The following is a 144,179-nucleotide window of genomic DNA, read 5'->3' on the forward strand; positions in this document are numbered from 1 at the left end:
TCTTGAACTTCAGCCTACTCTTCATCACTACTATATTGTGATCTGAGTCTATATCTGATCCTGGGTACGCCTTACAATCCAGTATCTGATTTCGGAATCACTGTCTGACCATGATGTAATCTAATTGAAATCTCCCCGTATCTCCCGGCCTTTTCCAAGTATACCTCCTCCTCTTGTGGTTCTTGAACAGGGTATTCGCTATTACTAGCTGAAGCTTGTTACAGAACTCAATTAGTCTTTCTCCTCTTTCATTCCTTGTCCCAAGCCCATATTCTCCTGTAACCTTTTCTTCTACTCCTTCCCCTACAACTGCATTCCAGTCGCCCATGACTATTAGATTTTCGTCCCCCTTTACATACTGCATTACCCTTTCAATATCCTTATACACTTTCTCTATCTGTTCATCTTCAGCTTGCGACGTCGGCATGTATACCTGAACTGTCGTTGTCGGTGTTGGTCTGCTGTCGATTCTGATTAGAACAACCCCGGTTCCTCAATATATCGGGCTTAAAAGTAATTTTTATTCTGTCCCGTATGACTGTAATTGATACGACAGAGTTGTATTTCAGATTCAAAAAGCATATTTTTTTCGGAGATTAGTATTCTGCCCTGTGCACCTTTTTGCTGCCAGGAGATGCAGGAAAGACACTTGATGCCATCATATCTGACAGGATTTATGATTATCATATTTCTGGGTTTCGTTCGAAAGCTCTTATCATAGTAATAGGGCAGGTTAGGAAAGACAGATGTTGTTCATTGTAGTTGTTCTGATTCATACTTTTATTGCGTAACTACAACAGCTAACAGTGGATTATAGTGCATTATAGGCACGGCTGGCACCGTAGATTCTGCGTCAGCTGCGACTGGTCAGTCGGAGTTCAGTTGTCTCAGCACTGCATAATAGGAGAAAGAGGCATTCATCAGCTGAAACAGACAACCATACTGTTAATCAACATACGCTGGAGACGATGTAATACGCAACAGGCAGCATTAACTTCTCGAAAAGTTTACGACGCTAGAGGAATACCGTTAAATGGTTAGGCTGTAAAAACAACATGACGAAATTAAGATGATGATGATGAGATGGTAGTGTGGGCACAAAAAAAATTATGAAATTAGGAAACAACATAAAGCTAAATTTCGTCGATTAACCGTCGGGACCTGTCGTCTTGCATCTTCCTCTGATGGAGAACTTCAGAGGAATTCGTACGAAGCTGCAGAAGGAAAGACCTAAACAATATATACGGCCCGTTCATATTAACGTGACGACCGCCTACGCTACACATCAATGTGCAGACGGCAGGCACCACTAGCAATGGCGGGTATATAAAGCATGTCGAGAGTCAAGCAGAAAACAGTGCAGTCATTGTCGTAATGCGAGAAGTGAGCGATTTATCTGAAGTCTAAAAGGACGTTATCATTGGTTTTGAGGCCAAAGGTGGAAGCATTTCGTTTGCCGCCATAGTTAAACTACACTATGCATGGTAAAATGGCGCTATCCAAAATCGGTGGCGAAACAACTGCAATGCACCACAGGCCATGGACGACAGGGGTGAACAACGGTTGCGGGGCTATGTTCGGGCGAATAGACGTGCAAATGATGAACAGCTAATCGCCCAGATGAACCGAGGGCCTACCAACTGTATTTCCTGAAAGAACGATCAGTGAATGTTCCAGCGTGTGGGTCTCCACATCAGGCACCTGGTACATGCTCCCATGTTGACTGCTGTTCATCGCATCTGGACGTCCACTGTGGCAGGTGGTCTTTCCAGACGAATCACTTTTTATACTCTGTGGGACAGACGGTGGTTGCTTTATACGGCGTGAAACGTTTGAAAGCAAATACCTTGCGACAATCGTCGGGAGAGCAGAGGCCGGAAGAGGGAGCTTTATGGTCCGGGGAATGTTTTCGTGGCATTTTCCGGGTGATATTTTCATTCTGGAGAGCGCAGTGGATCAAAACAAGTATGTATCCATCGTCGGGGAGCATTTCAACCCATACATAATGCTTGTTTTCGTCGCCATTATGGCACCTACCAACGGGACTTTGCAACGTATCATCCATCTCGCAGTGTGCGTGCTTGGTTCGAAAAGCACCACACTTCCTTGGCTGCCAGGTCCCCCGAATTTAAAATCAGTCGAGAGTCTGTGGAACTATCTCAATGAGGCTGTTCGGACCACGGATCCTGATCCGAGAAACTTCGCGCAGCTGACCGCGGCACTGGTGTAAGCATGGAGTTACATCCCTGTCCGTGCTTTCCAACACCCCACTGACTGTCTTCCTTCTCGTCCAGGTTTTTGGCAAGTGGTTACATTAACTTGACTGGGCAGTGTAATATTACTATTAGTGGTAGTAGTAGTAGTAGTAGTAGTAGTAATTCATCCACAGATTAGTTATACAATAATGCCAGTGTTATATACAAGTGTAACAATATTCAAGTAATTGATTTATGGATCTACACGAATTACACAGTTCTACACTGCTGATCATCGCAACACTATGTTGGGAGCATGCCGCAAACATTAAACGCGCATTTCAGCGCGATCGCACGGGATAAGTAGGAGTAATGCCGTCTATGTTCTGTACACAAGGAAAACTTACGCAATATGTTTATCATTCAAAAATGGCATTTGAGTGTTGTTTGTTTCGTTTTGGAATTCGTCAGCACGCAGGATCGTAGCCCACCGAATTAGCGGTTTCTCGTACCTTGAATTTGCTGATCACATTTTGGTTGCGAATATAGGATTATTGGGTCGAGGGTGGCCACACAGTATTTCAGCAACCACGCACGACTAGGCCTGTGAAGTCGGACATACTGCTAGCTCTGCAGGCAGGATCGCACAGCCACGTCACGTACCTTATGTCGTAAAGTGGTTTCGTTTATAACAAGGTAATTATCACTGATTAGGCTTCCTCGACGAGAGTCTGTAGACATGGAAGTTTTCTGTGTATCGTACCGCGTCATAATGTAAAAAACTATGCTGGAGAAACCAAAGTTTCACCCACGGTTACCGTACGCCAGAAGACCCAGAAGAAGGCCACTTTAAACGTGACCGAAGTGTTCACTTTTTCCCAGTATAGTCTTTTACCTTGTGACGCGGTACGATTCTCAGAAAACTCTTATGTCAAGTATCCACGCGAGGAACATCACAGACTGTCAAGACGGTGACCACTCTTTTGGCATCCCATGGTTCGCCAGCAGTGAGAGGAGCGCCCGAGTGTGGTGTGCCCAGCGACAGCTGACACCTGAATACCACGACGGCGTCCTTCTGAACGAGCCCAAGCATTCATACGGGAGTGCCCTTGTGCGGAGGCTGCGAGGTGTAACAGTCGTTGACAGACTGCATTCGCCATCGTCCTACGGAGCCAGCACCTTGCGTGAAGGTATGGGTTGCCATCGGGGTCACAACACCACCACCTCTGGCTCGCATATTCTGTAATTTGGACAACAGCCGTTTGATTTCTTTACATTTCAAAACTACGGTAGCCACAGCAAATTATAAATAACCGATTGACATTTCATACAGTATAACACGGATGTTTGCATAACTGCCAAAATATAAAACTGAATGCAAAGTGAAACTGTCCGCAACAGCTGTTATTTATTTCGATTTCCTAAACCATACCCGGACTGCAGCCACTGCAAGTCCTCCGGCAACACGCAGGACACCTTGTACCTTCTATTGTCAGCCCATACGATTACCATTACGGTGATACAAACACACATAAGCGTGTCAGCTACCGGAACCAAGATACTCCTGGATAGCATTTATGAGGGGCGTGTTTGACACAGGTCCATTATGAGGGGCGTGCTTGACACACGTCCACAGGAAAAATATTTTAATCGGTCAAGTGACGAACAGTTCATCGTGATCCTTGCACACACTGGACATTCATCACAGATGATGGTTTCACCAGTTGAAGAAGGCTGCGGACTTCGCCTAGCCACGCCAACTGTTTCTGTACAACTTTCTTTTATAGCTGCCTATACCACACGACATAGCATTATATACACCAGAAGAAGCAACTTAAAATTCGCGAAAACCGATTTTGTGAGTCTCTAACCGACTTAAACAAATACAGAAATAGTAGACTGTTGGACTTTTCATTCAATTTTCTATTCAAAAAGTGTTAACACCTGCATGTAAACAACTGCACTATACTGTATGAATGGTCAATCAGTTATGTCTGATTTCTAACATGTTAAGGCAGGCAGCTGTACCCTATATTTGTTACCTCCTTGAAGTTATGTTACAACGAGACAACACATTTTGGCTGGTGCTGGCCTGAAGTACTCAATATAGTGTGTGCTCGACGTTAGTCCTGGTCGGCCCGTTTCCCCAGAGCTCGAACTCATCGAAACGTCTCGTAATGTGTTGGCGAGAGACTGGCATGACACCGCTCACCAGCCCCTGTTACTGGTGGTCTCTGGAATGCAACTGAATCAACATGGGATAACGTATCCGCACCTGCCGTCCAGGCTCAGTTTGATTCAATGGCCAGAGCTAGGGCAATGGGTTAGAGTTATACACTACTGGCCATTAAAATTGCTACACCACGAAGATGACGTGCTACAGACGCGAAATTTAACCGACAGGATGAAGATGCTGTGATACGCAAATGATTAGCTTTTCAGAGCATTCACACAAGGTTGGTAACGGTGGCGGCACCTACAACGTGCTGACATGAGGAAAGTTTCGAACCGATTTCTCATACACAAACAGCAGTTCACCGGCGTTGCCTGGTGAAACGTTGTTGTGATGCCTCGTGTAAGGAGGAGAAATGCGCACCATCACGTTTCCGACTTTGATAAAGGTCGGATTGTAGCCTATCGCGATCGCGGTTTATCGTATCACGACGTTGCTGCTCGCGTTGGTCGAAATCCAATGACTGTTAGCAGAATATGGAATCGGTAGATTCAGGAGGGCAATATGGAACGCCTTGCTGGATCCCAACGGCCTCGTATCATTAGCAGTCGAGATGACAGGCATGTTATCCGCATGGCTGTAAAGGATCGTGCTGCCACGTCGCGATCCCTGAGTCAACAGATGGGGACGTTTGAAAGACAATAACCATCTGCACGAACAGTTCGACGACGTTTGCAGCAGCATGGACTATCAGCTCGGAGACCATGGCTGCGGTTACCCTTGACGGTTCTTCACTGACAGGAGCGCCTGCGATAGTGTGCTCAACGACGAATGGCAAAACATAATTTTTTCCGATGAATCCGGGTTCTGTTTACAGCATCATGATGGTCGCATCCGTGTCTGGCGACATCGCTGTGAACGCACAATGGAAGCGCGTATTCGTCATCGCCACACTGGCGTATCATGCGACGTGATGGTATGGGGTGCCATTGGTTACACGTCTTAGTCACTTCTTGTTCGCATTAACGGCACTTTGAACAGTGGACGCTACATTTCACATGTGTTACGACCCGTGGCTCTACCCTTCATTCGATCGCTGCCAAACCCTACATTTAAGAGGGATAATGCACGACCGCATGTTGCAGGTCCTGTACGGGCCTTTCTGGGTACAGAAAATGTTCGACTGCTGCCCTGGCCAGCACATTCTCTAGATCTCCCACTAACTGAAAACGTCTGGTCAATGTAATGCATGCCTTCAGGTCAGCTACGTTCATAATTGGAGCACTTAACACTACATCTTCCAGCTAAGCCCTTTGCCACAAACCGAGCGAGGTGGCGCAGTGGTTAGCACGCTGAACTCGCATTCGGGAGGACGACGGTTCAAACCCTAAATCACTTCAGGTAAATGTCGCGATGCTTCCTTTGAAAAGAGCACAGCCGATTTCCTTCCCCATCCTTGACACTATCCGAGCTTGCGCTCCGTCTCTAATGACCTCGTTGTCGATGGGACGCTAAACCCTGTTCTCCTTCCTTCCTTCCACAGCAAGTCACTCGTTTTAAGATCAGATGATCTGGACGGTCAGGCTGTGGTAACATCTCGCATAAAAATGATCGCACCCTCATATCCACACTGCTGAAGGCTTGAAGTGAGCTTTGGGTGCAAAAGACATACACAGCGTCTGCTAGTGACGGTACAGGTAACAGGGCCCGCAGAATTGATCTCCACGAAAAAATGCAGCCGTCAAGCCGTGCCAGAGAGTCACGTTTGCAGAACTAAGTGGTACCGGTTGATGTGCGTGCAGATTTTCGGTTGCCCGTATTCAGTTCTCGTATGGCATGTCCTTGGTGATGGAAATAGTTTCGTCTGTCCATAAAACGTTCTATGGTCATTTATTGTCCACTTCCATGCGACGAAGAAATTCCAGAGCGAACGTTTACCTTTCTAATAGGTCGCCGGAAGAAACTCCTGAACGCGGGTGACTCTAAAAGGATAACAATACAGGACGTTTCGCTGGATTTTATGCACTGTGCTCGCAGGCATGTTCAACGTTCAAGCAATTCACTGTGAGTGCATGTTTGCACACTACTGCTCGACATCTTCGCCAGATGTCCGATCAACTGCTTTCCTCCCTCTGCCACACTGCACTCCTAAGGAACCTGTCTTTTCGAATTTTGTAATCATTTGCTCCAGGGCCTTAGCAGGCATCTGACCGACCACTTTTTTCCATACACCTGAGTGTCCAGAACTGCATGGCTACTGGCCCACAGTCGCCGTTCCTATGAAAGAGCCTTACCAGCAGCTCGTGGCCCTTGATGGAGACAGTTATGTCGGGCGTCTCAGTCGCAAACTCAGGCACAACCGTGTGCCCCGCGTGTTCATTTACATATTCTGGCGCTTAAAGTGTCATCTATTTTCTTTAACTTCTTTTGTTCCATAACGTTTCCCCTTACGTCTGAGCCGTAGTAAAGTTAGCTTTGAAAAGCGCGCCGCAGCGCGTAGCGTGAAGCAGTCGCCCTCCGTTTTCTGGCGGTGGCGCCGTTGTCGCAATTGAAGGCTTCGGTGTCTCCCTCTAGCGGGAAAGGGGGAAAGTGGACTGTTCGCGTGGGTTGAAGAAGTGGCTGTATGGGCTCTCGAGGAAAGTTGGCAGTCGGGGCATCAAGAAGCGACTTCTCTGCCGCTACTAGAGGGACAGCACGCGGACCGCGGCATCAGGGTAAGCGACGCGAGCAGCGGCTCCGTGGTATGGGGCGTTAACTGCTCGTCGCGAAAGGAATCTTCCTGATTGTAGGTCCGCAAGGGGCCTAATCTGCAGTTCGGCCGTATGCTGTTGAGCGGCGAGGAGGTTCTGAAAATCGGCGCGCCTTCCTGCGTCCGTTGAAACGGCTGGCATCGGGGGGCTCGGCAGAGAATTTGGAGGTGCTGCGTTGGTTCTGTCCTGGGAGTCGTAACGCACCAGAAATTGAGTATTGATTGTTAACAGATTTTATGAAGTTTAACTGAATTTATTGTTAATTATACCAGCCGTATTTTTTGGGGGGTTTCACACCATTCATTCTCGTCTGTCCACCCGCAGGAAGGTGGTAATATTAGAAATGGTGGTCCATTTGTCCCCTTTTGAGGACGAAAGGGGGGGGGTCAGAGTAAATCTGTGGTTCGGATTGCTTCTTTCTCCTCCCAGCTTATTATTCGACTGTTAGCCTCTGCCATGTCTGTGAAAGTCTAAGGCACCAATGACTGTACTGTTTAAAACGCAAGGCACTAAGACCTGATCCATTCTCTCGCCTGCCATAACTAGTATTACGAGACACAAGTGTAAAAGGTACTCTAAGAAAGAAGAAAAATTCCTTTTGCCTCGTGGTAAGAACTAGTCAATTGCATAACGAATTCCTACTCATCTGGAAACTGTAACTTACGTAAATTTGTGTATGTATATTTGGCTATAATCACGCAAGGTTATGTATGCCGTAGTGGATTTTTCTATATTGTTTCTAGTCAGCAAACTGTTGTGTGTTTTTCCAGTTCAATACCTTTTAAGGCTTTTACTCAACGTGCTTATGTGTTTTATGCAGGTAGTTGGCTATTAGTGTGTTTTCTTGGCATGCAAAAGTTTACCATTTCATTACGGGTAGAAATTGTTGCCTTGAAAGAAGAACGTTGTAAAAGTTCGCAAATCCTACCTGACGAGCGTGTGTGTTTGCCGTAAGTTAACTGGCAGAAATTTGTAAAATTTGTTTTTTTTATATATATTTTGGATATGTTAATGTTATTATATGAGAATGTCCCCCTCGTATCCATGACTCATGCGTTTTGGTTTTTCTATTTTGAGAACTTTTGTAAACAGCGTTGTCTTCATATGTTGCAGACAAGTTAGATTCTGCGTCATATAATGAATGGAGTGAAATTCACCTGTAATTTAGCTGAGCTTGAAATATTATACAGCGTCGCGTTTATACGTTAAATTGCTTGCCTGTCCTTGCCTTTTACTGTCGTGAATTTTTTTTTATGATACTTTAATAATTTAAAAGTCCTTTCCTATCCTAAATTGTGATTCATTTGTTAATGATTGTTGGTTTTTTTTTTTAAATATCGTAAAGTCGTGCACGAAATTTGAATAGTGTTACTCCAAGTTGTGTGTAATTTCACCAGTTATTCCTTGGCACCTACTTCCATTTGACATTTTGTGTACTGATTGAGATTAACAACCTTTGGTGAACCAGTAATAATTGTACGGTTCAACGTCAATAAACGTTCAAATCTGACGTCATTCTGAGTAGCGACTCTCTTTCTACAGCATTTTGAAACTGGAACCTTAATTATGGACACTCCATATATCAGGAGCTCAGTAATGTGGACCCAACTGTTTTGTTTAACGTGCGAAGCGCAATGTCGACAGAATTAATAGAAAATTAATAGAAGTCTGAAGGTAATGACAGCATGCTTCGAGGGTGTTTTGCCAGTTCAGCAATGTGGGTGACGGAGGAGATGGGATGTGAGGATCTGGTGGTACAACAATCCAAGCAGTACATCCCGACCTACCAGTAGGAAGGTCTCCCTGGAGATGGTGTAGAACTTGCTGGCCGTCAGTCGCAGCGGGCGGTGGGCGCGGCACAGGAAGAGGCGCAGCTCCTTGCGGAAGCGAGGCGAGGCCCCCACCCACTGGCTGCTGTAGGCCGACAGCTGCAGGCGCTCGCTCTGCGCAGCGAGTTAGCAGCCAATGTGAACGGCGAGAAAAGCCACAAGGGCGAGTGGACAGCTTGAAATATTTATAAGACATGTAGCCTAAACTCCATAATCGCAATATAGCATAGAATAGTGTATTCATTTTCATCAATAAGGACGGAGGTAACAGCTGCTGTGTCAAAGCAGGTGTAAAAGCATGGCCACAGATCCTGGGCACCATCGTCACTTCTGTTCGAGATCTTTCGCGTGATCTTCCGCGACTGATCGCCTGGCACGATCTTCCTTTAACGTTAGAGTATTCTTTGTAACGTGCTCCTTGTAAATATTCTTAAAAATGTTGCTTTCCTCATGAGCCGTTTGTTTATTGGCACCTAATATGAAATTATGGGACGAAAGAATAGCAATTAAAATACACTACTGGCCATTAAAATTGCTACAGCAAGAAGAAATGCAGATGATAAACGGGTATTCATTGGACAAATATATTATACTAGAACTCACAGTGACTACATTTTCACGCAATTTGGCTGCAGAGATCCTGAGAAATCAGTACACAGAACAACCACCTCAGGCCGTAATAACGACCTTGATATGCCTGGGAATTGAGTCAAACAGAGCTTCGATGGCGTGTACTGGTACAGCTGCCCATGCAGCTTCAACACGATACCACAGTTCATCAAGAGTAGTGATTGGCGTATTGTGACGATCCAGTTGCTCGGCCACCATTGACCAGACGTTTTCGATTGCTGAGAGATCTGGAGAATGTGCTGGCCAGGGCAGCAGTTGAACATTTTCTGTATCCAGAAAGTCCCGTACAGGACCTGCAACATGCGGTCCTTCATTATCCTGCTGAAATGTAGGGTTTCGCAGTGATCGAATGAAGGGTAGAGCCACCGGTCGTAACACGTCTGAAGTGTAACGTCCACTGTTCAAAGTGCCGTCAATGCGTACAAGAGGTGACCGAGACGTGTAACCAGTGGCACCCCATACCATCACGCCGAGTGATACGCCAGTATGGCGATGACGAATACACGCTTCCAATGTGCGTTCATCGCGATGTCGCCAAACGTGGATGCGATGCAGCGTCAATGCAGCGTCAAGGGTAACCGCAGCCAGGGTCTTCGAGCAGATAGTCCATGCTGCTGCAAACGTCGTCGAACTGCTCGTGCAGATGGTTGTTGTCTTACAAACGTCCCCATCTCTTGACTCAGCTATCGAGTCGTGGCTGCACGATCCGTTACAGCCATGCGGATAAGATGCCTGTCATCTCGACTGCTAGTGATAACGAGGCCGTTGGGATCCAGCACGGCGTTCCGTATTACCCTCCTGATCCCACCGATTCCATATTCTGCTAACAGTCATTGGAACTCGACCAACGTGAGCAGGAATGTCGCGATACGATAAACCGCAATCGCGATATGCTACAATCCGACCTTTATCAAAGTCGGAAACGTGATGGTACGCATTTCTCCTCCTTACACGAGGCATCACCACAACGTTTCACCAGGCAACGCCGGTCAACTGCTGTTTGTGTATGAGAAATCAGTTGGAAACTTTCCTCATGTCAGCACGTTGTAGGTGTCGCCACCGGCGTCAACCTTGTGTGAATGCTCTGAAAAGCTAATCATTTGCATATCACAGCATCTTCTTCCTGTCGGTTAAATTTCACGTCTGTAGCACGTCATCTTCGTGGTGTAGCAATTTTAATGGCCAGTAGTGCAGTTGACTCACAGTGCTTCTGTTGTTAATCAGCCGACGGGTGCGCAGAATTCAAGTGATACTACAAATTATCGTGCAGTCGCACCTTCTGAATATGGTTTACGTATTTGGAAGGGCAGGGGTTACATACGCTGGATAGTTGTTATCATTAAGCAAATGTTGTAAACATTGCAATGGTAATTTATGTTTGAAAAAGTGTCTGTACTGCAGAAAGGCGACTGTAGATGACGATGGAAACTGTGAGGGAGACTGGATTTCTAACCTAGGCGCCTATTGTTCGTGACAATGTACTGCCAATTGAACTGTATGAATTATCTTCGATTCTGATGCAAAGACTCTCTTCCATTCCACCTATACTTCAAGTCCTTGCAACGATATTGTTCTGACATAAGTGTGTTTAAGTGGCATGATTGGTAAAACAGTCACCACGGACAGTAGATGTCCCATTTGGAGTTAGTCTGTCTGTTGCAACTTCTAGCTTACAAAATAAGTGAAAACAGTTCCAATAAACACAAACTGTATTTAATATAAACTGTACCTCGATGAGAGTATATTATAAAACAAAAGTTTGTAACTGGTCTATGATACCTCGTGACAGACGCTAGAGTCTTTAACGGCCCGAAGAACTATTAATTTTAACTATCTGTGGAATATACAGGCACGAGATGGAAAACATCTTATGGTCCTGATACTACTTCTAAATTCTATAAGAATATTTTGCACGCTCTCTTTATCAGCTTATATGAGTAACCAACATGTTTACAGCTCAGTTTGAGTCAGTGACCAGCATGTACACAGACAAAAAGTAGGGGAGAAAATGATACCGGTACACCATGTACCTTCACCCATAAATCGTAGGGTACAGGTGACACATCTAGAAGCAGTGAGACGGATATTAGTGATATTCTACGTGTAATAACATTTCTTAAGTGACGTAACGTCTTCAATTGTACAGATATCTGTTTTCTCAGGCTGTTAGGGAAGTAACGCCAGTAACTTGTCCTCGATACCGGATATACGTTGGAGAACTTACCTCTGTCAGGACATCGTTCCCAAACCAACAGTAGAGCAGTAGCTGCTCTGCAATGGCAGCCAGGTATGAGCCGTACTTGAAGACCCAGCCAGAGTCTGTCTTCTGTATGTACATGGAACGTCACAAGTAACACACGCTTGTGTTAATTCTGATTCAATATGCACATGCAATTACTATAAATTGATCTTAAAGATGCTATCGTAGTTCTACAGATACATATAAATGAGTTATAAATGTACAAGTAATGACCATCGAAATTTATTTTTAAATATATAAGTATATGGTATGAAAATGATAAAAGTGCATTCGTAGCCAGTTTGCGGTAAACAGCTTCACTGGCATACACTGAATTCGAGACTTCATATTGCTATCTAGCATCATGTAACGATTATTACTTTAAATTTATTGATTATGCGATGTTGTAGTCTAGAAATTAGTCTGTGTTAGTGAAACCGTTCAGAAGCAAATGGGTATGCATAATTTACGTCAAATTAAAATTTATTTTCTTAGCGAGATGGTCGTTTAAATACACTTTTGTTGAAACAATTAATTAATATATATTTATTGTTGTATACTTTCCCGGATATACTTTCAAAAATGAATTTCGATGATAAAAAGCATTCTATAATGACAACTATTGAGTCTTCTGATACAGTACAAACTCAAAGATGTAGCCTGAGTGCCGCGCGGGATTAGCCGAGCGGTCTAAGGCGCTGCAGTCATGGACTGTGCGGATGGTCCCGGCGGAGGTTCGAGTCCCCCTTCGGGCATGGGTGTTTGTGTGTTTGTCCTCGGGATAATTTATGTTAAGTAGAGTGTAAGCTTAGGGACTGATGACCTTAGCAGTTAAGTCCCATGCGATTTCACACACATTTTTGTAGCCTGAGTGAAAAGGACGAACTGTTTTAAATGAATAGAATCATAAACTAAAATGACAGATTAAATTAGAGCTATGGAACTTGCTGTATTAGACTCTTTCCATTCTTTCCATCCATAATACACAAAAATTTGTTTCAATTCCCGTTTGGAATCCATTCACGTTACATCGGCCGAACATTTTGTAGCTGATATTTGTTCGCATATTGTTTACTTATGCGCAAATGAAACAAGTCTATATTTCATTTTTTCCTTAATCATTTTCGAGAGTGTCTTTTTGTATTCCTGCGAATTAATATGCCTTTGACCATTTTGAGGTCTGTTTCTTCTGAAATGTGAAAATTGCCTTAATCTTTGGTAATGGAATGTTCATCCATAAAATCGGTGGAAGTTTAATTGTAGACATGACTGGAATTCGAATCAAATGCGCGGCTTCTATGAATTATGTTATTAATGTTGAACTACCTGCTAAGTAAGTAAAAATTTAATATTAGCACTGGTTCCTCTCATCTCAACAGTTTCTACTGTTCGATGTTCTTATAGTAATATAACTTGCATCAGAACTGGTGGTAAGTTTAAAGATATCAGCTACACGTGAAACTTACGCAGCAGCTGTTATCTGATGAGTAAGGAACAGGAATCAGGCTGACATAGCGTCCACGTCGAGGTCACTAGGGCCGTGTGCTAATCACGACTGCCGTGGAGAGAGGCGGTAATGGACACACGTCTTAATGCGGAACGAAGAACTGCTCTCGCTCGCTGTTAAAATTTTGCTTGTGCAACTGTTTGTTCTAGCTGAGAGCGCTCTCACGGTAGCCTTCAAGTGAGCTGAGCAGTTCTTATATTCTGGAAAATGACGTCATTTGAGTGGTAAAGTTGTCTTCACACTAGCCGAGGATTCGAAATGTGTCTAATTCTTCGTTCACCGTCATATCACACGTATATGCCTTGGCACTATTTTCTTGTGATTTCTTGGGATACACGCCACTAATACAGTAAGTTTCGAGTATTAATAAAGCAAACTACCTCAATTATTTGAAATAGTCATCTTTCTTGATAGATGCTACACTGCTAAAACAACTATTAAACTTTATCTTCAGTCCGTTAATTACTAAATGAGGTCTTTATCATTTCATAACTAACGTGGTTTCAGCCAGAAGAGCAAACGATAATAGATAGTCTAATGTCACTGGTAAGGCTTTAGATTCGAAGATCGTCACTTCACCAGTTCCTCACTATTTCGTTCAATCTGTTCCACATGCAGGCAAGGCTTGACTCCAGACTCATCATTCCTTGTTATTTCCTTTAAAAAATGAAGCACTTGAATAATCCTGATAAAATAGGAAGTAATTTAAAGACATTAAATTCCTAGGCACAGTAGGAACCGTATTGTTTTGCGACGCACTGAGGTAAATGTTATTGATTTATAACTCAATTAAATTCATTGATATGAGATGATTGACACCGATGACTATGAATTTAGTCTAATGCAAAGTCCATTTCCCAGTATCGTAAAACATATCTCACGAACATAGACATTCTTTGGCAACGCAATTTACATAGACTTGTTCAGTAGCATGGTTTTTTTTTCCTGTAGGGAAAAGTAATGTACCTTGGAAAACTTTTTAGACTTCCGCCTCTATCCAGCACTTCAGAAGAAGTTTATTACATTTTCTTATTCCATTTTGAAATGATAGCATTCACTTCATGTGTGCTGCAGCCACTCTATGAAATTAAGAAAAAGTATGCTCTGGTAACGTAAGGTTTCCCAATTCCTAGGATAAAATGTTGACTTCAAATTTAAAAGTGTTGCAGTCGAGGCAATCTTGTCAATACTGCATTTAATAGTCTATGTGTTACACTATAGCTCTAGTACAAATATATAAGTATTTTTGGTGGTGCCTTTAACTGACACCCCATATTTTGGCGAAAATACATGTTTAAATTAGGTGGTTTGCATAAAACATGGTCCGAAATTGTGCTGAACGTATTCTCCGAAAATTATTTCGAGCAGTTAGTTCAAGAGCCCATTCGAATAGTAAACGATTGTGGAAACACACTTGACCTCTTAGGAACAAATAATTCTGAGCTTATAACGAGTATCACACAGGTGTGTTGGTCCTGCTTAAACAAAGGAAGTAGCAAGACGGCCATTGGGACACCTGAGCGCTGGAGCACAATAGTGGCGACTGGGCGGTATTGTAGCCGGACGGGTAGGATTATACTTTGGAAACTACGAAAATCTTGGACGCAGCTCAGCTGAGAGGAATGAGGAAGCGTCACCTTGGAAATCATGCAGGCTGGGTTATTTCCACGGAGTTTTACTCAGATGCGTACCATTGTACGAGTAAAGGTTTTTCCTCTCAAAGTTTCCGCGCTGAACGACAAAAGACTAAAATGTGGTTGGTCGGCGTTCGGAAGAATCTGTACAGAGGGAGAATATTTCATGGTTTCGGGAATATGATTCATTCTCGGAATTACGAGGGTGGGGAGCCGAGCCTAGCTGGGAAGCCAGCAGTGGAGAGAAGAGATCTTCCATTATGAGCGCCTGTGTGTGGCGGTCGCTCGCTACCAGCTTTGATGGTACAGACGGACTTGCTGTCTTCGCTCTCAGGAGAATTTATAGTTAGAACAGTTAGGCACTGTACTGTTGCGAACATATACGGGTTGGAAGTCGTCGTTGAGTACGCAGCGATCAGTAATTGAGAGCACTTCTTCTGCCTATACTTACGTTGAGACGTTATCGGAACTCCGTCCTTGTGGCTGGGAGTTTGCGTTTCTCGTCTGTAGAACACAGAGAGGATAAGACAGTATTAGAGTATATTAGTCAGAGGACTACTTTCTGCCATCCCAGTGTTTGAAAGAGTTTTTTTGCGGCTAGAGTTCTTCCATCGTCGCAGACGAGTACGAGAACCATCACCTCGACGCAGAGGATGCAGTACATACGGTGATATTGCTTCGGCTTATTAGGGCTATAAAGCTAAACAGTTGTGATCACGTTAGCTTATTTCCACTGAGGTTCCACACCACCGTAGATCATCTTTGAAAATATTGTCTTCTAATGTTTGGTACATAGATGATGTCAGTCATTTCGCGTTATTGATATTAGATCGCGCGGTCATAATAAGGGGCAGAGCTGGGCACTTGATTGTTAGTTTTAGTTAGGAAATATAGACAATTGTACTTCAAGGGTTGATTTTAATCTGTAATAAATATATCAAACAACAACTTTTATCAGATAATAGTATTAGTTGCCTTAAACATTCATTTATGTTGATGTTGTAATTTGTATGTTAAAGAGCATTAATAGATCCTAAGATCTGCTTCAGGGGTAGTCAGACAGAGCCAAATCATCATTTTAGCGTTCAATATTTTCCGTTGCGCACATGCATTTTACACACGCCTGGAGTAGTAGCACCATGGAATATTATAAAAGTATGTATGTATCATTGTATGTATGCATGTTCCACATATCCTCCTAAATCACTATGTCGATTTCAAACAAACTTGGTACACACATCGCTTACTGTCTGGAAACTACTGTGGTGTAGGAATCACCTCCCTCTCATGGGGTGGGAATGGGGGTGAAAAAGTATTGCAATTCATTATGCACAAACAGCTACACTACAGTCATCCAGTTGTAAGATGGCAAGAACTATGGCCCTTACATGAAGTCATTAAAGATCACCTAACTCACGTTGAGCCAATAGTAGGGCTGAACAAAAATGACTGGCAAGGACAATGCATCTTATAGAGGGTATAGTATGGACATATTGGAATAATTAATGTTGGGTGATGGTTTTAAAGTAATTCACACAACATGAAAAACTTTGTGGAAACACGTCGATTTACTGGAGGCTAGTTTATCCCAGGGAAGTATACAGAGTGACCGTGGTCGGTCGGCGGGGGAGTGGCGAAGGGAAGCGACAATAGGCAGCTTAGGGCGGCGCAAGCTCTGAGAAAGTGGTAACGGGGCACGGCCTCCAGTTGCCTTAAGATGAGTGACAGTGAGTCGGTGGTTGACCCCATGCTGGTGTACTGGGAAGCAGACGGAGAACTTGTACACCTGTTGATAAATGTCCGTTGTCCCGTTTTCAGTGATCCTGCGAGAAAGCCACGCAAAGCTACGGTGGAGCTGTCAACAGAGGTCAAAATATGCGTGTTCATGACTATAGCAACTTCACACTGAATTCACGATCCTCAGAGCCTGAAGTAAATCAGGTGAAGAGCATCAGAATGAAATACGTAGGACCAAGGAATTTGAAGTACTCTCCTGGGAGTCAGAATTCCGGAAAAATTGGTGATTGTGCAGACGCTAACCTTGATGGGTGGCATGGGAGGAGCTAAATAGCAGAAGTTGAGAGGAAGGGAAATTTTGTGGGAATTTGTTCACTTCCCAGAGCAGGCATTGGTCAGTGCTGGGAAGCAACGCATAATTAACGCGACTTGCGCTGCAATTGGCGTAAGTGATTTTGCTGGAGGGGAAACCGAGGTGAAGAGCGGACTGTGAGAAGTCTCCGTAGAGGTCTTCCATTCCCAGCTTGCCTAGAGTGCGGAAGTGGCGTTCTTTACTCAGCTTGCCTGAGAAAGAGTGAGCATCTCTACAGTTCAGGACTTAGCAAATGGAACGATTGCGCTTGGAGATAGGAAGTTTTGGTTCAGCTATGTACTGAGCAAGATAGCTAGGAGTGAATAGATGAGCGCAGCCTTGCAGCACCACGAGGTCGGCCGACGTCCACACAATGACACCACTCTGCCACGCTGAATTCAGTGATTTGCGCCCGCTCCGGCCAGTGATTAATTTGTTGGATCACGTCAGCAAAGTTTCCACGAGGGTTTCATGAGCCGTGTGTTGTAGAATTCTTCTCACACTTCGCATTACGCCTGGGCCAGTCACTAGTAATTACTTTTGATTTATCGCGGATTGCTCCACGCAAACGCAATTTATTACCACTGCCTGTTAGGAGAGTCATGTAATGTGATAATTGAAGGTCGTGAGTTAAAATAAATCTGTGCTAATCGACTGCATCTGTTTTCAATCAAGTAGTTGAAATCCCAAGTCACTTTCTTAATTAATTTTATGTTCAATATTTGCATCTGGTGTTCAATAGCTGAATATAACATCAATGTGCACCCCTTTTTAATTAAAAGGGATCAATTCTTAACCAATTAATGTCAACACTGCCACCGCAGTTCAATCAGGAGTCACAGGGCCTTATTACTTTCTTAGCGTTATCCGACACTGCGGCAGTTTTGCAGTCTCTATTGATCTGTTAGTCAATTATCTGGGGTGAACACACGCCAAAACCAGGTAAGTGACGGGTGGGGTGTTACACAGTATTTGATGTGAGCACTTAGTGAAGCGACCTGCCACAAACTTTGCACATAACTTCAAACATTTACCAGACTTTTTCTCTCTGACACTCCATACAAAATGATGAAAGGAAAAATGTTTATCGCTTGCTAAATTTCGCTGTGCCTGCAGTAGAACTGTCGCATCAGGCATGACGTTTCAGTTTTTAATTTCTTTGCTTCTAACCCTATTCGCAGCATAGTTTGTAGACAGTATTCACATGTGCCACTGAATGTACTTGATCGGTTTCAGCCAATCTTGGTACACATATTTCTTACTATCTGTGGTGATAAGAGCCAACAAACTCATATTGGGGTGTGGTTGATAATATGAAAAAAATTCGAATAGCTCTAAGCACTATGGGACTTAACATCTGAGGTCATCAGTCCCCTAGACTTAGAACTACTTAAACCTAAGGATATCACACACATCCATTCCCGAGGCTGGATTCGAACCTGCGACTGTAGCAGCAGCGCAGTTCCGGACTGAAGCGCCTAGAACCACTCGGCCACAGCGGCCGGCGATAATATGGAGATAGAAGGGGAAGGAAGAGATGGACAGACAGAGGAGAGGAAATAGGAGATGTATACACATAGGGGAGGGGGAGATAAATGGCGAGAGAGAAATGGTGAGAAAATAGTAGAGGAAAATGGACTGAGAGAAATGGAGTGGATGATGGATAGGGAGAGGGGAGTAGAAAATGAACAGGAATAGGGAGAGAGGGGAAATAGGAGATGAATAGGCAGAGAGGGAAAGATGAAATGGACAGAGAGGTGGAGGAGAAGCAGATGGGATTAGAGGGATTGACAAGGTCATGAGGATGGAGGAGATGGAGAAGTGGAGGATGAGGTGGACAGAGGGGGAAGGAGAAGATGGTTGGGGGGGGGGGAGAACTGATGGAATGACAGAGGGAAAGAAGCAGATGAACAGATAGGCAGGAGGTAGCGGGTGTGGAGGAGTTGCACTGAGAGAGGGGCAGTGAGAGATGGGCAGAGAGAGGGGAGGAGGAAATATACAGAGAGAGGGAGAAGGAGGAGATGGACTGACAGAAGAGTGGCACAACTACACATCTGTACAGCGTGGGTACTCAGCTAGTAGTACAATAAAGCTTCCTGGGACGAGCACAGTTTTTAATACTTTCGACGCAAAAGAGATTGTCCTTTGTATGTTAAATCAGTCGGAATACATACAACTGTGGTAGCAACAATGTATGAGTCAGTTATTTTCCGTGGCTAGCAATGCCATCTTAGGAAAATAAAACACGTTTAGTTTTTGCGGCCTCTGGAGTGACCGAAATTATGAGCAAATTATCTTATCTTATAAGAACTCTTGAGCTGATTCAAAAAGTGTTCTTGGATTTTGTGAGTCAGACAGAGTTATGGCGAATTTAATATTGTGATTGATATTTATTAATATTAATTCACTTGACGCATTTGGGATTCAGTTGTATGTGCAAAACATCTTTTGTCCTCCAAGACTAGCTGAATATAATTTACTTTACAAAACATTTAATTGAATTTCGATATTTCACAACATATTGCTTTGCCAATAAGAGATAGAAATTTGTAACTTGCCAATAGATTAGGTGTCATAATTCCTCAATCATTTGTTGCAGAATGTGGAGTAATGAATTCATCTGGTTTGAATATTTGAAATAGGAATTTTCTTACAGCGTTACTAAACAATTTCAGAAGGACTGTATTGTACTTGCGGAATCGGTACGCTCTCAGTAATGTCGTGCTGTTGCTAAAAGCAATCTTATGAATAACAAAAATAGAATTCACGAAAATCAGTTTACGTTAGGATCAAAGAGTTCGTTGCAAGGTGTCGCGATCGAGTTTTCTTCGGTAATCGGTAATCAATTACTTGTATTATATTTCGCGGTCTCTTGTCTTGTTTGCGTACAAAAATGTTTCCAACCTGTTGCCTATTCTTTACTCTTGTCCCTGAACGTGCATGTAGTACAGTTTGTGTGTTTATTTTTTTAATGTAATGGAGCGTAGTGTGATGCATGGATATTTTTAATTTAAGACATTCGGAAATCGAAGTTTTGGTTGTTGGAGGAGCGGTATTGGAAAAATATTGAATGTGGCTAGTACACTTGTCATGGAGTGTGTAAAGTGTGGGTGCCTAGGTGTTCAGATTAGATTCTTGGAGGGGATGAGCACAAAGTAAGGGGGAAGAGGACTGCATGCCGTTATTCTGAAGATCTTCTGGTGGACTCTTACTCTACTATTTCCTGTATCAGTGTAAGCAGTAAATTATTTGTTATGTTTACTTGTAAATTTATGATTTACTTTTCTAATTTGTTTTTGTGACTATTATAATTTTCTTATAATGTCGCTATTGTTTTAATTGTTTATTCAGATTATCTTAGTGTTCTTCTCCAGAGATTGCCTTGTCATTATATCCTATTAGCCCAACACATGGAGACTCTCATGCGTTCTTTGTTTTGGATATCGAACGTTCTACCAGGCAACACCAGCAATTATATCAAACTGTTTCAGTATACACACAGACTCTTCAAGTTACAATGCTGTCTCAGCAGATTTCTTGTGAGCGTTGTTTGCTGCGTGCTTACACCAGTGGTGGTAACGAATGCGGTGGCGCTGATGGTGACCACGTCAGCCAGCACCTGTCCAAGCAGTATGGGTCCCAGCAACGTGCTCAGCTGCTGTACGCATCTGGAACAGCACGCGAAACGTTTCGGTCCCCTGACAGGAATCACTTACAAAGTTTAAAAGACTAGTGTTACAATATTTACAAGAAACACGAAATCGTAAGTAGTGTAATTCGCACGTTCGAATATTCTATGACTATCTGAAATCTCGTGTACAGAACTAGAGAGTAACTAACAAGTATCGTGATCTAGGAAAGTATAATTTTAGGATGCACTGCTCCATGAACTTAAGCTCGTAGAGAATTCTTTGATATGTCAAGCATGGAATTAGTTTTCTCGTCCCCGAAAGAGTAGGAAATCCTACAAGTTATAAGACATCGTAAAGCATAATCTGAGAATGAGTGCTTAATTGAAGTAAGTTTTTTAAATAAATACCCCTAAACACATCTGATGCCTTTCGAGCTATTTGTAGTGGTCAGTGTACAGTACCTTCCGTTTGTTGAAGTTTTCACTTGTGTATCAAATACACGCAGTGTTCCCAGTAGATCATATTTTTTTCATGTTTGTCATTCCCTGTGCGCTTTTCTTTCCTTTTGAGTGACCGAAATTGGTGCAGAGTTTCTGCCATTAATCTTTAGCTTTCTCTAATATGAAAATGCCACCGATTTTAATAGCTTTTAATCGGTCATATGCCATGTTTTATATGCTGAAATTTTGAAGACAAATTTGGAGAGTACAGCAAAAAATGGACTTCACCTTCTTCTAGAAGAATAATGATCCAATCGTCAGCAAAAAGTTGAGACATCTGCAATGCTTACAGTGAAAAGTATTAGACGCCCTACCCAGTCTGTTTTTATAATGTTGCGAATAACAACTGCCATGCACTTCATAGTGGTTCCCAGAGTGTAGATGTAGATGTAGGTGCAGATAGTAGCTCTCTCTCTCTCTCTCTCTCTCTCTCTCTCTCTCTCTCTCCCTCTCTCTCCCTCTGTAAGTACCTGTTATACATTGTGTAACAGGTGTAAGTGCATATATTTTTATATGTGGTACCTTAATATGTATACACAGCTGTGTGTTGGTTGTCTTTTTCTCTATGTCAGGCAGTCTTTCCGAAAAAATCACATAAATTACTACCCGATACTTTGTGCATGATCGTAACTGCAGCACTAAGTGGACTGCGCCTGCTTTATAGCCTAGCCGTTTTGAGTTCACGCATAAATATTTCAACACCTGACATGCTGCCCAAAGAAAATTAAGCAAAAATGGTTTGTACTTGCCACGTATACGTGGAGGTACTGACCAACCTCTAAACTAGTTACTCCTAATAGCTGTAATTGTTAGTCCGTAAATGAAGTAAACACTGATATAATGTTGTTCTGTACTCTATCCTCAGTCACCAATAAATACATCTTTACTTATACCCATTACAACACGTATACGAGAGCCAAAATTGGTTTATGTGTGTTTTGCCATCCTTGGCTTCCCTTCTGTGTTTCATGTGTGGACTACTCTATTAACAGATTGAGGGATGAACGGAGACGTAGTAGATCTAACATTAAGACTCCTTGTGTGTTATTTACTATATGTAATAATGTGAAATTTGAAGCCAAAGTTTCATATTTGTTGTGCTTATTTTGTGCAACAAATTCTGGACTTTACGTTCATCCCAACCGAAGATCATCAAATTTTCGGCAAAGAATAAATCATTTCAGTTTGGGTTACCTACGCCACAATATTGTCAACATAATTACAAAGTTCATCCAGAAAGTAAATTCCGATCGCGTCCAAAGATGGCGTGAGTAATCTGATAGGGTTTGACATGCGCAGGTGTAGAGAGGAGGTACGTGGGAATAATGTAGTGCAGTTTCAGTCTTGAAACAGCAGTGGTTATACCACATTGTTAGGATAAAATGGCTGCTCTGACACTGTCTCTTGCCAATTGGAGGTTGCTGTACTTATCCGATTTTTGTACGCTCAGAAGCAATGTCCACTAGAGGTCCATCAGCAATTGTGCCAAGTGCATGGACATGACATTATGAGCGACAGTATTGTCAGACGATTGTCAGGGTAATTCGCTGAAGTTGTTAAACTTCAGCTGTCATTTACTTTGCACAATTCGCTACAAGTTTCGGGTAATGACAATTATCAAGCTCAGCCGGCATAAACGGCAGGTAAGTTAAACCACAATTTGAACAAAAGTAAACTGCTCTTTTAAGCCCACGACAGCACTCAAAAAATTTCTGACAATAATAACTGTATACGATAATTTTCTTCAAGAAGCAAGTCCGCGTCGACAGCTGGTAACTACAGGAACCTCGCAATTGGCAGCAGACAGTATCAGAGCAGCCACATCGGCAGCTAGTAACACAGTGTGTTCTTGACGAAAATTATCGTATTCGGTTATTATTGGGAGATGGGCTTAAAAGAGCAAATTACTCGTACTTTTGTTCAAATTACGGTTTCACTTTTTGCCGTTTGTGTCAGCTAAGCTTGATAGCGGTCGTTGACCGAAACTAGTGGCGAACTGTGAAAAATAAATGACAGTTGAAGGTTGCACCATGAATTTTAACAATTATTTGGAGGCTTAATATCCCCACCTACAAACATACAAAAATTCGCTGAAGGATGAATCAAAATTCAGGACGAAGACCGTAGTGGCTGACTGTCCCTGGTGAAACCGGAAGTGGTGGAAACTGTGCAGCAAACAATTTTTCAAAATAAGAGATGTGGGATGATGACAAGAGGTATTACGCTTGTGCATGACAATGCAAAACCCCATACAGCCAACGCCACGCGAAACGTGTTGTATCAGTTTGGATGGGAGTTTTTCAACCATCCACCTTACAGATTCGGCCTCGTCCCAAGTGACTTTCATCTCGTCCGTCTCATAAAGCGTTTTCTGGCAGGTAAATCTTTCCCTAACGACGCTGAGGTGCAGACTGAAGTGACTTGGTGGCTCCGGACGTTGGCAGAAGACTCTTATGACATGGGCATACAACTACACTACTGGCCATTAAAATTGCTACACCACGAAGAAGACGTTCTACAGACGCGAAATTTAACTTACAGGAAGAAGATGCTGCGATATACAAATGATTAGCTTTTCAGTGCATTAACGCAAGTTGGCGCCGGTGGCGACACCTACAACGGACTGACATGAGGAAAGTCTCCAACCGGTTTCTCATACACAAACAGCAGTTCACCGGCGTTGCCTGGTGAAACTTTGTTGTGATACCTCGTGTAAGGAAGAGAAATGCGTACCACCACGTTTCCAACTTTGATAAAGGTCGAATTGTAGCTTATCGCGATTGCGGTTTATCGTATCGCGACATTGCTGCTCGCGTTGGTCGAGATCCAATGACTGTTAGCAGAATATGGAATCGGTAGGTTCAGGAGGGTAATACGGAACGCCTTGCTGGATCCCAACGGCCTCGTATCATTAGCAGTCGAGATGACAGGCATCTTATCCGCATGGCTGTAACGGACCGTGCAGCCACGTCTCGATCCCTGAGTCAACAGATGGGGCGTTTGAAAGACAACGACCATCTGCACGAACAGTTCGACGACGTTTGCAGCAGCATGGACTATCAGCTCGGAGACCATGGCTGCGGTTACCCTTGACGCTGCATCACAGACAGGAGTGCCTGCGATGGTGTACTCAACGGCGAGCCTGGGTGCACGAATGGCAAAACGTCATTTTTCGGATGAATCCAGGTTCTGTTTACAGCATCATGATGGTCCCATCCGCGTTTGGCGACATCGTGGTGAACGCACATTGGAAGCGTGTATTCGTCATCGCCATACTGGCGTATCACCCGGCGTAATGGTATGGGGTGCCATTGGTTACACGTCTCTATCACCTTTTGTTCGCATTGACGGCACTCTGAACAGTGGACGTTACATTTCAGATGAGTTACGTCCCGTGGTTCTACCCTTGATTCGATCCCTGTGAAACCCTACATTTCAGCAGGACAGTGCACGACCGCATGTTGCAGGTCCTGTACGGGACTTTCTGGATACAGAAAATGTTCGACTGCTATCCTGGTCAGCACATTCTCCAGACCTCTCACCAATTGAAAACGCCTGGTCAATGGTGGCCGTGCAACTGGCTCGTCACAATACGCCAGTCACTACTCTTGATGAACTCTGGTATCGTTTTGAAGCTGCATGGGCAGCTGTACCTGTACACGCCATCCAAGCTCTGTTTGACTCAATGCCCAGGTATATCAAGGCCGTTATTACGGCCAGAGGTGGTTGTTCTGGGTACTGATTTCTCAGGATCTATGCACCCAAATTGCATTTCTTCTTGGTGTAGCAATTTTAATGGCCAGTAGTGTAATTGTGTACCATGTTGAGATGTGACTATGTTGAGATGTATCCAGTGAATTTATGTAAATAAATAAATATTTCTTATTTAATGACTTTTTTATCGGTCATCGGAACTTACTTTTTTGATGCATCTGAATATGTTACAATTAACACCCAAAACACTTGTTCTGCTCTTCACGTCCCCTCCTGAAAATGATGTTATTCAGTGCCTCATGCCACAAGCCCCCTCCTCCATCTCCTCGGTTTCCCTCTTTCCTAATTATTGCCGCGCCATGCGGGGACCCAGATTTTTAATGATTTGTCAAATTTATTTCATTTTAGCTTTGTGTCTTGAAGTTCGATTCCGGTCTGTCTCTCATCCCTGTCTTGCAAGCTAATGCGCTGCGCATTAAGTGTTAATTTCACGGGTATGTACTTGCCAACAAGGCATTAAATACCTTAGAAAGCGGCGGCCGCTAGTCAGCGTACCATACCACCTCCCTGACCAGTGACCTGCTGTCTACGAGCCACCTACAAACTTTTATGGAAGCGGCCGCACCTGTCGACGTCGGTGTGGTAGCGCACGCACTGCGCCAGCCTGAGTCGCACGCACTCCTCTGAGGTGTCTGCTGGAGCGGCCACGTCCCTGCGGCTGTGAGCAGGCTGCACAGAGCACATGCTCTCTGCAATCAGGTTGAGCAGCCGCAGTTGGCCAGACAGGTAGATGATGAGCGTCACGAAGAAGCCGTCCAGCGTTGTGGACAGGATGTAGCCGTAGAAGAAGCCCAGAGACACCCCGGCGAACATCAGCTGCACGACACAAAATGGTAGAGAGAACAAATGCAAAGACTAATAAGAGAAATTGGTACAGGCTTGTGACTGGAACGTCGCGTGGTAAAAGGACCGCTTCGTGTGCGTGGGGAGCCATTCTTCCCGTTGTGTCGCAATAGTGCTGCTCTCTCTCCCAAGCATTGAAGCATTGTGGCTTCGGGGTTCGATGGGATAGCGTCTTGACAGTGGCCCAGTGTTTATTTGCGTGTGTGTGTGAGAGAGAGAGAGAGAGAGAAGGAGAGAGAGAGAGAGAGAGACGGAGAGTGAGTGAGTGAATGTGTGTCTGTTTTCAAATGGTTCAAATGACTCTGAGCACTACGGGACATACACTCCTGGAAATGGAAAAAAGAACACATTGACACCGGTGTGTCAGACCCACCATACTTGCTCCGGACACTGCGAGAGGGCTGTACAAGCAATGATCACACTCACGGCACAGCGGACACACCAGGAACCGCGGTGTTGGCCGTCGAATGGCGCTAGCTGCGCAGCATTTGTGCACCACCGCCGTCAGTGTCAGCCAGTTTGCCGTGGCATACGGAGCTCCATCGCAGTCTTTAACACTGGTAGCATGCCGCGACAGCGTGGACGTGAACCGTATGTGCAGTTGACGGACTTTGAGCGAGGGCGTATAGTGGGCATGCGGGAGGCCGGGTGGACGTACCGCCGAATTGCTCAACGCGTGGGGCGTGAGGTCTCCACAGTACATCGATGTTGTCGCCAGTGGTCGGCGGAAGGTGCACGTGCCCGTCGACCTGGGACCGGACCGCAGCGACGCACGGATGCACGCCAAGACCGTAGGATACTACGCAGTGCCGTAGGGGACCGCACCGCCACTTCCCAGCAAATTAGGGACACTGTTGCTCCTGGGGTATCGGCGAGGACCATTCGCAACCGTCTCCATGAAGCTGGGCTACGGTCCCGCACACCGTTAGGCCGTCTTCCGCTCACGCCCCAACATCGTGCAGCCCGCCTCCAGTGGTGTCGCGACAGGCGTGAATAGAGGGACGAATGGAGACGTGTCGTCTTCAGCAATGAGAGTCGCTTCTGCCTTGGTGCCAATGACGGTCGTATGCGTGTTTGGCGCCGTGCAGGTGAGCGCCACAATCAGGACTGCATACGACCGAGGCACACAGGGCCAACACCCAGCATCATGGTGTGGGGAGCGATCTCCTACACTGGCCGTACACCACTGGTGATCGTCGAGGGGACACTGAATAGTGCACGGTACATCCAAACCGTCATCGAACCCATCGTTCTACCATTCCTAGACCGGCAAGGGAACTTGCTGTTCCAACAGGACAATGCACGTCCGCATGTATCCCGTGCCACCCAACGTGCTCTAGAAGGTGTAAGTCAACTACCCTGGCCAGCAAGATCTCCGGATCTGTCCCCCATTGAGCATGTTTGGGACTGGATGAAGCGTCGTCTCACGCGGTCTGCACGTCCAGCACGAACGCTGGTCCAACTGAGGCGCCAGGTGGAAATGGCATGGCTAGCCGTTCCACAGGACTACATCCAGCATCTCTACGATCGTCTCCATGGGAGAATAGCAGCCTGCATTGCTGCGAAAGGTGGATATACACTGTACTAGTGCCGACATTGTGCATGCTCTGTTGCCTGTGTCTATGTGCCTGTGGTTCTGTCAGTGTGATCATGTGATGTATTTGACCCCAGGAATGTGTCAATAAAGTTTCCCCTTCCTGGGACAATGAATTCACGGTGTTCTTATTTCAATTTCCAGGAGTGTATGAGGTCATCAGTCCCCTAGAACTTAGAACTACTTAAACCTAACTAACCTAAGGACATCACACACATCCATGCCCGAGGCAGGATTCGAGCCTGCGACCGTAGCTGTCTGTTTTCATAAATATCTAATTTATGATATATAATCCAATGTTTTACAATGCCTCGTGAAATTGACCGGTGCCACGCTGCTAGCTGAAATAAAGAAAAAAGCTCCTGAAAACAACTTGTCCTGCAGTCCCTAAATATTAAGCTCACTGTTACACTAAGAGCGTTATTCTGTTATTAACTAACTTGTTGTGCCTCCCATATGTTTTCCTTGCTCAGTTTGTATTTTTACTTAATAGGAACGAACAGCTTTGCGTTGTGGATGCTCTTTAGAGATACGATTGCATCATAAACAAAATCACCAGGTGTGAAGCATATGTGTCAAGCTCGAAGTGACTGAAGAATATTGCCGCGCGGGATTAGCCGAGCGGTCTTGAGCGCTGCAGTCACGGACTGTGCGGCTGGTCCCGGCGGAGGTTCAAGTCCTCCCTCGGGCATGGGTGTGTGTGTTTGTCCTTAGGATAATTTAGGTCAAGTAGTGTATAAGCTTAGGGATTGATGACCTTAGCAGTTAAGTCCCATAAGATTTCACAAACGTTTTTGAACGTGAAGAATATTATGAAGTGTTTCTCTGGCACGGTGATTTATTTACAATATGTGTGTTGCTTGCACTGCAACTGGTCCTGGAAAATCTTTAAAAACCATATCACGTTTCAGTGCCGTCCACTGGAACGTATAGAAGCGTATGTAACTTTCATCTCTTATTTGAATGAAATACAATGTTTTAATATCGAAAAAAAATATAAAGTGGCACTATATATACCGATATTCTTGTCAAGTGTAGGAGAGGACGACGAGCTGCTGATGCAAACATTAACGTAATCGAAAACGTTAGCCATCTGTAGGTGGGCAAGATAGCACGAAACCGGTTATAGCACTGAAGTAAGACAGTTCAAAATCATTTGTGGCTGGTAGCGTTTTTCAACAACAGTCATTAATGGCCACGCAGTTCATGACATCCAGCCTGGATAAAAGAGTAAAGTTTGCACAGATGACATACAGGTGAGGTACACGACTTAGCTAACCACAACAGCGACAGGAAGGGTTACCCGCTGCAAAGTGAAAGAAAATAAATCTGCCAAATCCTGATTATAGCAGACCCGTGCAAGACGGGACTGAGGCTAAGTAAAAGAAGAAGATGCTGTGCAGAGACGGTGTTCAGACTGCCATGTAATGAATATTGTTTTAGGTAAGTTCCTGAGCTCCTATCGATTTCTTTGTGTGTGTGTGTGAATGGAGGAGGGGAGGTGGTGGTGGTGGTTGTTGGGATGTTTAAGGGGGACTAAACAGCGAAGGTCATCAGTCCCCCAGGAGGGGAGGGGGGGCACATCAAGCGTTTCGTGTATGTAATGCCGACAGAAAATATTCAAGATTTGGTCGCCTGTTCGGCTGAAGGCTCGATCTGGAGCCATTTGGTTGTTTTCAGCTTGACAGATAATCATTACCATGCAGATTCCTGTTGAGCATTAATGTAAATGGACAACCTTTTCAGCAACTTGGCAGTTTGAACACCGTCTCTAAACACGGCCAGCGTCAAATCCTCCATGGACCCTTAGCGGGGAAACTGTGCACCAGTGACATTTTTGTCACATGGGAAAACTTTTTTATAGCCTCTGACCACTTTAAGTTCTTTATACGTAGTTTTTTCACTCGAAGACTGAGAAATCTAGTGAAGCACATAACTGAAGGCATTGATCTATTTCACCCATTCATATATGCATGTGCTTTTGAGTGAGACTGCATCTGCTAACACTATGCAAATATTTGTAATTAGAAAAGAAACGATCTACATCAATATAAACGAGAGGTCCATCTCTTGTTTTTAAATGGTAATCCGAATTCTTATTCTTTGTACATCCTCCACAACAGGGTTTTTGTCTAAGCTGTAAACTGTCTTTTGTTTTTCAATAACTTAAATCGCAACGTTCACTTCTGTCAAAATGGTCCAATGTCCTTCTTCCTCTTAATCAAGCTCCGTAGTGCTGTTGTCAGCATGGAGTGTCCGTGTACAACACAGAGTACATCTTGCTGTTGCTGATATCTGACGGTTCTTCAGTCTTTCATTCAAATGAAGAATCATCTGGTAAAAATCCATAAATCTGTATAGAGCCTGAAAATCATAACATGTGAACATTACATCTTCCAACCAAGTACCCTATCTAGTGTTGACAGGGGAATGTAGTAAGGAAAGCCCTGTACTTTGTATTTACTTTTTTCTTCTGGCAGTAGCATTTTCCTACATTTTCTTAATGCAAGACACAAATTCGTTTATGATTGTTCCTTTTAATGGTCATACTTAGTCCTTAAGGTCACAATAGCAAACAAACGCTGTTGAAACGTTACGTCACGGTTGCATCGTCTGCCTCCATCTATAATACATTACATTACGTCTAATTTTTTTCATATAGGGCATGAAAGGAAAATTTCTTGTAAGAATTCTCATGGGAACCGACTTTCTAGTACAGTTCTCGACATATGATTACATAACGGCTTTTTCGAGTTTGGAAAGGGAAATGTCAAATGCTAACAACACCGCCACTGAGTAATAAAAAGTATACTATATTTACGAGTATAAAAAATATTTATTATTCTTGCAGTTCTTTGTGCTTTCACCATGCTGCTGAAGACTACTTGGTTAACGCTTTTCATTAGCTGTGATTGAGACTTTAAAATGCTGCACCTTACCGCAAATTCGTTACCCTGAATACGGCACCACTGAAATGTTTAACGATCTGAAATATTCTCCCAGAGCTCACTATAGATTTTAAGATCCGGGATGCAGATAACATAAAGGTAGAGGAACACGACAAATCGCACGAGCTATACTCGCTAATATGTGTGACGCTCTGAGTCCAAACTGCTTTGTTCGTGGAGTGCTCCCAAGATAGTCAACCAGCAAATAGCGTGGTAGCCGTTGCCAGGACTCACGTGCTTAGATAGTCTGCCTTGTCAAAAATTTTCGTAATTTGGGGTATGTATTCCCGTGAATATCAGAGTTGGTCACTCTTAGTTGTTTCTCTTGATTGTTTTGTGTGTGTGTGTGTGTGTGTGTGTGTGTGTGTGTGATTGATTGATTGATTTCACACTTTGTTCTAGTGCTTCGTCCATTTTCTCTCGCATATCATTTAGATTTTATTTTTTGTGACGATGGGACAATAGGGTGTTGCATTACCACATGACGTTCCTTTCTTTAATTTATGTCACATGTCAAAACATTTCTACAGATCGTGTTATTGCACCTTTTCTGTCTATGTTGAATCAACAGCTGATGTGTAAACAGTTATCCAACAGAAATAAATCGCTAGAAAACGACTATTCCCGAATAGTCTGGGAATGAGAGTGAGTTAGCAGGAGAGGGTGACGAGGAGAGCATCAGACGTGATTCTGCATTCATCAGTATCAAATAGGGCACAAAATACGGCTAAAGATCCGCTATAGGTATGTGAGCATTTCAGAGGAAAGAGGTAAAAGCTAGTTCTGACCTCAATAATATAAGAAACCAACACAGCATGGAGACATGGTGTCACCTCGAGGGTACAATCAAGACTGAAAGTACTTCATTTTCCAGTACCGAACGCAAATTTTCAGAGGAAATTGAGATCCAGCGGGATGCATCTGTAGGCACAATGATCGTGTGAAACCCAACTCGCTCTGTTCGTCCACGAGACCCAGAAAGGAATAGATACCGGCGCCCAGGTTGATTCCGTGTTCCTTGACTTCCGGAAGGCGTTTGTTACAGTTCCACACTGTCACCCAAGGAGCAAAATACGAACGTACAGAATGTTATATCCTAGCCAGTAATGCCACCTGAGCCCGCTGCCAAAAGGTTGGCAGCATCAAAGTCCGGACGCCGTCCGCATAAGCAGCGCCAGCGAGACAGGGACTCGCCGCAAGTCTGCGCGCGCCACCGCTGGCTTCTGGTTTCTTAAGCGCTGGAGTCGCGAGCGCTAGGACAGTTCTGTATTCGCCGCTCAGTTGTATACTCGCCACCGAATTGTGTACTTGCTAGTCAGTTGTGTGTTCATCGCAGCAGAGTTGTTGTTTGTCGTCAGCCGACGCTGACCTAGCCGCTCCGACTCGAACTAGACAGATTTCTGTAGACACGGAGTTCACTACTGTGTTTCTGTATCTTCGTTAATAATGATAAGTACCGACTTTTATCTAATCAGAGTGTTTGGGTTTTCATCTTTCTGTTCACTATTCCAGCGGACCGGTCGGCCCGCTATTAAAAGTGTGGCGGTGACTTCGTAAGCCGTTTCTACAGCGAATTGTTTGTCGCTACGAACGCCGCCACAAAACAGAACATCAGAAGAGCTGTGTGACTGGACTGAAGAGTTTCTAACAAACATTACACAGCATGTAATTCTCAACTGAGAGAAATCTTCCAATGGTAAAGTAACTTCGGGAGTACCCCATGAGCCATGGCGGGCCCCCTCTTTGAATATCCATCCACCGCCTGGCGTTTGTGACTTCCCGCAGCTCGAAGCTTGTAGCGCCAGATGGTGTGATAGAGCCGCTGCTGGGCGGATCGCACGCGCAGTCGGTGTTTTGAAGCCGGTACGGGGGACCAGACGTGCAGAGCCTATGGGCAGTATGTGCCGTTTGGCCGAACTTGACGTGCCGTGAAGTGATTGGTAGCGTTTTAATAGTTTTGTTTTATTTGATAGTTGTGAGCACGGGTGTTACCAAAAGCCGGAACGTTAGTGTGGTCTTGGCTATTTCAATTTGCTATTTGTTCTTCTCGGTGGAAGTCATGTTATGCAAGGAGCTTTCTGATACGTGTTGCGAGGCTTAATACCTTGTGGTGTTGCCTTGGAAGGGGTTAGAGTCGCGTGAACAATCGGAGATACTTGTTCTTCCAATTCAATTTCATACTTTTAACAGTGGTTTGGATGATTTGGTAACCCTGCACATTGTTTCAAGTGCGACCATGTTTAGTCTTAGACCAAGTTTTTGAAGAGGATCATCTGAAGTGTCCGTTGATCTGCACAAGCACTGTGGTCGCGGAGTTGTACTAAGTGAGAGTGACAGTGGAATTTAGACGCCCCCTTAGTCTGTTGCAGTTTTCTAGTGTTGTGGTACGCTTTGGCTGTCTTGGACCTGGACTTAGTATGTGCTCATCTTATTGTGGCTGTTAAAGGCGCTTCTGTACGTCGGCTTCATTGTACGCACAGCCGCCAGCTACCCTTGGGCTGCCTTCACTCACGTTATGTTGAAAATTGAAATTTGTGTTAAAATTGTGTATATTTTGATGTTCGTGACTTCGTTGAGTCAAGTGCTCTTGTTGGACAGTGTCGAGCTCAGTTAGGATGGCCACATGTTGGTCGGTTGTAGATGAATCGCACGTGTCATATTGAGATGTCGTCCAGATTTGTGACAATATAGCCCGTTGATAGTTCAAATGGCTCTGAGCACTATGCGACTTAACTTCTGAGGTCATCAGTCGCCTAGAACTTAGAACTAATTAAACCTAACTAACCGAAGGATATTACACACATCCATGCCCGAGGCAGGATCCGAACCTGCGACCGTAGCGGTCGCTCTGTTCCAGACTGTAGCGCCTAGAACCGCACGGCCGCTCCGGCCGGCCCCGTTGATAGTAACTGGCGCATTTGAGGTTCACGGGGTATAAAAGGCAAAGGGTGTAAAACTATTAGTTTTACTAAGCTCTGAAGGTTTCTTATCCGTTCGTTCACTAGCCGCTTGTGAAATGAAGAGTAGAAGAAATTTATTGCCTGTCTCAAGGCTACTTATAGCTTACTAGATTTAAGTGTTCAACTATTTGTTATTGTTTTCATGGGGGTGATCTTTTGTGATGATTTATTTATTTACATTTACCTTTTGCTACAAGTCGGTTCTAAGTAGCAATTATTGGTTCTCCTCCTTTTTAAATGGCGTTCTTGAGCCGCTATGCATTCAAGTTCACTTACAGAATCACTTAAGTGTTTTCTAGGATATACCTTAAGATAATTTTCACCGTCTGTCTAAAGGCAGATATCAATCTGTGCGCACTCGTTCTCTTACTATTACTTAACTGCTCATTGGGACGAGATTTAAGGTAACTTTCTCTGACTTTCTGAAGGCAGTTGTGTAAAACTGTGCACCTTTGTGCACTATTAGATGGTCTACATGCACTTGGAGGCTTTTTTTAAGAATTTCCTTATCCTAGTTGTCTCTAGGCAGCTGTAAGTTTCTCTTTCTACCGGTGTAGCTACTAAGTTTTTAACCTCTGAGATGAGTTATGCTTCTATGTTGTCTTAAACAGCCATCCGTTTCTAAATATTAATTATTTGTTCATTTGTTGAAGCGTTTTCTGAGTTGTGGTTTGTAAAAGGGAAACTTTTGAGTCTGTCAGACACGGCTTTTATTTTTAAATATTGCACTATTTAAATTGTCACTAAACTAAAGTGTGTAATTTCTTACATTTGAAAAGTTCAGACTATTGTTTGTATTCCTGTTAATCTATCTGACTTTAGTCATGTTTCTCAAATAAATATGTTTTAATAAACAATGGTGAACGACATGAATCCCAAACCCTCCAGTTGTTCCACTTGATTTCCTGTTTGCCTGCTGGTGGTTTGAACCCCTGGAAGAGTTACAGGATTACTACTTTCTACAGTATATACGAAATACATCGAGCATAATGTCGGAAGTCCCATGAGGCTTTCGGTTTATGTTCTTGGCTAGAGACAAGCCGCAACGTTAAAAAACTTGCACTGAAATAGCCTACATGAAGACTCGAAGAAGATCGCTGCTTGATGCAGAGATTGGTAATTGACCCTCAACATAAACAAATGTAACGTACTGCGCATAAATACGCAGAAAGCCCCTTAATGTATGATTACATGATTGATAAACGTTCACAGGAAGCAGTCACATCCACTAAATACCCTGCCGGAAACAAATGCTACACGCACAATGGCAAAGTTATGTCATTAACAAGTGATGTGACAGGTAGTTCATCATTGTTGGAGTATGATAACAGATTCAGACCAATTGAAACACACTTGTCACAGTAAAGGATGATCAAACAGTGGTGGAAGAGCACATTGCGTGTCAGCAGCCTTACGTACACGTGCAGCGTTCTGCTGAAAATGCACCTCAGCTTCCTGTCGCAGAAACGGGAGTAGCGTGGGAATGGCAACATGAGCAATGAGCGAGCACTAGTTACTTTAGAAATGCCATACGTGATCTCCAATTGTAACTGATGGCTGCCCACACCATGATGACTGGGGCGGTGGCTGTACATCGTAGCTGCATGCAACTGTCCACCAGTGGTCTACAGAAAGAACTTATCATCACCGAAGGCGAGCGCCATTAAACTCTCGAGTCAGCTCCTTCACAACACCAGAGGAAACGAGCTTGGTGGCATCGTGGTGTCAATAGCTGTCTTGCCACAGGCGTATGTGATCTTAGTGCTGCTGCAAGGAGGTGGTTCCCAGTGGTCCTCAATGACACAGGAGGTGCAGCACGTGCCTCAGTTTGCTACCTGGATGATGTTCGGATGGCCACTGTTGCTCGCAATGTGCGTCGGTCTTGAAGATCGCCTGTATTACACAGTCGTCCAGAACGTGGCCTACAAGTGTGGGAATGTTCCACAGACTAGTAATTAAGGTAGCGACTCATCACCGATACAATGTGTCCAACACGTGCAGCGATCGTCGATGCGTCCGCTCAACTTCCTACAGCCCCATAGTGGACCACGTTGAACCACTATAGTCATTCAACATGAGTATCCCCTCGTTGGTCGGGCGTGGGCCTCAGGATGAACGTTAGAATCACAGTTCATCTATAAACTCAATACAGTTCCAGCCTGCAGGAGGAAAATCAGAGCGCACAGAAACAAACCTCCTGAGTGCTATCTAATGGCTGATAACCGTAACAGATGAATCACTATCCCTACAACCGCACAGTATGCAGTTATTATGTCCTGGTTCCACTGAACGCAGTCCCTGAGGATCTTACATTTTCCAGCCGGCCGCGGTGGTCTTGCGGTTCTAGACGCTGCAGTCCGGAACGGCGGGACTGCTACGGTCGCAGTTTCGAATCCTGCCTCGGGCATGGATGCGTGTGATGTCTTTAGGTTAGTTAGGTTTAAGTAGTTCTAAGTTCTAGGGGACTGATGACCTCAGATGTTAAGTCCCATAGTGCTCAGACCCATTTGAACCATTTTTTTTCTTACATTTTCCATGGGAGTGTTTTTAGGAGTATATCTAGTGGAATGACGACTTAAAACAAATTGCACGTAAGGTTGACGTTAGAGTGAGATTAATTGGAATTCGACCCAAAAAAGAGGTCGCTTACAAAGAGCTCGTTTGATCAGTACTTAATATTGTACATCAGTCTGCAATCCAAACAATATTTCATTGAAAGGAACTAATGAGAATATCCAAAGAAGAGCAGTGCGTTTCGTTACAGGTTCATTTAGTTAGCGCGAAAGCGTCACAGACATCTTCAGCCAACTCCAGTGGTAGACGACGCAAGAGGGACTTCTGCATCAAGGTGTGATTTAACGTTAAAATTCCGAGAGCGTACATTCCTAGAGGAGTCAACCAATACTTTGCATCTTCCTACCTATATCTCCAGAAAAGATCGTAAACGTAAAATTAGAAAATATGTTCAAATGTGTTTGAATTCCTAAGGGACCAAAGTGATGTGGTCATCGGTCCCTAGACTTACACACTACTTAAACGAACTTATGCTAAGAACAATACACACACACCCATGCCCGAGGGAGGACTCTAATCTCCAACAGGAGTAAAATCGGAGAGAGTCGAGCTCGCAGAGAGACTTCCTAACAATCTTTCTTCCTGCGAACCATTTGTGACAGGTGCAGCAAAGGGGGCAGTAACAGTGGTACAAACACTGAGGTGACAAACGGAATACCTTCTCATACCGTGGCAGACTATCTTTTGCACGGGGTATGGCGGCATGGGCTCAAGAAGGCATTGGAAGTTCCTCGCAGACATAATGAAGCATGCTGCATCTACAGCCACTCGTAACTGCAGAAATGTTGCTGGTGCACAATTTTGTGCATGAACTGACTTCTCCATTATGTCCACCAACGTTCGATGGGCTTCGTGTCGGGCCGTCTGGATGACCTAATCATTCGCACGAACTGTCCAGAATGTTCTTCAAACCAATCACGAACAACTATGGCCCAGTGACATGGCGCTTTGCCAGCCACAACAATTTCAGCATTGTCTGGAAACGTGGAGGCCATGAATAGCTGAAAATGGCCTCCACGTAGCCGAACATGACCAGTTCCAGTTAATGAGCAGAGGATCCAGTTCGGTCCTTGTAAACACAGCCCACACCATTATGAAGCCATCAGAATCTTGCGCAGTGCCTTGTTGATAACTTGGGTCCATTGCTTCGTGCGTCTGCGCCACTCGGCCGGCCGGAGTGGCCGTGCGGTTCTGGGTGCTGCAGTCTGGAGCCGGGCGACCGCTACGGTCGCAGGTTCGAATCCTGCCCCGGGCATGGATGTATGTGATGTCCTTAGGTTGGTTAGGTTTAATTAGTTCTAAGTTCTAGGCGACTGATGACCTGAGAAGTTAAGTCGCATAGTGCTCAGAGCCATTTTTTCTGCGCCACTCGAACCCTACCACAGCCCTTATCAACTGAAACCGGGACTCAGTCAGTTTCCCAGTCGTCTAGCGTCCAACCGATATGATCGTGATTCCAGGAGAGCAAAGGCACTCGCCTCGGTCTTCTGCTACCATAGCCATTTAACTGCAAATTTCGTCCCACTGTGCTAACGGATACATTCGTCGTGAGTCCCACATTGATTTTTGCTATTGTTTCACTCAGTGTTTCTTGTGTGTTAGCGCTGACAAATATACGCAAAAGCTTCTGCTATCGGTCGTTAAGTGAAGGCCGTCGGCAACTGTGTTGTCCATGGTGAGAGGTAATGCCTGAATTTTGGTGTTCTCGGCACACTCTCAGAATATTGAATTCCCTAACAGTTTCCGAAATCGTATGTCCTATGACTCCAGCTCGAATTACCATTGCACGTTCAAATCAGTTAATTCCTGTCGCGCGGCCGTAGTCGTGTCACCATCTCACATGAAGCACAAGAGTACAAATGACAGCCCCGCCAATGCGGTACCTTTTTATACCTTGTGTACGCGATACTATCGCTATCACATTATTTTAGCCATCTCAGTGTAAAGTACCATGTTCCACACACTAAAAGGTATCTTGTGGAGAACAGATGTAGAAGTATATGTAGATCTTACTATTTTTCAAAAACCAATGAAACGCCCTCTAAACCCGCTGGGCAATACAGGTAATAGGATTGTGGAAAGGGTCAAGGGTTGAGGTCAGTTTCTGCATCTAATTGTCATTTATTGTATTTTATCAACTCTTTCGCGGCTGAAGGCCTCCAACATGAAATCTTAACAAGACAAAAATCCAATTAAGATAGCAATAAAATAAATCAAAAACAACATACGCAAAGTGCCATACAAATGGCTGAGGGCCAAAATTAAATTTCAAAACTTCCGAATATATTACCATAGACCTTTTGAGGCAGGTGACCAGCAGTGTTTAAGCTTGAAAGGTAAATTTAAAATTAATTTTGCAAAATTTTAAGAAACAAACAATAAGCCTAAAATTTAAAATAGCTAGCTGATAACAGATAATTAAGCACCGGTGGCACTCAGATGGCCTCCAGGGAGGTCGGTCTGCCCTCGTTCACTTAGGTGAGACAGGTGGTGAGCCTAACTATACTTGATCCGTCTGAACCCAGCCAGGAAACAGTCACTGACCGACTAACCGCTTGCTTGCCACCATAGAGTACATGAGAATTCAGACCAAAAGTTACGAGCATCACTATCCACATTCAAATACATGTGTGTGTACTAAGCTGCCAAAAATACACACCATGTTGTACAGCTGCTACAGGTGAGGAAAGGACACTGCCTAAATTACGTTAGCGGCCAGGACAGGTCACCAGAACACTAACGGCCACAAGGCAGAAAAAAATTCTACTGATGCACTTGAACAATAGTAAACTAATTTGATTCATTCCACCTGACGGCGGCTATTTGACCACTTCAAACACTCGTTGTTGCTCGCAGGAAAACTCCGCAGCAACCGACCGACTAGCAGCAGAATGCCGACAACATCTAAAATAGTCGTCAGTAGAAATAACCTGACAAACACTTGGACGAAGAAAAATGGCTCTGAGTACTATGCGACTTAACTCCTGAGGTCATCAGTCGCCTAGAACTTAGAACTAATTAAACCTAACTAACCTAAGGACATCACACACATCCATGCCCGAGGCAGGATTCGAACCTGCGACCGTAGCGGTCGCTCGGCTCCAGACTGTAGCGCCTAGAACCGCACGGCCACTGCGGCCGGCTTTGCACGAAGACCTGAACGATACTCAACAGCAACTAAACACACACCAAAACAAATCGGGAGTCGATGCACACACACACACAGCCGACTCATGAACAATCGGCGATCCCAAACGCGTCGTCCAGTTGGACGACCGACCGAGGGTCCAACAAGACCGTGGCCGGCTCAAGTAATGCATAGCGGCGATGGTCGGGCGAGCCACGTCGATGCAGACCTCACTGCTGCTCCAACCCGACTGCCCTAGTACCACATCGCCACTCCCACTGGCAGGTTCGGACTGCACTCCAGACGCAATCCAACTAACTGGCAGACCCGAACTCGCCACGAACTCCCGACGCGAACTGCCAATCCGAACTGCTTACGACAGACAACGAACCGGAAGTCATAGCAGTCCAGCAAAGATACTATAAGAGCGGATACATCGATACGCGCTGCTACCGCCGCTCACGATCAAGCAAAGCAGCAACTCAGTGACAGTAGCAATTTAAATTAACGTAGTGAGGTGAAAGTACGTTAAAAGCAGGGTGTAAAATACACGATGGCGGGAAGATGAGCCTCGCACGGCTCAACCAAGTTGCTGTGCAAACTCATCCACACATAACTCTCTGGTCAAAAACTAAATTTCAACAGTAGGTCTCAAAAATACGGTAAAGAGTATTTGCCGTGAAAGAGCTGGATGTGAGGAAGAGCCAATGTTACAAATGACGCTGGCCGGCCGCTGTGGCCGAGCGGTTCTAGGCGCTTCAGTCTAGAGCCGCGCGACCGCTACCGTCGCAGGTTCGAATCCTGCCTCGGGCATGCATGTGTGTGGTGCCAAATGTTCAAATGTGTGTGAAATCTTATGGGACTTAACTGCTAAGGTCATCAGTCCCTAAGCTTACACACTACTTAACCTAAATTATCGTAAGGACGAACACACACACCCATGCCCGAGGAAGGACTCGAACCTCAGCCGGGACCAGCCACACAGTCCATGACTGCAGCGTCTTACACCGCTCGGCTAATCCCGCGCGGCTGAGTGGTGTCCTTAGGTTAGTTAGGTGTCAGTATTTCTAAGTTCTAGGGTACTGATGACCTCACATATTAAGTCCCATAGTACTCACAGCCATTTGGACCATTTTACAAAGGGCGCTGGTTAAAAAAGGTGCAAAAAGTGATGAAGCTGAAAAAAAGACTCAAAAGTGGCAACTAAACGACAGGAGTGTTCATCTCATTTCTTTTTATTAACGACCATACGAGGTTTGTCCGGAAAATACGTATAAAAGTTGAATAATATCTTTATGTTACGGGTTGCAGTCACCGCCAGGTGGGACTACTGCTGTAATCAATCCCATCAACGCTCAGTTCGAGTCAGAGCACTGTGCGTGAAGGTGGGAGTGTGCGGCAGCTTGTTGACACTTACCCTTTTTCACCCGCCGTCGGCATGGAGCTCTCTCTGATTGAGGAACAGCGCGTCAACGTCAAGTTTCTTGCAAAGCTAGGCAAGAATGGCAGTGAGATTTTTGAGTGTTTGAAACAGGTTTACGGAGACAATTATCTGAAGGAACCAACCGTGAACAAGTGGTTAAAGAGGTTCCGGGATGCCGAGAAGAAGTGAACGATGACCCTCGCCCAGGACGCCCGTCGACATCCAGTTCCGATGGAAATGTTGAACGAATTCGGGCTTGTGTTCTTAAAGACCGTAGATTGACAGTCAGAATGATGACGAGCTGCCAACCCCCAAAACAATCATTCACGAAATCCTGACACAAAAACTTGAAACGAAGAAATTGTGTGCGAAAATCGTACCGAAGCTCTTGACGCCAGAACAGAAAGCAAAGAGGGTCGAGTGCTGTGACGATTGGTTGGAAGCAGAGGAACGAGGGGACTTTCTCAACCGAGTCGGAGACGAGTCCTGGTTTTACGAATTCGATGTGGAGCTCAAATCTCAAAGTAAGGAATGGTAACTAGCAGGAGAACCGAGAACAAAAAAGTCGCGAAAATCAAGGTCCAATGTGAAGACAATGTTGATTGTTTTCTTTGATTCTAGGGGCATTGTTCAAAAGGAATTTGTCCCTCCCGGCCAGAGAGTGAACGGAAATTTTTACGTTGAAGTTCGTGTGGCCCGAGTTCGACCGGAGTTGGCAAAAGGGAACAGGTGGATCCTTCATCACGACAATGCGCCCGCTCACACGTCGCTCGTTGTGCGGGAGTTTTTCGCCCGAAGCTCAATCACCGTGACAGACCACCCGCCTTATTCACCCGATTTAGCCCCGTGTGACTTCTTCATGTTCCCGAAATGCAAAATAGTGTTTCGGGTTCGGCACTTGGGAGATGTTGAAGCCATCAAGGCGAAAATGACTCGGCAACTGAACAACATCACAACTGAAGACTTTCAGCAGTGTTATCGACAGTGGAAACGGCGTTGGCAGAAGTGTATCGCGTCTCAGGGCGAGTACTTTGAAGGAGACCATATTGTAATACCTGAATAATTGTCAAATAAAGTTACTATTCAACTTTTATACGTATTTTCCGGACAAACCGCGTATAAGTAGCGGGAAAATGTAAGCTGCTGCAGATCAGAAACCTCGGTGTGGCGATTACCTCGTACGCGGGCGACACGGTGAAGGGGAAGGGGTACCAGACGAGCACGGGGAAGCCGTCCTTGGCCCTGCAGCTGGCCGCGGGACAGACGCGGCCGCGCACGGCGGGCAGCGCGACGCCGCACACGTACGCCACGGCGCCGATGGCCACGTGGCCCACCACGACGCGGCGCGCCTGCCGGCAGCAGCCCGCGAACACCGACGCCTTCTCGCCGGCCAGCTCCCGGCCGTACTCCTGCGGGAACAGCGCCGCCGCCCTCCGTTACGGTCACTTCACTCTGCGCATCATCGGAACGTCACGGAAGGGTGGACAATGTCACCGTAGTACTACCAATGCTTCCAATGCTTACCTCCAATAGTCGGTTACCGCGACATACAAACACACACTACTAGCCATTAAAATTGCTACACCAAGAAGAAATGCAGATGATAAACGGGTATTCATTGGACAAATATATTATACTAGAACTGACATGTGATTACATTTTCGCGCAATTTGCGTTCATAGATCCTGAGAAATCAGTACGCAAAACAACCACCTCTGGCCGTAATAACGGCCTTGATACGCCTGGCCATTGAGTCAAACAGAGCTTGGATGGCGTGTACAGGTACAGATGCCCATGCAGCTTCACCATGATACCACAGTTCATCAAGAGTAGTGACTGACGTATTGTGACGAGCCAGTTGCTCGACCACCATTCACCAGACGTTTTCAATTGGTGAGAGATCTTGAGAACGTGCTGACGAGGGAAGCAGTTGAACATTTTCTGTATTCAGAAAGGCCCGTACAAGATCTGCAACATGCGGTCGTGCATTATCCTGCTGAAATGTACGGTTTCGCACGGATCGAATGAAGGGTAGAGCCACGGGTCGTAACACATCTGAAATGTAACGTCCACTGTTCAAAGTGCCGTCAATGCCAACAATAGGTGACCGAGACGTGTAACCAATGGCACCCCATACCATCACGCCGGGTGATACGCCAGTAGGGCGATGACGAATACGCCCTTCCAATGGGCGTTCACCGCCATGTCGCCAAACGCGGATCCGACCATCATGATGCTGTAAACAGAACCTGGATTCATCCGAAAAAATTACGTTTTGCCATTCGTGCACCGAGGTTCGTCGTTAAGTACACCATCGCAGGCGCTCCTGTTTGTGATGCAGCGTCAAGGGTAATCGCAACCATGGTCTCCGAGCTGATAGTACATGCTGCTGCGAACGTAGTCGAACTGTTCGTTCAGATGGTTGTTGTCTTGCAAACGTCCCCATCTCTTGACTCAGGGATAGAGACGAGGCTGCACGATCCCTTACAGCCATGCAGATAAGATGCCTGTCATCTCGACTGCTAGTGATACGAGGCCGTTGGGATCCAGCACGGCGTCGCGTATTACCCTCCTGAACCTACCGATTCCATATTCTGCTAACAGTCACTGGATCTCGACCAACGCGAGCAGGAATGTCGCGATACGATAAACCGCAATCGCGACGTGCTACAATCCGACGTTTATTAAAGTCGGAAACGTGATGGTACGCATTTCTCCTCCTTACACGAGGCATCACAACAACGATTCACCAGCCAACGTCGGTCAACTGCTGTTCGTGTATGAGAAATCGGTTGGAAACTTTCCTCATGTCAGCACATTTTAGTCGTCGCCCCCGGCGCCAACATCGTGTGAATGCTCTGAAAAGCTAATCATTTGCATATCACAGCATCTTCTTCCTGTTAGTTAAATTTCACGTCTGTAGCACGTCATCTTCGTGGTGTAGCAATTTTAATGGCCAGTAGTGTATTTAATGTGCCCACGAAAGAGAAGACAAACACATCGAAAAACCTCTGGAAATTGTAAATTCAAGACATTTACACACATTCAAGATAAAAAAATATCAAACATTGTTACACAACATGATTTTCTTTCTTTCATTTTTAATTTTTTAAACAACTCGTTTCGAAGCATCTCAATATATACACCAGAATAAATAGCCAACAGTGCCACCTGTTAGTGCCATCGGGGACTATTTGTGTAAATGGAGTTATTCGCTTCTGGAAAGTTGTAATTTCATTTTTTATTATTTCAGGATACATTTCATTATAAGCTTAAATACACTCTAAGACAAAAAGAAAACGACGCACCGCTAAGGAATAGTCCGAATGGGATGGAAATCGAAAGATTTATGTACATCTACGGTCAAACGAATGATTACAGTTTCAGAAAAATTCGATAATTTATTCAAGAAGAATACTTCCGCAGATTCAGCAAATCAATAACGCTTTAGTCCACCTCTGGCCCTTACCCCAAGCATTTACTCGGCTTGTTGTTTATAGAGCTGCTGGACATCCTTCTCAGAGATATCATGCAAAATTCTGTCCAGCTTGCGTATTAGATCGTCAAAATCTCGAGTGTCGGTTCCACTCCACTCCCTGTAAAGGAAACGTTATCGCTAACAGAAGTTAGTAACTATATATTAGCATGAATGAAAATCTTAGATTTTCGTTATTAAGGTTTATTTTTACCCTAAGCGTGATTTCATGACATAGCAATGTTAGCAAAATTACTTATAGGATGGTAAAATATTGATACTCGGTATTCACAGCTGTGAAGCGAAATTCCTAGCTATTGTAAGATTCTTTAATGGTAAGATGGTTGATGACCATGCCAAGGGGTCGGTAGAAATACAAACAAATTAAATACAATTGGGGCCAGAGATAATAATTACGCTAAAATGCAGAATGAAAATACCCAAAATTTAATGGAGGTCAGTAAAGAGCAAACAAAAAGAAGCACACAATTAAAACAGTTTATAGCTCTACAGTAGCTGATCATTCATATTTATCAGATCGGACATCTCGCGTTTCTGCTTCAGTTAGGGCTGCCAATCGTGAATATGTTTAACTACAGGTCATGGTTGAATGTACTAAAAAATTAGGAGAGACGGAGACGACCGCAGTTCTGAGTTTCAACTGAATATCACTTGTTGGCGTGGCGCGGACGTGCATATGTTTATCTTAATTCGGCGGCGGCAGTGGCGGCTGTCGGCGAGAGCTGTGAACCTGAGAATCCATTGCAAATCTCTCTCGACAGTTAAACACCTGTCAGATCCATTTCCTACGTCTTCAGTGAATGCGAGACTCCTAGTTATTCCCTAGCTAAGTTAACTGGCATGGTACACGCTATTTGGCTGGAATAGCGCTTACGTTGTTGCCGTTAAGTAGCTCACAGTTGTTAACTGTCAGTGCTCGGTGCAATTCCCTGTACTAGGAGACTTTGCAGTTTAACTCCTCACGAGTTAAGACGAGCCTATGAACAAGTGTTCACATAATGACCCTCGCAATCGTCTCAGCGTGGCGCTAGTCACCTTGCTCAAACACTCGACGATTTCTGCAAGACAATAGCCAATTACTCTGTCCGCAATTTGCCTTTATCAAAGCTGGTGGCCACGCGTTTTCTTTCTGGCCAGTCAGAGCGTTCGTACTTCGTTACTACTCCATGCAATACAGTTTTGGAGCCTATCACAGGCGTCGTTTCTTTTGTGGGGCAGAGTTTAAACTTTTGCTAGGTAATACCGAGACAAACAGCTTTTTCTTTCATGCGAGTTTTTAATGCAGGTGTCTACAACGAGTCACCAATGTTTTGATTTGGGTTTCTCAGGACGTTTTATCTCCGGACGTTTTACCAGGCATCTCCCGCCGTGTTCCTGTAGAGATGCTTTCCGAAGGGTCATCCTTAAAAGCAGGGACAAGGGGCGGCTTTTGCCGACAGCCTATGCAGTGGCTGCGGGCGTCTCATCGTGTCCGGCAGATGCCCGTGGCGAAAGGTGTCGGCATACATGGAACGGGCATTGCCGTCACAAAATTCTCTTCCCCTCAGAACTGGGTCTCGTAGCTCGGTTCGGGGAAATTACTTGCGTGCAAGTACTAGTGTGAGTGTTAGTGGTTTATATTCATGAAATGCTGATCCCATACCGCATCGCATCCGTTGACAACAGTTGTAGAGCAGTGAACACACAGTGCGTAGTGGGGCGATCACTCTGTTGTAGAACTAATTCACAAAACCAAGATCGCTTCGATCCTGTTTACTAGATAACCGGTTTAGTGTGTTGAAACCGGTTATCCAGTAAACAGGATCGAAGCGATCTTGGTTTTGTGAATTAGTTCTACAATTGCAGAAGATGACATGGCGATCGGTCTGTCTCGATTGGTCGATTGGTCCACCAGGGCCAGAACGCTGAGCTTTGGTTTATGACTCGAAAAGCTGTCTGGAGGAATGTTGTGATAAAGAAACGTTGCATTCGATTAATCATAGCAATATATGTCCCTACCATTTTCCGGAAGACGACACAGACCGAATATCAGTTTCGTCAGTCAATGTGGAGGAAAACCTTAGATTTCGAAAACAGCTTTTCCATATCACTTAGTTCTCTCCTTGGTTATTTGAAATGTACAACGAATATTTGTTACATTAGCGAAGCAAAATGTGTCGCATTACTGAAACAAATATACATTTAAGGACATAAAAACGTCTGATAGTGACTTCCTGACGATTTGTTATTCAGTTATTCAGTAAATCACTGTAACATTTTCTGTTTAAAACAACTATTACGCATACGCTAGAGAAATTAAGAAAAATAACCACTTGTAAACAGGAGTCTGCTATTTTTTTTGTTGCATCTAACTGTGCGGCGGCGCTTTCGAAGCAACCTACAGTGTACATTTGTAGAGTCAGCTCTCCTTTTTATACCTCCATGTGAAAGAGTCGAGTGTTGACAGTCTACTGCTGGTAGTGTGAATGTCAGTGTAGGCCTGCTTTGAACACAGATGCGTGCTCTTGTGGTGCACACATCACTACCCTCTATGCTCCGTGTTGCGGTGCCCTGAGAAAAAGCTGTGGCTTGGTATATGTAAGGTGGTGATGTACTGAGATGACGGAGGAAGATGTATGCCATGGATTCTTTAACATAAAATCGTCATGGAGATGCTGAGAGAAAGATAACAGTTGTAAGTAGGCTGTTTATGTTTTCTCTATGTAAGTAGGCTGTTTATGTTTTCTTATTGGCAACGTTACGTAGCGCTCAATATGAAAATCACTGGCTGTGCTGTGTGCAGTCTGTGGCTAGTTTGCATTGTTGTCTGCCATTGTAGTGTTGGGCAGCGGCAGCTGGATGTGAACAGCGCGTAGCGTTGCGCAGTTGGAGGTGAGCCGCCAGCAGTGGTGGATGTGGGGAGAGAGATGGCGGAGTTTTGAAATTTGTCATGAACTGCTATATTTATATATGATGATATCAAGGTAAATACATTGTTTGTTCTCTATTAATATCTTTCATTTGCTAACTATCCCTATCAGTAGTTAGTACCTTCCATAGTTTGAATCTTTTATTTAGCTGGCAGTAGTGGCGCTCGCTGTATTGCAGTAGCTTGAGCAGCGAAGATTTTTGTGAGGTAAGTGATTTGTGAAAGGTATAGTTTAATGTTAGTCAGGGCCATTCTTTTGTAGGGAATTTTAAAAGTCAGATTGCGTTGCGCTAACAAAATATTGTGTGTCAGTTTAAGCATAGTCATGTATAATTGTTCAAAGGGGACGTTTCATATGGCGACCCTGCCAGGATACCTCACTGGAATCTTCTGATTTTTTCTTGTAGTTTGTGTATTTAGTGTAGCTTTTGTTTATTGCTAGCACGTAATTGTAGAGAGAATCTCCTTTGTAGTTGTAGCCTTTCATTGTTGTACACTAAAACAGTTGTGGCATGCATGTTGATTTGCACCAAGTATTTCGCAGCTACGCTTGCAATTAACTACATATTATTTTCAGTGCTATGTTAATGTGTTCTCCTATTTTTGCACTTCAAATTGTGCTTTTCTGTGTTATCGTGTGAAATATTGTGACAATTATGGCGTGTGAAAAACGTAACACTAGGCTCCAAACTAAACTGAGAAATAATAGTGACGACGAGCGTAGCTTATCAGCGCCGCCGAGTAATGAATTTACTAATGTTCAAAGTAGTAATTTGGTAATTGCGCATAGGGAAATGGAGCGGGCGGCAAACAATGGTGTAGACAGTGAAACAGGTAGTGAAGAGGGAAGCATTATCGATCGATCGGTCGGCAATAGCTCGCCTCAGGAAGCCGAAATGACACGACACGATCTCGCAAATACTGTAGATTCAGGTTTTGGATCCTCACCGTTTTCTCAAATAAGTCAAGACACATTTTCTGCTAGTCAAAATGTGAATGTTGCCGGTGCAAATTCATTGCCGAAAAGCACTGAGGAACATGTTTCAGACACCAGTGCATTGTTATTACAATTAATGCAACAAATGGGACAAAAGCTTGAAAAGTTAGACACAATGGAACAACACCAGAGACAAACACAGCAACAGTTAGACACAGTGGAACAAAATCTCAAAAAGTTAGACACAGTGGAACAAAATCTCAAAAAGTTAGACACAGTGGAACAAAATCTTAAAAAGTTAGACTCATTGGAACAAACTCTTGAACAAACACGTGAAGACTTAACCACTGAGTTACGTAACATTGAATCGAAATGTCAAAAAGTCTGTAATGACGTAAAAACACAAATTTGTGAGCATTTTCAACCTATTTTTTCGCGGCATGAAAATGCATTACAGAATCACGAAGCAGCCATAAAAGAACTGCAAACCACTGTTCATGAAAATCATGAGACCTTGTGGGCTAAAATTGACTCAGTTGCATCTACCGATTCGGTTACGCAACTTGCAAAAACTCAGGAAAACTTAAAGGACACAGTAGATTCGATTTCAACACAAATGGACACTCTGAAACTTGGTTCAGAAAAACACACTGAGGAAATGTGTTCACTATCGGAGAAAGTAGCCGAACTTTCGGATCAGGTCACTAACTTATCAACAAAGGTAGATGATGATCTGAATGACACAAGACCTGTAGCCTTCACTGACACAGAAGAGTATGAACAAATTAGAAAATTCAAACAGAATCAAAATCAAATCAATACACAGTACAAAAGAGAAATCCAGGAAGTACAAGATCAGCTGACACAGGTAATACAAGAATTACGTATTTCAGAGGATACTCGCGCCCCAATACGGGAAGAGGGACATAGAAATACGGAACAGCCACAAAATAATAACATAGGGCATTTCGGAAGTTATGAAAGAAATCGGCAATGTGCACCGAATTTTGAGATGGAACGGCCGACACGACCTAACAATGACCGATATGCGACTCGCCGACATGACGATTTTGACTATAAGCTGTTCATTACTACACGTAAATTCAAAACATTTAAGAATTCTGGCAACGACATTCATCCACAAGCATGGCTCCATCAATTCTCTCATTGTTTTCCTCCCAACTGGTCGTTAGAACACAGATTAGAATTTATGTGTGGCTACTTAGAGAATGAACCAGCTGTAAGAATGCGATCGGTCATTCACGATTGCCACAGTGAAGGAGAATTTTACCATGCCTTCCTCTCAGCGTATTGGTCTCAAGCCACACAAGACCGCGTAATACATGGTATCATAATGATGAAACATTTCGAACAATCTGAATTCTCCAGTCTTGTGAAATATTTTGAAGACATGTTGCACAAGAATCAGTACCTGTCAAACCCATACAGCCCCTCAGAACTCATCCGCATTTGCTTAATCAAACTGCCTGAACATTTACGACATATTATTTTGGCAGGACGTTGCAAAGACGACATTGAAGCATTTCAGGGACTCTTACAAGAATTAGAAATTGACACTGACAATCGCGGAACGCGAAAACAAGGACACAACAATTACAGGTCACATCCGTCACAATTCCGTGACGACAGAAACAATAACCAGACACGACTGGTCTATTCTTACAACGCAAATCGTGACCAAAATAGACACCACCCGTACGACAACCGTTGGCAGAGTAGTAATAATTACAGGGAAAGATCACCTCTCCGCGGTAGTGACTATCACAGAGACAATCAGAGAAACAGACAATATGGGAACCAAAATAATTATTATCAAGGGAGACAGAATAACTTCAGACGCAACAGTTCAGCGCGCAGTTACGATTCAGGGAGAAATTCTCCACCACTTAACCGACAAGAAAGAAACTACAGGAACTACCGACATGACGACAGACGATGTGATCGTAACGACAGACCTGAATTGCATCAGAACTGGCGGGATTCAAACAGAGCAGGGCCCTCTCGAGGAGGTGAATTTGTAGAAGTTAGGTCTCCAAATCCCAATAACGACGCGCGCCAACAAAGAGACAATAGGCAATGACTCACACCGCTGGCAGCCACAAAACGTTCTTATGACACTAACGACGCATCTGCCGTAGCTAGTAATTACGTAAAAATGGAAGACATTAGAGACATCTTACTCCAGGAACACGACGTAAAACATAGCAACATTGCATATCCTGTGATTCACATTACTGTAAATGACGTAAAATTTACGGCAGTACTTGACTCTGGCAGTCCCATTTCAGTAATCAGTGAAACAGCCTTTAGCAAATGCAACAAATCGAACGATTGCCCCACACTTCCGTTACGTAAGATTAAATTACAAGGTGCAATCTTTGGAAAAAGTGTAGATGTACGCCAACAAACCAATTTAGAATGCTTTTGTCAAAGCCACAGCTTCTCTATGAACTTTCTCATTGTTCCATTATTGTCGACGGAAATTATATTGGGAGTAGACTTTTTGAACGAATACAAAGCAATCTTAAACTTTCACGATGCTGAAATAAGTTTAGAGAAAGAAGGTAAGTCAATAGCTTTGAAATTTGAAGATTGGCTCTCAAACCATGACGAGGAAATTAATCGGCTTTACCTTCTGTTAGACAACAGTTCGGACTTTTCTACGGAACTAGACACTAACAATCACTCTGCAAGTACTGACAGGGATGATATCGACGGCGCATTTGACACTAATAAGTTAATTCAGAATAAAATTCAAACAATTGAGAATTGTAATGACACTGATAGGCAGGACCTTTTTGAGATTTTACAAGCACATTCCACAGTTTTTACTCACAAAACAGGAACAATCAAGGGATTTCAATATCAATTTCGTGTTCGTGAGCATACTAAATTTTGTGTTAGACCATACGTAATTCCGGCGCATTATAGGGGCCGTGTTAGAACAGAAATACAATCTATGCTTAATGAGGGCATTATTGAGCCTGCAGTAAGCTCATACAACAATCCATTACATGTTGTTGAGAAGAAAAATGGATCGATCAGGCTTGTCTTAGATTCGAGACAAATCAATACGATCATTATTCCTGAAACAGACAGGCCGCAAACGTTAGAAGAACTTCTTCAAAATTTTAATGGTGTAAAAGTGTTGTCTTCCATTGATCTCAGATCCAGCTTTTATCAGATCGAACTTCATCCAGAATGTAGAAAATACACAGCTTTCCTTTGTTTCGGCGTTTGTTATCAGTTTCGGAAACTTCCTTTTGGTTTGAACATTTCTTCGGCAGCATTCATTCGTGGGTTAAATTCCATATTACCTGAGTTCTTAAAACGTCACATCACCTTATATGTGGACGATATTCTGATAGCAGAAGCTTCATGGGAACAACATAATCGCATCCTCAACAGTTTGTTACGTATTTTTGCAGAATCTGGAATTACAGTTAACTTGGAAAAGTCTGAATTCGGTAGGACAAAGGTGAAGTTTTTGGGACATATTATTTCTTCTGAAGGGATTCAACTGGATCCTGAAAAGTTAGAAGCAATCAGAGCCATTCCAGTTCCATCCACAAAAAGACAAGTCCGCAGTTTTCTAGGTCTCGTAAATTTTTACCGTCGTTTTCTGAATATGCAAATTCTTGTTACACCAAAACTTTGTTCTCTCACTGGAAAAAATATTATTTGGAACTGGGACGAACAAGCACAGTTGGAATTCAATTCTTTGAAAGAAGCGTTACTTCACGCGCCAATACTAGCTCATCCTGATCTGTCACAAGATTTCTGCCTTAGCACGGATTCTTCTAAAGTCGGTCTTGGTGCCCATTTATTTCAAGAAGCCATAGAAAATGGCACTACCATTCAGAAAACCATTGCTTTTGCTAGCCGAGTGCTAACAAAATCGGAAAAAAATTATTCTGTTACTGAATTAGAAGCTTTAGCTATCGTTTGGGCATTTAACAAATTCCGTTTCTTTCTTTCTGGTAAGCACGTAAAAGTATACAGTGATCATCGTGCATTACAATTTCTTATGTCTTCAAAATTAAATCATGACAGGTTAAAACGTTGGGCATTGTTTCTGCAAGAATTCCGCTTCACAATAGTCTACATTCCCGGCAAGGAGAACATTGTTGCGGACGCACTGTCACGCGCACCGGTTGGGCTTGAGAAAAGTACCACAGAAGGCAACCTCGAGAAAAATTTCAGTATTCTTTACATTCAGAAAGTCGCCTTTGAAAACTTCATCACCACATCTTTAAAGGACATTGCTCATGAACAAGATAAAGATCCGATTTGGAAAGACATCAAGAGCAAATGGCATGAAAAGACACACACACAGATTCGGCATTATTATCTGGTTAGAAACAACATACTGTTCAAACGCTGCACTGTTGATGACAAGCTATGGGTACTTTGCATTCCTGACGATTTTGTTAATAAGCTCATTTGGTACATTCATTTCAGCTACGCACATTTTGGTCCACGAAAATGTTATCATATTCTTCGAACGACTTGTTATTTTAACAATATGGAAAAAAGAATTCGAAGAGTCTTGTCTATTTGTAAACTTTGTCAAAAGGCGAAACCATCTACTGTCTCACATCGTGCTGCGTTGTTTCCTATTATTCCTTCTAAATTAAAAGAATTTGCTGCTGTTGATCTCTTGGGACCGCTTGTCAGAACATCCAATGGATTTTCGTACGTTCTAGTCGCTGTTGAACTTACTTCAAAATTTGTTTCTTTCACTCCGTTACGTAAAGCCACTGGACGATCTGTATCCAACGCCTTTGTTAAAAATTTCTTACGTGAAGTTGGCCACGTTGCTAAAGTCATTTCAGATAACGGACCGCAATTTAGATCTGCTGTTTGGTCACCCACGCTTCGGAATCATAAAATCAAACCTGTTTTCATTTCATTGTACTCACCACATTGCAACCCGTCTGAACGGATTATGAAAGAAATCAATAAGCTTTGCAGACTTTATTGACACAGAAAGCATCAGCATTGGGACAGATATCTACAATTATTTCAAAATGTGCTGAATGAAATGCCTCATGATTCCACTGCTTTACCACCTACTCTTGTACTGAAGAATGAAGAACCACCGAACAGAATCAGAGAGCTTGTACCTTTCCCGAATACACGTAAACTTCGACACAAAGACATAATTGATTTGGCTATTATAAATATAAAATCTGCAGCAGACAAAAGGAGGAAACTACACGGTAAAGCAAATGCAAAGAAATTATATATTGGTCAGAAAGTTCTCATTAAAGCTCATTCATTGTCACATAAGAAGAAACACTTGAGTCACAAATTCTTTCTAGTTTACAATGGACCTTACAGAATCCGACGTATACCACATGATAATTGCGTTGAAACTCTGCGTACTAGGAAGAGTAAAGGTTTACACCACATTTCACATGTAAAACCGTTTATTGAAAGATAATCTGCTTTTTAACTTTGTCTTTGCCATATAACTTTTCACTTTACATTACTAGTATGCTGTGTTAGACTTAGAATCTGTTAACATACAACAATGTTTGAAGTTAAATATCCAATCAAGAACCAAGAGAACTTATTTAAACAGAAATGACGAATGCATTGTTATAGTGAACAGACGTCACAGTGTTATTGTGTGTGTACATTCTTGCTTGTTAGTTGCACGATTATGGAACGACTATAAGGCTTACATACTTAGAACATTTACCAGTACTGCTAATGAGATTTTAATGCAACATTTTGGTTTATTTGAAAATACATTCTGAATTTAATGTGCTTTCTGAGAGATACCAGATGACACAGTGGTTAGTTTATTTGACAGCTACACGAGTATATCACGACGCTACTAATGAGTGACAATTTACAATGTTGCTTTTGCAGTGTTTCTGTTTTATATCTGCACAGTTTCTAAAACAGGTTTTAGTAGTAACTTTTGTGGTATAGCTACAATGAGACTGCCTTTTCCGTAGCACAACAATACGTTATAGCACAGTACTTTCCTCATCACGGCAATAAGCGTAATAACTAAGACATTTATACGCAAAGCATTTCACTTTTGTGTATTATGAGGTAAGTACATTGACTTCTGCAGAACTTAGCTTTCGGAGGACGATAACTACGACATTTCCACACAGATTATGTTGCAACAAGACGCACATTTAGCGCTACAGTACACGTATTTGAGTGATTAATTTTGTACTTAAAACATTTATTTTTAAAGATTTTTGAATTACAAAGAAAGTTTTCCGTGATACATTTCATTCCATTGCTGTAATCTGTAACACCTGAGGGTATAATTACATTAATCCTCAGGGGGTACACACTTACTTTGTGTACCATGTGTGTGGCAACCACAAGGAACCCTAGCTAATATGGTATTTGCTTATACAACTTTACACATCGGTACCATATTTCTCTAACACAGAATTACACAGCTATCTGATCATTTAACTGAGAGATAAACTTTTTTTTATTACATCAGTGACATATGTTTACGCAATTACAGAGTTGGATTACTTCACAGTTACGAAATTGTATTTTGTCTGTACTGTGTGATCTGTTCATATTTTTTTGGAACCATTGTGATACTATGAGAGCTTTGAATGATATATTTGGTAAGGGAGCATGATTTTAAAGTACGTTTGAGGCAGATGACACTTTTGACATGAGCAGAGAATTTTTTTAATTATTGGAGGAAGCTACGACGATTTTGAGATTTGACTGAGGTGTTGTGATGTTATTTTTACGACGACGATGTGTATTATGCTGCTGAGGTATGTTTATGATTAATAGGCTGAGGCTATATGAGTTATTTGATTATGCTTCATATTTATAATGACGAAATATTGACGAGTGTCGATGGATACAGATATGTGTAATAAGGTAAGGAGTAATGAATAGTGGGTAGGGCTCTTGACTTGTGAAACAGGATGTTGGAAACCAAGAAACGTACTTTAAGAGTTATGAAATGTGTGACTGTATCACAATGCTGACGAATATTTTTTTTGGACACTTATATTTATAGGATTTTGTTTCTACAGATTTGCAACACTAATTCTTGACCTGTGAAATATTTTTATATGAGACTGCCACGGTAGCAGAAACTGCTGTCGTAAATATTTCCGTACGAAAGTTAAGTGACCACCTGCACATAATGCGTCGCGGGCACCCAGCTGTGTCAGACGCCTGGAGAAAAAGCCATTATTGCGAGCCCTTTTCAGCGGCACAGGTAGAACAAAAAAAAAGGGGAGGCCATTATCCTCGGAAATATTCTTACATCTGCAAACCTGATAATGACAAGTGTCTTTCTACGAGAATTGAGAGCTACTGACTTACGAAATGCCACATAGCTATTGAATGATGTTTTTATGCTTTGGTTTGCGTAATTGCTTATTTCATTTGATATCTGGTTTCCAGCTGTGTTGCAGCATTGCTTTTATAAAATGAAATGCATTTGCTAATGTGAACACTTTCTGTCAACAGATCTATTAAATAATTATTTTATGATCCACATTCTTTAAAAAAGGAGCACTTGGAAAGGAAAGAACAATAAGAAGGAACTAGTAACAGTAACACATAATTTTCTTTTCAAGTACATGGTAATATTTCTTTTACAATAAGTTGTTGTGGTGCACCACTTTAATTTACATAGACATTAAGATGTGAATATACACTTCCCTTATCTGCAGTGTTGTTTTTACTGTAATATCTTTTCTGCTTGAGCTTTGTCATGTATAGATATAAGTTTTATATTTTTTATATTTGCTGCTGCTGTTTGCCAGGCATAGTGCTACTTAATTTTAAATTGTGTTACTCTGTTAAGCTAGTTTTACTACTGACTTATTCTTCTTGTTACTGTACATTGGCTCATATTAGTTGTAATGTTGCATTGCTTGGTAATTTATATTTACTGTAGCTTGCTTTGCAATTTTCCATTTTTTTGCATTGCTGTTTGTGTTAATTTGTTATGTGCTGCTGCATTGCCTCGTCCCTTAGTTTAGCATCTGAGCGCTCAGTAGATTTAAGTTAGCTTAAGAGGGGGGGGTAGACTATAGAAGAGAATGAGTTGCGATGAATTGGAAGAAATGCATTGAGAATCTATACGAAAAACGTACAGAAAGCAGGTATAGGTAGGATTTTCTTGGAAATAAATGTTGAGGTAAGAAATGTGTGAACACATAAATACAGAAAGCATGCTTAGATAGAATTTTTTTGGTGGAAACAAAGGATGAAATAAGAGGAAAGATATATGAAGTTTTGGGTTGGACTGCAGTACCACATGTTACACTGAAAACGAACCCTGTCCTTTCCTATTGGTGTTATCCCACTATGTGTTTGTGTACCCTTGTGTATTTGTTTTCTTCCTGTCTCTGTGTAGTTTCATAGAATTTTTCTTCTTTTAATATTAAGCTACATTCACTATGATGAGGAATACTGTTATCCTCGAATATAATTGGCATTAATAATATGTTATTTACTTTGTAAAGATGTTAGATATTGTTAATTCTGTTTTGTTTTAATGCTCATGTGTGAAGTTGTTGTTTCCAAAGCTATTCTGATCTTTATGTAGGTACTTATAATTCCTGTAACACTGATGTATATGTTATTTCGATTCTTTTGTAAAGCCTGTATTACTACAAATGTTATCTGTATTGTTATGTCTTTAATGATGTATTTTGTACCTTTGTTATTGTATTTTTATGTTACCAAATTGTAATTGTTACCAGTTCTTCAAATTAAGTAACATTTCACTGCACACGTTTCTGTTGGTCATAGTATATGGACAATATGTGAGAAGTAGGGACTGTTAGTGTTTGCACGTGTGTTGATAATTCAGCAAGGGACTGGATAACAGCATTGCTCGTTCTAAGGACAATTCCAAAAAACTTTGTGAGTGCACAAGTGGTGGTTTATGGACTTGCTATATTCTCCACAAGACTCTTTGATGGTGAATGTGCACCTGCACAATCGCAACAGATGGCTGCTGGCCATCTCTACAAGGACTACAGTGGGTCTGCATCTTTGATGGTCCACCAATACCGTAATCTCTACCAGGACTACAGTGGGTCTGCTCTGTGATGACCTACCTACCAATATTCTTCCAAACTTCGAATGACTCTGCTGTGGGTTTGCTCTGTTGTGGCCCATTATCTGTCAGCATGTCAAGAGTCAGCACTGTCTTTCCGTTGGAAGGACAACGCTACTTCTTCAAGACTGCATGGAAATCCACTACTTCTGTGTGCAATTTCTTTTACTAATGAGACTTTGTGAAAAAAAACTGTAATTACTATTATGATGAATGATTAGGACTATCTTTATGGACTGTGAGAAAATTTTAGCTTTTGACCAACATTGTATCAATAAGTGTGTGCATTTGATTTCTTTGTTATTGTAATTATGAAAAATTTTATCAAATCATTATTGGCCACTGCCCAAAAAAAATTTGTAAAATTTTTTGTGGGGAGCATGGGGGCTATGTAAGTAGGCTGTTTATGTTTTCTCTATGTAAGTAGGCTGTTTATGTTTTCTTATTGGCAACGTTACGTAGCGCTCAATATGAAAATCACTGGCTGTGCTGTGTGCAGTCTGTGGCTAGTTTGCATTGTTGTCTGCCATTGTAGTGTTGGGCAGCGGCAGCTGGATGTGAACAGCGCGTAGCGTTGCGCAGTTGGAGGTGAGCCGCCAGCAGTGGTGGATGTGGGGAGAGAGATGGCGGAGTTTTGAAATTTGTCATGAACTGCTATATTTATATATGATGATATCAAGGTAAATACATTGTTTGTTCTCTATTAATATCTTTCATTTGCTAACTATCCCTATCAGTAGTTAGTACCTTCCATAGTTTGAATCTTTTATTTAGCTGGCAGTAGTGGCGCTCGCTGTATTGCAGTAGCTTGAGCAGCGAAGATTTTTGTGAGGTAAGTGATTTGTGAAAGGTATAGTTTAATGTTAGTCAGGGCCATTCTTTTGTAGGGAATTTTAAAAGTCAGATTGCGTTGCGCTAACAAAATATTGTGTGTCAGTTTAAGCACAGTCATGTATAATTGTTCAAAGGGGACGTTTCACAGTCTGCCACCACAGTCATGACACCCACGTCAACAATGCGTCTACAAAGATAAGTTGACCAACAGAGTTTGCAAAGTGCAGCTCTCAAGACATTCTCTTTGAACTATTATGACTGTCAGTTGCCTTAATCATTTTTGCTACCCATCATAATAAAAATACATTATTTGCTCTATCGAAACATAAAGACAAACTTACTTCAGTCATATTATTTGGCTCTAAAGTTTATTTCATTCCGCTTCACCAATTCTTCCTGACATTACATAACATTTCAAGCCATTTCAGCCAAGTTACAGAATTTTGCTGTCTGTGCAATATCTTCGAGATTGCTTACTTTGTCACTTTTCTGTGTAGTTAATAAACTGAATAATGAAAAGTGTGAAATCATCCACATGAGTACTAAATGGAATCCGCTAAACCTCGGTTACACGATAAATAATGCAAATATAAAGGCTGTAAATACTAAAACTAAAGCTAAATACTAAGGGTCTACATTTACCAATAACTGAAGTTGGAACGATCACATAGATAACGTTGTAGGGAAAGCAAACTAAAGACAATCCAATAGACCTATTAATGAGATTGTTTACATCACGCTTGTCCGCCCTCTTCTGCGGTATTAATATGTGGTGTTGATCCGCATCAGGCGGGATTGACGGAGGACGTCGAATAAGTTCAGAGAAGGGGAGCTCGTTTGTGTATTACCGCGAAATAGGGGAGAGAGCCATTATAGTTACGGCAGCATCTTTTCATGAAACTTCAGTCACGAACTTTCTCCTCAGAGTACGAAAATACTGTGCTGGTGCCCACTTACGTAGAGATAAATGAACTTTATAATAAAATAAGAAAAATTAGAGGTCACACGTAAATATGTAAGTGTTCGTATTTCACGCGGACTGTTCGAGAGTGGGACGGAAGAGAAATAGCTAGGAGTTTGTTACATGAAACCTCAGAAACGCACTTAAGTGAACTGCTGAATAATCCTATAGATGAATAACACAATTCGTATGAATATATATATATGTGTGTGTGTGTGTGTGTGTGTGTGTGTGTACACGCGTGCGTGAACATTTTCCCATAGATATTAAAACTGTTCTTACCTAAATACAGTGTTAGACGATACTAAACTATTGACCATACCTACGTCAACCTTTCAGTTATCGTACGAACAAAATTGTTTTTTTTTTCCAAAAATTTCGATTTCAAAAGTGTGTACACAAAAGTAAAGCAGTCTCACTATGTGAGCTTATAAAATTTTGTTTGTAACACGACACTGGAAGTCCAGCATGCTTACTGTCGTAGCCCCTAGTCGGACACGGTATTTAAGTAGTAAATCCCGACGGCTGCATTACAGACTATCTGCAGGGATCAGTGTGTGGTCAAGAGTTTTTGTATGTAGTGCTGGAGCCCATGGAAGAACTAACGGGAGCGAACTGGTAGCGTGTAGGTACTGTGTTGTTCGTCGTAACTGGTGATTCGAGAAGCGTTGTACAAGGCAAGTGCAATACTTGGCCTCATGAACTTTGGTGTCGAAATATCATATTTTCACTAGCACCAAAAAAACTACATATCTGGTGCTGCAATGGAGTCTAGCAAGAAAAATAAAATTAAACGATGTAACAATTACAAGGGTAGTAACGAGATATCTAGAGATGCCCCCTAAGAAAGAAGTAATTGCATGCATCATACAGTGGAAAAAGGCCGGAAACCTGCTGCACAAAACTATTAACAAAGCATATAGGCAGTATTGATTTTGCATGAAAACAACTGGAGCATACCAAAACTTCATATCAGTTGTATGTTTGGTGCGAGAATTTGTGCCCATAGCTTACAGCTCGTAAAGGTAGCTTCATTATAAAGTGCAGTGGGGAGTGCTACTGAGACTAACGGCCTACTGTACAACCCCAAATGATGCGTAGTTCATAATTCTACAAATACGCACGTTGGAAATTAGGAAAATGAGGGCTCTCTATCGCTTAAGGAAAACGTATGAGGTGGATGTATGACATTTGAAGATGAGGCTAATACAAAAATATTAAAACATAATTGTAGTTTACAGCTACAGCAAATTGAATGGGACACTTCAGGCACAGGCATGAGAAAATTTGAATTTCGCCATTACATCAAAGTGAGGGTAACTTTTTTTTTTTTGGTCGTCAGTTTACTGACTGGTTTGATGCGGCCCGCCACGAATTCCTTTCCTGTGCTAACCTCTTCATCTCAGAGTAGCACTTGCAACCTACGTCCTCAATTATTTGCTTGACGTATTTCAATCTCTGTCTTCCTCTACAGTTTTTGCCCTCTACAGCTCCCTCTAGTACCATGGAAGTCATTCCCTCATGTCTTAGCAGATGTCCTATCATCCTGTCCCTTCTCCTTATCAGTGTTTTCCACATATTCCTTTCCTCTCCGATTCTGCATAGAACCTTCTCATTCCTTACCTTATCAGTCCACCTAATTTTCAACATTCGTCTACAGCACCACATCTCAAATGCTACGATTCTCTTCTGTTCCGGTTTTCCCACAGTCCATGTTTCACTACAATACAATGCTGTATGGCCGGCCGCGGTGGTCTAGCGGTTCTAGGCGCTCAGTCCGGAGCCGCGCGACTGCTACGGTCGCAAGTTCGAATCCTGCCTCGGGCAGGACATCACACACATCCATGCCCGAGGCAGGATTCGAGCCTGCGACCGTAGCGGTCACGCGGTTCCAGACTGTAGCGCCTTTAGCCGCTTGGCCACCCTGACCGGCTTTGTTTCTTTTGTTCACCTTTTCTTTCTCTTTTGTTGTTTAAAAAAAGAGGGTTGGACCACCCATCTTAATTTTTATGCGTCCAGTTAAGTTTCATCGAAAACTTTACGACGATGAATCCGGCGCAGGCACACGCAATAGAAAATGTTACCTTTCAGGTGATCATCCCACTGATACACGAACTAAGCATCACTGAAGCCATTGGTGTTAATTTCTTTTAGAACCACTCTCACTAGAGTTATAAACCTAAGGAATGCTACGGCCGCAGAAACAGACGTCAATGGAGCTATAAATCTAAGAATTTGGAAGACCCTCGGAACCGCGGGGTTAAGCAATTAACCTCTGCACTCGTATCAGACTGCTTCTAATTATCTATGATGGCAGAACGCCGAAACCGTTAACATTTTGAATTACGCAACAAAATGTGAGCAGGGTAGACAATTACTTAAATGCCAAATTTGTCTTCAGTTGATGACCCTACATGCAACTGTCAGATGAGACAAGAAGGAGATGTAAACACTTCCCATTTTCAGAATGAGGTTTTCACTGTGCAGCGGAGTGTGCGCTGATTTGAAACTTCCTGGTTTATTAAAACTGTGTGCCGGACCGAGACTCGAACTCGGGACCATTGCCTTTCGCGGACAAGTGCTCTACCAGCTGAGCTACCCAAGCACGGCTCACGACCTCCCCGCAGAGCTTCAATTCTGCCAGTACCTCTCCTAGTACCTTCCAAAATTTACAGAAGCTCTTCGTATTTTACTGCAGTTTAATCGTTACAAATCCGCTAGCTCCAGTACTTTGTGAAATCCAGGCTACTCCTTCCAACAAGTGCTACAGTTTGACGTAACACGAGACAGTAACGTTTTTTTATGAAATTTGACGTACTATCAGTGGTCCCCTAAAACTTTTATTTTCAGGCCTACGCTCTCTACTCTCTACCAAGTATTTTTTTCATATTCTACTAGTAGAGAAATCTGGGACTGCCGGTTATTCATTTAGCAATTTTCTATTAGAGTGAAGACAAAAAAATCAACATTGTTCATAGTGTTAAATCGAAAAATTTTTATTTCCAGCTTTGAAATTGTGAAACAGTCGTACAAAGAAGTAGACATCTTGTACAAATGTGTAAGTATAGTACTCAAATTAAGAGACATAGTATGCAACATACAAATTTTCTTGTATGTTTATTTAACTCAGAACTTAATTATAAACAATATTTCTAGTTTTATGTACAGGAGCCAGAACGCGATTTTGTAGACATCTCTTTGAAATGCCTCTTTATAGCTATAGAGGCGGCTATTGTTTCCGCCTTCAGCCGTTTGTGCTTCGCAGTTGAAACGAGTCAAAAGTGCTTTTAGGTGATAGGGATTTCCTTGACTCGACTGTACGAGCGTTTTAGCAGTAACGAATAAATGTATTGAAACTTTATTCATGGATGCTGAATTTTTTCACGCATCTCAGTGTTTATTACGTCATATCTCTTTAACTATGTGTCATACAATGATATAAATTTTGTAGATGCATTTAGTGGCGTATGTGGATACCACCCGCGAAATTTATTGTGAAGAGGTTTAGTATCGCAGAAGTAATAAATTTAAAAGTAATGCATAACGTGACGTATTTCGCGCATCTCTTTGGTTATGAAGTTGTATCGCCCAAACTATGAGGGGCAAGGGTTTTATGCACTCATAGCGACTGTCTCCTGACAGCAAGGGATATGTGTACCACGTTTGATTGAAATCAGCTCAATAGGTTAGGAGCAGAGGTGGAACATACAAATATACATACATACATATTTGTACTAGGTATGGATTTTATCTACAGTTGGTATCATGTCAAGAGCCTTTACTTATAAGTATTGTACATACGTGGATACTGTAAAATAATGTTAAATCATTCTTCAAACACTGTAGAGATATTTTTCATTAACACGAAGCTATTGGTAGTGTGCTTCAACAAACCAAAGACAAACACGTAAGAGCTAGAAGAAAGAATAGTCACAGTCAAACACCGGCATGGCCATATAAGATGGGACTTGACAAAACTGTACGACATTTAGCCCAGTACTGTACAGTGACAATGAGGTTACGAAATACCGTCCATCATAAAAAGTGAGAATATTCGGAACCACAGAGATGATGACTGTAAATAAATCATCGAGGAGGTTAGTAAAGGAATTAGCGATGATGCCTCACTTTATAAAAAGCGAAAGCAAAATTGATAATGGATAGTCTCGACAAAGTCTGCTAAATTTTCCACACCGGTGAGATGAATAGGAAAAAGCGTCGTTCAAACATTACAAAACACCTACATTTCTTTTTTCGGGAAAGAATATTCGTACAAACACAGGAAATAATATTTAGAGGGCAACACGTAGTGCTTGTGCGCTGCATCCTTTGTGTTTTAATTGCTTTCTCTGATATACCTCAGATAATTTTTTCTCCTTTAATAAATCTTTTTCACTGTTAAAATAGATTCTTTAAAGAAAATTGTTTCATTTATTTATCTAGAAACTCGCACACTGTAGGCTTTCTATTTTCTATTTGATGTGATCTTACTTTTTGATTCAAGATATCTGGTCTGTTTTGTGGAAGAATACTCGTAGAAAAAATATCCAGGTCCTCATGTAATCTTCTCAATATGCCACGAAAATAATGCAAGCAATTAACTTCCTGTATATTGAAACTGTCCGCCGGAACAGGACTCGAACTCCAGCACACAACTTTAGTCTTCCAGAAAGTTTCAGAGAGGCATACACGTCACTTCAGATTGAAAGATTAACTCTGTAATTAAAATACAAATTAACAAGACACGAAAGCTCAAAATCCAGTACCATAACATATGTGAGGTAACTTCGCAAAGATGCCGCTGCGCCGCAGCGGATGTCAACGTCAGCACTTTCCTCCAGAGAAACCTCGACATTTGCATTCTGTTGAGCCACCCCACGTTCCGTGCTGTCTGCTGACGGGATCTGCTTGAATGGCTCCATTCGATATGCACTGTGCGATGGTATGACATTCCGTTCCGAGACGTCCATTGTAAACGGTCTCTACTGACAAGTGGACTGTGTCGCGTATGTCTGTAGTGGTTGTTATTGGAATGAAAATTGTAGCCTCACGCAGCTCTCTCTTTCCCTCCTGAATGATTAAATGCTGAGAACATAATTTTCGATTTAGACTCTTCTGAAATCTGACTATATTTAGAAGTCTTCCGTAACTTTCAGGGATTCTTCCGAGTATTCTAGAAATTATAGAAACATTTCTTAATATTGTGGATTCAAGAATGCAATGTTTTGTAGTGCCGAACGTTCGTGAATTATGTCCTACTTTCTAAAACGTGTAAACTCGTTACTGTGTTCTAGAATAATAGATCTGTGGGAAAATATAAGACAAAAGTCGGCCCGATTATGTCATCAGCCCGATTATGTCATCAGCCCGATTATGTCATTTTTAAACAAGACAGAAATTCCAAGTCAGAAGATGATAAAAAGAAAAATGCTATTTTCTATGCTTTGCAGTCTATGATACTATGTAAAGTGAGGTTTGGCTCGATTTCGTTAGTAAAAAAGGAAAAAATGAAAGTGAAACCTGTAAACATGATATTTTGTGATTCGGTGATTTTCAGCTTTCACTGCCTGAACGTATGAGTGAAAGCGATCTTTAACGAAAGCACAGAAAGATATGGTGGCACGAAGAAGTGGAACAGATGTAAGAGATAGATGACTCACTTCTGGCCTGGAACATAGTCACAGAATCACAGCTTTTCTGTTATTAAGCGTAAAATTGTTAACATATCTTTTCCAGTATTGAAGGATAGTATACTAGAATTAAAAAATTCTTTCTATCTGTACATGAAACAAACTAATTTAGAATGGCACCAGTCTCTTGCTTCTCACAAAATCCGGAGTAGACACTTGACAAAATTTTCTGAATCAGTTATACAGGGTGGTGAACGAAAAAACAGCCCTGGCGACAGACGTTTCGTCAATTACGCACGAATTGTTGTCCACCACGAGCAGATACAACAATAAATAGATAAACATGTAGTAATTAGATAATAAAAAATACTGACAAAAAATACTGACAATACAAAACTTCGTCGCAATAGCTTCGAAACAATACATGACAATTGGCGGTTATTCGTGCTCCACCCTGTACTAAGAACATACAGTTACCGCTTCGTCTCGGATACATAGATTACGAGAAAGCTTGTGATTCCGTTTCAAACTAATCGAACAGTCTTTCACAAACGGCCCTTTGGTTGGGTTTAGTGTACTGACCAATAAATTCGACACTGATAGAGCTTCGGCTGGACCTCGAGGAAAGTAAGAATTTCCAAACTGAAAGAGGAGTCTGGTAAGATTTATAGCTGCTTTTTTTTTTCTTTTTTACGTTACAGTTTTCAAAACATCTGACGATGACAAATTTAGCTTAATGTGTTGAAGCACATGTAAAATTTTGATACCCATTTGCTTAAATTATTAGCTATGCCATTTTTTTCTCCAGCTCTACGCAGTAAATGTTGAAATGGTTGATGCTTTCGTGGCCGCTTTTTCATCTGTTGTATGTTGGCTTTCTTCTTGAGTACTTCGACCTACGGTTGTTTTTTTCTGTTTTTTTAATGCCTACAATTGCAGCGGTGAATGAATGTTGAACATGTTAAGCCATCGTGATGGCAAAACGTGAGATAATAATCAAAAACTTTGGCCAACAAGCTGCACGTCGAAATGAGACATGTCAAGCTAACTTCCATCACAAGCTTAACAAGTGATAACATGATTTAGCCTTCAATCCTTTTTGCCGCCAAGTCATATTTTATACGTGCATCTTCATTTGGTGTTCAAGTATTGTATTAATACCATTCTGATTAGAGTAGCTCATATTTATTTGACTGAAACTGCATAATGTGTGTACTAGGGGATATTTCTTTCAGTTAGTTTGGGCTGTTTCTGTGGGTAGTATTTTGGCTCTCAGAGCTAATCTACTTGTATCAACAACAAAAATGATATATTTGAAATATTTTTAATCTTTTAAAAGCTTTTTTTTATATAGGTCAAGAGCACCAGTGGATCCAGCTTTGGACCCTAAGAAACAGCACGAATTTCCTTAAGCATTTTCCCTAAGACTTGAACTTAATTTGTGGAGGTGGAGAGGGGATATAGGAGAACAAAGTATATATTTTGCCTGTACCTGCATGCATCTGTTCAGCTCGTTGATGAGGTGTTCCGCAGACCGTCGCATCGTGAGGACGACAAGGAGCTTGAAGATGGCCATGGTGTAGGTGAAGGTGACGCAGGCGTTGGTGGTGACGCTGAGGATGTCCCCCCAGAAGTGCAGCATGGCGGACACCTGGCTGCCCACGAACGCCAGCAGCAGCAGGATGACGCCGGCCGAGTAGGCGTCGTACAGCAGCGACGACGCAGGCGTGGACGGCCCACGATGCGGCGCCCAGGCGCCAGCTGCGCGCAGCAGGCCCAGCTGAAGACGCAGGTCCGCGCGTGGAGCACCGCCAGGGCCGGAATCGTCCGCACCTAGGCACGTTACGTCACTCACTGGTAGCTTCAGACGCTGAATGTACGAAGCGTATCCTAATGTGAAATATCGCTTCATTGTCTTTTTTCGTGGATACTGTAACTAACGTAGCAATTTCTTTTTCTTGTTTTATGTTGCTCGTAGGTCGACTACTATCAGTGATTAATTTATAAGTCGCCGGACAAAGTACACTATGTGATCAAAAGTATTCGGGCATCCCAAAAAGACATACATTTTTCATATTTGGTGCATTGTGTTGCCACCTGCTGCCAGGTACTTCATATCAACGACCTTAGTCATTAGACATCGTGAGGGAGCAGAATGGGGCGCTCCGCGGAACTCACGTACTTCGAACGTGATCAGGTGGGTGGGTGCCACTTGTGTCATACGTCTGTACGCGAGATTTCCACACTCCTAAGCATTCTTAGGTCCTCTGTTTCCGATGTGATAGTGAAGTGCCAAGCCAATCTTGTCTGTTGACTGAGAGAGACCGCCGAAAGTTGAAGAGGGTCGTAATGTGTATAGGGTAGACATTTATCCGACCACCATACAGGAATTCCAAACTGCATCAGAATGCACTGCAAGTACTATGACACCTTGGCGGGAGGTGAGAAAACTTGGATTTCATGGTCGAGCTGCTGCTCATAAGCCACACATCACGCCAGTAAATGCCAAACGACGTCTCGCTTGGTGTAAGGAGCGTAAACGTTGGACGATTGAAGAGTGAAAAAACATCGTGTGGAGTGACGGATCACGGTACATAACGTGGCGATCCGATGGCAGCGTGTGGGTACGGCGAATGCCCCTTGAACGTCATCTGCAAACGTAAAATTCGGAGGCAGTGATGTTATGCTGTGGTCGTGTTTTTCATGGAGGGGGCTGTCCACCCACAGCACAGGCCTACATTGATGTTTTAAGCACCTTCTTGCTCCCCAGTGTTGAAGAGCAATTCGGCAATGGCGATTGCATCTTTCAACATGAACGAACATCTGTTCATAATGCACGGCCTGTGACGGAGTGGTTACACGACAATATCACCCCTTGTAACACCTCGGTTCAGTTTACAGTGATAGAAGCTATAGAAAGAATAATTTAAAATTAAGAATAGAATTTTTAGAGGGGAAAGTAGTGTAGAATCAGCAAGTAGTTTAACGTCTAAGTACAGCAAAGCCACGGAAGCTCCGTCATGGAGAAGGCAGTGACGTTAAACTCTTGTGATGAAAAACCTATAAAAAGGCCTGATCGTCATTATCGCCGCCTTTTTTTCCTTGATTGTTTCGTTAAAGGGCGGGGAACCCGTGTCACTCAGCGAGACAATAATTAGATTGGACTTTATCGTGTTAATATTCACGATAAACTATTAGAATATTACGGAGATTAAAAGTGATGTAGTGTACGATTTCTGACTGTTGGTAGGAACGGAGTATTAAGGGGATTTTAGGACTTTAGTGCTAGATTGGAACTTTACGGACACATAGACGACAGAAACTCAAATTATCTGCTGATACGAGTGAATTCAGAGGTACCGATATTCAGATATTAACGTGTGGAATTTTGAAAGTGTCGTGTGCCGTTAGTCCCGAAGCTGAACGTAGAGCGCGTGCATATCGGCATTTGCGGACTATTTAGATTCCTCCAGGCTAGGAACCTTTTAATTAGACCATCATCCATCACCATCTTAATCTTTGAATATAGAGTGAAGGTGAAATACAAGAGTGTTGTGCTTATTTCATTTACCTAGTATTAATCAGTGAAGGTTTTACGGAACCAAAGCTATTCAGCAGGAAGTCAGCACCATCTAGCGGAAAGCGTAGGCATTAACTAACATGCTAACTGAAGTGAACGTTTACGTGTTTTACGGACTGCTTAATATGAACTTTTGTGACTCTTTGACGTCCCCACTCCCTCCGAAAGGTGGCGCAGGCTGTCTTAATCATAAAAGAGGAGCGTTTTAGCCGGGCAAATTTCCAACTAAAAGCGATATTTACAAGACTCGCAGTAATAGCAAAACACAAGGCCCGCACCTCATCGGAGAGTCGTCGCTGTCACGTAGTGAAGTAAACCCGGAAAACATGCCGACGATATGTATCTACGAGCAGACGTCGACGTGGAGTACCTAAAAAGGGAACCACAAGAGAGTTGGGGATGCTTCACCCTGTAATGGACTGGCCTGCACAGAGTCCTAATCTGAATCCTTCAGAACACCTTTGGGATGCTTTCGAACGCCGACCCCGTGCCAGGCCTCACCAACCGACGTCGATCCCTCTCCTCAGTACAGCACTCCGTGAAGAATGGGCTGCCATTCCCCAAGAAACCTTCCAGCACCTGACTGAATGTATGCCTGCGAGAGTGGAAGCTGTCATCAAGGCTATGGGCGGGCCAACATCATACTGGATTCCGCCATTACTGAGGAAGGGCGCCACGAACTTGCAAGTCATTTTCAGACAGGTGTCCGGATACTTTTGATCACATAGTGTAATATTACCTCCTTAGAAGAGCACACTGGTAATTTCGGAACTGATTCCAGACGATCCTGTGACACTCCGCCGGTGAGTCACGAACTTGAAGTAGTGTGTATGTGTCCGCCGGTGTTATGGAATCAGCGCAGATGACTTGGCAGAAAGTAGACATCACGTTAGGACGTTCCCATGACCACACCACGAATGAACCTGGCAGATTTATTGGTGTAGCAATATTACTGGCAGTCATGTGAAATGCAATAATAACAGTGATAGTTAACATCATCTAATCCACGGGGACCGATACCAGTTTCACGCGTAGTCAATGATGATTGGTTTCTACGTCGACAGGAATCGCTGTCAATCAGTTTACGAGTGGACATCGCAAAAATGGCTGCGTGCAATGCACATCTGGAGGCGGGTACCGTGCAGAATGCCAATCCTCACGGTGACACATAAAGCTGCACGTCTTTAACGGGGCAAACCGCGGGGAAACTAGAGAACAGCTGCCTGCAGTTAGCTTGAAGGAGTCGCAATTTTACCTCTTTTCAAATGATGCAAAATGTCGGGTGCAGCGACGCCCTATTGTAGATTCGACGTTCGTCCTGCAGTCTGTGGATGCTTGAGTTCAGGCTGATGTGGTTCTGTGATATTTTTACCATATCATAAACATGAATCAGGAATTTATTCAAAACGACCGTTAACGAAGTGTTACTCGTTCACTTCTTCGTGATGAGTTACTATGAGCCAGCCGCTGTGGCCGAGCGGTTCTAGGCGCTTCAGTTCGGAACCACGCTACTGCTACAGTCGCAGTTTCGAATCCTGCCTCGGGCATGGATGTTTGTGATGTCCTTAGGTTAGTTAGGTTTAAGTAGTTCAAAGTCTATGGGACTGATGACCTCAGATATTAAGTCCCATAGGGCTCAGAGCCATCTGAATTTTTAGTTACCGTGATATTCGCGTTTTGCAAGATGAGAACAGCCATGTTAACAGAGAGCTATACGTTCCCAGGCAATCACTCCTTTACCTCCCCGTAAAATCATCCGATCTCAATCCCACAGAAAAGGTGTGGGAATGTGTACAGCAGCGGGGCAACGTAACACAAAACCGCCATGCAAACTGGTAACTCAGCTAGGTGTGACGTGCCTACAGACACTTTCTTAATAACAGATTGAGGCTATTATAAAGGTTGTAGGCGACGTTTTACGGATTAGTGTGATGTCTTCTGCCGTTAATTACGTTTATCTGTGTTCTTACAATTCTGGTTTCAAACTTAATCAACAGTTATCCAGTGCTGCAACATAGGAAGCCTTGTAAAACTGAGACGTATGCGTTGTTAAAACAGCCTGTGTGTATGTGTGTGTGTGTGTGTGTGTGTGTGTGTGTGTGTGTGTGTGTGTGTGAGTGAAGTGTTTCCTTCATATCTTCTCATCGATATACAAGACATTCGATCCATTGGGTTAGGTCGGCACTCTTTCGGATGGTTTTATGCTGCCGTATATCTTTCCCTTTCTTCCTCCCCGCTGCTACACCCAACACCATCAGTAAGCTCCCTTGTACATACTAGTTTCTCTGTAGTGATTTCTCCAGCGCCATGTAAACTATATCTCAAGCCGCATAAAAAATACAATGAACATAAACATAAAACGAAAACGGAAAGGTTGACATCAACCTGAAACGGAGTTTGTGAAATTTTATACTTGCGGATCACTGAAGTGGAAAGTACGTGCTCTTTCGACACAAATTGTTTTACAAGAAGAACGCCATCTTGGAAGCTGAATTTAGAAAATACAATTCTTTTACAATATGAACGTAACAGTCGGTTCACCTTCAAGTACTTGATAAAAAAAAAACAGGAAAGACTGACGAGAGTAAATCAGTTCTGAGAACAAGGTGGCTGCACTGTAATAAATAAAATTTCGCTGAGATGAAGAGTAGATGCGTGAAAAGGTGACTGATTGAAAACGGCATTGAGGCACACTGCACGATTTGAGCGTTTAGCTGAACTTTCCTGGAGGGAACTTCTGACAATCGAGTCACAAAACTTAGAGAAAAAGATATTCATAATTATTTAACAGACGTGAAATACTCTTCAGAAGGTGCAGTAATTCGACATAATTTCTTGAGAAGCTCGAATGTTGTTCCAGAGAAACAAAGTTATCACCAGAGAATATCGTAAGCTTCTTCAGAGAGGCCAGAATGTTTGCACAGACGTTTCCGAGAATCAGACGCACACGTTGGACTTTTTGTGAATACGAATACAGGATTATTTTTCAGAGATAGTGATACATTGTCCTGAGTAATTGATCTACCATAGAAACCCTAACTAAGATAACAACATTGCGAAGTAGAGACGGAACAATCATAGGCAAAGTTTCGACAAAACGAGCAAGATATCAGTGCTACGCAACAGAAGCGACAAAAGTTGCAGTCCTGTGTGTTAGCAGTGGATACTTTGTTTCTTTTTATAACGAAACTCTCGCTTTGCAAACAAAACATTTATTTTATTTCCTCCTTACAAGTTTCGGCATTTCGCAGTTGTCAAAGAAACAGAACACTAATGATGCTCAGTATCACATTTAACTTACTCTAAGAGTAAGTGCAAACTGTATTTTGCTTGAAAAATGGCGAAATGCCGAAACGCATAAGGAATAAATGAGTATTTTGTGGTCAAGTTAAGAGTTCTATTGTAAGTGCAGAACGTGACCACCTGGTCTCATACAGCTCTTATGCAGTATGTGTCCATTATTTTTCTTCGTTTTCATCGTAGTCAGAGCATTACTTCTTTTATTTTCTAACAACAACAAATCCCATTTAATGGAACTGATGTTTCGTCAGAAAATATTAGTTACTCTCATGTCAGGGAACTCCTTCCCTTCCTACTATATACCGCGAGGACGTTAACCTGAAAACTATGTCAGTGTCATTCTTGTTACGCTATCCATACTGTTTAAGTGGACATGTTTTGGCCGATTTAAACAAATGGAGGAAGTGCGACTGCCTATGGATTACGGTTGGTGCTAAGCTGCAGCACTGAGGAGACGATATGCTGGAAATCTTTACGTTACAAATGTGCACACTGCGAATGTTGTCATCGTACTACGATGTTCAATGAAATTTGGAAGTTGTGGGAGTGGCTTTCGGTTTCGAACACTACTCAGCACAGTACTTCTTACCTTGTGTGTACTTTCTGTCATGTAGGTATCTAGCGGAGTCAGGTGTACAATTGATCACCACATGGGTGCTTAGGAGCTTATATGCCAACGATTCAGCTTCCAAGAGATGTGATATCAATTTGTATTCTTTTGCTTCATTTCATGTCTTATCCAATATGCAATTGCAACCACACCCTTATCATTACACCAGATAAAACTAAAAAGAAAGAAATTCCTGTTATGTCTGGAGCAAAGCAATGTATCACAAAAACGTGTCCACTAAAGATACGCATTAGACATGGGCCAATGAAAGGAAGATCATGTGTAATAAAGTGTCGATATCTAATGCGGTGGACGGACGTTGACTACATTGTCGGTGACACGCGGAGTGTATGGTCCCACAAGTACAGATGAAATTCACTCTGGTACGAAAGCAATGTTTTCTAACGACTGTTCTGCCTGTCATAAGCATCGGACAATATTTAAGAAGAAACGTGTCGCTTCTCTGCGATAATTTGCAGGGAAGTACGTAGAGCATGCTTGAAACTAGTTTTAAAACTTGCTTAAGCTAACTCTCAAAGCTAATAATACAATTCGTTTCATAAGGCTAGCTGATCTCTGAAAATATAAATCTCTTACTTTACATGTTTTTGTAGGCCAATTCTTATTACTACAAATGTTAGTGTACATGCCACAAGAAATTGATACGTACGTGTCTCGTTACATTGTGTCAATACTGCTTCAACAAATTCATGTAAGTGTGTGCACATTATCTCGAGGATTTTCAGTCAGTCTTGGATCAAAAATATTATTGGCTGAATAAACTTAATTTATTAAGAAGGAAAGTAGAAGATGTGACTTAAGTTGTGCGCGATCAGAATAAATGTGCGAGGGAAGAGGTGCAATACGTAACGTTTCAATCATAGTTGAATACATACAACTTAACTAGGTACTTAACATAGAATTTCAGGCAGGGTAGAAAGATTTCATTTTGTCACCGGCGAACGTAGGAGAAGATAAGTTGCTGGAGTAAAAGAAAAGGGGGAAAGAATCAAACGTGACTTTCAAAGTAGCCAGCCAAGCTTTCCTTCCAGTTATTTGGAGGACTCAGCGTCAACGTGGAGAACACATATCAGAAGATGCAAATTAATTATTTTATATAAAGGGCAATACGATGTATGGTGGCTGAAGCGTGGACGACTTGAGAACAGAGGGTCAGAGACAAATACTTCTAACGAATCAAAAACCCCAAAATTGGAGAAGTTTTACAGGAGCTCGAAACTGAGTACGAACTTCAATGCGAGATGCTATTAGCAGGTTCCAGACAACGAAACTCCGTCTCGAAATCTGGCAGAAAAAACAAAGAGATTCTAACCATACGTAAAGTTCATCAGTGGCATGACGCAGTCAATACCCTTCTATGCACAATAACAATGCAGATTTCACTGATCTTAGTACCACTAAAGCAGAGTTACTAAACATGGTTTTCCGGAACTCTTCGTCTAAGACGACGAAGTATATGGTCCAGAATTCGAATCAAGAACAACAGCCAACATGAGTAACTTGGACGTAGAAATCCTCCGTGTAGCGAAGTAGCTTAAATCACAGAATGAAGGCAACGGCTCCGGCGCAGTTTTTATATCTTTCAGGCTTCTTTCAGAGTGTGCTGATATAATAGCTCCATACACAAGCGCTCGCTCGTTGAAATAAACATAACTAAAGACTAGAAATTAGCACATGATACTGCAACACGCAAGAAAGATAATGGGAGTAATCCGCTGAGTTACAGACCCACATCCCTAACGTCGATTTGCAGCAGGATTTTGAAACATATACTGTGTCCGAACATCATGAATTACCTGAAAAAATGATTTATTGACAAATAGTCACCACGGATTCAAAAATTTCTTTCCTTTGGAACACAATTAGCTCTTTATTCACACGAAGTAATGAGTACTAACGACACCGTATGTCAAATTTATTCCATATTTCAAATTGACTCCATATTTTCAGATTTCCAGAAGACTTTTGACACCGTTTCTCATGAATCACTTCTAATCGTATTGCGTTTCTATGGAGCTTCGCCTCAGTTGTGTGACTGGATTTGGAATTCCTATCAGAAAGATCACAGTTCGCAGTAACTGAAGGAAAGTTATCGAGTAAAATAGAAGTAATATCTCACGTTTCCCAAGAAAGTGTTACAGGCTCTCTGCTCTTCCTGACCTACATAAACGACAAAGGAGACGATATGAGAAGTTCTATTAGATTTTTTGCAGATGAAGCTGTCATTCACCGTCTCTTAAAGTCATCAGATGATCAAAACCATTAGCAGAATGATTTAGACAAGATGTCTGCATGGTCCGAAAAGTGGCAATTGTTTCTAAATAATGAGAAGCGTGAGATCATCCACATGAGTACTAAAAGAAATCCACTAAATTTCGGCTACATGATTAACCGTACAAATCTAAAGGCTGTATATTCAACTGAATACTTAGGGATTACAATTACCTAAACTGCAACTATCACATAGATAATGTTGTGGGGAAAGCAAACCAATGACTGCGGTTTATTGGTAGAACGTTCAGAAAGTGCAACGTCTTTACTAAAGGGACTGGTTACCGCCCTCTTCTGGAGTATTTCTGTGCGGTGTGGGATCCGTATCGGATGAGACTGAAGCAGAACATCGAAAAAGTTCAAAGACGGGCACCAAGTTATGTACTAAACCGAAATAGGATAGAGAGTACCATGGACATGAGACATGAATTAGGGTGTCAATCACTAAAACAAAGGAGATTTTCGTTCCGGCAGGATCTTGTCATGAAATTTCAATCACAACATTTCTCCTCCGATAGTGCAAATACATAGAAAAAAATTACCATCATTATAAAATAGGAGAAATGAGAGCTCGCCTGGAAAGATTTAAATGCTCGTTTTTCCCGCGTGCCGTTCGAGAATGGAACGGCAGAGAAATAGCTTGAACGTGGCTCGATAAAGCCTCGGCCAGGCCCTTAATGTGAACTGCAAAGTAATCATATAGATTTAGATAAAGATGAAATAGGCACAAGTGCGAAGCATTTGTCTAGTTATGCATAAGAAAATTCTACAAAATTATTATTTTTAAGCGCATGATGTATGAAAAAGATAGAGCGTGTTTCTAGGCTACCGAAATGTACTTTCCGTCTAGACAGTAAAATAAATGAATTAATGTTCATTACAAGTTTCGGTTCATATCTTGCTGCAGTCCTTTCAGATCAAACATATGGAATTCATAAACAATGCCAATGAACAATTCAGAATGTATAAGGTGAATCATAAACTTTAGAATAAGGAAAGAACATGAATAACACAACCGAGGGAGATGGCTCAGAAATTAAGAAACTGGATATGCATTTAGGAAAATGGGATTAAAATCCTAACAACAAAACCTAAATTTAGTTTTTCATTAGTTTCCTAAATATCGATAGCGGCCTTAGAAAAGGGGCACGACCAATTTGCTTGTCTACTCTCCATCCCTCTAAATTTAAGCTTCCACTGCTTCTCTCGTGACTTTGTTGTCGACAGCACTTTCAACCGAATTTTCCTCTCTTCTGTTGAAAGAAGTTGAAAAATGCCTTTACAGCAGAATGCTAAAACCAGGGAACAAAGGAAGAACAAGGTGCTTTAGAACGCAGCAAAGAAGTAAGTTATCTGTGGAGGATACGCTAGAATCAGGGACAGCTTATGGTGCAAGTCACAGGTTACATGCTTAAACGCAGCAAAAAATATATGACAGAGACAATGTAAATAAGTTGATTCGAGAGACTGATGATTACCATGAAATGCTGGAAGACTTCCGCTCGCAAAGATTTGTCCTGAGTCGTCATAATTGGTCATCTGAAAGAACAGTTTATTTTATCTGCTTCAAATTGAGTTACGTTAATTCAAGAGAATGTGATATCCGTAACTGTATAAGGAGGTAGCTAACGCAACTCCATTTCGTCGAAACTACATTCTGCGGCGCTGGAATTTACCGTATGCTCACATCTCCAGTCTGAAACGAAGAAGAGATAACAGAGTACAAATATTAGCTGAAGTAGCTACTAATTGCAGAAAATTTTATTTCGATTATAGAAGAATACTTCACCGAGCAGATTCAGCGTAGCAAGTATGGTAGTTGCCCTGTAAGCCAAACACGAAATGTCCAAAATGATGCGGGAACCAAACAGTGAAGACACGCAATAACTCTGTTGCCTTACCAGACAAATTTATATGCTCTGAAAAACTGGAAATGATAAATGGATACACAGTGGTTTTGTTCTAATAAATATTGAAATTAATTTGAGAATATAATGGCATACTAGAAGTTAATCCCAAAACTAGCAGAGTTGAGAAGTCTATAATCATTGAATGCTTCCAGTTCTGCCTTACGACAACGATATACGGACCTTACATTCGCATACATTGATAAAATGAGAGCTGTAAAATGGGCACTAAAAGAAAAATCGTGACATTGACATCGAGAGTGGACTAGAGAACAAATTAATGTGGAAGGGAAAAGAAAACGTCACAGTGACTGCTGTGAAATTGGAACTGAAGTAGGCTGACAATATGGTCGTCTCATTCAACATGAAATAAAGCAGATAACATCCTTGCGGGATATCACATAATAAGAGGAACTCCATATACATGACGATTGGTAGGAAATATCCGCAAATAGGTTCGGAGAATCACGAATGCGTGGAACTTAAAAACAGTTTATAGACAAGTCTCTAAGAGGATATACCGTAGATGATATTCTTGCGGAACTGTCTACTTTAATCTCAACTTTACTCGTTATCAACACAATTCTTTTTCATTTATCTGTTACATTTTTATCATCACATCTTATTTTGCTATGGGGTTACCAAGCATTCTATCATCTGGCTAACAGCTATGCCTCCAGAATATATGCGTTCTACATCTACATTGATACTCCGCAAGCCACCCAACGGTGTGTGGCTGTGTATCTATGTCGCAAGTGTACAATTATAGTATACAGGTAATTCTCACTAATTCAATGTATGAACGGAATAAATGCTCACTAAAAATACTTGCTACCTCACCTCTAACTGAATACTTGACCATATTGGACAGAAACTCTCAGAGCAGAAAGACGACAGAGGATGTACTGCGGGAGATTTAAGAAGAATCCACTCAACTCCGGAAATATATGAGTCTCTTTGCCCCTCTGTATTCTGCCGAACTGTCAATAGAATCATAAAAATTGAGACGCCGTTAACCTCCGCCGGATTATTTTGTCGTGGTGCGGATAAGATATTGACACCTGTGTGCACGAAATCCACCATGTAAATAATCTGTTCCTCGCCGTGAAGATCGCCTTGTCGACACTTTGCTTTCCTTACTTTGCATTCACTTTGACGGAGAAAAGGAGAACAAGAAGAGATGTTTTTAATTTTTTAAGTCTCGGGAGACTAATTAGAAACTGTAGGTTGGTAACTTTCAGGAAACTGCTCCAGCTGGTTTACCCCGGAAAGGAAATTCTACACTCTGCTTTTTCTTATTGGAAGTGATGATAGAACAATTCCTCTCATTTCAGCCACAAGGAATTCATTAGCTTATATTGTGCAAGTAAAGAAACATACACTGGTTGAAAGATATTATTTAATTAACCGACAATAAGAGAACGTACTACTTTCATCAGCTGGTGGCGGAAGACGTTACATTACTTTCGCTGATGCTCAAGTACATATTTAAAGCATGAAAATCGATGCTATACCTTTAAATGTTCACCGAAACACATTTAATGGAGGAGAAGGAGGAGATTAGTGTTTAACATCCCGTCGACAACGTGGTCACTAGAGACAGAGAACAAGATCGGATTAGGGAAGGATTGGGAAGGTAATCGCACGTGCCCTTTCAAAGGAACCATCCCGATATTTGCCTGAAACGATTTAGGGAAATGGAAAACCTAAATTAGGGTGGCCGGAGACGTGTTTGAACCGTCGTCCTCCCAAATACGAGCCCAGTGAGCTAACCACTGGGCCACGTCGCTCGGTCACATTTAATGTGAGGATTTGAGAGCAGGGAATGACCTCTCCTTGTTTTGTAATAAACTACATTGCACCTAGAAAATAGCCTCTTTTCCAGAAATGTTTTGTCTGACATGCCATTCCGTTGAAAGCTTGACGGCGTTGTTGAAACCAACGCCAACTAGAAAAAAATTAGATCTCGTACATAATTTTAATACGATTTCTGTCTGTCCACACTTCGTAACTTGGAATGCGGTTGATCAGAATGTTCCTCGCATTCACAAAAGGAAAGAATGTAGCACCAATATCATGGCTGCAAAGCGTATAAGTCAATAACCTGAATTGTGAGAGAAGAGCTACCTTTGTTTTAACAATGACAAGTGAGAAATTTTAAAACAATAGTATCGTCACCTCGTAATGGTGCCAGCAAGGAGCGTTTGTGAAAACTTAACAGGCGAGCTTCGTCTCAAGAATTTACTTAAGTTAGTCTGGTGAAGCAACAGACTACGCCATTGCTGGTACTAGTGATGGTGGTGGTAGAGAGGGTTGTATGGGCTCACGACGGCAAGGTCTTCAGCGCCCGCTCAGTAACACATAGAGACGGGTGTCAAGAAAATACTCAGAACAGTAAGATAAAACAGAGCGTAAAACACAGGTAACAAGGTTGGAAAAATATGTGCCTACCCACACCGAAGCGTGGGACGAAGCATGCCGTCAGCAGTAAAACACGGACAACACAGGAAGGAAGTGGTCGAGAGACCTAAAACAATATAGCAGATTGAAGTGGCCGGCTGACAGCAAGGAAGCGAGGGAGGAGTCAGCCACTGTGCAACGCGCTAAAATCTCCAGCCTAAAAGTTTAGGCCAGAGTCCAGACACATCACAAAACTTTAAAACCCTAGACACACAAGTCTCATCATTAGCTCAAACACAGGGCAGATCCCCAGCAACTTGTGCTTCTGCCCTTGCTTCACGGTATAAAATGCAGTCCGTTAAAATGTGCCGGACAGAGATGTGCACACTACAAGCATCACAAAACGAGGGATCCTCCCGCCGTAATAGAAAGCTGTGTGTGAGAGGACATTGCCCGATCCGAGGACGCGTGAGGGTCACTCTTCCCGCCTGAGCAACCGGCAGGAGGAACGCCACGGCCGAGTTGTTGACTTCACCAACCGCAGTTTATTGGCCGTCACCGCCAGCCATTCTTCCTCCCACAACTCCGTGCACTTCTTGTGGATTGCAGAAATGACAGATTGCAAGGGAATAGGACACTGGACCACATTCTGCTCTCTGCAGGCCTCCTTGGCAGCCCGATCGGCCTGTTCATTGCCCCATATTCCTACATGACCAGGCACCCAGCAGAGGGACACATCTTTACCCCGCCGTTGGAGCAAGTACAGTTGGTCATATATCAGCTGGGCGATCTCCTCAGTTGGGTACAGATCCTGCTATGATTGTAAGGCTCTAAGAGAATCGGAGCAGAGGAGAAATCGATTGCCCCGAACACGATTCATCCGCTCCAGTGCCTTCAGGATCGCGTGGAGCTCCGCAGCGAAAACGGTATATTCTATATTCATCATGGAGGCGAATCCGGGTAACATGATCAGGGAACTCTACCGTACAGCCAAGGAAATTCTCTTGTTGGGAGCCGTGAGTGTAAACGACGGTAAAACCGCGATGCACATCTAAAATGTTAAAAAACAGAGATTGGAATGTAAATTCTGGTATACTATCATAACCGGCAACGAGCGACGCGGCCCTATGGGATTCGCGCACAGGATTGCCTCTCTGCGATGGATGTAGCTGGTCTTCATGTTTTCCGTCGCGGTTGGAGCAGATTTCCACCTTGGCTCCTCTGGAGATCCGGACTTATTTTAGATTTGACTAATCTTAAGAAAGATAGTTGGGATTAGTTGTGCCGCCTTTTCAAATACCAGCACAGTCATTTTACAGCTGTACAACCTCGCTGGCTACATTAATGTGGTACACTCACGTCCGTCAGTACCACCAAACAACATGAGGCACGACAACATCATGCACATTAAAACGTGCCCTTTCCGCATCGAGACACGTGATACAATAACATGAACATAAAGTACGGCGGATAAGGGTTTCTGGTGAAGACCTCGACGACAGCAACGACGATCAACCGTGGAACAGTAGACTTGACGGAGGGTCGTTCTAAGCTCTGCCTTGCCGAGAACAGGGATCTTCAAAGGCTACCGGAATAAATCGTGAGAGAAAAATCACGCCAGCCTGAAGCCATAGAGACGGCGGCCGCACCACGGAGCTTAATCGCGCAGAGACCGTAGCGCTACCATGGAATGTTTCACCCACTGGCACTCCTCACACGGAAACCTCGGAATAAAGGACCGTGAAAACGATGACTGCTGGAAACAGAAGAAAGACAAGAGTATTAATATAAAATATCGACTTAAAATTGTGACGTGGAATCTAAGAACTATAACAAATAAGAATACTAAATTAGAGGACGATTTTGTATTGATGAGAGAGACAAAAAAGAAACTGAAGTAATCTAAAGACCGAAAAAAATATTCGGTCTTATACAGTGGTGTCCCACGAGAAGTCACATTCTCAGAAGAGTACGTATTCTTGATAAATTTGAAAAGTATGATGCATTTTGACACATGGGCGAATGAATTATCCACAAGAGTCAAAATAGGAAGAGGATATCGAAGATGATATGCACCTGTTACAAGTAATAAGGAAGGAAAAAGATAAAGAAATTTTTATGATATTTCGCAAGAAACATAAAACGCTATAAACTAAAACGATGATAACATTATCTGTGGTGACATGAATGGATGAGTGGGAAATTTCCCAACAGATAACATTATGGAAAATAATGGAGAAGAGTTATAAATAACAATGGTATACTTCTGAGTGATTTTGCATAACTTAATAACTTCCGAATTATAATGACATATTTCAGGCTTAAAGAGACACACAAAGTAACCTGGGCAGAAACAGGATGACATTCAATAATACACTACTTTCTAATTTGAAAACAGCCTTGACATTTACAAATGTAAGAATATACAGAGGCGCAGAAATAAATACAGATCACTATATATTAATGGAAATTGTGAACATTAAAGCCAGATTCGCTAAAATAAGCCTGATAAAAGTAGTCAAAAACAGCACTGAAAAAGACACCAACTTAACGAAATCCTATCAGAAAATTATACCAGGAGCCACTGAATCAGTATAATAACGAAATTAAGTAGAAAATAGATTTCCAACAAGAAGCGGAGAACATCAAAACCATAACAGGAAATTTCACCACAGAAGTTACTTGATACAGAAGTCAAAGAAAGAAATCAGACAAACTAAAATACTGGAATAAAGATGTAGAGAGAGAAAGAGGCACAAGACAGAAAAGTTGCATATAATAAATGGCTACAAAATAAGACAACAGAAAGCAAAGATGAATACAAGAGAGTAAACAAGTGCATGAAGCCACTCCGTGGATCATTTAAACAGGAGAGCCGTGATAGGTTCATTTCAGAAGCAGGAAGCGATATTCATGGAAGACAAGAATTCGCATGTAAAATAATGTAGTATTTGAATAACAGTGCAAAGATAATATGAAGATCGAAGTGCTAAGTAAGTTACATCGGTTGCATTACTATAAGAAGCTTTGAGCAAAACACTATGATGCAAATGGAAACTCAGATGAACAAGTTGTAACTTCTGAAGGAAAGAAAGAAGTAGGAGTGGACAAAATATAACTGGTAGAATGTGAGGATGTACACTCTTTGACATAAAACTTGACCGGCGGCCGGCCGCTTCAGAGGCTAAGTCCGCGCCGATCGCGACGTGGGACAATAAAACTGGCCAACTCGCTGATTCTCTAAGTCCGGTCATCTGCACAATCTGGCAACACTGCAGACTGCGGCACTTCCTGGAGGAAAACTTGTCCCATGATGGAGAAACTACAGGCTGTTTGCACCTGTGGTCTAGCGGTAGCGTGCGTTGTTTCTGTTCATAATGTCAGTGGATCGAGAGCAGCTGGCATAAAATATTTTTATAGCCTCTTCTGCCTGAATACTGAACACGTGAATGTAATAGTAGCTCAGATTCAATCTATTTCGCTTTCTGACACACCGATATCAAAATTTTGTCCAGTAACCATTTTGCGGCAGATTTCCTGCAGACTGTCCTCCTCTGGACGCCGTAATCGGCAAAGCTCCGGGATCCATTTGCTGGCTACTGGCAGCGGCCGTGGCGACAGCAGCGGCGCTGCACTCCCCCGTTCTTTATCGAAAGCGCCTGCTACCGCTCATCGCTTTTGATGATTTAAAACGCTTTATTATTAAATGTTGCTCCACAGAAAATTTCTACGATTTCCATTCACGCTCAAAAGCAACGGAGACAGACGCCCTGATTAGTAGGCGGGTATTATATTACATTAATCGGCAAGAGCTGAGTATGGCCCGAAATTAATTTTATAGACTGGGACGAAATTAAACCACCTCACTATATTCGATGAATTTATAAATGCTTCATACCTCGTTTCTTTTCCTTCCAAACTCAATTATTTGTGCAACTTTTGGTCAATGTTTGGATGTTTTCGTCAAGCCAGAGTGAGCGTCTGTGGTGTAAAGTGTATTACAGTTCTTGTTTCATTTCTTATGGTAAGTCTATGCGATAAACTGTGTGAATACCTTGCAATGCATGCTCTGTAGCAGTGCGGAACACTGCACATTTGGAGTTCCATGTATGGGTTCATGAAGTATTTATTGTTGATCGGAAGTGATAGTTAAGGTCATCAGATTTAAACCAGAAAAATTTGTCGTTTTGAAGGTTTCAGAGAACGGAAAGGAATTGCTAACGCCGGTGTTAGAAAACGTCTACAGTTAAACGCTATTGCAAAAATTTAGAAGAAGGGAACTATATTAATGAACATGTGCACTTCATAAACAACCTTCTGACATGTTAGACCTATATGACGAACAAAGCTCAAATTTATATCGTTGAAAGTCGGTTTGAATCTTTTCAGGACCTATTTTACAGTGAAGCACCTTGGAATTTGCAAAGCAGAAGTCCATGATATTAACTTAATTTACTAAGTCGAAATCGGACGAAGGTTCATGTTTAAAGGCATTCTTCAGATTTCGCATAAGAAATTTTTACTAGCAGTTTGCAACTCCATTAACTAAAATGGAAAGTAAAAGGTTGTAGTCAGTGGCTTCTACCGTGATTCGAACTGCTATGTCTTATAGTACAAGCACTGCAAAGCACAAGGGAACCTCTGAACTAACGACACACTGGCGGCCAGAGGCGGACTATAGTCACTGCGATGTTGCCTGAGCCTCAAAACGCAACCTTAAACACACAGAGGAGGTGGAGATTACTGTTTTAACGTCCCGTCGACAACGATGTCATTAGAGACGGAGCACAAGCTCGGATTAGGGAAGGATGGGGAAGGAAATCGGCCGTGCCCTTCCTAAGGAACCATCCCGGCATTTGCCTGAAGCGATTTAGGGAAATCATTGAAAACCTAAATCAGGATGGCCGGGTGCGGGATAGCACCGTCGTCCTCCCGAATGCACACACAAACAGGTGTTACTTATGTGAAGAACGCCGTTCTTGGAGTCCAGAAATTAAATATACTTTCTAATTGTGTCATCTTGCAGTGGATTATATCGTAGGAGTCTTCGATGTGGGAAACGAATGTCAAGTGAATTTAGCGAGGTAACGCCGACCTACACCCGGAAGTAAATGCACTATCAGAGTGTTGACAAATACTTGCTACGATGCTGCCATTTCTCGGCTCTCTGACGAGGCAGCTCTTCAGCGAAATGCTTGCCGTGATTCTCCGATGCGGTTCTTCAGAGTGGAGACGCGCGCGCACGTTTGGTTTTTATGCGGCGTTCTCCCCTGATGGTTTCTGACGTCGCCTTGTGGGCTATGGATACATATGAGACACTCAATTATCATTAATCCAGAATGATACAAGTTTCAGCTTCCGGCGTGGAAGAAGGCTGTTGACGCCGACATTATATCATTTCAACGTAGAGAAAGCAAAACGGATCATTCAATGTTTCTCATTCAACATAAAGCATGTGAGATAAATTTCCGTAACGTTCATAATCATCTAAAAATACAAACGAAGTAAAAATACACCGGAAGCTTATTCGAATTGAATATAATGTAAGATACCAAACGCTTTGCACCTCGATGTCGAATTTGTCCACTTGCAATCTTTGCAGCATACACATAGAATGTCATGATTACCACGAGAATGAAGAAATATGTTGGTAAGGATGGAAGCAAGAAAGGACGCAGTCAACAAATATTCTATTCCTCATGGCATACATTTCATTTGACACGTAAGAAGAGGTAAAGCGGGAATTTACTTTCGTTAACACGAAAGACATGCCGCACATATTGATAACGAGGAAGTCTGCGTCTTCATCCGTTTCCTTAGCAAATATCAACTTTAAATTGCATAACGCAAACATTTTTAACAGACACGAATTCCTACCCAGCATCTATTGTCCCTGTTAACGAACGACGAGAGATGTTAAATATTGCTTCTTCACAAGTAACTTACTTGAAATGCCGTGAGGTAAAGCTGTGTGTTGGACACGGATTCGAACCCGGAACCTAATCGGATTGCTATCGAAGCACAGTCAAATGTGACATATCGGAATTTTGCGGCAGTAGCTAGATGTTTTAACTGAAATGACGAGACGAAACATTAATTTTTTCCTTCCCAGGACTCCAACCCGGCACCTATCGCTGTTATATTCTAGAGAAAACGAACGTTAAATATAGGTTTGTTGCACCAGCAGTGACATGTGAGCATGTTTGAATTGAAATAATATGACGAAGAGTTCAGCGCTCACTGGGAATAGAGCCCCACACATATCGTTGTTGACTACACACAAAGATAAGTCAGCTACCGAATTGTTCTCCACCAGCTGCTCAGAATAGCATCTTGAACGTACAGTCATCTCGCAAATAGTTCTGTGTCTCACTGGGAGCTAAAAACGTCAGATATCGTTAGTGTTGACAGCGAATGAAAATACATTAAAAATCAAAATTATTATCCACCAGCAGATAGGTGTTCTCATGATAGAGCTTGATAATACATAATAAATCTTTAGTGCCGGCCAGGATTCGATCCCATTCACACGTAATATGTGAAGGTGTTGAGGAATCTGCAGTTTTGGACAAACAATAAATTGTAGCCGAGCTGTATTGCCACGAAGGGATCAAATTCCGCGTTAAGGGCGGTCTGAGTTGCATTCCCAGTTCAGAACCAATTTTATCGACATACAGAAGCTCAAATAAAAGATGGAATAAGTGTCCTGTGACCATACATAGCGTTTGTGTCGTCACTTGGAATAAATAACTAGTATAAGAAAGGTTACTGGTGATAGAGTTTCTACATGTCGCCACTCCAGACTTTATTGTGGTTCAACCTACCGTCTACTTGGTAAAGAAGGAATATCATCTTTAATGTGAATTTTCAGACCACGCAGCCATTATATCTACTTCACTTGGTGTAGCCAGGAGAGAATGGAATCTGTCTCTCCCTATCTAAAATCATTGACAGAAGTGGGAATCGAACCCAGACCATAGGTATAACAACCTACCATCCGTCCAACAGACCACGAAATCCCCTTCTCTGCGAGTCATTTTTCTATCGTAACGCAGTTGCGCCACACTGGATGAGAATTCTGACACACAGGCTCCCTGTAGTAATTTGCAGCATGTTCAGTAAATTCATTTACCTGGTTGACCGAATCACCATGAACTAGCTGCCTCGGCTACCCAGTGCATACATTCGACTATTTTGTAATCACAGAAATAAAATCACGTAACTGCCACCTACACACAACTGCCAACAGTGTAGGATGCAGAAGTTTAAATAGGAAGTGTTCCTTTCCACTTGAGCTATTCTATTGCGCTATCTGTTACTAGAAAACGTCGCTCAGTCCAAAAGAAAAGCTGTAACTGTTTGTCTCTCAGAAGTCAAGACCTGGCCATATGCGTAATCTCACAGTGCTGTGGAATCCAAAAGTTCTGGAGGAATAGTTGCCGAGCTCTGGAGCTGTTGTAGCTACGTGTCAGCTTGTAGCATAGATAAGATGTCGCGAGTTCGAATACATTCAGTGCCACATTTAATAAAACGCAATTCTGCTCTCTGCTGAAGTTATCAATCTAATGGAACTTTGAACTTAATTCCCTTCACTTCTCAACCCAAAGTAGTCCCATGTGGAAAAAGGACTAACTACTGTGACATTTTGTTCTGTTCAGGTTTAATAGACAGCAGGCAGCAGATGCATCTCGAAGATGTGTAGGGAGAGCGCATCGTGCCATAATATGTCAGAAAAGTATTTTCTACATTAGCTGTCGTGTGGTAGTGATATTTTATTCTTCTTCAAACTTTGACAGCTTTAACTCAGAACAAGTTTTCTACATGCATGTAATCAATAAACTGCATGTGCATTGTCAGATTGTCATAGGTAACATCAGAGAATTCGCATATATCGTTGATGATTAATTTCTCTCTCATGTTTACTATTGTTTTAACAACACTAAAGGAAACCTTACGAAAATTGTGCACTGTATTATAAGAAATGAAATAAAACTAACCATGATAACCTTACGACGAAAGTATCTGTACACAAGCATGCCTCTATCGACACGAATTAGTAAAATACTACTCACTTAGATTTTGATTGGGTCTGTGTTTAATTGGTATGCTGTGTCATACTCAAGAGGTACGCAAATGTGGCATTTCATAAATATAGTTACGTATTCCTAGAAACCCAAAATTCGCTTGTCAGCAGCGGAAAGAGGCGTTACCTGTTGTGCAGCATTGTAAGTTTTTCAACATTGCACTATGAGCTGAAAGCGTTTTCTTGCGATTTCCTTATTGATGTTTGATCTGACTGCTTGTAGCTCTTTCACAGAAGGGATAAAAACGTTACAGTCACTGAGACTGGAACTGCGAACCGTAACAGACGCTGATTCACAGGTCAGCACGTTACCACAGAGCTGGCGAGGAGGTGTGGGTCTCAGCTTCCTATTTCGAGGGCAATAGTAACTAGAACTCGTAAACCGCTATTTAAAGGTCGAGATCAGTTGCGATTTCCACCTTCAACGACTTTCCTGGGCTGAAAACCGTAAATTTTCAATCTTTTGTTACCCTTCAAGCGATAATAACTCAGATTATTCAATGGAAATGACAGGTAAAATCAAGTGAACTTTGAGGCTTAATTCCGTGCACACCAGGAAGTAACTCGTCGATCACAGAGTTGCCAAACATACGTTGCCTTGTTGCCAAATCTCAGTTACAGTACCAGCAGGAAGAAGACGAACCGATGTGATCCTACAGCGGTCTGGGAAGTGACCATACCTGGTGTCTCCAAGTCGCGGCTGCTACGGCCTGGAATACGTAATGCGTCTGATTCGCTTTCTGTAACTAGGTTTAGGGCCTGGAGCGTAGTTACTAATATTACTAATAATACTCAGAACTGACTGCAAACTGAGCATCATAAATCAGTAACTCTCATTGTTGTTTTTATATTTCTTTCGTAAGTGTACTCAAAACTAAGAAAGTCATTCACAGGCGTTTTCGTGCCTCGCCGATAGTCGAGCACAACAAACAAATAAAAAAAAAAAGAATGTGTGTGTGTGTGTGTGTGTGTGTGTGTGTGTGTGTGTGTGTGTGTGTGTGTGCGTGTGTGTGTGTGTGTGTGAGAGAGAGAGAGAGAGAGAGAGAGAGAGAGAGGGGGGGGGAAATAAAAAGCAATGAGAGGGAGTGTAAAAAATTGTTGTAAAGAAATTGAATCATGGTATTTAAAGAACTTTTTCATTAAAATGACACGTTCCACATCATTTCGAAATGTCGTATTCATGATCTATTGAACAAGAGGTAATCTAATGTAATCTAATCTAATCTAATCTAATCACATCATATTGATGATTAGCCATGAAGAGTCATGAATTACCGAAAGTTTTGCCAATACCAGTAACCAAATCTAAACTTGAAAATAATAGATGACAATTTTTGTAATAAACCGTGACTCCTATCAAGACCCTTTCGTCCCTGTTATCTAACCACGAAAGATGTCTGATATACCTCCATTCTGAAGTAACAAAGTGTGCATGCATTTAAAGATGAAGTGCATGATGTGAAGTTCTGTGACGGAGATACGAACCCAACACGTAATCCGATTGTTAACTAAGAAAAATCAAATGTTACGTATCGGTTTTTCTTACGAGCCGCTAGGTGTCTGAATCTAAAATAAGGATACAAACTTTTGTGCCTAAGCGACAATCGAACTGCACACCTATCGTGCATCCACGAATATAGCGTAAGTATCAGTTGCTTACTCATGAACAGTAAGATGTGTGCGTGTTTGACCAGAAATAACGACACCTGTTGCGATTGTTGGCAACACATGAACAGACATTGAAATTGCGCGTTAATTTTCACTAGCAGGTCGGTGTGCACTTGATAAAGCTAGAAATGAAATTATGAATATTTTTGTACTGGATCAGGTTTCAGACCCACATACTTACCTTTGGAGACCTAGAGAAGTTGCAGTCTTGGGAAAAGGAACGAAATGACTGAACTATACTGTTCCGAGAGATTCAGATCCTCGAAAGAGGAGATACGAATTCGAATCACAGTCCAGCACCAAATTTTTAAACGTCTCTAGTTCAATCAAGTACAAGTAAAATAAGAGCACTGTCCCTTTAAATGGCTATCGGTTCATCAAATAAAATAAAATTTGCTAATGTAAGTAAGCTTACTGGCGACTGTATTTCTGTTTACCATGATTTCCGCTGTGTCATTTCCCAACGTAAACCGGCTCTGCCCAGTCGGTAATGAAGGAACGTGATGTTTAATGCGGATTCTGGATTATAACGTCTTTCTCTTGAGGTTACCAGAGGTAAAATAAATATGTTTGTGCCTCTTAAAAGTAAATGCCTGAACCCACGCATTGCACCTGTGATAGCTCGTTCCACCAGACCATTGTGGTCACATTACCCAGCCCCAGGAGTGTGCTGTAACGGATGATGTGCTTAGCTTACAAAATTAGTCACGGTGGAAAAAATGCGAGTCTATTAAATGGTCAAGTAGAAGCAAGCTTCTGACGCAGAGATTATGCTATTCTCATGTCAGCAGGATGTAAAGACTCTTCTAGGCATCATAGGCTGGATGTGAAGCCATTTTGATTTTTCACAAATTCAGCAAATTTCGTAGTTCTAGAAAATCCACTGTGAAGTGTGAAGTTGCCGGATAATTCGATTATTACTGTTATTATTAATATCATTTTATTCATACCGCTGCTGGAACACGACCGTAGTCTTGAGGTAAAACGCGAGACCAGCTAATATGACGTCTGGCGACCGAAATCACATATCGACAAAATTTTTATCTCCCCTTTCCTCTCGGTGCTGAAGCTATCTACATCTACATCTACATCTATACTCCGCGAGCCACCTTACGGTGTGTGGCGGAGGGTACTTATTGTACCACTATCTGATCCCCCCTTCCCTGTTCCATTCACGAATTGTGCGTGGGAAGAACGACTGCTTGTAAGTCTCCGTATTTGCTCTAATTTCTCGGATCTTTTCGTTGTGATCATTACGCGAGATATATGTGGGCGGTAGTAATATGTTGCCCATCTCTTCCCGGAATGTGCTCCCTCGTAATTTCGATAATAAACCTCTCCGTATTGCGTAACGCCTTTCTTGAAGTGTCCGCCACTGGAGCTTGTTCAGCATCTCCGTAACGCTCTCGCGCTGACTAAATGTCCCCATGACGAATCGCGCTGCTTTTCGCTGGATCATGTCTATCTCTTCTATTAATCCAACCTGGTAAGGGTCCCATACTGATGAGCAATACTCAAGAATCGGACGAACAAGCGTTTTGTAAGCTACTTCTTTCGTCGATGAGTCACATTTTCTTAGAATTCTTCCTATGAATCTCAACCTGGCGCCTGCTTTTCCCACTATTTGTTTTATGTGATCATTCCACTTCAGATCGCTCCGGATAGTAACTCCTAAGTATTTTACGGTCGTTACCGCTTCCAATGATTTACCACCTATGGCATAATCGTACTGGAATGGATTTCTGCCCCTATGTATGCGCATTATATTACATTTATCTACGTTTAGGGAAAGCTGCCAGCTGTCGCACCATGCATTAATCCTCTGCGGGTCCTCCTGGAGTACGTACGAGTCTTCTGATTGAGCTACTTTCTTGTAGACAACCGTGTCATCTACAAATAGCCTCACGGAGCTACCGATGTTGTCAACTAAGTCATTTATGTATATTGTAAACAATAAAGGTCCTATCACGCTTCCCTGCGGTACTCCCGAAATTACCTCTACATCTGCAGATTTTGAACCGTTAAGAATGACATGTTGTGTTCTTTCTTCTAGGAAATCCTGAATCCAATCACAAACCTGGTCCGATATTCCGTAAGCTCGTATTTTTTTCACTAAACGTAAGTGCGGAACCGTATCAAATGCCTTCCTGAAGTCCAGGAATACGGCATCAATCTGCTCGCCAGTGTCTACGGCACTGTGAATTTCTTGGGCAAATAGGGCGAGCTGAGTTTCACATGATCTCTGTTTGCGGAATCCATGTTGGTTATGATGAAGGAGATTTGTATTATCTAAGAACGTCATAATACGAGAACACAAAACATGTTCCATTATTCTACAACAGATTGACGTAAGCGAAATAGGCCTATAATTATTCGCATCTGATTTATGACCCTTCTTGAAAATGGGAACGACCTGCGCTTTCTTCCAGTCGCTAGGTACTTTACGTTCTTCCAGCGATCTACGATAAATTGCTGATAGAAAGGGGGCAAGTTCTTTAGCATAATCACTGTAGAATCTTAAGGGTATCTCGTCTGGTCCGGATGCTTTTCCGCTACTAAGTGATAGCAGTTGTTTTTCAATTCCGATATCGTTTATTTCAATATTTTCCATTTTGGCGTCCGTGCGACGGCTGAAGTCAGGGACCGTGTTACGATTTTCCGCAGTGAAACAGTTTCGGAACACTGAATTCAGTATTTCTGCCTTTCTTCGGTCGTCCTCTGTTTCGGTGCCATCGTGGTCAACGAGTGACTGAATAGGGGATTTAGATCCGCTTACCGATTTTACATATGACCAAAACTTTTTAGGGTTCTTGTTTAGATTGTTTGCCAATGTTTTATGTTCGAATTCGTTGAATGCTTCTCTCATTGCTCTCTTTACGCTCTTTTTCGCTTCGTTCAGCTTTTCCTTATCAGCTATGATTCGACTACTCTTAAACCTATGATGAAGCTTTCTTTGTTTCCGTAGTACCTTTCGTACATGATTGTTATACCACGGTGGATCTTTCCCCTCGCTTTGGACCTTAGTCGGTACGAACTTATCTAAGGCGTACTGGACGATGTTTCTGAATTTTTTCCATTTTTGTTCCAGATCCTCTTCCTCAGAAATGAACGTTTGATGGTGGTCACTCAGATATTCTGCGATTTGTGCCCTATCACTCTTGTTAAGCAAATATATTTTCCTTCCTTTCTTGGCATTTCTTATTACACTTGTAGTCATTGATGCAACCACTGACTTATGATCACTGATACCCTCTTCTACATTCACGGAGTCGAAAAGTTCCGGTCTATTTGTTGCTATGAGGTCTAAAACGTTAGCTTCACAAGTTGGTTCTCTAACTATCTGCTCGAAGTAATTCTCGGACAAGGCAGTCAGGATAATGTCACAAGAGTCTCTGTCCCTGGCTCCAGTTCTGATTGTGTGACTATCCCATTCTATACCTGGTAGATTGAAGTCTCCCCCTATTACAATAGTATGATCACGAAACTTCTTCACGACATTCTGCAGGTTCTCTCTGAGGCGCTCAACTACTACGGTTGCTGATGCAGGTGGTCTATAGAAGCATCCGACTATCATATCTGACCCACCTTTGATACTTGTAATACAAGCGAATCTACAATATCATATTAGCTGGTCTCGCGTTTTACCTCAAGACTACGGTCGTAGTGAAGAGTAATGTACTAAGACTGGAGTCAAGACTTCCTCTGGGAAGCGCCGCAGTCTACATGTTGCCAGATCGAGCATGTTGCCAGACATAGAATTCTGAGAGGAGCACGACTTTATTGTCCACCTTACGTGAACGACTCGGCGGTCAATTTTTTGGTCTAAGACTGTATCTACAACACATATTGCACGCTGAAGACCCAGAGGAATTAAAAAAACAAAAGTAGTTTATGAGAGTAACGTTAACCATAGCGTTCGAAGTATTCATAGTATTGTATACGTGTGTGTAAACGCCTTCCAATGACCACTCAAGAAAGACAAGGATACACAGTCTAGCTTCAATATTATAAATACGCCTCAGTTTGTGGATGGACTCAGACTTAGGTTGATAATAATTTTGAAAATTTAGCAGCCCTGTACCCATTGGTGTTAAACTCGTTTTCAACCAATGATTCCCACAGCTACAGGGATACTACTTATGATACCCCTTAGACAGAATACTTAAGCAGTGTTATCAGACGAAAAGATCAACCTGACACAAACTGTGGGAAGTTTGTTTTACAACTTTCGTACCTGGATATTCAGCTTTTTTCCTATTTGAGATATCTGTGAACGTTGCTGCTTAAGACAGTTTAAGCAGAAACTAAATTCCCTCAGCTTCGACAATGTTTAAAGAAATCGTCTTATCGGCACTAAATCGTGGTTTGTGAATTGTTTACCGGCCGTACTCTTCCGTATTTTGCCGGTTGGAAGGCGAAAGCTTACTGACAAATTTCACACAGAAATTACTGTTACAGTGTAGTTATGGAGCCAAATGAGTGAATTGCGTATTTTCCGGTGAGAAAGAGCACTGGCAAACAGTCTTCGCTACATTAGGTTATTTAAACTGGTGTCACTCTGAGCTAGACTTTATGGTCAGCGACTAAGTGTAAGGTCAACGTTTCGGATGCGAGTTTGCGACTGCGAAATACTTTCCTACATTATAGAAGCGAATATTAAATTTGAACTAATATTGCGAAAATTTTGTACTTGGACAGCTTAGAATGAAAATACTTCTGTTTATTGCAAAGGGAAACAATAGATTTTCTAAAACACTGTCTGTCATACACTACTTGAAACAGGTCATGTAGACCACATCATGTGGAAGAACTAACAGCAACGTATATCGGAAGGCAGTAAGATCACTTGCCTTTTGGTTTGTCAGTACTCGATAGCCATTTCTAGGCGAAAGTAAATGAAGAAAGGCAGTGCGATTTTGTTACCACGTAACGTCTTCGTCAATTACTTTAGTTTTAATGTAATCTACGACTAATTGCTGGTGTTTGATATTAACATGAAAAGGATTCCGTAGACAGGGAATGAAACTGTTAATGGGAAACTACTTCTATAGTGACCAAAAGGCATTAAATGATGTTCAAGCACTTGAGTTCCAGCAGCGGTATAATTAAAATGATATTAATAATAACAGTAATAATCGAATTATCCGGCAACTTCACACTTCACAGTGGATTTTCGCGAACTAAGAAATTTGCTGAATTTGTAAAAACTCAAAATGGCTTCACATCCTGCCTATGATGCCTAGAAGAGTCTTTACATCCTGCTGACATGAGAACAGCATAATCTCTGCGTCAGAGCTTGCTTCTACTTGACCATTTAATAGACTCGCATTTTTTCCACCGTGACTAATTTTGTAAGCTAAGCACATCATCCGTTACAGCACACTCCTGGGGCTGGGTAATGTGACCACAATGGTCTGGTGGAACGAGCTATCACAGGTGCAATGCGTGGGTTCAGGCATTTACTTTTAAGAGGCACAAACATATTTATTTTACCTCTGGTAACCTCAAGAGAAAGACGTTATAATCCAGAATCCGCATTAAACATCACGTTCCTTCATTACCGACTGGGCAGAGCCGGTTTACGTTGGGAAATGACACAGCGGAAATCATGGTAAACAGAAATACAGTCGCCAGTAAGCTTACTTACATTAGCAAATTTTATTTTATTTGATGAACCGATAGCCATTTAAAGGGACAGTGCTCTTATTTTACTTGTACTTGATTGAACTAGAGACGTTTAAAAATTTGGTGCTGGACTGTGATTCGAATTCGTATCTCCTCTTTCGAGGATCTGAATCTCTCGGAACAGTATAGTTCAGTCATTTCGTTCCTTTTCCCAAGACTGCAATCTTCTCTAGGTCTCCTCCAAAGGTAAGTATGTGGGTCTGAAACCTGATCCAGTACAAAAATATTCATAATTTCATTTCTAGCTTTATCAAGTGCACACCGACCTGCTAGTGAAAATTAACGCGCAATTTCAATGTCTGTTCATGTGTTGCCAACAATCGCAACAGGTGTCGTTATTTCTGGTCAAACACGCACACATCTTACTGTTCATGAGTAAGCAACTGATACTTACGCTATATTCGTGGATGCACGATAGGTGTGCAGTTCGATTGTCGCTTAGGCACAAAAGTTTGTATCCTTATTTTAGATTCAGACACCTAGCGGCTCGTAAGAAAAACCGATACGTAACATTTGATTTTTCTTAGTTAACAATCGGATTACGTGTTGGGTTCGTATCTCCGTCACAGAACTTCACATCATGCACTTCATCTTTAAATGCATGCACACTTTGTTACTTCAGAATGGAGGTATATCAGACATCTTTCGTGGTTAGATAACAGGGACGAAAGGGTCTTGATAGAAGTCACGGTTTATTACAAAAATTGTCGTCTATTATTTTCAAGTTTAGATTTGGTTACTGGTATTGGCAAAACTTTCGGTAATTCATGACTCTTCATGGCTAATCATCAATATGATGTGATTAGATTAGATTAGATTAGATTACATTAGATTACCTCTTGTTCAATAGATCATGAATACGACATTTCGAAATGATGTGGAACGTGTCATTTTAATGAAAAAGTTCTTTAAATACCATGATTCAATTTCTTTACAACAATTTTTTACACTCCCTCTCATTGCTTTTTATTTCCCCCCCCCTCTCTCTCTCTCTCTCTCTCTCTCTCTCTCTCTCTCTCTCTCTCTCTCACACGCACACACACACACACACACACACACACACACACACACACACACACACACACATTCTTTTTTTTTTTATTTGTTTGTTGTGCTCGACTATCGGCGAGGCACGAAAACGCCTGTGAATGACTTTCTTAGTTTTGAGTACACTTACGAAAGAAATATAAAAACAACAATGAGAGTTACTGATTTATGATGCTCAGTTTGCAGTCAGTTCTGAGTATTATTAGTAATATTAGTAACTACGCTCCAGGCCCTAAACCTAGTTACAGAAAGCGAATCAGACGCATTACGTATTCCAGGCCGTAGCAGCCGCGACTTGGAGACACCAGGTATGGTCACTTCCCAGACCGCTGTAGGATCACATCGGTTCGTCTTCTTCCTGCTGGTACTGTAACTGAGATTTGGCAACAAGGCAACGTATGTTTGGCAACTCTGTGATCGACGAGTTACTTCCTGGTGTGCACGGAATTAAGCCTCAAAGTTCACTTGATTTTATCTGTCATTTCCATTGAATAATCTGAGTTATTATCGCTTGAAGGGTAACAAAAGATTGAAAATTTACGGTTTTCAGCCCAGGAAAGTCGTTGAAGGTGGAAATCGCAACTGATCTCGACCTTTAAATAGCGGTTTACGAGTTCTAGTTACTATTGCCCTCGAAATAGGAAGCTGAGACCCACACCTCCTCGCCAGCTCTGTGGTAACGTGCTGACCTGTGAATCAGCGTCTGTTACGGTTCGCAGTTCCAGTCTCAGTGACTGTAACGTTTTTATCCCTTCTGTGAAAGAGCTACAAGCAGTCAGATCAAACATCAATAAGGAAATCGCAAGAAAACGCTTTCAGCTCATAGTGCAATGTTGAAAAACTTACAATGCTGCACAACAGGTAACGCCTCTTTCCGCTGCTGACAAGCGAATTTTGGGTTTCTAGGAATACGTAACTATATTTATGAAATGCCACATTTGCGTACCTCTTGAGTATGACACAGCATACCAATTAAACACAGACCCAATCAAAATCTAAGTGAGTAGTATTTTACTAATTCGTGTCGATAGAGGCATGCTTGTGTACAGATACTTTCGTCGTAAGGTTATCATGGTTAGTTTTATTTCATTTCATATAATACAGTGCACAATTTTCGTAAGGTTTCCTTTAGTGTTGTTAAAACAATAGTAAACATGAGAGAGAAATTAATCATCAACGATATATGCGAATTCTCTGATGTTACCTATGACAGTCTGACAATGCACATGCAGTTTATTGATTACATGCATGTAGAAAACTTGTTCTGAGTTAAAGCTGTCAAAGTTTGAAGAAGAATAAAATATCACTACCACACGACAGCTAATGTAGAAAATACTTTTCTGACATATTATGGCACGATGCGCTCTCCCTACACATCTTCGAGATGCATCTGCTGCCTGCTGTCTATTAAACCTGAACAGAACAAAATGTCACAGTAGTTAGTCCTTTTTCCACATGGGACTACTTTGGGTTGAGAAGTGAAGGGAATTAAGTTCAAAGTTCCATTAGATTGATAACTTCAGCAGAGAGCAGAATTGCGTTTTATTAAATGTGGCACTGAATGTATTCGAACTCGCGACATCTTATCTATGCTACAAGCTGACACGTAGCTACAACAGCTCCAGAGCTCGGCAACTATTCCTCCAGAACTTTTGGATTCCACAGCACTGTGAGATTATGCATATGGCCAGGTCTTGACTTCTGAGAGACAAACAGTTACAGCTTTTCTTTTGGACTGAGCGACGTTTTCTAGTAACAGATAGCGCAATAGAATAGCTCAAGTGGAAAGGAACACTTCCTATTTAAACTTCTGCATCCTACACTGTTGGCAGTTGTGTGTAGGTGGCAGTTACGTGATTTTATTTCTGTGATTACAAAATAGTCGAATGTATGCACTGGGTAGCCGAGGCAGCTAGTTCATGGTGATTCGGTCAACCAGATAAATGAATTTACTGAACATGCTGCAAATTACTACAGGGAGCCTGTGTGTCAGAATTCTCATCCAGTGTGGCGCAACTGCGTTACGATAGAAAAATGACTCGCAGAGAAGGGGATTTCGTGGTCTGTTGGACGGATGGTAGGTTGTTATACCTATGGTCTGGGTTCGATTCCCACTTCTGTCAATGATTTTAGATAGGGAGAGACAGATTCCATTCTCTCCTGGCTACACCAAGTGAAGTAGATATAATGGCTGCGTGGTCTGAAAATTCACATTAAAGATGATATTCCTTCTTTACCAAGTAGACGGTAGGTTGAACCACAATAAAGTCTGGAGTGGCGACATGTAGAAACTCTATCACCAGTAACCTTTCTTATACTAGTTATTTATTCCAAGTGACGACACAAACGCTATGTATGGTCACAGGACACTTATTCCATCTTTTATTTGAGCTTCTGTATGTCGATAAAATTGGTTCTGAACTGGGAATGCAACTCAGACCGCCCTTAACGCGGAATTTGATCCCTTCGTGGCAATACAGCTCGGCTACAATTTATTGTTTGTCCAAAACTGCAGATTCCTCAACACCTTCACATATTACGTGTGAATGGGATCGAATCCTGGCCGGCACTAAAGATTTATTATGTATTATCAAGCTCTATCATGAGAACACCTATCTGCTGGTGGATAATAATTTTGATTTTTAATGTATTTTCATTCGCTGTCAACACTAACGATATCTGACGTTTTTAGCTCCCAGTGAGACACAGAACTATTTGCGAGATGACTGTACGTTCAAGATGCTATTCTGAGCAGCTGGTGGAGAACAATTCGGTAGCTGACTTATCTTTGTGTGTAGTCAACAACGATATGTGTGGGGCTCTATTCCCAGTGAGCGCTGAACTCTTCGTCATATTATTTCAATTCAAACATGCTCACATGTCACTGCTGGTGCAACAAACCTATATTTAACGTTCGTTTTCTCTAGAATATAACAGCGATAGGTGCCGGGTTGGAGTCCTGGGAAGGAAAAAATTAATGTTTCGTCTCGTCATTTCAGTTAAAACATCTAGCTACTGCCGCAAAATTCCGATATGTCACATTTGACTGTGCTTCGATAGCAATCCGATTAGGTTCCGGGTTCGAATCCGTGTCCAACACACAGCTTTACCTCACGGCATTTCAAGTAAGTTACTTGTGAAGAAGCAATATTTAACATCTCTCGTCGTTCGTTAACAGGGACAATAGATGCTGGGTAGGAATTCGCGTCTGTTAAAAATGTTTTTGCGTTACGCAATTTAAAGTTGATATTTGCTTACTGATACTGTATAAAATCGAGGTATATCACTCTCTGTATGCCTAATCAGGAATGACTGTTAGTGTCCGTCAGTCACGAAATCTTTGCTTAGTCTGCATGAGCTGGGTTTGAATCCAAATGCAGAACAAGACGGTTCGTCGTGTCATTTAATGTTAATACATATTCTCAACTAGCTGCTTGTGAATAACTTAAATTTTTAATGTCATTTTGTGTTAAATAGTTCAAATGGCTCTGAGCACTATGGGACTTAACTTCTAAGGTCATCAGTCCCCTAGAACTTAGAACTACTTAAACCTAACTAACCTAAGGACATCACACAACACCCACCCATCACGAGGCAGAGAAAATCCCTGACCCCGCCGGGAATCGAACCCGGGAACCCGGGCGCGGGTAGCGAGAACGCTACCGCACGACCACGAGCTGCGGGCACATCAATAATAACCTCGTGTATTGCTTCAGTGACTGTTACCGTCTTGTTTGACACCGAGATGATGTAAACAACACAAATTCGGGTCCCTGACAGATAATTCTAGTCTCTTCAGGGACTTAGGCTTGTTTGGTTGTTGTTGTAGATTGGCATTCGCGAAGAATACTACTGTCGCAAATCCTGAGAGGTTTTCGAAACACATACGATACGGAGGGCTAAGAATAGTCTCTCAGTTTTGACCTTTAGAATAGTAGTTGCCGCGTGGTGTGGCCGCGCGGTCGAGTGCGACGTGTCACAGATTTCACGGCCGCTTCTGCCGGAGGTTCGGGTCCTCCCCCGGGCATGAATGTGTGTGTTGTCCTTCGAATAAGTTAAAGTTAGTGTAAGTAGTTTCTACGTCTAGGGACTGTTGACCCTAGCAGTTTGGTCCTTTAGTCATTAGAACTTAAAAAAGAGCACTAGCGGAAGGAATTGATAAGATCAAGCTTCTGCAGAACAACTGGAACTAATGAAAAAAAAAGCAGCTATGGTTACACAATTTGAGCACTTTACTGCAGCAGTGCCTTGTTCGCACAGTAGTAAATACTGCCCTTACCATAATCGTAGCTGACGTGACGTGACGTAACGTGAAACATGAAGAGTACGACCACCTTTCGCATGAAGCGACCATTTTGAACTGAAATACGTTTCCTAACTCAAAACCACTCCTTCTGTGATAATTATTGACAATATTTGATCGAGATGACAAGAAAATATTAAATGGATGTAGCAGATACAATGTAGCCCCACAACCGCAAATCATTCTCATACTAACACAGTTGCCATCAAAGGTGTACGACGTTGTGAGTCCTTGACTACGTTAGTGGCAAGAAGATTCCGTTTCCTTAGCAGGAATTCTTCACGAACGGATGCGGATGCATTGCAGTCCGAATGACAGGTATGGCGGTATGCCTACATGTCTAAAAAGAGCAGAAAACCTAATTGTTAACCCTTTGAGTAATATTCCCACGTCTGTGACTCGTATCATGGTTAAAGCTCATGTATTACCACTGTTCGTGCTTACCTACATCATCAAATAACAGCAGAAACGGAGAGAAATACTTTCGGATCATACGCCTTGATATTTGAATTCATTTTTGGATGTAGCAGATTTTATTTTTCAAGAAAGCTATTGTTTCTATTTCCAGACAACACTTCATATCCTTCTTACTTCTGCGCAGCAGTTATTTTGCTGCCCACATGGGAAACCACGCCTACGACTACCACCGTCTCATTTCCTGACCTAATACATTCTGCATAGCCTTACGTAATTTTACTGCTGCTCATTACCCTTTTATTAAAGGCTATACATCAAGGAAAGAGAAATAACATCTACATGCAATGTTTACCGTGATGCAATCAAAAAATTGCGCTTATGAAAGTGCTCAGAACCGCTGAACGAGCCTTTCAATTTGCAGCACACTCCAGACCGAGTGAAACAAAATAATATTAAGAGGAGCAAGTTGACCATAGCGAGCGTCCGGAGGGTTTGATGTAGTGCCGTGAAGTTGGACCAGTTTCAATCGAATTTAGTTCCTGATAGACCAAAATGTGATCTTGATACAAAAGCATCAGTGTACTCATATGGGAGCTCCTTCCGACGTGTAATTGATAGAATACCTGGTCACGTTAGGTAACGTTTCGCTTGCGACCATCACTGATTTTAATTTCAGCCCATTCCTTGATGACGCACATTTTTTCATTGTTTCCGGCCTCAGATAATTCCTAAAGCGTTATATCGTGTGTTAGTCACACCGTAAGTTAGACACCCATAAAGCTCTGGCTTGCTTTAGAGCATCAAATTGAGCAGCGATTCGAAAATACAAAAGACCACTTCTGAAGAAGGGCCTGCTGGCAGCAGCACTGTGGGCAGTATCAATGCCCATGTTTTACGTCACAAGATACAGAAGTGATTTATATACATTTCGAAAAATTCATTTACTGAATGCTTTCGAGTCTGGTAGCGTATGGGAAGGGTGTTTTTGTCATGATGAAAAGTCGCGTAACGCAGATTTCACTAGTTTCGTTGGATTTGAGAATGGGAGTCAGTTTCTGGGTAGTCGAGTGATGTGATCATGGTCAAGACCGACTGCTATTTTCACACCACGGTGGCTGCAGCAGCGTTCCTGTTTCGTCAACACAAACACCACGTGTCTGGGCCCACTGCTCATGACGTCACATGCTGCGAGTGGCAGTGTCAAGAGGGCGCAGTGTTTTTTCAACATGTTACTCAAGTAATAAGTCAAATAGATTACATGGATATTATAAGTGGGACAGAAACCTTAATTTATCTTTCATTGCTTATTTGTGGGCTGACTTAAATGAACAACAGCATCGTTTAATATTTTGCCTAATGATTGTCAAGAATCACTGTTAAGAAAGAAACGACAAAGCATTTTAACGAAGTTTATATTTTTGTGTGTCAGATAACTGAAAAAAGATATTCTTTTATTTTGTCAGTCGTTGTTTCTCCACTGAATTGTAAATGGTTCTCTCTATAAAACGCATGGTAACGTCACAAGGGCGACAGTCGCAATGCAGTCGCAGTGGAATCGAGAGAGTAGGGTGCGCGTGGTTGCACTGATTGAGCATGGCAACTACTCGGCATCAGAAGCTGGAGAAAAGTGTGGAGTACCGGCAAGAACAGCTAGACGCTGGTGGAAAGACTACCAGGAAAGGGGCTATATAGGGCGGAAAAGAGGAAGTGGCCGGCGCCGTGTGTCTACTGCAGCAGATGATCATCGTGTTTTGGAGAATATACGTGCTAATCCATTCCTCAGTTGCCGTGGCCTGAAAGAGCTATCTCAGTTTCCCGGCAGCGGAAAGCGTTGCGAGGAGACTGAAAGACGCCGGATTTTATTGTCGGAGAGCTGCTGTAAAGCAGTCATTGACCGACTATCAGAGGATTGACCGCATGGCTTTTGCCGCACAACATATCGACTTTGACTGGAGCAGAGTCATCTTTTCGGATGAAAAAATATTTTCTTCCTGTAGCGACGCCCCTGTTCAGGTGAGACACGAAATTTTCTCTATAAAGTTATTAGTTTATGCTGTTAGTGACATTACATTTGTAGTAAGCACAAAATAATAAATATAAACAGTTCCCTATATCATGATTTTAGTAGTTCATCCCTCATCTGATAAGTAATTGTAACCCCTGAATTTGTGAATATTTGCATTAACACGCAAATGTTTTTTGCGTTAGGTATACCGCCCACGAGGACAACGCTTCCAGCCAATGTATATTAACGAAAGACAAAGAAGTGGACGGTTCTCTGTAGCTGTATGGGGCTATATTTCGGCTCATGGGGCAGGTCCTCTCTGGAGAATAGAAGGAATTCTCAACGGAGAGGCCTACATTAACATATTGAATGCCATTATGAAGCCGAGTGCTGAAATGCTGTACCCAGACGGTGAAATATATCTTCTGCAGGTGTGAACAGTGGACGTGTGGAACAATTAAGAGTATTTCCGGTTTCTCATTACTTTGATAGGCTCTACTTCTTATCGGAGCGACTAATCTACTTTGTCCGACGTATAATTTTGATATCTCCACCTTGCTTTGATATTGATGGCCGTGAAATATAGCTTTCCCGGGCATCATCTTAGTCTCTTTCTTAGTGCCTCGTTCGATAATTGTATGTGTAAGGAAGACGCCGTGTATAAAAAACTGATATACATAAATTTTCCTACTTACCTTTTCTCTTCTTAGGCTTCTCTCCACAGTTACTTCTTACACGACTCTGCGATTCGTTTCTATCTCCGTCTACCTTGTTTTGGTCATTTTCCACAACATTCAGTATCCTGTTACCTGTAGGCGGATTATACTTTATTTTTTCAGATTCAGTCTTTCACCTCCAAAGAAAAGAGTACTCCACATCGTCCATTTTGCAGTGTGTTTCTATGTTTCTATCACTTGTATGTTTACTTGAAAGAATATTATTCGTAAACATAAATGGTTTGCTAGCACTTTTATTCGCTTTACTTTTGTTAAGCATCTATTTCTCTCTCATTCTGGTCCTGGCGTGGCTGAAGTGCTATACTTTTAATGCCATCAGTTTTTATTGCTGTGTTCCTATGTTTATTACTTTTTCTCATTGCCATTACCATTGGTGGTTGTTCTTACATTCCAGTGTTATTATCTTCTCGATTTTCGGGTAATACCTGCAAAATGTTGTTCATTTTGTTTCTAAATCTGGAATGATTAGGAAATTGTTAACAAATGTGATGCAGCGTATCTTTTCACAATTGAATTTAACTTTTAATGTTAACTGTTCCGTTGTTTGTATTGCTTCTGTAATATATATACACGATGTTAAGGAAAGTGGTTTTCCATACTTTGCGAGTCGGTAGTATGGACTAAAACAAGACAAACTGCATATCGTAAGAGCTACACGCACTTCTTCTGTACAAGAAAAGTGTTTTAAGTAGAAAGACAGATGTTTTTCACAGTGGTAAAGGTGAGGAAGTGCTCATTGCTCTTAAGATAATCATTTCAGACTCATTGCTCTTGTTTACTGAATATGTTTGTCTCATTTCTGTCCATCCTATCAGCTCTCGAAATATGGATTTCTTGTTTTTAATACCCTATATTCGAAGCAGATATGTAGACAAAGGACGTCCTCGCTTACTCATTTCCAGACGTCATATTCCAATTTTATTCCATTTGTATTGATTATTGAGCTAATCAACTCAATCCAGGCCAGTCTTTTATAATAGTAAAATTATACCTTCCATTTCGAACCATTCCTAAATCAATGAAGGCATTATTTCTTTATCGGTTCATTTCTTCTCTTTTAACTAGCAGCACATACGAACCTGTAACTGATTTGGTTGTTCTTACTTTGTTCCCGAATTGGCCTGCCCCAATAAACCGATCTATATTTCCTTTTATTAAAATAGTACGATATTCGTACGTTTCTTGGAGGCATGCTATACTTTTCACTGTTGACTGCCTTGACTGATTTTTCTCTTAAAGTTAAGCATGAGATAAAATATACTTTACAGTACTTTACTAACATTACAGTCATGATCTATAACATTTCCCCCAAGGTATACACTCTTTTTCTCCAGGTCACTTCTCGTAACTTAGAATATAACTGCGCAGTAAAGTCCACATGTAAAATTAAAATGTGTTCAACGTCTTCGTAAGTGCATTTCCTCACCTCCTGGCATGGGTGAATGATAACACATCTGTCAAACAGGAGAGACGAGGCCTGTATCACCAAATCCCAGGTCGTTCGCGCTGGTTTCTGCCAGCCACTTTTACATTGGAAGTGCGTGGTGACGGGGCTAGGAATCGGAGAGTGAACGTACTGGTGACGTAGTTTGAGGTTCCTTGTGTCTCAACCTAAAGCCGCTCACCCTAGTGTGCTTTCTGTCAGGAAATATCGTCCCCGAAAAGTGGACAGGATGGTTTTCTCATCCTTTGAAATTGTGTGATAGCCGGATCAGCACGTTTCCAGGATAGTACACAGTTGTTCATGGGTTCGAGATTTGTTTCTTGTATATCTTTTTCATTATTCATCCTTTACATTCAGTTTTGATATCAGCTGGCAACTGCCCGCATTGCCTTGATTAAAAATTATATGACAAAGAAACAAACTGTTTTCATGTTTAATATTCCGTAGGTGCATGCAAATATATGAATTGGGTTACGATTTGCAGATTTCTTGATCTTAGTCATAACAGCAACGTTGCATACACGAATTGTTCTTGAGCAATGAGCATTACATTAAGATACGTACTCGTAGTGATGTTTAGTTCTCACTAATATGAAGGGAAGATTATTTTATTAACATTCCTGAAATCAGCCATTTACCTCAACTGCAGGCGTTTACTCCGATCGCGGGGCCGCGTTGGCACGAGGTGTGAACAGGTGACGTCAGCGGCCACGGCCGCCTTCCGTAAATGCAACACATTGAGCGAACGAGCACGTGTAAAGTCCGTAGAGAATATCTCACTATAAAACAGATTTTTTTCTTCTATATATCTTTGACAGTGGATGTACAGAAGAAAGAATTCTATAGTGAAGGCAATAATATAATCGTTTTGAATAAGCGAAGCAGATTAGCTTTACAACCATGCAACGAGTCTAACAGTTCAACAGACTGCTGCACTGTATTGAACAACCTACACTCGACCTCATCATTACCAAAGCATAGGAGTGGTCTCGCGGTTCTAGGCGCTTCAGTCTGGAACCGCGCGACTGCTACGGTCGCAGGTTCGAATCCTGCCTCGGGCATGGATGTGTGTGGTGTCCTTAGGTTCGTTAGGTTTAAGTAGTTCTAAGTTCTAGGGGACTGATGACCTCAGATATTAAGTCCCATAGTGCTCAGAGCTATTTGAACCATATTCCGAAAGAAGGCCTACCTGTGTGTTATAACTGGCGCCTTAAACTGTATTACCATTCGCTCTGTATCCTGATCTCCGTCCCAGCACCCTCCCCTTGTCAGCATAGGTTTTTGTCAACAGCTATCAGCAAAGTATTTTGGACTGTGGAATCCTCCGAATGATTTATAGACCTGTAGCTTAGACTACACAGCCATTGCAGTTGTCGAATTTTTTCACAGTATGGAAATTAAGTATTCATAGTATTAGAAGTACTGAATTTCGAAATTAATGGATGATCATTTCTTTACAGGATCATAGCCCGATTCATAATAGCCTAGCAGTCCAGAACTGGTTCCAAGATCAGCAGAGAATAAAACTTCTTCCTTTCGTGCCAAAATCACCAGACCTCAACCCCATTGAAAATATGTGGGCGGAGGTTACGAGGTCGTTACCACCTGGGTCAAGGAATTCGGAAACTCTGTGGGAAAATATAGAGAATACATGGTGGGAGATCAACGATCATCTCAACCTCTCGAGGAATTTAGCCTTATCACTTCCCAGACGCCTTCGAGCAATTATAGAAAACGAGGGAGGATGGGTAGGGTACTGAAAGAAAAATAAAGGTCAAACCAGTTGCGTGGTCCTAAAGTGTTCCGGAAACCTACTAAAGCTAAATGGTCCCTGTGTATTCTCATTAAATGTGTCACTGCGTGATTCTTCCACATAACAACTACTAATTAAATTCTTTACTCAAGGAAATAAATAAACAAATGTATGCACAACGGATAAATGTTTGATTTTGTAGTATTAACCCCAAATTTGGTACACTGTTAATCACCTGACGGTGTTTAAAGAAAAAGCGTAAGTAACCGGAATCGTAACTGGACCTGCATAACAACTCCTCCTCCGTTCTACAATCTATTTCGTTTCATTCTGTCTTACTTTCATCTCTCAAAACATAATAACGGTATTACCAGTAACATACAGGATTAAATTCCCTAACAGATGATCTTGTAACAGCTCATATAAAGATATTTCTACTTCCTATGGTTTCTTACGAAGATAACCATTGTCTCACCTACGGGAAGGAACGAAGGATAGCCCACAATGCTTGATTCATAATGTCACAGCCACACACTATCACTCTTATTACCATTGGACAAAGCAATGATCGTATCTCAACGCGGACTAGTTCTAGAAAAATTCTGTAACTTCTTCAATCACTGTCTCATCCCAATAACACCTCTCACTTATCGATGTGCCTCGATGTTAACTAAGTCTCGCGTGGTTGGAAAGTTCGCGCGGTCGCGATTCTGAAATTTACGTTCCGCTCATATTCGTGCGCGGCACGTTATTCCAACTGAAAAAAAACCTCCACAAGTTACTTAGACTGATTTCCTAATAATATCTCGAGACCATTAAATAATATACCATCCAAAACCTCCCTTCCAAAAGATACATAAATACACACACAGAACTTTTCACAATACTTACAGTTCGTGTATAGATTGCATAGCATGGCTACACGAATTACTGGTATGCTGGTTCCCCTTTATTTATTTCAGGAAACCGGTCTCACTGATTCCCACGTATCTTTCAAATTCTGTTGTTCTAAAAATCAGCTTCACAGTAAATTTCTACTGACTCATTTCACAAAACGTGACTTCTTATTCTTTCATATTAAATTAGCAACCTTTCCTTCATCCATGAATTTCAGAAACCCGTCAAAATACAAATTGAAACACATGCAAGCTACAAATGGCTTCTTTGAAAATTAATTTTTTCAGATCAAAATTAAGAACATTACTTTCTACCATGAATTTCTCGTAGCAGCTCGATTAGTTGAAGCCACGAGTTAATATGTTCCTGCACTTCCAGATCAGATTTTGATACAAACTAACCAAAATCATGAATTGAAATTGACCATTACTAAAAAATTATGGTAAATCAACGCATTCCTACTTATAAACTAATGGTTCCGAGCACTCACAAATGGTTCAAATGGCTCTGAGCACTATGGGACGTAACTTCTCAGGTCACCAGTCCCCTAGAACCTAGAACTACTTACACCTAACTAACCTAAGGACATCACACACATCCATGCCCGAGGCAGGATTCGAACCTGCGACCGTAGCGGTCACGCGGTTCCAGACTGAAGCGCCTAGAACCGCACGGCCTCGCCGGCCGTCCTCTCAACCCAGTCGACGTATATTTAGGATACGATAAGTGGGAAAAGTGGGTTTTCATACATTATACCAAAATAATAAACTCATTCAGTTACTCTGATCAATTTCCTTAACACAGCAGGTTGATTCAATAAAAATTAACAGTTCAGATCGAGCGTCTGATAACACATACCTGATACCTGACGTAGCAAGGTATTCTAGCAATTACATGTGGATAGTAATTCCTGTGTGAATATGCTGATATTTTTGTAGTGACAGCGCCTTTGGGTTATCGGGAAGTAAATTCGGAGGAATATGGCCAAATTAAGGGCGCTGCGTTGACAGTGCCCACGCTCAGTATGAAGAGCCTGCTGCTCTTCCTGTTATTTTGTTTCTTTCGTTCTGAGGTGTACCACGAAGTAAAGTTCTCATCCGCTAAGCGATTTTCGCTTCTATTCGAAAAGCTTCTTGAGTAACCCCGCAGTGAACATTACATAGAGATGATACTTATACTTTTTGAAATATGGACATATTTCTAAGGATAACGAACTGTAGTCGAAACTAAACCAGATGATGCTGAAGGAATTAGGGTATGACATGCGACAGTGAGAGTGGTAACCATTGTTTGCTATGTGGGAAGCAAGTCACCTGAGGCCTTCAGTTGTAACTTGTATGTCAAATGCAATAACAAGAAATCCTTTTTGATGGGGTAAGGATGCTAAAATGATATATGTCTGAGGTTCAGGAAACATTATCTGAAAGTATATGACAGGCTTCCTGCTATTATGTAATGTCGCTTGCTTTCAGTAAACATATAGATAACCCATAGCAGGGCTTTCTCGTCATCCGAATCACATCAATGGGAATAGCCATCAGAGGGTTATTACTAAATTGTAGGCACATGGCCAAAAATTTGGAGAGCAGAATCTCTCGCGACAGATTGGATGTCTGGATCCTATCATGAAATATTCAGGCTACGAAAACACGTTCTTCTTGCTGTCAGCGTGGTCCTGACTGCAACGTTGTAGGCATCACTTGGCAATCCTGTAGGCATAACAATGATTTGCAGCTGTGGGACAGATTTATTCTGCTAAATTCGCCTGACGTTTTCTTGTCTTCTCTATGAAATATTCTGAATATTTTGTGAATACAAGGTCATTTCATGCAGAAGCTACCCCTTGTCTCATCTTTCATTTTGGGAGTTTATCAGTTATATACTGCAGCCGCGATTGTGGCAATGAGAGTGTATATGCTGGAATTCCTTGGCAGCGTAGTTGTAGTGACTTTATAAAATGGTAGTTGCCTCCGAAAGCTGTTCCAGGTTTGCTGCAAACGATGTATCAATTCCTTTCAGTAAATTTTAAATCAGGTGATACCTGTCACATGTAAGTGTGTCCTAACAAGTTCGCAGAGGTTGCCATGATCGTAGACCTAACTGATCTTAAGTCACATCAAAATTACTGACAAAATTACTGAACAGATTCGAAGCGTCTGTAAGAGTCACGAATTTGTACTTTTTTTAATCAACTTGGTCTGAAACAAGAGGGGAAAAAACTACAGGGACAATGACTAAGTTTGTCAGGATACATTATCTGTGGTAGATCTGGAGGTGAAAACGTACGAAAAAGTACAGCTGCGCTTTTGCGAACTGCTTTTTTATTTTCGCATCAATAGTGTTGTGAACCCACCATCTGGTATCGATGCATTACATTAGCATCCATTATATATAATCATTTTGATAGTACACCGGATATTATAGATGAGTAGGACACAAGACGGGACGTATATAATGTCCGTTTGACGTCAATAGTGTGTAACATTTTACTTTTTTTGAATAGGACAATGTTGCTCTCCAATCATTTTAGATTAGTTACAATAAGCTTAAGCTGCAAGAGAATTCGCTTGTATTTTTCAATATGTGATCTGTTATCGGTTTGAAGGTCTTCCATTACATCGGCAACTTAGTGCAGCTCCTCCGAGGGCTCTCTGGAGTAGGGTGCAGATAGCAATGTGAAAGCCGCGAGCTTCATACTGTTAGTGCGATTGGGACTTGGTATACTCCTGACGACGTTTAGCACCTGTGCGGTCAGTAACCCAATTTCAAAATTCATGTTGAGTAATCCTGCTCCATTCAAATAATATTGTCTTTTTATATTGATAAGTAATCTGGATAGTCGTCACGTTCATGTGCCATCTACATCGCAAATTTAATGTTACGATCCTAACAAGTAACCTGCAATACGTTTTGTATTTCATAATCGGAACTATCTGCATTAACCGTCATCAGAGCAGTGTCAGGGAACAGACTGCAGCACTGCCTTGGTAGCTGCTTGGAGACCTGCTTCAGTCGTGTTCTAAGGTTCACATTATATTACACTAGCGAGAAGTATCGACTTTTCCTTTTTTTCTGCAAACATCCAGAACTAAATTCAGTAACAGAATGCTAAGAAGATTTTGCATTGTGCCAACTCAATGATCAACCTATTTTTATAGATTTTTATTTTCACAGCCATTCTCGTTCTGCATTGCAATAAACTTCATTCATCATTTGCTTGTTCTTGTTACGATTATTATTGTCATTCTCTCACTCGCAAGAGTTTTCACATCCCTATTTGCTATCGATGCACATGAAGAGTGGCTATGAAAGAAGGGAATACTGAATGTTACGTTATGCAGAATACACTCATTTACTTCTACTTCTGGTGATCAACGCTACAGGAGAAAAGAGATACATAAAGTTGACAATGGAGGACAGATATGCTGGCACAACTCTGCAACTATTCCTGTTGTTTTAACACAGCGTTACCAGATAAACAGGTGCTGCGGAATCGAAAATGTAGTACGGACTTTGCCACAGTAGCAGAGAGCTGCTAATTTCGGACCATGACCGTGGATTACCCTTCGGTCAGCTGCTGGTTAGAGTGTTGCAACTGTAAATGGATGACTTTGTTTGATAGTCTTGTGCTGATGTTGTCTGAATAAATTATGCCATTGGATAAAAAACGGTTTAGTTTTGAGACCTAACCCTCGAGGGGAGAAGGCACAGTGGTCTGCTTCATGAATTCCAAGCAAAAAACACAAACAATACAGGAAGGGTTCAAACAACTACTTTCATGCAGAGACACGCATTTGGAACCTGTTCATCTTTAAGGGCCAAACAAGAGCGTAACATCACGGAAACAATAATCAAGCTACTTAGTATATAATAGAGCATACAGATTTCAAGGAGGAAACGTATGAAGACGCATACTTTCTCGTTATCCATATGTCTGGTATATTTTCGCGTTAACGAAAGTAATATCCCGTGTTACCTCTTCAATTGGTTCAAATGGCTCTGAGCACTATGGGACTCAACTGCTGTGGTCATAAGTCCCCTAGGACTTAGAACTACTTAAACCTAACTAACCTAAGGACAGCACACAACACCCAGCCATCACGAGGCAGAGAAAATCCCTGACCCCGCCGGGAATCGAACCCGGGAACCCGGGCGTGGGAAGCGAGAACGCTACCGCACGACCACGAGATGCGTGTCAAATGAAATGAATGCCATGAGGAATCGAATATTTGTTGACTGAGTCTCTTCTTGCTTCCATCCCTACCAACATATTTCTTCATTGTCGTGGTAATCATGACATTGTATACGTTGCTGCAAAAGATTGCACGTGGATACATTCGACATCGAGGAGCAAAGCGTTTAATATCTTACATTATATTCCGTTCAAATACGCTTCCGATGTATTTTTACTTCGATTGAATTTTGAGGTGATTACGAACGTTACGGAAAATTATCTCACATGCTTTACGCTGAATGAGGAACACTGAACCATCCGTTTTGCTTTCCCAAAGTTGAAATGATATGTCAGCGTCAACAGCCTTCTTCCACGCCGGAGGGTGAAACGTGTATCATTCTGGATTAATGATGATTGAAAGCCCACAAGGCGACGTCAGAAACTGTCAGGGGAGAACGCCGCAGGAAAACCGAACGTGCACGCGCGTCTCCCCTCTGAAGAACCGTATCGGAGAATCACGGCAAGCATTTCGCTGAAGAGCTGCCTCGTAAGAGAGGCGAGAATTGGCACCGCCGTAGCAAGTATTTGTCAACACTGTGATAGAGCATTTACTTCCGGGTGTAGCCCGGCATTACTTCGCTAAATTCACTTGACATTCGTTTTCCACATCGAAGACTCATACGATATAATTCACTGTAAGATGAGACACCTATAAAGTGTATTTAATTTCTGGACTCCAAGAACGGCGTTCTTCACATACATAACACCTGTTTGTGGGTTTAAGGTTGCGTTTTGAGGCTCAGGCAATATCGCAATGACTATCGTGGGCTTGTTGCCGGCAGTGTGTCGTTAGCTCAGTGAGGGGAAAAAAAAAAAAAAAAAAAAAAATTGGTTCCCTTGTGTGCTGCGATGCTTGGGCTATATGAGATTGCAGTTCCAATCTCGATGAAAGCTGCTGAGTACAACTTTTCAATTTTAATTAATGGAGTTGCAAACTGCTAGTAAAAATTCCTTATACGAAATCTGAACAATGCCTTTACACATCAATCTTCGTGCAATTTCAACTTAGTAAATTATGTTAATATCATGGATGTCTGCTTTCCGAATGCCAAGATGCTTCACTGTAAAATGGTTCCTGAAAAGATTCAAATTGACTGTCAACGATACGAATTTGAGCTTTGTTCGTCATATATCACTTCCGATCAACGTTAAATAGTTCATGAAACCATATATGGAACACCAAATGTGCAGTGTTCCTGCACTGCTACAGAGCATGCGTTGCAAGGTATTCACACAATTTATCACATAGACTTACCATAAGGAATGAAACAAGACTGTAATACACTTTACACCACAGACGCTCACTCTGGCTTGACGAAAACATCCGAATATTGGCCAAAAGTTGCACAAATAATTGACTTTGAAAGGAAAAGAAACGAGGTATGAAGCAGTTATTAATTGATCGAATGTAATGACGTGGTTTAATTTCGTCCCAGTCTATAAACTTAATTTCGGGCCATACTCCGCTCTCACCGATTAATGTAATATAATACCCGTTTACTAATCACGGCGTCTGTCTCCGTTCTTTTGAGTGTGAATGGAAATCGTAGAAATTATCTGTGGAGCAACATTTAATAATAAAGCGTTTTAAATCATCAGAAGCGATGAGCGGTAGCAGGCGCTTTCGATAAAGAACGGGGGAGTGCAACGCCGCAGCTGTCGCCACGGCCACTGCCGGTAGCCAGCAAGTGGATCCCAGAGCTTTGCCGATTACGACGTCCAGAGGAGGACAGTCTGCAGGAAATCTGCCGCAAAATGGTTACTGGACAAAATTTTGATATCGGTGTGTCAGAAAGCGAAATAGATTGAATCTGCGCTACTATTGCATTCACGTGTTCAGTATTCAGGCAGAAGAGGCTATAAAAATATTTTATGCCAGCTGCTCTCGATCCACTGACATTACGAACAGAAACAACGCACGCTACCGCTTTTTTTTTTTTTTTTTTTTTTTTAACAAATACTAAAAAAAATTGCATTGTGCGAGATTCGATCCGGCGACCTTTTTTTTTTTTTTTTTTTTTTTTTTTTTTTTTTTTTTTTTTTTTTTTTTAATAAAGGAGGGCGCGGAAGGCAGAGCGATCAGGGGTCGTAACCCGAGGCCTGGTCGCAGTGTCCCCCTCGTCCGTCAAGGAATCAGGGATGGGAAGGGGAAATCTTTTGTGGGAATTATTGTTTATTTATTTATTTTTATTTACTGTTTTAATACATTCTTAATGTGGTTTTACTTTATACCACAACAAAAATAAATGTATCTAGCACCGCATCGTGTTCTGAGAAAAAGAAAACAATATCTCGGCACGTTCCTACACCGAGGTAATGTATATGGGGAAAAACGAAAAAAAAAAAAGTGCTTCATACAGGATACAGAAGGGTGTGTCGCTACTCTCCTTACGCTTCATCATCCAGGTACGTCTTCACGTATATCATGTTGTTCCACCGAGAATCGAACTTAGTCATGTCAGCTCACTCAATGGGTATCTTCTCCTACCTGTTGATGATCCAGCTGCGTGGAGGGTCGCGTAGGGCACTCCCTAAGTAATTAGAAAAATACTGTCTGTATTTTGGGTTCCGTACGATCTTGCAATGACGTTCTTGTAGGTAGTTCCAAAAGTCTAATACATCTTTAGGTCCATCGTGAAATAAGTAGTGTACCGCATGCGCACGGATCCACGTGACAGCGTTGGTCTTGGCGGGCGGGAAATACTGTTGATCCGGAAATAGTAGAAACCGAGGTGTAATGTGTTCCGGAGTCACTCGTAGAAAATACGACAAAATTTGTCGCACCAAGCGCCATACGTCTTCTGCCGCGCCACATGTGAGACGGTGTTCGTCCGTGTCTGGTATCCCGCAGTCTACGCAGAGAGGCGATTCCGCCATGTTTATCTTGTGGAGGCGTGATCGGGTGATCTGTTTACCATTGACTGTGATGTACCATGTGGATCGGACGGCTGTGTCCAGTGGAATTGCGTGAATCGTCTTCCACACCGCCTTCCAATTAACCTGAGGGCTTTTCGTCTCCACGATGTTTGGTGGGCGCCTCTGCTGTAGGACATGATATACATCCCGCGCCGACGCCTGTTTCGTCGGTGGTACTGCGATGCGGAAATAGCTGTGTTCAATGTAAAAGTTCCCGAAGTAGTAGAAGGGTGGGGGTATGTCTTGCGTCGTCAGTGGGGGCATAATGGACGGCGGAGCTAAGGACTCCAACAGCAAACCTGTCAAACTTTCCGGGTGGTGGCGCCACAGCTTGATGTGTGAGCTGACATACAGGGACACAGCTCTGTCGTGGACATGGACTAGGCCAAGACCTCCCCTTTCTGGGGGAAGGGTCAGTGACTCATAACTGACTTTGAAGAGCATGCCTGTACTGACGTAGGCTCCGAATGCCGCTAATAGACGTCGAGCCATCAGTAACGGTATTGGGAGAACACGCGCTATGTGTGGAAGGCGCGATGCGAGGTAAACATTAACGAAGTGTGTCCTTTGGAGAATGTCGAGGGTCCGCAGACGAAGGTTGAAGATCTGGACCCGAATTTGTTGTAATAAGCGGCGGTAGTTAAGAGCCGCGGTGCGCCGTATGTCGTCGTGAAACTCTATCCCGAGACATTTGATAGTGCCACGAAGCTGTAGGGGTTCGACACACGCTGGGGTCAACCCGTCTCCTATGGCCATGGCGACCGATTTGGCGACGTTGAGACAGCTGCCGGAAGCCACACCGTACGTGGTAATCCATTCTAGTGCTCTGTTGACATCATCGCGATTGCGGAACACGAGAACCAGGTCGTCTGCATATGCTGTACAGCGAAATGTGACGTCACGTAGGGTAAGACCGGTGAGGCGTTGACGGAGACCACAGAGGAGCGGTTCCAGTGCCAGAGCATATAGTATCGTCGACAAGGGGCAGCCTTGACGGACGGAGCGGAAAATCGGGAGGGACTGCGAGAGACGCCCGTTAACGAGCACTTTGGAAGTCGCTCCTCGGAGTAGGCGCATCACGACGGCTGTGAATTGCTGTGGGTACTGCATGTGCTGGAGAACGGACGTTAGGTATGCGTGATCCACTCGATCAAACGCTTGGCTAAAATCTAGTGATGCCAGCGCTCCCGGGACGCGGCGTGCCCTGGCTAGGGCTATTAAGTCACGGTATCGACACAATGCTGTGTGGATGTTGTTGATACCCCCTAGGGAAGTCTGATCTGGCGAGATGACGTAAGGTAGGGTCGGTCGTAGACGGTTTGCTAATAGTCTGGTGAATATCTTCATGTCGCAGTTGACGAGTGTTAGCGGGCGGTAATCTTGTATTCGAGCCCCACCTTTAGGCTTGTGAACTGGTATAATTATTCCTTCTACGAAGGTCGCAGGGAGCGGCACCGCGGGGGACATAAGCTCCCGACAGATGTCTGTTAACTTGGGAGCCAGTAAATACTGAAAAGTTCTATAAAACTCCACAGGGAGCCCGTCGGGGCCAGGAGACTTATTCGCCGCTCCTTTACCGATGGCGTCGATAACTTCGTCTTCCGTAATGTCGTTCAATAATTCAGTTTGTAAATCCTGTGGGACAATGCCGTAAACCAGTTGTGAGACTGCTGTCACCGTCATCGGGTCGGAACATTGAGCAGAATAAAGTCGCGCGTAATGGTCGAAGAAGGCTGCAGCAATATCGCGTTGTGTGGTGTGATGAAGGCCGTCCTCAGTGGTGATGGCATGTATCAGCGCCCGTCTTCGCAGTGTACGTTCTCGGATGACGTGGTACATGGTGGGTCGTTCCGTTGCGAGTCTGTCTTGTGTCCGCGCTCGGACGATCGTCCCTTCGAGGTGTCGGCGCATATGGGCTACGATCTGTGCTTTCGCACGCTGAACTGTCAGCTGTCGTCCCGGTGTGGGTGGCAAGGAGGCGCATTCGCGAAGGACGGTGAAATAAAAATCAAGGGTCTGCCGCCTCCAAGCAGCAGTCTCACGACCATACGTAATAAAGGTTCGCCGTAGGGCCGGCTTGGCGCAGGTTAACCACCAACTAATCGACGTAGGATACGTTGGGAGGCGGCGGACGCACAAACTCCACGTGTCTTCGATGGCGCGTCGACAATCCGGAGAAGCGAGATGAGCAAGGTTTAATTTCCAGGGATGTCGGCTGCGCCACACCCGTTGGCGACGAAGGGTGACGGCACATATATAGGCCTCGTGATCAGAGAAGGCTACTGGCCACACCTCCGCGTCACTCACCGTTGCCGCGAGAGAACGGGAGACGTAAATCCTATCGATGCGACTAGACGAGTGACTCGTGAAATGAGTGTATCCCGGTCTATTTCCTCGGACATGTTCCCATGTATCTACTAGCTGGAGATCGCCGATGAGTGTCCCAAGTTCGGGGCACGGTGAATGGCGTGGCAGCTGATCTTTAGGTGCTTGGGTGCAATTGAAATCGCCCCCTAATATCAAGTCATCGTGCCTGCCCTGAAAAAGCGGTGCTATTCCTTCTGCGAAGAAGAGCGATCGGTCACGACGGCGATTCGTTCCGGAAGGGGCGTACACATTGATAAACCGGACGCCTTGCACCGTTACGGCCATTCCTCTAGCGTCGGGGAGATATCGGACTTCGTCCGCCTCGAGGCCCTCTCTGAGGAGAATGGCGACTCCACTGTTAGTTGGCGAGGCGTGGGACACATGAGCCGTATAACCATACATACCTGGGAAATCTTCGACGAAGACTTCTTGGAGAAAGACAATGTCAACGTCTGCTGCATTGAGCATGTCTTGGAGCAGCGACAACTTCGTACGTGTCCGAATGGTGTTAATGTTGATGGTCGTTAAGCGATAGGTTTGTAGATCGTCTCCTGCGGTGGGGATTGCCGTCAGTGTCGCCGTAAAAGGTGGGGCCTGTGATCTGCTGGCCGCGTCCGCGCCGTCATCTGTTGCTACTCGGGAGGGGCCGAGGTGTGGGAGGAGAGACTCCTCTCCTCATCCACCACAGCGGCCGTAGAATCGTCTTCAATGTCATCCGCCCAAGGTCCGCAAGTTAACGGTGGCTGCGGCTGAACACTTGTGGGCTGAGTGACTAAGGGTGAATCCGCAGTTGTTTCCGGTTGTGTACCAACGGCGGGCGCTGTGCTGGCCATCCGTTTGTCCGAGGGAGCGGAAACGGATTTGTCAAAATCAGACAAAGTGACAGGTGAGGGCGATCTCGTGTTATCCATTCTCCTCGTCGTTTCGTCGGCCGTCCGGTCGTCAACTGGAGAAGACGTCCGCTGGAGGCAATCGTCTGAGGGTGTGCGACGTCGCTTTTTATGTTTTCTCGGTGACCTTTGTTTGCGGACGTGGGTTTCTGAGTCCGAAAGAGTTTGTGGTTCCCGTATAGCATCCCCCTCAGGGAGAAAGGCAGAGGTCGGTACAACCCTAGCGTCGAGTTCCATTCTCTCGTCCGAATCTTCTTGTGGAGTCGATGGGCGGCGTTCTGCAACCCCTGCAGACACCGTAATGGTGTTGGTCAACCCAGGACTGGCGACAGGTGTGCATTCTAACGCCTCCTGTCTTCCATGGGGTTTGTCGTCTGTCATGACGGTCGATCGTGTCACCTCTGCGTAATTGAGGGGGAGGGCCGTGAGCGTAGGAGGTGGCGTCGTGTCATGCAATGGAAGTTGTGTAACCCGACGTTGAATACACGCCGAGCGGACATGACCCTCCTGGCCGCAACCAGAACAAGTACGAGGTTGGCCGTCGTACATTATTATTGCTCGACAGCCACCTATGACTAAGTAGGACGGCACATGTTTCTTTAATTCAATTTTCACTTGTCGGACGCCGTTGAGGACTTGGTACGTCTCGAAGGTGTTCCATTTTTCGGCCACGTGGCTAATTACCGTCCCATAAGGGCGGAAAGCCGAGGTAACGACGTCCGGTGGTACTTCGAAAGGGAGTTCGAAGACTCTTAGTGTGCGTAATCCTAGTCCAGCATGGTCAACAGTAACCTCTCCGATGTGACCATCGGAGTGTTTGAACTTGAGAGTGTTCGCGCATCTGTTCACAACTGCGTGACATAACTCGTCATCGATCATCTTGACGTAAACGACGCTGCTTGTGATGGATAGGTGGATACCGATGATGTGCTGTGTTGGTATTTGAACTTCGTCACGGATAAATCGTTCGACTTCAAAGGCTCGTGGTCGTGCGTAGTCGGGCTGGAAGCTGATCTTGATGGTAGCTTTTCTGTACGAATGAGCCATGGCGACTCAGTGTTAACGGACGCGAGTATTAGCTGCGGCGAGGAAGTAAACAAACTACGCGCGCTCGCGACTCTGCCGACGGGACCGCGACACTGCGGACGGGACGTAAACAAGACGTCCTCGCCGCTCACCGGCCGAAAGCAGACTGAGCTAGACCACAGGTGCAATCAGCCTATAGTTTCTCCATCATGGGACAAGTTTTCCTCCAGGAAGTGCCGCAGTCTACAGTGTTGCCAGATTGTGCAGCTTACCGGACTTAGAGAAATAGCGAGGTGGCCAGTTTTATTGTCCCATGTCGCGATCGGCGCGGACTTAGCCTCTGAAGCGGCCGGCCGCCGGTCAAGTTTTATGTCAAAGAGTGTACATACAGGAGTACATAGAGGATCTATACAAGGGCGATGAACCTGAGGGGAATGTTATGGAAATTTAAGAGGACGTAGACGAAAATGAAATGGGAGATATGATACTGCTTGAAGAATTTGATAGAGCACTGGAAGACTTAAGTCGAAACAAGACCCGGGGAGTAGACAACATTCCATTAGACCTACTGATACCCTTAGGAGAGCCAGCCATGACAAAACTCTTCCACCTGGTGAGCAAGATGTATGAGAGAGGCGAAATACCCTCGGACTTCAAGAATAATATAATAATTCCAACCCTAAAGAAAGCAGGCATTGATAGGTGTGAAAATTACCGAACTTTCAGTTTAATAAGTCATGGCTGCAAAATACTAACACGACTTCCTTACAAACGAATGGAAAAACTGGTAGAAGACCTTGGGGAAGAGCAATTTGGATTCCGTAGAAATGTTGGAACACGTGAGGCAATACTGACTCTACGACGTATCTTACAAGGGAACCTCCCCATCGCACCCCCCTCAGATTTAGTTATAAGTTGGCACAGTGGATAGGCCTTGATAAACTGAACACAGATCAATTGAGAAAACAGGAAGAAGTTGTGTGGAACTGTGAAAAAATAAGCAAAAATATACAAACTGAGTAGTCCATGGGCGACATAGGCAACATCATGGACAATATGAGCTCAGGAGCACCGTGGTCCCGTGGTACCGTGAGCAGCTACAGAGTGAGAGGTCCTCTTCCCTCGAGTGAAAATTTTACTTTCTTCATTTTTGCATAGTTATTATCTGTCCGTTCGTTCATTGACGTCTCTGTTCACTGTAATAAGTTTAGTGTCTGTGTTTTGCGACCGCATCGCAAAACCGTGCGATTATTAGACGAAAGGACGTGCCTCTCCAATGGGAACCGAAAACATTTGATCGCAAGGTCATAGGTCAACCGATTCCTCCACAGGAAAACACATCTGATATATTCTATACGACACTGGTGACGGCATGTGCGTCACATGACAGGAATATGTTGTCGACCCACCTAACTTGTACATTTGGCGAATGGGTAAAAAGATTCTTCTACCTTGCCCGATTTAGGTTCTCTTGTGGATGTGATAATCACTCCCAAAAAAGTGATGAAAACATAAGAGTTTGTCACATAAACTGAAAATGAAAAATTAAAAAAAACTTTTCACTCGATGGAAGATTTGAACCAAGGACCCTTCGTTCCGCAGCTGCTCACGTTACCACGAGACCACGGCGCTCCTGCGTTCCCAGTGTCCTTGACGTTGCTTATCTTCCCATGAACTACTCAGTTTGCATATTTTGCTTATTTTTTCACAGTCCCACACAACTTCTTCCTGTTTTCTCAATTGATCTGTGTTCAGTTTTTCAAGGCCTATCCACTGTGCCAACTTATAACTAAATCCGAGGGGGGTGCGATGGGGAGGTTCCCTTGTTAGCAGACAGATTAAGGAAAAGCAAACCTACTTTTATAGCATTTGTTGAATTAAAGAAAGCTTTTGACAATGACTGGAATACTCTCTTTCAAATTCTGAAGGTGGCAGGCATCAAATACAGGGAGCGAAAGGCTATTTACAAATTGTACAGAAATCAGATGGTAGTTATTAGAGTCCAGGGGCATGAAAGGGAAGCAGTGGTTGGGAAGAGAGTGAATACGGTTTTAGCCTATGTGGTGTCACCGCCAGACACCACACTTGCTAGGTGGTAGCCTTTAAATCGGCCGCGGTCCGTTAGTATACGTCGGACCCGCGTGTCGCGACTATCAGTGATTGCGGACCGAGCGCCGCCACACGGCGGATCTAGTCTAGAGAGACTCGCTAGCACTCGCCCCAGTTGTACAGCCGACTTTGCGAGCTATGGTTTACTGACTACATCCGCTCTCATTTGCAGAGAAGTTAAGTATCAGACTAGCTACGTCCGCTTTCTGAATTCTAATTCCTTCTCACGTTCCAGACCTCACGTCAGTATAGTCCTTCCCTCCTCACGCCAGCCTGCGTGAGCTAAACGCGTGCATTTCGGCCTCCTCTAGTAACACGGTGTTGGCTCTTCTGCCAACACAACAGCCTATCCCCGATGTTATTCAATCTCTATATTGAGCCATCAGTAAGGAAAAAAAAAAAAAAAAAAATTCGGAGTAGGAATTAAAATCCATGGAGAAGAAATAAAAATTCTGAGGTTCACCGATGACATTGTAATTCTGGTAGAGACAGCAAATGACCTGGAAGAGCAGTTGAACGGAATGGACAGTGTCTTGAGAGGAGGATATAATTGAACATCAACAAAAGCAAAATAAGGATAATAGAATGCACTCGAATTAAATCAGGTGATGCTGAGGGATCTAGATTAGGAAATGAGACACTTAAGGTAGTAGATGAGTTTTGCTATTTGGGGAGCAAAATAACTGATGATGGTAGAAGTAGAGAGGATATAAAATGCAGACTGGTAATGGCAAGGAAAGCGTTTCTCAAGAAGAGAAATTTGTTGACATGGAATATAGATTTTTCTGTCAGGAAGTCTTTTCTGAAAGTATTTGTATGGAGTGTAGCCATGTAAGGAAGTGAAACATGGACGATAAATATTTTAGACAAGAAGAGAATAGAAGCTTTCTAAATGTGGTGCTACAGAAGAATGCTGAAGGTTAGATGGGTAGAATTTGTCTAGGTAACATGTTGAAATGATTAACATCACTAGATCACAGGTTAATGCAAGCGCCAGATAAGCCATTGCAACTGGAAAATGCTGGTATATTAATAACCGGAGTAACGGCCAGAATGTTGAATGCAAGCATGCAAATGTGCGTGCATTGTGTTGCCCAGGTGTCGGGTTTCAGTTTGTGGAGTTCCTTGCCTGTTGCATTTGGTCGCTCAATGCCGGGCCGGTTATTGCTTTTTGTGGATGACGTCCCATATGTGCTCGACTGGAGACAAATCTGGTGATCGAGCAGGCCGGAGCAACATGTCGACACTCTGGAGACAATGCTGGGTTACAACAGCGGTTTGTGGGCGAGTGTTAATCTGCTGGAAAACACTTTCGTGAAAAGCTATTCATAAGTGGTAGCACAACAGATCGAATCACCAGCCTGACGTAGAAATTTTCATGCAGGGTGCATGGGGTAACCACGAGAGTGCTCTTGCTGTCATACTAAATCCCAGCCCAGACCATAGCTCTAGGTGCAGGTCCCGCGTGTCTGTAAGTCTTTCCCCTCGGCAGGGCCACATGGCGTCCCGGAGCCCAGCCTTCTGGCGACCGTACATTCTAGTGACCAACGCTGCCAGCATTCGTGCACAGTGGCTGCATTCCTGACAAGCTTTTCTGCAGTATCGCAGAAGAAATATACAATTTCTCGTAGCGCTATTACACGACATCTTGTTGATTATGGTGTCTTTTTCACGTTGAAGCCATTCTTGACTAACATCAACTCACCACGTCCAGTCTCAAAGGTAACTAACGGCTCACGACCACTACATCGATCATTTAAACCAAAGTTGATTTGTATCCTCATATTTGAGCTTCTAGTGCCCTTCTTACACGATTGGCGCAAAATTTGAATAGGCATATCCTTCAGATATGGTAACACCCCTACCAACTTCAGTTTATGTTGCACAACTCCTTTTGTCGTTGCGATTTTTTTCGGTCAGTGTAACTGAAAAACATGCTGACTCCAATTGAGTAACACGTTATTTGCTGACTACATGAAAGCCTGCACTCTTCAGATGGTGTCCAAGTGATCGGCACTACCGGAGACACTTGAATACACTGTCAAATGAAGAATTCAGCTTTACTCGTGGGCAGGACGGGGGAGGGGAGGGAGGTGGCAATGATGGTGGCTTACGGACTGGGGAAACACTGACGGCAGCAGGCCCGTGATAGTTCAGCAGCTTCTGGGACCAGCATTGATGTTTTTAGTGGCATCCTACTTCCTCGGCGGCTCCTCAACAGCTCGCGCAACTTCCGTGGAGATGCATGGAAACGGCTGTGCAGGATTTGACTCCCTACGTTCTGGCGGGGGTTGGACTACGACTAAGAACCCAGTGTTGGTGGCAACAGGCATGGACGGCAGGTCAGCAGTGTTGTGGCACCAAGACCGATGAAGAAATTAGTACTGATGGCGGTTGCACAGCCCTGTCGCGAACCTGGTTCTACTGGCAGTGCCCTATCCTCTCGCTGTCCAGCGTAGCCCTGGCGTTGTGGTGATGCTGCTGGACTCCAGCTGCCTCGAGATACAGACTTATACACGTACATCCGGGCCGCTTTTGTTTCACTGAAACACACCACCTAAACACGTCACCTATAACAAGAGACTTGCCTCGGTCTGATGACATCCACCTATGTTCTTTACCGCTGTGCACTGCGGTTTTCCATTGAGTGTGGCTAGCCTCCTCTCGCAATAGCCTTACGTGTACGTTATTCTGATTCATATGTCGCCACACTGCGACTACCTGCCTGTGGCTGGTAATGCAATACCTCACGGCTTCATGGCGGCCTCTCATTACTTCTTATTACTTGTGCTAAAGACTCATGACTTTCGCTCAAAGACTGGGTAGCGACATTACAGTTTACGAAGAACATTGTGGCAAGTATTAGAGAGAAGAGGGATACCACACCGTTTACTAAAAGTAATGCAACAAAAGTACCAGAACTCCAAAACTTCCATTGTCAGAAAAGAGAATAAAATAACTAAAAGTTTATGCTAACGACAACGTTGCATTTTGCATCTTATAATTCTTTATATATATATATATATATATATATATATATATATATATATATATATATATATATATATAAAAGGTATATTGAGGCGATGGTTGAAACGATTTGTTTTACACCCATAACTTTAACCAGCGAAACTATCTGATGACAACACCCGTTTCTGACGACCGACTTCTTATAGCTGAGAGCGAGAATACCCTTCAAAATGCAATTTATAAATTAAATATTACGGTGTTAATTTCAGTCTCGATCGAGAAAATGTCGTTTTAAGATCAAAATGGTAATAATCGAGAGAGAAATAGAAAGCGAGAATGAATTTTTCTTCGATAGTACCATCTCCTTCACAAACGAAAGAGAATTGGAAGACTGAGCTATACTAATGGGACCATATGTGGAACGCTAAAAAAGCCTGAGTAAAGACTTAAGAACATAAATGAATAGATCAGTAAGTACAGAAATTAATCGAAAGATCATCACACATGGATGAATGAAACTAGAACGCCCAAAATGGTAATGAATTATCGACCAACTGGATAAAGATTGTTGGGTAGACCAAGAACTTTTACAGACAACACAGTCACCTAACAAGGGACGTAACAGGAAAAAGCGTAACACTTGAATAAAGACAAAAAGAAGAAGAAGTCATCAGCAAAGCGCCAAGGGCTGTGGGTGAACTGCCAGTTACGGACAGTTCTGTAGTAGCCATTGTACAATGGCTCTGAGCACTATGGGACTTAACATCTATGCTCATCAGTCCCCTAGAACTTAGAACTACTTAAACGTAACTAACCTAAGGACAGCACACAACACCCAGTCATCACGGGGCAGAGAAAATCCCTGACCCCGCCGGGAATCGAACCCGGGAACCCGGGCACGGGAAGCGATAACGCTACCGCACGACCACGAGGCCATTGTACAGCTACGAAATGTACGTAACGGCATACACGCAACCCGAGACAAGGACAATGGTGCCGCCGTATTACTATGAACAAGGTGATCCTTTAGTTAGGTTGAATCATCAGATCTGTATATAACACTGCAAGGAATCCAAAAATTTTCAGCTATTTTTTACTCAAACAAATGTTTACAGATCTTTCGTTTCTTTTTTGTAGATCGCAAACAATTGGATGAACATAAATTAACATTGTTGTTGTTGTTTTGGTCTTCAGTCCAGAGACTGGTTTGATGCAGCTCTCCATGCTACTCTATCCTGTGCAAGCTTCTTCATCTCCTAGTACCTGCTGCAACTTACATCCTTCTGAATCTGCTTAGTGTATTCATCGCTTGGTTTCCCTCTACGAGTATCTTCGACATAACGTGGCATCTTCTCGTTGTACGTAACCGCCACGTGTCAACATGACTGCTTGCTCACGACATCTCCGTGCTGTTCCCTGTTACGACCACATGCAGTGTTTCAAATTCGTTCCTATAAAAAACTTTGACGTTAATTAATGTCTGAACTGTAGATCAAAGAAAACATTTGAAAAACGGAATTTTTATCTGTAAATTATCTGTAATGTATGCAATCGACGTTTGTGTGCGTTGAAAAGGTTGAAAAGACGCTCTGTACACCAATGACAAGGTTGTAACGTGTCCCATGGGTGCGCCTAACAAGCATATGGCGAGAACCATTCTCCAGTGAAGAAATCTCTTCCTCTTTGCTCCTGCGCCCAGTCATGACGACAGAACATCAAATTCTTTTATGTGGCGCACATACAGCGTGCGGCTCATCGAGTGTGTAGAGTAAATCAGTATTTAGTTTCTTTTAGTGATGGAGAGTCATCGAGTAAAGCGGATGTGATATCTGGCGTTCACCAATGAACTGTTATGGGCCCACTGCTGTTGCTAATCTATGTAGAGACCTAAATGATTTATGTTGTAACGTGTCCCATGGGTGCGCCTGACAAACATGGTGAGAACCGCTCTCCAGTGAAGAAATCTCTTCCTCTGCAGCCCTCTATGATTTTGTTGTAGATGATGCTGTCGTTTACCATCAGTAAAGTCATCAGAGGATCAAATTCAGTTGCAAAATGATTTAGACAAGCTATCTAGTGCGAAAAGTGACACTTGACCAATCAATAAAAAGTGTGATGTAATCAATATGATTACTAAAACGAATCCGTTAAATTTCGAGTAAACAATAAATCGCTCAAATTTAAATGCTGTCAATGCAATGACGATCACCCTAATTAGGAACAATGACACAGATAATATTGTCGACAAGGGAAACCAAAGAATACGTTTTACTGGCAGATCACTTAGAAGACGCAACAAGTCTGCTAAAGAGACTGCCTATATTACGCTAGTCCTTACCTTGTCCGTCCTTACCAGTTAGGATTGACAAAGAACGTCGTAAAAATTCAAAATAGGGATGCTCCTTTTGCATTATCGTGAAATGGGTTAGAGGTTGTCTCGGGTATGAGAAGCGAGTTGGTGAGGTTCTCATTTAAAAAAGGCGTTTTTCATTGTGACTAGATCATGCCACGAAATTTCAGTCATCAGCTTTCTCCTCCGATTCCCAAAATATTTTGTTGAAGCCCATCTTCACAGGGAGAAGTGACCGTTGTGATAAAATAAAAGAAACCAGAGCTGGCACGGAAAGATTTACGTTTGCGTTCTTCTAGCGTGCTATTCGAGAGTGGAAAGGTAGAAGGAAGATTGGGGTTTTGCCGTCCCGTCGACATCTAGGTCATTAGAGACGGATCACATCTCAGATTGTTTCAGTGAGGAAACCGGCAGTGTCTTTTCAAAGGAACCATCCCGACATTTTATCTGTAGTGACTTAGAGAAGTCACAGAATATCTAAATCTGGACAGCCGGACGCGGATTTGAACCATTGTCCTCCCGGATGCGAGTCCAGTGAGCTAACTATTGCGTCACCTTTCTCGTTGTGGAACGGTAGAGAAATAGTCTGAAAGTGGTTCGATAAGCCCTCTGCCAAGCACTTACATGTGAATTTCAGGGTCCTTTAGAGTTTTTCACGCATTAGGAGCGAAGTCCGAAACCAAGCCTCCGTGTTTAGCTGTTACCCCTTCCGAAGGTGGAGGCCTAAGGCGGCAACAGCAGAAGGGACGGTCGTGACACGGGAAACGTCTTTCATCGACACTGTAGTGTTTCCATTTTCATAAATGAAAAACTGTCGATCTTCACCGCATGAGCGACATCAGGTAAGCTGAAGTATCCATATTTAAGTATTCTATGGTATTGTGAATGTAGTATTGCAACATTGTGTCTCTTTCTGTCTGTGACGTGTACAGAGCATGAATTCCTGACAAGATTGTCCATAGATGATGCCGACGCGGCAAAAGGCAGAGAGTGTCACTACACGAAGTTAGCCAACAGCCAATGCCCAGAAGAGATACTGGAAGACATCGTCATGACTCTCTGAAGACCGTGGGAAGAACACTGTAAAATAAAACTAAACGAAAGAATTTTCATTTTGTAGCACTTCCGTATTGTATTTCCTTGAGTGAATATTGTGAATATTGGTTCAAATGGCTCTGAGCACAATCGGACTTAACTGATGTGGTCATCAGTCCCCTAGAACGTAGAACTACTTAAACCTAACTAACCTAAAGACATCACACACATCCACACCCGTGGCGGTCGCTAGGTTCCAGAGTGTAGCGCCTAGAATCGCTCGGCCACTCCGGCCGGCTTGAGTGAATCTTAATAATATGCTAAGAAGAAAATGAATTTTAATCATTGATGGCAGTAATATTCGGAAGTCAAGTTATTATTCGCGTCGATTCGTTGGATGAGAACAAAGTGTGACAGAAGTGACGATTGTCTTCCGTGCTAATATCAAGCAATGACTGATATTAACAGCATTCAGAAACAGGTAACGAAAATATTGTGAAGAATGGTGAATAGTATTGTCTCTGAAAATTTAGTCAAAATACAGAATGCATTTTTGCTATTGGAGTCAAATGGTTGTCTTGTTTTTGTGAGGTTAACTGAATTTGCTTCGGACTATTAGGAAATTAGCTACTACTCACGTAAATAGCGAATCAAGAGATAAATGAAGACCTTGGCTGTAAAAAAAAAAAAAAAAAAAAAAAAGCAAGCGACACTGGGTAGGAAACTGAATTATTGCCTGCAAAATATTGTAAGTGATGTGCTATAGTCCTGTTGGTTGAAGGTTCCACCATAATCCGTGGGATAGCAGCTATATCTCGAAATTTAGATTCTAGCTAATGGCGAATTTGGCAATATGTTTGCATGAAAACAGAGGAAAGTGCCCTTAGGCCTGAAATATGTAATGATCATGCCAAGAAAATGCTTTCCAGGAACGAGTTGTACGAATCAGAGGGTGATCTGGACACATACGACTCCGATAAAGGTTATGCCTACGTTCCCAAACGGAAAAGCACATCAAAATCTGTTACTAATCAGATAAATGTACGTATTTCGTTAAACAAGTAAACAACTTTAACTTGTGACGCTAACCGTAGTTTACGTGAATTTTATTTGACAGCCCATGTCAGGCATGTTTAGCGCCATCCTCAACATCCCAGTAAAGCGAATATGATTCTGAGTTATAATTTATTTCAAGTATAATAACCGAATTCTGATACACAGAAAGAGATTCACGAAGCTAAGAAACATCTAGTGCAACGTGACGACACTCGGTCATCCAGTTTACAAAACCACCTCAATCCACAGTCTTATCCAACAGATTTGAAGGCTTTAATTTCGTCGTGAACACCGCAACACTCAGCATCGCTGTTTTCCTTGTTCGTTTGTGGCTGCTTCCATAGTCTATTTCAGCCAACAATGAGTTAGTAATCATTTCCACGTCGTATTTTTCTACATTTAATAACGTATCGAAAATCCACCCCTACAATTAAAGTGGTATTTAATTTTCCATACGCCAATAGAAATAGGGGTAGCCGCGTGGTCTAAGGCCCCTTGTCGCGGTCCGTTCGCTTCCCCCCGTCGGAGTTTCGAGTTGTCCCTCGGGCATGGAGGTGTGTGTTGTCCTTAGCGAAAGTTAAAGTTAGATTAAGTAGTGTGTAGCTTAGGGACCGATGACCTCAGCAGTTTGGTCCCATAAGACCTTACCACAAATTTAAAAAAAAAAAAATTAAAAAAAACTTGAAAATTTCTCGAGTATTCAGCCAGCCAGGTAGCGTCGTCCAAAAGGTGCGATATTTCGGCAAGCCGACTTCTTGTCATCTTAAGGCGTTCTTGGTGCGTGACACCAAGACACCAAGAACGCCTGAAGATGACAAGTAGTCGGCTTGCCAAAATATCGCGCCTTTTGTACGTCGCTACCTGGCTGAATACCCGAGAAATTTTCAAGACTTCTGTACGACGGGGAAACCTCAGCTCACGCATAGAAATAAGCTCACCAGACAGAAAATAAGTCATACTTATGGAAATCATTACAATCATCGTTCAGTAGTGTGTAATTCCGCCCCTGGACTTGATAACCACCTGCATTCTGTTAGGAAGTGAGTCCATAAGATTATGCAGGCACGTCGCATCCAGGTTAAGCTGCTCGCTGATGATTTGATCGCGTAATTCCGCCAAATTGCGGTGTTGCTGATGTATGGATTTTACTCCCTGTTCCATCCCACACAGGTTTCCTATGAGATTCAAGTCAGGTGTTTTGCAGGGCGATCGAGATGTAAACCACTCACATACTCTCCCAGCCCTGTTGCTGTTGTCGTCTTTATGTGTCTATGCGACCAATGGCCTCTCCAAATGTTCATTGCATGCAATTCTCGTTGCAATGTTCTCTCGCTAATAGGTAGTGATGGACCCTCATTCACTGCCTGCAGCAATGCCACTCAGATGTGGAAGAGATTCTGATTCACAAGCCGTGAAACGCGCCTCGGTCTCTCTCACTCAGTATCTTTTTACGACCACAATTCTAACATAGTGTTTAGTCACCATGTGTATTACCCAACTGGTCGTACACACGTTGAAAAGACTGCCTCAAAAAAAAAATAAAAAAAAATAATAATAAAAAAAATCAAAAAAAATCTAGGAACTTCATACGTCGCGTGGCCGTAAGCACGTCCAAACATGATAGCCCCTTTTTGCCACCCTGTCACTACATTTACCAATGTTTATGTACAATGTACCCTTGAAACATCTATGTCTCACTAATCACTACTGTCCTATGCTCAAGCGAAGGCAGTGAGAGCGGTTGAGGACATGCCTCGATCGCTGTAGTATCTGTAAAAGCTTTACATATTCATCTGCGCGTGCACACACTGTGACTATTTTTTTTTTTTTGTGTCTGGTCAGCCTAAATACTACTGCTCTTGAGCACAGAATATGATCACCCTGTCTGCAGGGGGTCATGGTAGACGAACCACTCACCATCTTTTACTCCAGCCTGTACTACTGTTCAGGAAAGGACCCAGGAAACCACAAACTGTCTTGAAATCACCTTCTTTGCCATTTGTTTACTCAGCCTACCTCACTTTATTGGACAATGAAAGTTACTAATTTTGGTCTCTATGTTGTTCTTTTCACGATAATACCAATCAAGATTTACAATTGGCCCTTTACTTTATTTATCGAATATGGATTTTAGATGAGGGAGTAACTAGGCAAACGCTTCTTTTTAAGTTGGCCAGCTGTTACGTTGTTGCTTCAGCAACATTAACAGCTCTGAAGGAGTTTAGCACAGCAGCTACTTTAAAAGTTGAACCACTGTCTGCATCTTGCTGTCACAGAAGGCTCTACAGCATGGTTCAAATACATTCATCCGGTTCCTCAACAAGAAGAAACTTGAGGTATTTTCCACTGGCGCATCACCCCTTCATGTGGTTACCGGTAGAGGGTTCCCTATTGCAGCTTGTTCGGTCATTCATTACCCAATGTGCGTCGAGTAAGGCCGCTGATAACACAGCAAGATGAGGAGTTTTGCGTTCTCCGTTTGAGCAGGTGCCACTCAGTTACTAATTTTCCGCGTTATTCTCGTCTAGAATATGGGACTGCTCTTCCAACAGCATAAAGGCCGCACTGATCTCGCACAGTGTCTCTGGCCTGCATAGTCGTCTCATCTCAGGGCATGTGATTTTATCCGTAGGATATTGTGAAGGCTTCTGGATGCGGATATGGAGGGGTATGTGTTCAGCACACCGCTCTCCCGGTAGTCGTGCTCGGAGCCGCTACTTCTTACCGACGTAGCTCCTCAACTGAGAGCACCCCATCTACCCAACAGCGCTCGGTAGACCCGCACGGTCACTCATCCAAGCACTAGCCAAGCCAGACAGCGCTGAACTTCGGTGATTTGACGGGAACTGGTGTTACCACTGCGGCAAGGTCGCTGGCTTGCAAAAGAAATAGTTTTGTGAAACCATATTAATCTTTCAGTCTGTACACTGGAACTTTTGGAAATTTCCAATATAGATCATCTGTACTTGTGAGAAGCCAAGATGAATTATTTGACTTGGTTGCTAATAAGCTGAAGGTTAGTTGTCAACCCCGAATCAGAGTGTAGGAGCGTAAGTGCAATTCTCGTTGTAAAGCAAATCTCTGATCATAAAAGAGAAACAAGTGCAATGCTCGTTCTTTTCTTTGAATTCTTAATACGACTGGTAGTTGAGTTTGATAACTGAGCACAAATAACGCGGTTACAGAGTCACAATGAGAACAACATTCTTAGATGTGCACCAGGTTATATTCGTTATTAGTGGTTCGCCTAACCATGGGAAAGTTGAAGGCCAATCGAACGGATCTTAGAATCAAAGACAAGACAGATTAAGAGATATTTATTTGCTCTAATGACTGATAAATATCATAATGTAAATTAATGGAAGGTCAAATTCTAAAAAACTCAAACAAAATACAAAATGACGCTACCACTCTGAGGAGGTACTAAAAAGTGCAGAAGACTGTATGCCGAAAGCGCAACGAGATCTACCCATCGGGGCAGCTCATGAAATGAAAGTTTACGATATAAAATGGAGCCACAAATTATAAACAAATTAAGCAACGCAAGTTGGTGGCAAAGTAAGCGAGTAACGAGCTGCTCCGAATACGGATTGCACTACGACTATAATGACGCTTACATTCCCCAAAAATCAGCACCCAAAAATCAGCGGCTGGGGACAGACCCTCACTGCAGGCACTGCACGAAGCAAAGAAGTCCCTCCACAATAGCGATACGCCGCAGAAACTTCCCACTCTCGGCGTACGAAACTCACCTTGACAAATAAGTAATTTGTACTGCAGCTGAGCACTGTCCCATCAATGGGTGACTTCTTCACGTCAAGCACAGTGTTGGAACCACTCAATTTGTTTTACTACACCAAATTTTGCAGCTAAAGCAGCGGATCTTAGCACACTGATTGGGCGACATCTCGGTGTTTCGCCTTTTGATGCCCAAACAATATAGGCAAAAAAATAATGCTCAATTACTGTCTGGGCGTGACAGTGGCGACTCGGCATCTACATCTACATCTACATCCATACTCAGCAAGCCACCTGACGGTGTGTGGTGGAGGGTAACTTGAGTACCTCTATCGGTTCTCCCTTCTATTCGAGTCTCGTATTGTTCGTGGAAAGAAAGATGGCCGGTATGCCTCTGTGTGGACTCTAATCTCTCTGATTTTATCCTCATGGTCTCTTCTCGAGATATACGTAGAAGGGATCAACATACTGCTTGACTGCTCGGTGAAGGTATGTTCTCGAAACTTCAACAAAAGCCCGTACCGAGCTACTGAGCTTCTCCATTTATCTGTCATCTCCGTAACGCTTTCGCGATTACTAAATGATCCTATAACGAAGCACGCTGCTCTCCGTTGGATCTTGTCTATCTCTTCTATCAACCCCATCTGGTACGGATCCCACACCGGTGAGCAGTACTAAAGCAGTGGGCGAACAAGTGTACTGTAACCTACTCCCTTTGTTTTCGGACTGCATTTCCTTAGGATTCTTCCAATGAATCTCAGTTTGTCATCTTCTTTAACGACGATTAATTTTATATGGCCATTCCATTTTAAATCACTCCTAATGCCTACTCTCAGATAATTTATGGAATTAACTGCTTGCAGTTGCTGACCTGCTATATCGTAGCTAAATGATAAAGGATTTTTCTTTCTATCTGTTCGCAGCACATTACACTTGTCTACATTGAGATTCAATTGCCATTCCCTGCACCATGTGTCAATTCCTTGCAGATCCTCCTGTATTTCAGTACAATTTTCCATTGTTACACCCTCTCGATATACTACAGCATCATCCGCAAAAAGCCTCAGTGAACTTACGATGTTATCCACAAGGTCATTTATATACATTGTGAATAGCAACGGTCCTACGACACTCCCCTGCGGCACACCTGAAATCACTCTTACTTCGGAAGACTTCTCTCCATTGAGAATGGCATGCTGCGTTCTGTTATCTAGGAGCTCTTGAATCCAATCAAACAATTGGTCTGATAGTCCATACGCTCATACTTTGTTCATTGAACTACTGTGGGGTACTGTATCAAACGGCTTGCGGAAGTCAAGAAGCACGGCATTTACCTGGGAACCCGTGTCTATGGCCCACTGAGTTTCGTGGACGAATAGCGCGAGCCGGGTTTCACACGATCGTCTTTTTCGAAACCCATGCTGTTTCCTACCTTCTGCTAGGGGGTTAGAGGGATGCGGGCTCTAGCGACAAAAGCCCGAAGCCGGCCGCAGCCTTACTTTCGTGAAAACTGAACAGCTCCCAGTAGGCTTTCGCCTTTCTTTGAGAGATTCACTAATCTCCTCCTCCATATGAAGAGCACCCAGAAGCCACACTGGGAGAACACCTTCCGAGTGATGAAAAGTCAAAGCTTTCCTCCTAGCAGTTATGCCCACTACGCTTTAAATAAAATTAAGCACGAAATGGTAACGAATATGAATCAATATCACATGACGATAAGAGTCCGTAATGTCACAAAGTGTACATTCCCTAATTGATTCTGTTCGTTTGAAGGCTACAATTTTGATCTTTTTAGAGGAGATATTGTATTACTTCTGTTCTCATTATCATGAAAAGTACCCAGTCAGGTTATTCTGTAATTCATATAAAATTACTCGGATACCTCTAAACATATATTCTAGACAAACAACATAAAATAATCGCTTTATTTGCAGATATCTAGAATTCTGCAGTAAGTACACGACTGAATCACAAAAACCCACCCTGAGAAGTACCTACTATCTACATAGCAACGGCAACTCTGATTTCTTTCCCTTTTTCTTTTTTAAGAGATTCCCCTTCACGAACAGAGTGTGATATTTTTGTCGACGACCACGCATCATTTGCGTAATTCCCGAACGACGAGATGGAATTACGCAGTGGAGCCGGTATGGGCGCGTTTGTGTTTGCACAAAGCTGCGGAGAGCGGCGTGACGCTGCGAATTTGCTCCGACGTCACCGTCTCTGAGTGCGGTGTCCGAGAGCCGCATCAGCAGCCTGCATCAAAGCTGGCGCTGACCACTGGAGAGCTGGGGATTTCTGGCTGCGCCAAGGCCCGGCTGACCGGCGCGTCGTGTCCACTCGTATTTTGAGAAACGTCTAGAGCCGCGAGTGTGATCCGGCCAAAGCACAGCGTTGGGAAATTCCTCATCACCTCACAGTCTTCAAGGCTAGTTTTGAACACTTTCAAATTGCTAAAGCAGCAAAATAGCAGATGAGGCAATATTATTAACCGAATGTTTAATATAGTAGAAAGAATTAATGATTAATTTCTAGATCGTTTTAAATGTTGTTGTCTGTTGTTGTGGTACTCAGTCCGAAGACTGTTTTGATGCAGATGTGCATGCTATTCTGTCCTTTGCAAGCCTCTTCAAGACGGAATAAATAATGCAACCTACATCTTTCAGAAGCTGCTTACTGTACTCATCTTTTGGTATCCCTCTACGATTACCCCCCCCCCCCCCCGCACCACACACACTTCCCTCCAAGAGTAAATTGGTGATCCCTTGATGTCTCATAATGCGACCTATCAACCAATCCCTTCTCCTAGTCAGGTTGTGTCACAAATTTCTCTTCTCCCTAGTTCCATTCAGTATCTCCTCATTAGTTACGTGATGTACCCATCTAATTTGAGCTTTCTTCTGTAGCGCCACATTTCAAAAGTTTCTATTCTCTTCTTGTCTATACTACGTATCATCCGTATTTCACTTCCATACATGGTTATACACCAGAAACTTCAGAAAAAAACTTCATAACGCTTAAATTTGTATTCGATGTTAACAAATTTCTCTTCTTCACAAACGCTTTTCTTGTTTTTTTTAGCTTAACATCCTCTCCACTTCGGCCATCATCAATTATTAGCTGCCCAAATAGCAAAAGTTATTTCCTGTTTTCAGAGTCTCATTTTCTAATCCAATTCCCTCACCATTACCTAATTCCATTCGACTACATTCGATTATACTCTTTCTGCTTTTGTGGATGTTCATCTCATATTCTCCATTCAAGACACTGTCCATTCGCCGGCCGCGTTGGCCGACCGGTTCTAGGCGCTTCAGTTCGGAACTGCGCGACTGCTACGGTCGCAGGTTCGAATCCTGCCTCGGGCATGGATGTGTGTGATGTCCTTAGGTCAGTTAGGTTTAATTAGTTGACTGATGACCTAAGATGTTAAGTCCCATAGTGCTCAGAGGCACTTGAACCACTGTCCATTCCATTCAGCCGATGTTTCCAAGTTATTTGCTATCTCCCACAGAATTACAATGTGATCGCCAGACCTCATAGGTTTTAATTCTTCTCCCTGAACTTTGATTCCTACTCCAAATTTTCCTTTGATTTTCTTTACTTCTCACTCAATGTACAGATTGTGTAAAGAGGGAATAAGTTACAACCCTCCCCCCACTCCTTTCTCAACCACTGCTTCCATTTCATGCCCCTCGACACTTACAACTGCCGTCTGGTTTCTCTACAAATTGTAAATAGCCTTTCGCACCCTGTATTTTACCTTGCCATCCTCAGAATTTCAAAGAGAGTATTCCAGTCAGCATTGTCAAAACTTTCATTTATGTCTATGAATGCTATAAACGTAGGTTTGCCTTTCCTTGACCTATCAAATGGTTCAAATGGCTCTGAGCAGTACGGGACTTAACATCTGTGGTCATCAGTCCCCTAGAACTTAGAACTACTTAAACCTAACTAACCTAAGGACATCACAAACATCCATGCCCGAGGCAGGATTCGAACCTGCGACCGTAGCGGTCGCGCGGTTCCGGATTGAGCGCCTAGAACCGCTAGACCACCACGGCCGGCCCTTGACCTATCCTCTATGAGAAGTCGTAGGGTCAATATCTCCTCGCATGTTCCTACATTTTTCTGGAATCCCAATAGGCCTTCTACCACTCGGCTTCTACTACTTTTTCCATCCTTCTGTAAAGAATTCGTTTTAATATTTTGCAACCATGATTTATTAAACTAATAGTTCGATAATATTCACACCTGTCGGCATTTGTTTTCCTTGGAATTGGAATTATTATATTGTCCTTGATGTCTTGCTCGCCAGATGAGAGGACTTTGTCATGGCTGGCTCTCCCAACGCCATCAGCAGTTTTAACGTAATGTTGTCTACTCCCGGGTCCTTGTTTCGACTTAGGTCTTTCAGTGCTTTGTCAAATTCTTCTCACAGTATCGTATCTCCCATCTCATCTTCATCTAGGTCCTCTTCCATTTGTATAATATTGCCCTGAAGTACATATCCCTCGTGCAGGCCCTACAAATACTCCTTCCATCTTTCAGCAATTTCTTTTTTGCTTAAGACTGGTTTTCCATCTGAGCTCTTGGTATTCATAAAGCTGCTTAAATTTTTTCGGAAGGCCTTTTTAATTTTCCTGTAGGAAGTATCTGTCTTTCCTCTAGCAAAACATACTTCTAAATCCTTATGTTTGTCCTAAAGCCATTCCTACTTAGCCATTTTGTACGTCCTGTCAATCTCATTATAGACGTTTGAGTTCTCATTCGCCTGCTTCATTTTCTGCATTTTTATATTTTCTCCTTTCATCTATTAAATCACATCTTATGTCATCAAAGGGTTTCTACTAGGCCTCTTCTTTTTACCTATTTTGTGCTGTGTTGCTTTCACTATTTCATCTCTCAAAAGCTACCCATTCTTCTTCCACCATATTCCTTTCCCCTGCTTTTGTCCATCGTTCCCTAATGCTCGCCCTGAAACTCTCAACAACTTCTGGTTCTTTCAGTTTATCCATGTCTCGTCTTTTTAATTACCTATCTTTTTACAATTTCTTCAGTTTTAATCTACAGTTCATAACTGGTAAAATGTGGTCAGAGCCAACATCTGCCCATGGAAATGTCTTACAATTAAAAATCTGGTTCTAAATCTCTGTCTTACCATTATATACTCAGTCTGAAACCTTACAGTGCCTCCCGGTCTATTCCACTTGTACAACTTTCTTTCATAATTCTTAAACCAAATATTAGCGATCTTTAAATTACGTTCTGTGTAAAATTTTACCAGGTGGCTTCCTCTTTCATTCCTTTCCCTAGTCCATATTCACCTACCATTTTTCCTTCTCTTGTTTTTCCTGCTATCGAATCCCTGTCCTCCTGACTATTATATTTTGGTCTCCTTTAACTATTTGAATAATATCTTTTACCTCATCATTCATTTCTTCAATCTTATCATCGTGTTTGGAGCTAGGTGGCTCAAAATTGGGTCATATGGCTATGAGCGTTATGGGACTTAACTGCTGAGGTCATCAGTCCCCTAGAACTTAGAACTACTTAAACCTAACTAACCTAAGGACATCACACACATCCATGCCCGAGGCAGGATTCGAACCTGCGACCGTAGCGGTCGCGCGGTTCCGGATTGAGCGCCTAGAACCGCTAGACCACCACGGCCGGCCCTTGACCTATCCTCTATGAGAAGTCGTAGGGTCAATATCTCCTCGCATGTTCCTACATTTTTCTGGAATCCCAATAGGCCTTCTACCACTCGGCTTCTACTACTTTTTCCATCCTTCTGTAAAGAATTCGTTTTAATATTTTGCAACCATGATTTATTAAACTAATAGTTCGATAATATTCACACCTGTCGGCATTTGTTTTCCTTGGAATTGGAATTATTATATTGTCCTTGATGTCTTGCTCGCCAGATGAGAGGACTTTGTCATGGCTGGCTCTCCCAACGCCATCAGCAGTTTTAACGTAATGTTGTCTACTCCCGGGTCCTTGTTTCGACTTAGGTCTTTCAGTGCTTTGTCAAATTCTTCTCACAGTATCGTATCTCCCATCTCATCTTCATCTAGGTCCTCTTCCATTTGTATAATATTGCCCTGAAGTACATATCCCTCGTGCAGGCCCTACAAATACTCCTTCCATCTTTCAGCAATTTCTTTTTTGCTTAAGACTGGTTTTCCATCTGAGCTCTTGGTATTCATAAAGCTGCTTAAATTTTTTCGGAAGGCCTTTTTAATTTTCCTGTAGGAAGTATCTGTCTTTCCTCTAGCAAAACATACTTCTAAATCCTTATGTTTGTCCTAAAGCCATTCCTACTTAGCCATTTTGTACGTCCTGTCAATCTCATTATAGACGTTTGAGTTCTCATTCGCCTGCTTCATTTTCTGCATTTTTATATTTTCTCCTTTCATCTATTAAATCACATCTTATGTCATCAAAGGGTTTCTACTAGGCCTCTTCTTTTTACCTATTTTGTGCTGTGTTGCTTTCACTATTTCATCTCTCAAAAGCTACCCATTCTTCTTCCACCATATTCCTTTCCCCTGCTTTTGTCCATCGTTCCCTAATGCTCGCCCTGAAACTCTCAACAACTTCTGGTTCTTTCAGTTTATCCATGTCTCGTCTTTTTAATTACCTATCTTTTTACAATTTCTTCAGTTTTAATCTACAGTTCATAACTGGTAAAATGTGGTCAGAGCCAACATCTGCCCATGGAAATGTCTTACAATTAAAAATCTGGTTCTAAATCTCTGTCTTACCATTATATACTCAGTCTGAAACCTTACAGTGCCTCCCGGTCTATTCCACTTGTACAACTTTCTTTCATAATTCTTAAACCAAATATTAGCGATCTTTAAATTACGTTCTGTGTAAAATTTTACCAGGTGGCTTCCTCTTTCATTCCTTTCCCTAGTCCATATTCACCTACCATTTTTCCTTCTCTTGTTTTTCCTGCTATCGAATCCCTGTCCTCCTGACTATTATATTTTGGTCTCCTTTAACTATTTGAATAATATCTTTTACCTCATCATTCATTTCTTCAATCTTATCATCGTGTTTGGAGCTAGGTGGCTCAAAATTGGGTCATATGGCTATGAGCGTTATGGGACTTAACTGCTGAGGTCATCAGTCCCCTAGAACTTAGAACTACTTAAACCTAACTAACCTAAGGACATCACACACATCCATGCCCGAGGCAGGATTCGAACCTGCGACCGTAGCGGTCGCGCGGTTCCAGACTGTAGCGCCTAGAACCGCTCGGCCACTACGGCTGGCAGCTAGTTGGCATATCAACTTGTACTACTATGATGGATATGGGCTTCGTGTCTATCTTGGGTACAATAATGCGTTCACTAGGCACATGGTAGCTTAGCCCTGTTCTTATAGTTTTATTTATTATTGAAACTACTCCATCTATTTTAATTTGTTTTTATAAACCTGTATACACCTGATCAGAACTCCTGTTCACATCTACATCTACATATATGTAATTATTCTGCTATTCACAATAAAGTGCTTGGCAGAGGGTTCAATGAACCACCTTCAAGCTGTCTCTCTACCGTTCCACACTCGAATGGCGCGTGGGAAAAAGAACATTTAAATTTTTCTGTGCGAGCCCTGATTCCACTTATTTTATTGTAACGATCATTTCTCCCTATGTAGGTGTGTGCCAACAGAATGTTTTCACAATCGGAGGAGAAAACTGGTGATTGAAATTTCATGAGAAGCTCCCGTCACAACAAAAGACGCCTTTGTTTTAATGATTGCCACTCCACTTCACGTATCATGTCTGTGGCACTATCTCCCCTATTTCACGATAATACAAAACGAGCTGCTCTTCTTTGTACTTTTTGGATCTCATCCGTCAGTCCCACCTGATGCGGATCCCACACCGCACAGCAGTACTCCAGAATAGGGCGGACAAGCGTGGTGCAAGCAATCTCCTTAGTAGACCTGTTGCACCTTCTAATACCAATGAATCGCAGTCTTTGGTTTGCTCTACCCACAATATTATCTGTCATTCCAATTTAGGTTATTTGTAACTGTAATCCCCAAGTATTTACTTGAATTTACAGCCTTCAGATTTGTGTGACTTATCGCGTAATCGAAATTTAGCGGATTTCTTTTATCACTCATGTGAATAACTTCTCACTTTTGTTTATTCAGTGTCAATTGCCACTTTTCGCACCATACAGATATCTTACCTAAATCATTTTGCAATTCGTTTTGGCCATCTGATAACTTTACAAGACGGTAAATGACAGCAAACAATCTAAGACGGCTTCTCAGATTGTCTCCTGTGTCATTAATATAGATCAGGAAAAATAGAGGGCCTTGGGTAACGCCGGATATTACTTCTGTTTTACTCGATGACTTTCCGTCTATTACTACGAATGCGGCCGTTTTGACGGGAAATGACGAATCCAATCTCATAACTGAGGCGATATTCCATAGGCACGCAGTTTGGTTAGAAGACGCTTGTGAGGAACGGTGTCGAAAGCCTTCTGGAAATGTAAAAATACGGAATCACTTTGACATTCCTTGTCGATAGCACTCATTACTTCATGAGTATAAAGAGCCAATTGTGTTTCGCAAGCAATCCGTGCTGACTACGTGTCAATAAATCGTTTTGGCTCTGAGCACTATGGGACTTAACATCTGTGGTCATCAGTCCCCTAGAACTTAGAACTACTTAAACCTAACTAACCTAAGGACATCACACACATCCATGCCCGAGGCAGGATTCGAACCTGCTACCGTAGCAGTCGCGCGGTTCCTGACTGAGCGCCTAGAACCGCTAGACCACCGCGGCCGGCAATAAATCGTTTTCTTCGAGGTACTTCATAATCTTCGAATACAGTATATGTTCCAAAACCCAACTTCAAATCAACGTTAGTGATATGGGCCTGTAATTCAGCGGATTACTCCTTCTTCCCTTTTTGGGTATTGGTGTGACTTGAGCAATTTTCCAGGCCTTCTGTGAGCGAGCGGTTGTATATAATTGCTAAATATGGTGCTATTGTATCAGCATACTCTGGACCGGAGGCCTTGGCTTTATTAAGTGACCTAGGCTGCTTTGCTACACCGAGCAAAAACGTGAGGTTGTAGAATCCAAGTGCTACTCTGAGATGAATAGGTTGGCACAAGAGGAGAGTTCGCGGCAGGCAGCATCAAACCAGTCAATAGACTTAAGCGGATGATTGGATTTGTGACGGTACGCCGTAAGGATACCTCTGACGGAAAAGTATCAGAACCACAGATTTTCAGACATTATACACTCCTGGAAATGGAAAAAAGAACACATTGACACCGGTGTGTCAGACCCACCATACTTGCTCCGGACACTGCAAGAGGGCTGTACAAGCAATGATCACACGCACGGCACAGCGGACACACCAGGAACCGCGGTGTTGGCCGTCGAATGGCGCTAGCTGCGCAGCATTTGTGCACCGCCGCCGTCAGTGTCAGCCAGTTTGCCGTGGCATACGGAGCTCCATCGCAGTCTTTAACACTGGTAGCATGCCGCGACAGCGTGGACGTGAACCGTATGTGCAGTTGACGGACTTTGAGCGAGGGCGTATAGTGGGCATGCGGGAGGCCGGGTGGACGTACCGCCGAATTGCTCAACACGTGGGGCGTGAGGTCTCCACAGTACATCGATGTTGTCGCCAGTGGTCGGCGGAAGGTGCACGTGCCCGTCGACATGGGACCGGACCGCAGCGACGCACATGCACGCCAAGACCGTAGGATCCTACGCAGTGCCGTAGGGGACCGCACCGCCACTTCCCAGCAAATTAGGGACACTGTTGCTCCTGGGGTATCGGCGAGGACCATTCGCAACCGTCTCCATGAAGCTGGGCTACGGTCCCGCACACCGTTAGGCCGTCTTCCGCTCACGCCCCAACATCGTGCAGCCCGCCTCCAGTGGTGTCGCGACAGGCGTGAATGGAGGGACGAATGGAGACGTGTCGTCTTCAGCGATGAGAGTCGCTTCTGGCTTGGTGCCAATGATGGTCGTATGCGTGTTTGGCGCCGTGCAGGTGAGCGCCACAATCAGGACTGCATACGACCGAGGCACACAGGGCCAACACCCGGCATCATGGTGTGGGGAGCGATCTCCTACACTGGCCGTACACCACTGGTGATCGTCGAGGGGACACTGAATAGTGCACGGTACATCCAAACCGTCATCGAACCCATCGTTCTACCATTCCTAGACCGGCAAGGGAACTTGCTGTTCCGACATGACAATGCACGTCCGCATGTATCCCGTGCCACCCAACGTGCTCTAGAAGGTGTAAGTCAACTACCCTGGCCAGCAAGATCTCCGGATCTGTCCCCCATTGAGCATGTTTGGGACTGGATGAAGCGTCGTCTCACGCGGTCTGCACGTCCAGCACGAACGCTGGTCCAACTGAGGCGCCAGGTGGAAATGGCATGGCAAGCCGTTCCACAGGACTACATCCAGCATCTCTACGATCGTCTCCATGGGAGAATAGCAGCCTGCATTGCTGCGATAGGTGGATGTACACTGTACTAGTGCCGACATTGTGCATGCTCTGTTGCCTGTGTCTACGTTGGTTCAAATGGCTCTGAGCACTATGGGACTCAACTGCTGTGGTCATAAGTCCCCTAGAACTTAGAACTAATTAAACCTAACTAACCTAAGGACATCACACACATCCATGCCCGAGGCAGGATTCGAACCTGCGACCGTAGCAGCCCCGCGGTTCCGGACTGCGCGCCTAGAACCACTAGACCACCGCGGCCGGCTGTGTCTATGTGCCTGTGGTTCTGTCAGTGTGATCATGTGATGTATCTGACCCCAGGAATGTGTCAATAAAGTTTCCCCTTCCTGGGACAATGAATTCACGGTGTTCTTATTTCAATTTCCAGGAGTGTACGATAGATCTTCTACGGTGGTTGCAGATACGTGAAACAATCGTTGTATTGCCGTTTCTAAATTGCTCAGAAAAGCGTTAAAAAACGTTTTAAGAAGTATAAATCTCAAAAACACCTTATGGAAGGGCACGCTACTGGTCTCAAGTGGTTCGTTACAGTGTATTAAAGTAGTTATGATTTATTCAGTTTGTTACCGCAGTTACGTTTGTTTGTAGCAACCTTCACAACGGCCTCCGTTAGAACATACAACACAAAGCGAAGTATTTGGTTTCTCGTAGGCGGCTATGCTCGTGTGACGTGGTTAGCGTCGGTGCAGGGTCAGCTCAACTTCGAGGCGCTGAGCCGCTCTTGCAATGCGTTCAGGGAACCCATTCACGAAGAGCTCATAGGCCAACTCTTCATCAGGAAACCATGTACGGCACAGTTGTGTATCCCTGTCAACGCCATCTAATACTGTCGGAAAAGAAAACCCTACAACCGAACAGTACTCAATGCTAACCTTAGGGCAACGCTTTACTGTCGCCAACGGAAGAAACCGTGAGCGAATGGAAACAAAACACACAGCGCATTCCTACGGCATTTGCACTTTTGTGCGTTATTTTCAGTGAAATACAGATAAAAAGCTAATTGAGGCAAGGAACCAAGCAAAATTCGATAACTCAGCAACGTGTCACCTGGAGTCCTTGGGTCCCCTACAACAAAATGCCTAGAAGGTTTCACTGAACAATCTTTGAAAATTTGTCGGTGTAGTTCTGGTTCGCCCTATACGGTATATACAAGGGAAAAGAGAACTTCACCGTCAAACTTTTAGAGGTGGAAATATAGACCAAAACAAGAAGAAAGAGGAGTCTAATAAACTTCGTGGCAGATTAAAACTGTATGCTCGACCGACACTCGAACTCGGGACCTTTGCCTTTCGCAGGCAAGTGCTCTACCATCTGAGCCACCGAAGCACGACTCACGCCCGGCACTCACAGCTCTACTTCTGCCAATATCTCGTCTCCTAATAAACGTGGGCTCTAAAATGCATACCTTATGAGTTACGAGCACTTGTTCAGAAGAACAGACATGTTTCAAAGTAACAAAGATGAAAAATGCTCATAGCCCCTAAGTCATGCACTTTAGAGCCCATGTTTGCCAAGTATGTTTTTTCCCCTTTGTTTCGGCCCAAACTACTACCTCTCAAAATACGGAAAGCAAAGACCTTTCAGCAGAAGAGATATGCCTTCACAGTAGCGAAGATGAAAAAGTGCTTGTAGGTCGTAAGGTATGGATCTTAGAGTCCATATTTATTAGAAATTTCTTGTTGTTGTGGACCATAACTCTGAAAGTTTGTCGATGGAGTTCTACTTAACCCCGTATATGGTGCTAGGTTGTTTGTCGTTCAGCCATCTTGCGCAGCCAATGAGCCATGTCCCTATTGTTATGTCAGTCCGCCGCAGCGCAACTTGCTCTTGCTGTTCTCTGGCATATATCACACATCATCCACACACGTAGTTTCCCGCAGTGAAATACTGCGCAATACGAGTCATCGTCAGGTGTAACTTCACAGTCACATGCTTTACGCTCTCACGCGACGGACAGCACATTCTGCCACGATTCTAAGAACAGACGTTGGCGGTCAACATTTGCCGTCAGATATGTTGGCAATTTGCCTGAGCAAACTGTTGAACGTTCTCGTATTAGCTAGTCAAACGTTTGTCCCAAATAACGTTCTTTATTTCTTATTACTGAGAGAAGACAGTTACCAAATAAAAGACGATTTTTCTTTCACTGTTTTATTTTATTCTACAAATTAAGACACGCTATCCTGCTTCTGAACAAACACTTTCAGTTCTAATCGCAAGTACAAGCATTGCATAGAGGTACAGGTACAAAATATTTTTTTTTTTATTTTCCTAGGTTCACATGCCTCATGTTTACTAAGCTTACTTACCCCTACTTTCACGCATCACATACGTACGGTGCGGTCACGCGCACATCTCAACACTGGCAGAAGTTCGGGCTTTAAGTTCTTCATTGTCAAAGTAATTCAGTATCACATGAAATCGTTAAGTGTTATTTTAGCGGCCTCACTCATACCATACACGACCGTACTTTTAATACACATCAACACCATCAGATCACAGACAGAGTTGCAGTCGGTGGTTGTTGTT

The 144,179-nt window shown here is 42.8% G+C and overlaps 1 protein-coding gene across 1 annotated transcript; it reads right to left on the reverse strand.

Moving 5' to 3' along the window:
* Nucleotides 1–808: 808 nt before the first annotated feature.
* LOC124795658 (odorant receptor 4-like) lies at nt 809–66,205 on the reverse strand. The gene is made up of 6 exons (XM_047259732.1): nt 65,786–66,205; nt 25,518–25,768; nt 20,612–20,714; nt 11,802–11,903; nt 8,906–9,061; nt 809–924 (listed from the first exon to the last, which is right to left on the reverse strand). The coding sequence occupies exons 1-6, from the start codon at nt 66,203–66,205 to the stop codon at nt 868–870; spliced, it is 1,089 nt and encodes a 362-aa protein (XP_047115688.1). The 3' UTR covers nt 809–867.
* Between the last annotated feature and the right edge of the window lie 77,974 nt (nt 66,206–144,179).

The sequence above is a fragment of the Schistocerca piceifrons genome, chromosome 4, assembly GCF_021461385.2.
Source record: "Schistocerca piceifrons isolate TAMUIC-IGC-003096 chromosome 4, iqSchPice1.1, whole genome shotgun sequence".
Lineage (NCBI taxonomy): Eukaryota > Metazoa > Arthropoda > Insecta > Orthoptera > Acrididae > Schistocerca > Schistocerca piceifrons.

Bases quoted from the DNA above. Each gene is read 5' to 3' on its own strand.
- LOC124795658 (XM_047259732.1), bottom strand. From the start codon at position 66,205: ATGAAGCGATATTTCACATTAGGATACGCTTCGTACATTCAGCGTCTG. The intron at 25,769-65,785 runs GTACAGGCAAAA...TGTGTCGTGCAG, and splicing joins AGCTGAACAGATGCATGCAG to CTGATGTTCGCCGGGGTGTC. The intron at 11,904-20,611 runs GTAAGCACGCAG...ATGTACATACAG, and splicing joins CATTCGTTACCACCACTGGT to AAGACAGACTCTGGCTGGGT.